Source organism: Lycium ferocissimum, chromosome 8, assembly GCF_029784015.1.
Source record: "Lycium ferocissimum isolate CSIRO_LF1 chromosome 8, AGI_CSIRO_Lferr_CH_V1, whole genome shotgun sequence".
Lineage (NCBI taxonomy): Eukaryota > Viridiplantae > Streptophyta > Magnoliopsida > Solanales > Solanaceae > Lycium > Lycium ferocissimum.
In genome coordinates this window covers 23,818,997-23,951,221 of record NC_081349.1, presented here as the reverse complement: position 1 = coordinate 23,951,221, position 132,225 = coordinate 23,818,997, and the positions used below count along the sequence as shown (strand labels likewise).

General features: G+C 34.3%; 8 protein-coding genes, 1 long non-coding RNA gene and 3 pseudogenes across 10 annotated transcripts; 4 read left to right on the top strand and 8 right to left on the bottom strand.

Moving 5' to 3' along the window:
- The first annotated feature begins 11,345 nt into the window (after positions 1–11,345).
- On the top strand, positions 11,346–15,828 carry LOC132067644 (rust resistance kinase Lr10-like). Its single transcript, XM_059460937.1, has 4 exons — positions 11,346–12,551; positions 13,317–13,319; positions 14,044–14,121; positions 14,510–15,828. The coding sequence occupies exons 1-4, from the start codon at positions 11,837–11,839 to the stop codon at positions 15,634–15,636; spliced, it is 1,923 nt and encodes a 640-aa protein (XP_059316920.1). The 5' UTR covers positions 11,346–11,836; the 3' UTR covers positions 15,637–15,828.
- Positions 15,829–22,787: 6,959 nt separating this feature from the next.
- LOC132067642 (3-isopropylmalate dehydrogenase, chloroplastic-like) lies at positions 22,788–30,701 on the top strand. Its single transcript, XM_059460935.1, has 11 exons — positions 22,788–23,063; positions 24,822–24,951; positions 25,073–25,184; positions 26,824–26,899; positions 27,034–27,122; positions 28,309–28,395; positions 29,167–29,283; positions 29,399–29,506; positions 29,613–29,666; positions 29,750–29,902; positions 30,206–30,701. Exons 1-11 carry the CDS (start codon positions 22,844–22,846, stop codon positions 30,278–30,280), a joined length of 1,221 nt encoding a protein of 406 aa, XP_059316918.1. The 5' UTR covers positions 22,788–22,843; the 3' UTR covers positions 30,281–30,701.
- A 5,767-nt stretch (positions 30,702–36,468) lies between these two features.
- LOC132067643 (nicotinamide adenine dinucleotide transporter 2, mitochondrial-like) lies at positions 36,469–43,629 on the top strand. Its single transcript, XM_059460936.1, is given in 10 exon segments — positions 36,469–36,630; positions 37,133–37,228; positions 38,409–38,515; positions 39,402–39,450; positions 39,621–39,739; positions 41,343–41,437; positions 42,285–42,373; positions 42,467–42,561; positions 43,108–43,227; positions 43,230–43,629. Coding segments are annotated over 10 exon segments (1,107 nt in total). The 5' UTR covers positions 36,469–36,560; the 3' UTR covers positions 43,497–43,629.
- A 1,004-nt stretch (positions 43,630–44,633) lies between these two features.
- LOC132066149 (LEAF RUST 10 DISEASE-RESISTANCE LOCUS RECEPTOR-LIKE PROTEIN KINASE-like 1.1) lies at positions 44,634–48,217 on the bottom strand. Its single transcript, XM_059459524.1, has 6 exons — positions 48,211–48,217; positions 47,590–47,650; positions 46,986–47,194; positions 46,861–46,893; positions 46,125–46,376; positions 44,634–45,736 (listed from the first exon to the last, which is right to left on the bottom strand). Exons 1-6 carry the CDS (start codon positions 48,215–48,217, stop codon positions 44,766–44,768), a joined length of 1,533 nt encoding a protein of 510 aa, XP_059315507.1. The 3' UTR covers positions 44,634–44,765.
- A 2,203-nt stretch (positions 48,218–50,420) lies between these two features.
- LOC132067640 (LEAF RUST 10 DISEASE-RESISTANCE LOCUS RECEPTOR-LIKE PROTEIN KINASE-like 1.1) lies at positions 50,421–53,468 on the bottom strand. Of its 2 annotated transcripts, none has more exons than XM_059460934.1 (4): positions 52,504–53,468; positions 52,305–52,337; positions 51,704–51,958; positions 50,421–51,513 (listed from the first exon to the last, which is right to left on the bottom strand). In XM_059460934.1, exons 1-4 carry the CDS (start codon positions 53,213–53,215, stop codon positions 50,546–50,548), a joined length of 1,968 nt encoding a protein of 655 aa, XP_059316917.1. In that variant the 5' UTR covers positions 53,216–53,468; the 3' UTR covers positions 50,421–50,545. The 2 variants fall into 2 exon arrangements, with proteins under 2 accessions (XP_059316917.1, XP_059316916.1); XM_059460933.1 differs by having other exon boundaries at positions 52,305–52,340; positions 52,504–53,467.
- Positions 53,469–61,757: 8,289 nt separating this feature from the next.
- On the bottom strand, positions 61,758–64,554 carry LOC132067633 (LEAF RUST 10 DISEASE-RESISTANCE LOCUS RECEPTOR-LIKE PROTEIN KINASE-like 1.1; annotated as a pseudogene).
- Positions 64,555–79,133: 14,579 nt separating this feature from the next.
- Positions 79,134–80,881, bottom strand: LOC132066148 (putative serine/threonine-protein kinase). Its single transcript, XM_059459523.1, has 3 exons — positions 80,828–80,881; positions 80,040–80,506; positions 79,134–79,545 (listed from the first exon to the last, which is right to left on the bottom strand). The coding sequence occupies exons 1-3, from the start codon at positions 80,879–80,881 to the stop codon at positions 79,134–79,136; spliced, it is 933 nt and encodes a 310-aa protein (XP_059315506.1).
- Positions 80,882–81,292: 411 nt separating this feature from the next.
- LOC132067627 (LEAF RUST 10 DISEASE-RESISTANCE LOCUS RECEPTOR-LIKE PROTEIN KINASE-like 1.1) lies at positions 81,293–86,659 on the bottom strand (annotated as a pseudogene).
- A 1,347-nt stretch (positions 86,660–88,006) lies between these two features.
- Positions 88,007–90,952, bottom strand: LOC132066735 (LEAF RUST 10 DISEASE-RESISTANCE LOCUS RECEPTOR-LIKE PROTEIN KINASE-like 1.1; annotated as a pseudogene).
- Positions 90,953–91,694: 742 nt separating this feature from the next.
- Positions 91,695–94,499, bottom strand: LOC132067634 (LEAF RUST 10 DISEASE-RESISTANCE LOCUS RECEPTOR-LIKE PROTEIN KINASE-like 1.1). Its single transcript, XM_059460930.1, has 4 exons — positions 93,426–94,499; positions 93,289–93,333; positions 92,795–93,046; positions 91,695–92,715 (listed from the first exon to the last, which is right to left on the bottom strand). The coding sequence occupies exons 1-4, from the start codon at positions 94,204–94,206 to the stop codon at positions 91,997–91,999; spliced, it is 1,797 nt and encodes a 598-aa protein (XP_059316913.1). The 5' UTR covers positions 94,207–94,499; the 3' UTR covers positions 91,695–91,996.
- A 22,307-nt stretch (positions 94,500–116,806) lies between these two features.
- On the bottom strand, positions 116,807–119,711 carry LOC132067636 (LEAF RUST 10 DISEASE-RESISTANCE LOCUS RECEPTOR-LIKE PROTEIN KINASE-like 1.1). The gene is made up of 4 exons (XM_059460932.1): positions 118,862–119,711; positions 118,731–118,769; positions 118,107–118,361; positions 116,807–118,029 (listed from the first exon to the last, which is right to left on the bottom strand). Exons 1-4 carry the CDS (start codon positions 119,661–119,663, stop codon positions 117,074–117,076), a joined length of 2,052 nt encoding a protein of 683 aa, XP_059316915.1. The 5' UTR covers positions 119,664–119,711; the 3' UTR covers positions 116,807–117,073.
- A 7,997-nt stretch (positions 119,712–127,708) lies between these two features.
- LOC132067638 (uncharacterized) lies at positions 127,709–129,070 on the top strand. The gene is made up of 3 exons (XR_009417194.1): positions 127,709–127,845; positions 128,189–128,243; positions 128,925–129,070. It is a non-coding gene; the product is annotated as an uncharacterized LOC132067638 (long non-coding RNA).
- Positions 129,071–132,225: the final 3,155 nt, after the last annotated feature.

Here is a 132,225-nt window from a genome sequence, read left to right as displayed (position 1 = left end):
AAAAAAATTCCCAAGGGGAAAATCAAATTTATGGCTTCCCATTAACATTAATATAACCAAGAGGACAAAACTTTCACAAAATTTTCCCCAATAAATCAAACCAAAAAGCAATCGAAACTGGGTTCAATTTTGACCCCCCTTTGATATCAAATTTTTTTTGGTATTTTCGAATCTCATGAAAATCGGTTTAAGGTGTGCAAACTTCATAATCACCGTCATGTAAGCCTTTCTTCCATTGAAAAACTATCCAATTCCTCCATTGTGAATTTAATAGTTGGTTCTCAGTGAATGTATTCAATTGGTTTCAAGATTGTTGGTTAACGGTTGGTGAGATGAATTGTTATGGATTAACGAAAAAGCATATGTAAGGTTTGTTGGTGGGTAATCCCCATGACCTTGAAGGCTGGGAGAAGCAGATTTGGCCATGGAGGCCTCAAGTCTCCATGAAGTCGCCTAAGAGAGAGAGAGAGAGGGAGGAAGCGTTTCCTGGGGTTTTCCCTCTTCTCCTCTTTAATTTGTTTGACTATAACACTTATAATAGTGACCAAACGGAGAAAAAACAAAAATTAAAGATGCATAACCGGAAGGAGAAAAGTCCTTGGTATCGTCACGACCCACCTAGTGGGCCATGACGGCACCGGGTCGACTACCGAGCACCGCATATCATACTACTATCGTCTTGCTTGTACACACATAAACTCCATAAAGCATGTACTCGTATATATATATGCATAAACTCTCGTGGCGGAAGAAAAATAATGTACAAAATATACATCGAGGGTCACGTAAGCATCCTTGCCACACACGAGTATCTACGAGCCTCTAATCGAAAACTGCCGAAGTCATGAAGATGGGACAGGACCCCACCATATCCAAGTATAAACACAAAAGAATATATCAGAAACTGCACCTCCGGTCTATGGAAGTGCTCGTGCAAGCTAATGCGGCTCCTAGGAAGCCGGTCGTCTCCACGTTCTACCGTGGGCATGAGCCGAGCATGCGCATCCAAGAAAAAGGGATGTCGATGCACGAGCAAGTGCGACGTACGTAAAAGACATGCTTCGTAATGTAGCAAGGGAACGAAGATAAAATAAAGATAAGAAGATAACCGGTGATCGCTGTGCCTCTTAAGGCGGAGTCATGCATGCATACTACGTAAAATATCATATCATGTATTCTTCCGGCGAACGTGCAGCCCGATCCATATATCAATATATCGTCGTGGAACGTACGGCCCGATCCATCACCCGTATAGCCCACGGTCCGGCATCTCGCGTCGGGATGATATCATAAGATACCGGTGATCAGGTGGCTATACGTCTATAGCCCCTCACCTTTTCCCCATGTCCCCTATATATACATATACATATATACATCTATAATATACGTAGCATGCATGAAAGCCCAAGTAAAAGTGCGCTCTATTGGAGTGACGTAAGGTCGTGAACCTCCGATTATATTATAGCGTTATCATCATCGCTATGTCTCACCTTGAAGGAACTAATATCATGAGGTGAGACAACAACGAAGAATAGCATCAATGAAATCATAAGCATAGAAACATCAACATCATGAAGTCATCATTGTCATCTTTATCGTTATAGAACATATCTCATAAGAAGCTCTTAAAGTTCTTCAAACTTCATCTTTAAGGGAATGTAAGAAGGTACGTGAAGTATAGGAGAAATTATGAAACAAGAGTCATGCCTTTGAAGGAAAGGGGATAGCCTTACATACCTTTGTATCTCCTTAACGATATCAACTAAGAGCTCTCCTTCCCGCTTACAATAGGGGTTAAAATACGAAGTGTTAGATTGTTGAAGAAGGTATCCTTAAGCTTTGAACTAAAGCGAATAAGGTTAACGAAAATTGACAAAGATTTCATTTGTTTCAACGACTTTTCCTCAAATAATAAAACAGCTCCCAAACAATACAACGACCCCATAATATCATAATACGTAAATTTTTCCCTCAAGTTAAACATTATTCAACTCCCAAATTCATTTCCAGATCCTCCACGTACATAACTATAATACAACATCACGCTTATCATTCACATAATACTTCCTCAACATCATTAGTACCATTCATGACAAGATTATACTCATATTATACCATGAATCATAACTCACTACCTTTCAAACCAACATACCATTATTTGCATACTTAAGCTCCTATTCCATACTTGTTTCTAGTTCAAGTTCTTCAACTACTCAACACCATCATTAATATGAAATAATCGTAAAACTCACCTTTGATTATGTAGAGATGATCTTGGAATGCAAGTACTCCACTTGAGAAGAACTTAACTCCAATACCAAGGAGATTTTTCAACTTTTATCAACCCTAGGGAGCATCCACACCTTTGATTCTACCAACTTTGGATGTTTGATCTTTGATTTCCCTTCTTGAATATGTGTTAAGGTGATATGGAGAAAGTTCTAGAGGTTTTCGGAAGGTTGGAGAAGTGAATAATGAGAAAAAGAAGAGGAAACCGTGCCTATATAAAAATAAAGTTCGGACCCAACCCGAAACCTACAGTTCACTATACGGACCGTACAATTTATACGGTCCGTATATTGGACCGTATGTTTCCTCCAGAAAGTCACCCTTCACTGGAAGGTTCTACGGTCAGGTATACGGGCTGTATAAAATATACGGCCCGTATATATGACCGTATAATCCCCAATTTTTTTGAATTCGTTTTGTCGCTTCGTTTGATCTCGAATCCTTATGGAACCTTCTTGGTACTTGTGCAACACATCCTTAATGATCTAACGGACATTATAACCCGTCCTCAAGACCTTACTAAATATTCATTGGTTTAACACCCATGAAATTCTTCCCAAACATAACTTATACTCCATTTCCTTTGACGAACCTAGTTTCACCAAGTCCTATGACTTAATACATTAAGGCTGCCAATCACCCTCTTGTAGTCGTGAGGGTCTCGTGTCCGACTTAACTGGCGTTAATCTATTCACGACGCAACGACATGAAATTACCGAGGTGTAACATTCTCCCCTCTTAAGAACATTCGTCTTCGAATGTTAAATTCTCGAATCTTACGAAAATTTTGCCGTAGTTCCCACAATTTGGCACTACCCTCCGTCACAATGTGACCCAAAATAACATCGCCGGACGAAGGCTCCAACATCAACAATAAGAAATATGGCCACGCACAACCCGGGTAATAATAAAGTAAAACATTTCATACACAGAGTACCGATATTTCATCTTGAGTCTCCTCTGGGGTGGAAATAGATGCGGATATCTAAACTTCATAGCTTCTTCTGCTTCCCAAATCATCTCCTCTCTGTTATCATTCCTCCATAAAACTTTAACTGAGGCTACCTCTTTGTTCCTAAGCTTCCGCACTTGTCTATCTAGTATGGCAACATGTACTTCTTCATAAGCTAATTTTTCGGGAATTGAATGTCGCACGGTACTATTTTGGTCGGATCTCCAACACATTTACGAAGATCAATACATGGAAGATCGATGGAGCGAGTTCGGCTAGGGGGTAAATCCAACTCACAAGCTACTTGGCCCACTGCGCGTACAATCTTGTGGGCCCAATGTATCGAGGACTGAGCTTACCTTTCTTACCAAATCTCATTATCCCCTTCATTGGCGATACTTTCAAAAATACCCAGTCGTTGACCTGAAATTCTAAATTCCTACCGCGATTGTCCGTATAGGACTTTTGGCGGCTTTGAGCTGTCACCAACCGGTCTCGGATAAGCTTAATCTTCTCAACCGCTTGTTGGATCAATTCTGGACCTATTAATTGTGTTTCTCCCACTTCAAACCATCCGATGGGTGACCTACACTTCCTCCCATATAGGGCTTCATAAGGGGCCATCTGAATACTGGCATGATAACTATTGTTATATGCAAACTCAATAAGTGGCAAATGATCCTCCCAATTACCCCAAAAATCCAATGCACAAGCCCGCAACATGTCTTCTAAGGTTTGAATAAAGGCGTTCGGCTTGTCCATCGATGCAGAAGGTGAATGCGGTACTAAATTTCACTTGAGTGCCCAAATCCTTCTTGAAAGGATTTCCGAATTTAGTACCGTGAATGTGCTCTGCAGCCGCAATACCGTATATAGGAATGCCATAAAGCCGCACTATCTCCTTGAGATACAATCTAGCATAGTCCTCTTGCATATGTAGACCCGATCGGTAGAAAAATGTCTTGATTTCGTGAGCACACCCATCAACAATCGCCCAAATGGAGTCATACTTATGCCGAGAACGAGGTAGTCCAACAACAAAATACATATTGATCCCCTCCCATTTCCAGGTTGGAATTTCCATTTCTTGCAAGAGCCCTGCTGGTTTCTGGTGCTCAATTTTTACCTGTTGACAGTTTGGACATTTAGCCATAAACTCAGCTATATCTCTCTTCATTCCTTCCCACCAATACATTAACTTGAGGTCATGGTACATCTTTGTCGCTTCCCGATGAACGGAATAACGGAAGCAATGAGCTTCTTCCAGAATCTGACGACGCAGTCCCGTAACATCCAGAACACATAACCTGTTTCGATACCTGAGAATCCCATCTGCAGAGATCTCAAATGGTGACTTCTCTTTTTGGGAACGTGCATCTCTATAACACTTTCTCGAGATCCTCGTATCGATGCCTTTTACTTCCGTGTCTAGGGGACGGCTACCAACGTGGGGTTAAGCACATTAACTCTGTGTTGCCGAATCCGTTAAGCGAACTCCTAGGCTAGCTAGTTGGCGGAGCTCACGAGCTAATTCTTTTCTTTCTGATGAAACATCACTTCGACTACCCATGGACTTACGGCTGAGGGCATCAGCCACCACATTTGCTTTACCAGGATGGTATAAAATATTTACGTCATAGTCCTTCAATAGCTCTAACCATCGCCTCTGACGCAAATTCAATTCCTTTTGCTTGAAAATATATTGAAGACTTTTGTGATCTGTGTAGATATCCACATGGACACCATACAAATAGTGCCTCCATATCTTTAAAGCGTGAATGACCGCAACTAATTCAAGGTCGTGGGTCGGATAATTCTTCTCATGTTTCCGTAGCTGCCTAGAAGCATAGGCAATGACCTTGCTGTGCTACATCAATACATAGCCTAACCCAACACCAAAGGCATCACAATACACCACATAACCCTTCGATCCTTCACGGAAGTGTCACGATGAAATTAAGTCAACCCGTCTTTCCGACACAGCGCTCACAAGCATTTGTCCACTGGAATTTAGCAGCTTTCTGTGTTAGCTTCGTCAACGGCGTTAAAATAGAGGAAAATTCTTTCACAAATCTCCTGTAATACCCTGCCAATCCCGTAAAAGCTACGGACTTCCGTAGGCGTTGTAGGCCTTGGCCAAGTCTTCACAGCCTCGATATTTTGGGTATCAACCCGAATACCATGGTCGAGACGACGTAGGAAAAAGTTACGAGTTCAACGAGTAATTCACATTTTAAAAATTTAGCATATAATTTGCGAGCTCGAAGAATTCCAAGGACGAAGACGCAAAATGTTCCGCGTGCTCTCCCTCTGATTTAGAGTATACCAGGATATCATCAATGAATACAATTATAAATAAATCCAGGAATGGCCTGAACACATCATTCATCAGGTTCATAAACACTGCTGGAGCATTGGTCCTTGCCTTACGACATCACCCGAAATTCATAATGACCATATCTGGTTCTAAAAGCCATCTTCGGAATATCTTCTTCTTTGACTCTCACTTGATGGTATCCTGACCTCAGATCTATCTTGAAAAACTACTTGGCTCCTTGCAATTGGAATATCTTCTTCTACCTAATTATGTTATGTACATTGCTAAGAATAACATCTATATACATTTTGTAACAACCACTATCATGTCATATAGCTGTTCAGTTATGGCATATTCCACAATGGTTATCTAGAAGACTTCTCAGGCATTGTAAATAGAAAAAATATACTCGCACTTATTGTTTACACTAAATCAATACATGCACAATATGCTACCAAAGGTTGTAGTGGGGTGGTAAGTACCTTTCTAGTTAGTGCGCGGCAACTAACTGGGGTCCTTGCCTTGCATTTTTTTTTTTTTTTACTGAGCTGGGGTTCGAAACCAGAACCTCAGGGTATTTTCAGCCACTTTTTTAGGCGAAGGATAAAAATCAAAAACCAGCAATTTGAGGGCCAAAAATTTAAGACCAGCTCCTTTGAAGGGCAATCCGCCCAAAAAAGTGACTACTTCCTCCGTCCCAATTTTATGTGATAGTTTGACTTCACATGGAGTTTAAAAAAGAAATGAAGACTTTTGAAACTTGTAGTCTAAAACAAGTCAATATATTTGGTGTGGTTTTAAATATATTCATTAAGGTAAAAAAGGGAAGTTTCAAGTTAAATTATTTCTAATTATAGAAATGTATCATTAATTTTGTGATAGACTAAAAAGAAAAGTGTATCATATAAATTGGGACAAAGAGAGTATATTTTAAAGGTTCCTAAATTTTACCTCTTATCTTTTGTGAATAAAACGTGAAACGACAAATGTTTTGCTATATGTCATATTAGATATTTTCATTTTGAATATGTTTAGTTCGGGGTTAAATTAAGAAGGAAAACTTACATAAACCACCATATTGTGGAAGATTCTAAAAAATTATAGCTAATTTTTCATATTTACCATTTGTAGCTCAAGTTATTAGATGAGTTTTAAAGCCCAAAATTCTTGTTAATTAATCTTTCCCAACCTCAATCTTCCTCTCTCGGGCTCAAATCAAAGTAAATGGGCGGGTCTTAGGGTTAGCTAATCCCTTAAGAAACATTAAAGAACAAGATTAATTAAAACAACATTAACCCACTTCATTAGCAATAAAAATCATTCAATACATAAGCAAAACAAGAGTTTCGTCCAACACTTTAATTATAGAATATTTCCATAAACAAGATTCAAGTGAAGAAAATAAATACTACACACTTAGATATTCATTACAAAGCAAGAAATTAAAGAAATAAAGTAAAGGTTCAATAAAGTGTTCAATCAAATCTTCAACTTCAAAGTGTGGTGTAAACCCCTAGCTCCAAAACTTGTGTAAAAAATGGCCAAAGATGAAAATATTTTGCTCGAAGCTTCACTTTATAATTCCCAAATTTCCCAACTAAAAAAAATATAAAATAAAAGACAAAAACAGCCCCCAAAGTTTCAGATTTTCCAAATTGCAAATCTGGCCGTTTTTGAAAATTTAGCCACTTTTCTTGTTTTCTTCAATTTGACCTCTTTTTGATTGTTTTCAATTGATTTCTGCTCGATCACTTCTAAATCACATAAAACCTACAAAATGGAAGTAAACGATATTAAATGCACTATTTTCTCAATCAAGCATAGCAAAAATCTAAGATTAAAAAAGAGATAAGTTGGTAAAATACTAACTTATCAATAATTATATATACAAATACAGAAAAATACATTTATATTTACTGAAACAAATAAATACAAGTGTATCTCAAATACACCACATATGCACATATAAAGACAATACACATATCAACTTAAGTATTCACATGTATTTGTACTGGAATCCTTTAAATACATATACATACATATGCATTTTCCTGATAATCACATATACAAATACAGAAATAGACATTTGTATTTACTGAAATAAATAAATACAAGTGTATCTCAAATATAACACATATGCATTTATGAAGATAATACACAAATCAACTTAAGTATTCACGTGTATTTTTAGTGAAATCATTAAAGTACAATAAGGTTGTATTTTAATGAACCTTATCGTATTTCGTTTTTATCAATATATGTATTTTTTGTTGTTCCTATTTTTTTGGGCGTAATTATAGTGCCACATTCTGGATGGAATTTTTTAAAAATGAAAGACATCATAACACATCCCATAAATCACGTCTTGATCATAACTTAGTAATTGTAGCTATAATTTGTAAGTAAAAATGATTTATAGTTATTAATAATAAATAAAATAAAAGGTAGTTATTATTCATAAATAAGTCTTAGAAGTAGTTATGACAAGTAATTTTTCCAATTAAGAACTAGTTGGTCCATTAGGCAATATTCAATCGTGAAAATTAATTGAAGCGAACTTTATAGACATAGTTTCTTAATGGCGCCTAAAACTTATTTCACAAAACTTTAGCCATGTGTTATTAGTTGGGAAAATTACAGGTCAATATATTTGGGTGATCTAGTTTCCAAAAGATATACATGTATATATTATGCATACTTATACTAAAATATGCATATACTATACACATCTAATATAAATACCAATGTATACATTGTGTATATTTAGGCTGCATTGATAAATTAGTTGGCCGAACCGTACTTATCCGTTACTTTCTCATCTATTAGTTTCAACTCCAAACTCACTAATAAAATATTTACACCACTATGTCACTTATGATATAATTATAAATAAATCTCTATAAAATACATGATAATTAATTTTGATAAAAATATTAAGTACTCCCTCCGTCTCAATTTAAGTGTCGTACTTTGACTATCACTACGGAAAAAAACAGTGCAATTGCGGCAGTTTTTTCTTGGGTATTACGGCGGTTTTGAACTGCCACTCACACATTACTGGCGGTTTTGAAAAACGCCGTAATCACAGCTGCCACAAAGGTAAAATGGCGGTTCTACAAAACCGCCGTAATACCAGAATACATAAAACGGCGGTCCTATATTGTTTAAATGACGGCTTTAAACCCCGTAATTGACATATTTAATAATCACAAACCTGCCATTATGGCGGCTCCAAACCGCCAGAACTTTTCTTGTAGGCACCATAATTTGTCTTTTCCATTTGTATTTCCTTTTTAAATTTTTTTTCAATTCTTACTTTTATACCCTGTCAGACACATCAAAAATTATGTATTACTTTATAATAGTTTTGTCACAAATATAAAAGAAAGATTAATCAAATAAATCATTCATCATACATAGAAGAATAAGCACTTCAAAATTACATAATAAATGTACTAAAATTTTAACGAGTAATTATTTGGCATCCACTCAATGTAAGAAATAATAATGATAAATCCTAGGAATAATATTCAATAAGCACTCCCATGATCTGCTCTGTTATTTCCATCTCCTGACCTTCTTGGTTTGTTAGGTCACGGGATGCTACTTCCTATACCTAATGCCTACAAATGAATTGAAAAAACAAGCAATAAGTAACTCAAAGTATCAAGGTGGAACCCAATATTAACATATACGGATTTTTTGTATAATATACCAGCATTTTTACAATATCTGAAACATATTAGACAAATATTTGCTCACATAACTCACTTACTCATCGCAAAAGGAGAGATTATGTTCAATTTGCTGCTCTGTTAGACAAGCACTCCCATGATCTGCTCTGTTATTCACAATGCATTTATTTGATGGAAAAAGAAAAATCACTCAAGATCTAAAAATCAACACCACAACTTATAACTATGGAAATATCTCAGAGACACTACTTTAAGTTAAGAAGAGTAAGCAGGACACAGATAACAATTTATAAATAAAGTGAGACTTTTGAATCTTGTGGTCCTCATTTAAAAATGTGTGTAATGTACTAAAATATCCTTTGAATCTGGTGGTTATAAACTTGTCATGTACGATGTTTGAATTGTCAATTTACTAAATAATTATGTGCTTGTATCTAATTTTATTGATCAATTTAAATAAGCAAAATAAGTTATTGATGTTATCGTATATTATAATTTCAATAAATTGATACAACGACATACCAAGTGTAGTTCTACAGGTAGGGTTTGAAGAGGGTAGAGTGTACGAACACCTTACGAACACCTTACCCCTACATTGGTAGGTAGAGAGGTTGTTTCCAAAATATAATGGGCTCAAAAAAAGCATATCAATTTCAATAACTTGATAATCATGATGAATCTAATTAAATTTTAAAATCAATAATGTAATATAATTAATATTGGAGCATATGACCCTAAAACAATATCATAATTCAATATAAAAAATATTACATTTCAGTTTTAATAATAATTCATTAAATAATAATTGTAATTATAATCATCGCTAAATTAGCGAATTTAATATTTATTGATAATCTGATAGTCACTCGGCTCAAAGAAAGCATATCAATTTCAATAACTTGATAATTATGATAAATGTAATCAAATTTTAAAATTAATAATTTAATATAATTAATATAGGAGCACATGACCCAGACAAACAATATCATAAATTCAGTATAAAAAAATATTACATGTCAGTTTTAATATTAATTCATTTAAATAATTTTGTAATTATAATCATCACTAAATTAGCAAATTTAATAGTTGTTGATATTTTACTTATCTTTTTATTTTACTTTTATATATTGGATTATGAGATACTTCAAAGATATATTTTAGAATGTCTTTTTTTTTTTCATGAAAAGAGTTAATTTGTTCTACTCTATTTATTGTAACTTATATCTTTACAATTTCTTTTTGGGTTAATTAGATTAAACTCCCCTATAATATGATTTGGTTTCGGATACATTCTTTCTATATTAAATCAAACACTTATATTCCTTATATTATATAAATCATACACTTGCACTCCCTATGAGGTATATCCAAAATTAAATTTTTGAATATACTTATTTAAAATTAATACTTATTTAAAATTAAATTAAATTTTAAAATTAGAAGTATTTTTGTATTTGTTTTTAAGAAATTTAATAGAGAAGATAAGCCTTTTTAAAATCTCTTTTTTCAAGCATTTGATTAAAATAGAGAATACACATATTCTGAAACATGTATCTTTCGAAACATATAATAAGAAATGAACATTGATTACTTAATAAGATATCCAACAAATAGTAATAACTTTCCTACACTCTAAACATGTAACTTACTTTCATTTATTTTAATTATAGTATTTTATTGTATGAGAATTTTTTTTAGTTTATTTATTTATTTATTCGTCCACTTACATAAAAAACTTTTGATTTATAATTCTAAATTGTCTTTGAATAACTATATTTTATTATACATAGTTTTGGATAAACCTCATAAGGAGTATAAGTGTATGATTTCGGTGATATATGGAGTTTAAGTGTTTTATTTTAAAATACAAGGACTATATTTGAACTAAATTATATTACATGAGTGTATGGGGTAATTAACCCTTCTTCTTTTTTATAGGCATAACTTCTATTTTTTTTTTTTTTTGGCTGAATAGCCATAGCTGTTACTACATTTATATTGACATTTCTAGTATTTATCTACAAAAAGTAAAAAAAATAAAAAATAAAAATGCAGGGATATAAAACAATAGAACGCAAATTGGCCAAGCAGCCAAGTCCAAGAAAACCAAAACATAAGATATTTTCCATCCCAGCTGCCACACCCCTCAGGCCCTCACCCGCTTCCCTTTTGCTTCATCAATCAAATATCAAATTTGGAGTTGTTCAAGCTTTAATTTTCTTTCGAATTCTTATTTTCTAGTAGAAAGTTTTCAACCCGTAATCCCTCAATTAAACCAGGTTATGTGGGTCAGCCCAAATGTTTAATTTGTTTTGCAAATTGTGAAGCAATTACCACAAAACATATCAAGTCAGTCTCTTCACTGGGCTTGACAACAAAGTCTAGTTATTGCTGCAAGACTTCAAGTCTTTACACCAACGAGTAAGTACTTCGAGTCTTCCCTCACAGCACCTAATATACGTTTCTCAACAACTTTTCCAAATCGCTGTGCTTTTAAACACAAGTGCTGTGAACAACTGAGTTCATAATCTAATCTTCCTCTTCTTCAGGTAGGATATTGATTTTTTAATCAGTAGGTTCGATATGGCTATCACTTCATTTGTAAGCTTCCTTCTATCTCTTCTTCTGATCTTAGTTCAGGCAAAGGGAAACAATCATTCAACTTGTCCAAAGTCTTTTGCATGTGGAAATTTTACTGACTTGAGCTTTCCTTTCTATCTTTCTACACAACCTGACTGTGGAATTATTTCTATGTCTGGTTGTGATGCTAAACCATTTCCGAAAATCCAACTGCTTCCTGAAGGAGATTGGTACTATGCTTTACAGAAGCATGATTCATCAGTTTGGCTTGGGGATACGAAGCTTCAAAAAACGTTGACGAAACACAAGTGCCAGGCTTTTGACAAAAATTTATCCCTTCCAAACTCTCCTTCTATTTCTTTCCATATGATTAATCTTAACAACTTCTTCAAATGCAACACTACCAGTAATAATCCCCTAAACGTTACCCAGAAGAAGAACGATCGTTTTGCTGGTTATAATATGTACAATGGTTGTGAAGGCTTTAGCATATACTACAAGCTTTCCCAAGATGGTGATGAATACATAGGAGCAGACAATTTTCCTACCAACTGTACACTTATCAGATTGCCAATTCAGTCAAGTCATGGTGATTTGTTCAACTGGTTAGGTCCCGAAATTCTAATAGAATGGAAACTGTCTGATGACTGTTACCAATGTCAAGATGGTGGAGGTCAATGCCACACTGATAAAACCAACAAATTTTATTGTCAGAAAGGTAGACATCTCCAAAAAAATCTATATTTTCAAGGTCAAGTTCATGCATTCTTAAGTCCCTTTCTGTTTCATACCACATATTGATAGTATATTTGGAAACATTGCCCTCCTTTGTAGATGAAAAAACAACTACAAGTAGTAGCGATGAAAGAAAAGAAACAAATGTCCAATATGGTGGAGTGTTCTTTCCAGGTAATAAAATATATTTAATTTCTGCCATGTTATTCTTATTACAAAAAATTCATGCATATAATTTAAATTTTCATCATTTTGTATAGAGACTCATAACCTTTCTCTAGCAATAAAGAAACATAAAGAAGAGAGACTTAAATAATTTAGGTTACACAAGATATATGGATTACTAACTTCTCTTCCAGTCTTTGGTGGAGTAGGATCGGTGATGATAGCTTGTTTAGTTGTATACTTTATCTGGCGTTACAAGAAGGGGAAATTTAGTTCATGCCACCTCCTCTCGACAAGGAAATTGTCAAATATTTCTAATCATGATGTCGAGGGAGGCAGTATATACTTTGGCTTGGGAACCCGAAGCTTGAAACCACGTTGAGGCAACACAAGTGCCAAGCTTTTAACAAAAAATTCTCCCTTCCAAACTCTCCTTATATTTCTTTCAATATGCTTAATCTTAACAACTTCTTCAAATGCAACACTACCAGTAATAATCTCCTAAACGTTAACGGTCGTTTTGCTGGTTATAATATATACAATGGTTGTGAAGGCTTTAGCATATACTACAATCTTTCCACAGATGGTGATGAATACATATATATATATATATATATATATATATAAGCCTACCAACTGTACACTTATCAGATTGCCAATTCAGTCAAGTCATGGTGATTTATTAAACTGGTTAGGTCCTGAAATTCTATTAGAATGGAAACTGTCTGATGACTGTTACCAATGACACTATGTTGGAGATCAATGTCAGACTGACAAAACCAACAAATTTCGTTGTCAGAAAAGTAGACGTCTCCATATAATGTGCTCCATTTTCAAAGTCAAGTTACCATTTGTTAAGGCCCTTTCTTATTCCATATCACTAAATGATATGATGCAATAACATTATCCCGTGTTTTAGATAGTAGAAAGTAATAACAGTGAAAATATTCTTGGTTATGTGATTGTGTAAGATAGACCAACATAAGCTGGAGTATATTCACAACCCATGCTGGTTTTTGTTTTGTTTGCTTCTTTCTGTGTCATTATTTGGTCTTGAGAAATAGCTGTTATAGTGCACATCGTAGTTTAGGCCACACAATCTGATCGTAATCAAGAAAGTGTGATGTCCATGCTTGATTACACCTGCATGGGGACCCTAAGCTTCAACAACTTTGTGGCATCAAATATACATCTAGGCTTCAAACTGTCTCCTTTCCCAATTAAACTCTTATTCTCCTTCTTCTTCCTCAATAGACTTTTCGCTTAACCAGAGAGAGGTTTTTATAATCTGAAACTCACAAGTGTTAGAGTTGCAGATGTTAGTAATCTAATAGCAGGAACATCAAAAAGGGGTCACCTAAGGACAACCTGGTTCTCAGTGGCCACAGGTAACACATCTTCTATATTCTTTTATGAAACTGCCACTGCACAGCAGAGGCAGATCCAGGATATAAGCTCTATGGGTCCAACCTTTTTAAGGTTCTTAGTGGACATCCACAGAAATTTATGTTATGCGTCGATAGTACTGGTTCAGATGAACCCGGTGTTGCTACACTTTATCTCCCTCTACTGCCCAAAAACTTCAACAGATATAATTATTTTCCTTTTGCTCTTTCGACTTGTATTTCTTTTTTGTACATATATACAATTTGAATTGTCCCAAAAGCAGACTATTTCCCAGATAGTACATATACTTCCAGAATAGAATTATTTCACTTTCTCTGATGGTGCATGACTTCTTCTTCTTCTTTTTTTTTTTTTTTTTTTTTTCCACAGGTGCAGTTTTGTTTACAGTTGGACTGTTGGTTTTACTCTTCTACTTCAGAGAAAAGATTTTGTGCTACAAATACCTCAGGTTTTGGGAATCTAATGCTGAGGATCACAAAAAAGTTGAAGCTTTCTTAGAGAACTATGGATCATACGCTCCAAAGAGATACAATTATACAGACATCAAAAGAATCACCGGTCGCTTCAGAAGCAAACTAGGACAAGGAGGATTTGGTAATGTATACAGAGGAAATTTGCGTAACGGGAGCCAAGTGGCAGTGAAGGTCCTGAATGAACTAAAAGGAACTGGTGAAGATTTCATTAACGAGGTGGCAAGTATTAGCAGGACATCACATGTTAACATAGTGAGCCTTGTGGGATTTTGTTTTGAGGGTCGCAAAAGAGCTCTTGTATATGAATTCATGCCAAATGGATCTCTTGAAAAGTTTATCTATGAGGAAAGATCTAACAAATTTCGCCAATTGGGTTGGCCAATATTGTACAAAATCGCACTAGGCATTGCTCGAGGATTGGAGTACTTGCATCGTGGTTGTACCACTAGGATTTTGCATTTTGATATAAAGCCTCATAATATCCTGCTTGATGAAGATTTTTGTCCTAAGATCTCCGACTTTGGTCTTGCCAAAATGTGCATGAAAAAGGAGAGCATTGTGTCAATGTTAGGTCCACGTGGGACTATTGGTTATATTGCTCCAGAAATCGTTTGCAGAAACTTGGGAGGTGTCTCTCACAAGTCTGATGTCTATAGCTATGGAATGATGGTCCTAGAGATGGTTGGAGGAAGAAAAAATTTTGATGTTGGAGTTGATCGCACAAGTGAAATCTACTTTCCACATTGGCTCTATCAACGTATTGAACTAGATGGAGAGCTTCAATTAACTGGGATAATGAATGAAGAGGAGAAAGAATGTGCAAGAAAGATGGTGATGGTGAGCTTATGGTGCATACAAACTGATCCCTCAAATCGACCATCCATGAGTAAGGTTGTGGAAATGTTAGAAGGGAACCTAGTCTCTTTGCCAATTCCTCCCAAACCTTACCTTTATTCTCCGTCAAGAACAGAGGGAGATTCATCAGCAGTAGAACTGACCTGGTCTTTGTTTGTTGATATGTAAGCTATCATTTGTGTAGTCTCATTTTGTTATATAATTTTCCTCAATGTACTTGTATGTTCTTGAGTGTGGGAAGCAATAAATTCATGTTTTTCTTAATAACATCGCTAAAAGATCAGTGATTTGCCTAGGGAATTTCATAACTGCTGCATATGATATAATTGGAATGTACATTCTACTTATATGAATTTAATGGCATCCTAGACACAATCTGCAGGAGTATTTGGTTTGGTGAAGCAGATCAAACATTATTTATGATTGTTAGAATTCTTTCTGATTTCTGCCTCATATCTTAGTTAAGATGATTTACTGAATTGGCATCAGCCCATACTGTATGTCAATTAATAATGAAAATAGGTTCTATCAAATGAAGAAGTGTCATAGACGTTGTTGGGATTTTCATAGTATTTCTGAGATTCTAAGAGACATCAAATTTGCACAAGAATAAGACTTATTTTGTACTTAAAGCTAGTGAAAAAATATGCTTGGAATCTCGGTTGGTACTGAAGAAAATGCAGTCTCAGACTTCAGTCTTGCCACTGCAGCTCATTGCATTTTATCTCAAGAAAGAGAGAGAGGGAAACCAAGATATATAGGGCAACTTAATGCACTAAGCTCCTGCTATGTGCGGGTCTAGTAAAGGGTCGAAGCACATTAGGTTTGTTGTTCACAACCTTGTCACGGATTGTCCGATTTGGCCCAACAGACCTTATAGATCTGTTGGCTACCTCATCATCAAGCCTAAAAGCGTGCATACCATAGAAACTTGTGTTATACCTTATAAAGCCCTTCGCTTTCCTCTCCCATTCTTATATGAGATTTACCTAAGGTGTCACGGGTGGGGGGAAACACTATAAATCCTCCTAAATGGGTGGGGGGAAAAAAAAAAAAAAAAAAAAAAAAAAAAAAAAAACCTAAGGTGTCATGTGAATCTCTCCTTCAAAAACTTATATCAGCTATAAGTCTACTAGTCCTCTTTGACCAAGCCTCTGCCATGGACATCACAGACCTTACCTTGGATTTTGAAATATAGATAAAGCGACCAGTGCTCATATTTTGGCTATTCACTCAAAAGTTACTCAAGCCCGAAAGTGATATATTCAGACACTTTTTATGATGCATTAAGCCAAAAATTGAAAAACGTTAAAGTCAACTCATTTTAACCAAAAACCTCCTATCAGCCTAGTACCCGACTCATATATGCTTTAAAAAACCAAAAAAGTCCAATATTACATGTAATTATCTCATAAACAACCTAATTTTATAAATGTTTTTTGCACGATCATATAAAAATTTAAACTCATCAAAAGTTTCATAACTTCCCTTTTTTTCTCCCTTGTTTCTCTCTTCACCACATTAAACTTTTGATGGACATCCCATTCCTACCTTAGAATTTTTTATGGACATCCACTAAATATGCCAAAATCTAATTTTCAACAATATATATCATTCTTTCACCTATAAAAATCACCGTTGTTCCTATCATTCTCATATTATCTTTTTGTTCCCTCTTTTAACTTTCTCACAGTCGACAAGAAAGAACAGAGGGAATTAAAGAAATAATGGCTATCAACAAGAATATGACAACTATACTTTTTATTGCCATTGTTACTATCTTTGTTTCAAGCAAATTTGCATGGGCGCATGAGGAAATGCATCCCCACCCCCACCCCCACGCCGAACCCCACCCACACCCCGGCCACCCTCACCCCGAACCCCATCCACACCCCGGCTACCCCCACCCTGAACCTCATCCCGACACCCACACTCACCCCGGACCCCACCCACACCCACACCCCAACGGTCCTGAGGGACCAGTGTATGAATTTGCGGGGCAAAAATTAAAGATTGAACCAGGACATGAACCATGTTACCAAAAGTGTTATCAAGGTATTTTTGCTGGTGAAGGCAGTCCATTATATGCTGAAAAAGAATGTTTTAACACGTGCCACAACCATGGTAAATTTGTATTACCAAACTTTAGCCCTCCTCAAGCTTAATTTCGATCAACGTATCTAAAACAAGCACTCCCTCAATCTGTTATTCCAATTTATTTGATCACACGTATTATTTGGGGAGTCAAAGATGTTCTTCTTGGACCACATTTTTATGGAGGCACATAATTTCTTCGATTCCATGTCATATCAATTGTAACCAACAACAATCTTTGATATGTAATTTATGTTGGTGATCGTTTGTAATTTTAACATTTTTATGAAACATATATAACTTGGCATGGAAGTGATAATTTTACTGATTCGTCTTACACTTTTATGTGGATACAGTTCTTGTTTTTTTTAATTATTATTCATTCTTTTTAAAAATTTAAAAAAAAAAAAAAAAAAAAAAAAAACCAGAGAAAAAAAAAAGATTTCTGCTAAGTTATTGATTGGAGGTTGGAAGCAATTGGAACAGTCGATCAAGCAAAGAAAATGAAAAAAATAAAAAATAGAGATTGAGTTGCAAGAACATAAATCCCTCGTTTTATTTTTCAATTCTTTTATTATATTATAACGAGTTCTTATAAATAAAATAGCATGGATAAAATCTATCGATCGTAAATAATTTAACAAGATAGGTAGAATAAAGATAGTATCAAGTTTTGCTAGTCCGGCAAACTAGTGAATAACTGAACAAGACATGTAAGTTCTTCCAATTTGGCAAGACTTGCAAATGATTTAACAAGATACATAGAATGAAAATAGTATCAAGTTTGGTCGGTCTGAAAAAAGTCGTGAACAATTAAACAATGCAGTTTAAGTTTGTCAATTTGGCAAGAATTATGAACTGCTTAATAAGATATATATGTATAATGAAGATTATATCAAAATTATGCCCCACCGAGCAAAGCTTGTGAGCAAAACAAGATTTGTGAATTCGGCTAGACTTATGAACTACTATTCAACAAGAGAGGTAGATAATGATTATACTAAAGTTATGCCCCACACGATATAACTTGTGAACAATTTATTAATCAGGCAAGACTCATGAATAATTTAACAAGATAGATGTAATGAAGATTGTCCTAAAGTTATGCCCCATATAATTTGTTAAAAGCATAATATTTCTTTCGGCAGTATGTGTAGTATTGACTATTGATGCTACTGTTTGCAGAAATTGCTTAAATGACATGAATATTTAAATAACAACGTCAATGATCCTATTTGTGCAAAATCTCCTCCCACATAAAAGGCTTTTTTTTTTTGCGCGGATTGCCCTTCTTTTGGGGTGGTCTTTAAATTTTGCCCCCATATTATTGGTCTTTAATTTTTGCCCTTCGCGTTGCAATCCTGAGCTTCACGCAGAAATCATGAGGTTCTGGATTCGAACTCCCGCTCAAGCATAAATTAAAAAAAAAATCACAAGGCAAGGTTTAGTCCTATGTATCAGGACTCAAGATATACTTATTAGGAATAACCAAAGTTATGCGGACCGCATACTCATGCCTTTTCATGGCGTACTTGGCATAAGTATCTTTGGGTCCGGCATAACTTTGGTTATTCCTTAACAAGTGTATGTCGGGTCCGACATACTTATGGGCAAACTTTTAGTTAAGCCTTAACTAAAAGTCTTTTCTTAGTTATGCCTTATGGGGCAGACTTTTAGTTAAGGCATAACTAAAAGTATGCCCCATAAGTCATAACTTTTCCTTAAGACATAGACTTTTCCTTATAAGGCAAACTTTTAATTATGCCTTAAGGAAAAGTTCCACCTTATGAGGCATACTTTTAGTTATGTCTTATGGGGCAGATAACTAAAAGTATGCCCCTAAAGCGGAACTTTTCCTTAAGGCATAAACTTTGCCTTATAAGGCAGAACTTATAGTTATGCCGGGTCTGGCATAACTTTAGTTATTCGTTAAGGAAAAGTTCTCCTTATGGGGCATACTTTTAGTTATGTCTTATGTACACACTTTTAAGTTAAGGCATAACTAAAAGTTTACCTGAAAAGTAAAATATATATATATATATATATATATATATATATATATATATATATATATATATATATATACCTCGAAGGCAAAGTACGCCCCATCGGCGACTTTTGGTTAAACATAACTAAAATTCGCCGGCGGGGGCATAGCGAAATTCAAACTCGCCTTTACAAATTTTTTTAAAATTTTTGACTAAGTGGGGGTTCGAACCTGGAATCCATGGGTTTTAGCCGAAGGGTAAAATTTAAAGACCACCCCACAAGAAAGGCAATTCTGGGAATTGCCCCATCAAAGGCAGAGAAAAGGACATAAATGGCCATCCGACCCAAACTAATCCCACCGGATGGCCCAAGTTTCTCCAAACCCATCTTGTAGCCCGCCAGCCCATTTACTACCAAAAAAAAAAAAAAAAAAAGAGACCTTTTGTGGCCACTAAAAGTTCATTGCAAAAAAGGACTCTTTGTGTCGACTTTAGTCGCCACTAAAGATCAACTATATATAGAAAATGTATCATACGTATAAAAAAGTTTTATTGCTGTATAGAATATGTATCCCTACCGTATATATATAGAAAAATGTATTATAGGTTTGTATCATTGTTGTGTAATTTGTGTATAATAAATGTATCATCAACGTATACTCACTAATCATACATATATTATACATTGATTATACATTAATGATTCACATATTATACATATTTCATACATAAGTATAGAAAATGTATCATTGTTGTATAATTTATGTATAAACTGTATCATTCTTACATAGAAAACGTATCATACGTCTAGAGAATATATCATACATATACAATATATAAACTGTATCATTCTTGTATAGAAAGTGTATATAAACTGTATCATTCTTGTATAGAAAGTGTAATATATAATTCCAAAGATATGTATATAAATTGTATCATTCTTGTATAGAAAGTGTATCATACGTATAAAAAATATATCACACATATACGTATAGAAACCGTATCATTGTTGTATAGAATATGTATCACTACTATACATGTATAGGAAATGTATCATACGTATAGAAACTGTATCATTATTGTATAATATGTGTATAATAAATGTATAATTAACGAATAATTTATGAATAATAAATATATAATTAACGTATAATTTATGAATAATAAATGTATAATTAATGTATACTTACTAATTTTATTAGTTTGTAGTTGATATATTTTAGTTTGTTAAGTTTTCGATGATGGTTACTTTAGTTTATTTATTTAGTTCATCTTTTTTAATCCCTAGTAGAAGATTAGAAAAATAAATGAAAGTTTGCAGCGAACCTTTAGTGGCGACTTTAAAAGTCACCACAAAAAGTCTGATCGTTTTGTTTGCAGCGAACTTTTAGTGGCAACTAAAATCCGATACTTTTTTTTTTTTAGGGCCAACGCCTGGCATTAGTTTGGCCAAATGGCCAACTCAGGACATTTGTTCAAAATGGGGCCTTTTTGGGTCTTTTTTTTTCCCTGATGGTCACACCATGTACTTTTTCCTAAAAGGTACTCCGCAATACAATATTGGCCCAAATGTTCACTAGTGAAACGACATGTCCAAATTGCTACTACTTCCGGACAATTCACCAGATTGTCCTTCAAAGGCGCCGGTCTTTATTTTTTGGTCCTCAAATTGTTGATATTTAATTTTTGCCTTTTACCTAAAAAATTGATCGAAAATATCCCTTAGTTCTGGATTGGAACTCCAACTTAGTCAAAAAAAAAATATCGCACTGCAAAGGTTTCTCAAAAGTTATGCCTTTTAAGGCATAATTTGACTTAAGGCATAACTAAATCCTGTCTTTTAAGGTAGAACTTTCCCAAAATCTTGCATTATGATTTTTTTTTTTTACTGAGCTGGGGTTTGAACCCAGAACTTCAGGATATTTTTGGCTACTTTTTTAGGCGAAGGACAAAAATCAAAGACCAAAGAATTTGAGGGACAAAAATTTAAGACCAGCGCTTTTGAAGGACAATCGGCGCAAAAAAATGACTACTTCCTCCGTCCCAATTTTGTGTGATAGTTTGACTTGACTCGGAGTTTAAGAAAGAAATGAAGACTTTTGAAACCTATGAAACAAGTGATAGATATTTGGTGTGGTTCTAAATATATTCACTAAGGGTAAAAGGGAAAGTTTTAAGTTAAATTCTAAATATAAAAATGTATCAATCTTTTTAGGATAGACTAAAAAAGAAAGTGTATCATATAAATTGGGACAAAGAGAGAATATTTTAAAAGTTCCGAAATTTTAACTCTTATTTTTTTCGTGAATAAAACGTGAAACGACAAATGTTTTGGTATGTGTCATATTAGATATTTTCATTTTGAATATGAATATGTTAAGTTCGGGGTTAAATTAAGAACTAGTTGGTCCATTAGGCAAATATTCAATCCTGAAAATTAATTGAAGCCAACTTTATACAAATAGCCGGTCGGATATTGACATAGTTTCTTAATGGCGCCTAGTCCTAAAACTTATTTCACAAATCATAGCCACAGAACTTTAGCCATGTGTTAGTAGTTGGGAAGATTACAGGTCAATATATTTGGGTGATCTAGTTTACAGAATATATACATGTATATATTACGCATACTTATACTAAAATATGCATCTATTATACACATATAATACATATACCAGAGTATACATTGTGTATATTTAGGTTGTATTGATAAATTAGTTGGCCGAAGCGTACTTATCCGTTACTTTCTCATCTATTAGTTTCACTAAACTCCAAACTCACCAATAAAATATTTACACGACTATGTCACTTATGATATAATTATAAATAAATTTCTATCAAATACATGATAATTAATTTTGATAAAAATATTAACTACTCCGTCCGTCTCAATTTAAGTGTCATACTTTGACTAGTCACGGAATTTAATAAATAAAGTAAGACTTTTGAATCTTGTGATCCTCATTTAAAAATGTGTGTAATGTACTAAAATGTCCTTTGAGTCTGATGGTTATAAACTTGCGATGTAGGATACTTGAATTGTCAATTTACTAAATATAGAAATAAACATTCTTTTTGGCATTGAACAAAAAAGAAAAGTAAGACACGGGGGAGTAACTCATTATTAATCGGTGTATACAACTTAAATTCTTTTTTAAAAGAATAAATAAATAGGGGCTTGATGGACCTATTGGGCCTAAACCCGTTATATATAATAAATAAATAAAATGGACTGATTTGATATTCCAATTTCCACCAAACTCTGTTTGTTTCACCACTCTCAATCATCAACAATGGCGGCTTCATTACAGTTCACTTCAACACCTTTGAAGCAACTCCAATTTCATTCAAAACAACAAGTTCCCAAACACGCCGCTAAATGGGGTAGTATTCGGTGTTCCGCTACCTCACCTAGCAAAAGCTACAACATCACTCTTCTTCCAGGTGATGGTATTGGACCTGAAGTTATTTCTGTTGCCAAAAATGCCCTCCAACTCATCGCTTCCCTTGAAGGTAAATTGCTTAAAAAAAAAAAAAGTTACTGTAAGTTACTTGGATTTTAATGTAATTTTAAGTATATGTATTTTGTCTTGAAAAAATGTTTAATTTTATACACTCACGGGGTAAACAATGTTTACACAATTTTAATTACTGGTTAATGAATATCTTTATATTCATTAATAGGTAATCTGGTAAAAATAACTAGCAACCTGCTATTATAGGTTAAAATTCAATGAATTTACACTGTTAGTGTATATAACTTAAATCACTTTTTGGAAGTTAATTACTTTGATTTTAATGTAATTTTAACTATATGCAATTTATCTTGAAAAAAGGTTTAATTTTTATGCACTGACGAATGTTTACATAAATTTTAATTACTGGTAAGTATCTTGATAATCATTACTCTGTCTCATTTTAAATGTCTTAGTTGGACTAGGCACGGAGTTTAACAAATGAAGAGGGACTTTTGAATCTCATGGTCTTAAATTAACGATGTGTATAGTGTACTAAAATGTCCTTTGAATCTTTTGGTTATAATCTTGCCATGTAGGATGTTTGAATTGTCAACTTGCTAAATATAGAAAGGGGCAGCCTTTTTGGGATGACACTTAAATTGGGACGGAGGGAGTAATAGGTAAACAGGTAAAATAGCAAGTAAGCTGCTATTATAGGTTAAAATTCATTGATAATGTAAAATATTTATAATGTCAGTGTATAACTTAAATCCCTTTTGGAAAATGTTAAGAAATGGATGCCTTCCAACTTGTCGCCTCTCTCGATGGTATTTATTAAAAGAAGTTAGTTATAGTGATTTTAGTGTAATTTTGAATTTATGTCCTGACGATGTATTCAATAGTTACACGATTAGGAGGTAATTACTGGTAAATCTCTTGATAAGCATTAATTGGTAATTGAGTAAAACTAGCAAGTAACCTGCTATTATAGGTTAAAATTCACTGATAGTGTCAAATATTTACAATGTCAGTGTATATAACTTAAATCCTTTTGGAAAATGTTAAGAAAGGGATGTCCCGAACTGTTTATGGGAGAGGGGAGTAACTTGTATGTGGTTACTTTAACTCTTGCTTTGAATTTGTTATAGCACTATTACTCTTTCAGAGTTAATTAGTTTTTGTTTTTGAGTAGGATTTTAAAACTATTCTTTTAATGAGTATAAATATTGTAACTTGATGTCCAAGTTCATACTTTTAGCTCTGGTGTCGTACCCAAGAATTTTAACAAGGGTAAGGATTGTCGTAATTCTGGTTTGAAGCTATTTGGAATGACTCTATCTGTCTCTCATAGTGAGAAATTCAATCTAGCGGCATTCGATCACAGTATCCATTGACAGCTGCATAAATGACCAGAATTTGTTTTTCAATTGGCAGTGGTGCATATTGTGATTCAAAAAATTTGAACTTGTGACCTAAAGCAATTTTTGAACTACCTTTGCCATTATAATGAAAACTTCCCTTATGCAAGGGGATTCAGAAGTTAATATATATGGGAAGAAATTGTTTTTGCCCTATTTGCGCAGTATGATTTTCCAAGTTAGGGGACTTAATGTGGCTCTGCTACCGTTTAGGACGCAAGCTGACCGGTGTCGAAATAAAAGTTTATACTGGAAATTAGATTTGTTGACCCTGGTATACTGCTTCGTTTTATTTGTTTTTCTCTGGCGACAGAAAGAGTAAATTTTATTTGGTGATTTCAAGCTTTATTTGAATGTTTTTGGGGTTAAGGGTTTAACTCTTGGAAACATAACAGGATTTCAAATCACATTCGAAGAGATGCCTATGGGAGGGGCTGCATTGGATGCTGTAGGAGTGCCATTGCCTGATGAGACTCTTAATTCTGCAAAGCGATCTGATGCTACTCTTCTTGGAGCAATTGGAGGGTAACTACTACATGATAGGGTCTTCTTCTGAACATTTTGTTATATTTCATATGTATTTTTTGATTGAATCTCATACTTTCTAGTTTCTTGTCCTGGATTTTTCTTGCATCTAAATTTAAAGATATAAATGGGACAATAATGAAAAACATTTGAAGCCCGAGACTGGATTACTTCAACTTCGAGAAGGCTTGCAGGTCTTTGCTAACTTGAGACCAGCCACAGTTTTACCACAGGTAATTTTTGTTTTCAGTTTCTAAAGACTGTAGCTATCACCCAAAAAAAGACCGTTATATCAATTTGAGAGTATTTCTCAACTGCTAACCGGCTACATGTTTGACTTACAAGTTTTGTCATAATGAAAATTGCAATACACGATACCATGGAAATACCCCTTATATCAAAGATAAATGGGCACTACGTAACTTTATTGCATCGAAAAAGGCTACAATATGACTATCCTATGGCCCAGTCTTGTTCAGTCAATTATTTCCGAACAAGGGTGTTCTATTTTGTTGGTAATAACGAAACAATTTTGTCATAGGAACAAAGAGAAGCAGATTTATTCTATACTCTATACTCTGTAAGTTATAATCTCAAAGTTAGCATAAAGGGAAGTTGTCTAATTTATTCCGGATTAAGAATTCTTTTGACAGGCCTGTTTGGGTTTAAAGAATAAAGTTTCGTGAAATGAGAGATATGGGAGTATGTAATCAGAAAATGAGCACATGGAGAGCATGTACATCTCCCTACACCTTTTGACACGAGCAACCTCCTTGATCCCTACCTTCTACACTTTGGTCCTCCAGCACAAATTAATCGCTGGTACTCCTTGAGCAAGCTAACAATGATTGGCGAAACAAGACTACTGCTAGTACCACCACTTTTATAAATTCCACCTACCTCGTCGCCAACGCCATACAGTTGCTCAGAAAGTAAGTATTGTTGCAGGATATGTCTGAGTAGAGGATTCTAGTGGTAATGAGTATGAGCAGGCAAGTGGGTGTGAAAGCATTTTAGTGAATTTTGTCGTTAGAAAAAGGCGGAGGCACAGACCAGAGCGTGTAACGTATAATGTGAAAGTAAGTAAGAGGATAAGCGCTAAGGAAGAGGCATAAGCCCAATAATTCTTAAAAGGGGAGTGAGCCCACCAAATTTTTGGACATTAATTGATTAAACTATAAAAATCTGTAGAGAATATTTTTAAAATTTCATAAAATTCTATAGAAAAAATTAATTTGCTATCTGAGCATAATAATTTGTAGAACTGTAAGTTCTGATTAAAACAAAATTGATTGTACCTTACCTAGCTGCTAATTATAGAATAACATACTAGTTATCAAATGTTTTAGTTGAAACCATTTTGAGTTACATGTGGCAAAATATGCTAGAAGTGGATTGTCTATTAACACGTATTGGATATTGTAAGCTGTATGTGCTCTTGAAGCAGAGGCGGACCTAGGATTTTAACGCAATGGGGGCACTAAAGAAATTTGAGCTAGCTGCTTAACCAGTGTCCCCTAAAGGCTATTAGTGTTTAGGGTGCCAAGTTAATGATATAATCATTTTCAAGGTATATACACATACAAGAGTTCCGCCGAAGTGTACGGGACCCCGTGACCCCTCAATTTTGAGAGTAGGTCCGCCTCTATCTTGAAGACACGAGCCCTTTTTGTTAATGTCAGAACTTGCAAACCATTGGACCTCTGAGGTTGTGTAAATTTAGTCTCTCTTCTACGAAGCAATCATGCACCATCATTTATTGCCAAACAGGAAATATACTCTTCTTGAACTTGTCTCTTAAATCATTGTACATGTAAATTACATTATGTATTTAGCAGATTCCCACATATTCATATTCCTCACTTAATGCAGTTAGTAGATGCTTCAACTTTGAAGAAAGAAGTCGCTGAAGGTGTAGACCTAATGGTTGTTAGGGAACTTACGGGAGGTTAGTTTGGAATTGTGATGGTCGTTTATATTCAAATCAAATTCCGTCATCTTTGAGTTTTTTCTTGAATTTTCTTTCTAAAGATGGGCTCTCCCCTTGATTGCAACTTACTGTATCTTCGTCGTGTTAATTAGGTATTTATTTTGGCAAACCAAGAGGTTTCGGAACTAATGAAAATGGTCAGGAAATAGGTTTCAACACTGAAGTCTATGCAGCATATGAGGTAATTTGCCTAAAAACGGCTGCTGTGCTTTTCTAAATATAACAAACTGTCTAGTACAATTATTCAGTCCTAATATTTTTTGTACAATAGCTTCAAGTGAATGTTCACTTGAGATCGCATTGGAGAATCTGATGAAGTTTTCTGTTTCCTTCTTGTTTTGATTGGAAGAGTAGTTCAGTTGTGTCATGCTGTTTGTTGGCTAGAAATTGATATGCTATGTTGCTCGGACCCTTCACTTTTGCTGCCGCACCCGTGTCCGACACGACACGACACCGACACCGTCACCGGATTCGTGTCGGATCTGGTCAAACGACACTTATTGAAAAGTGGACTCTGACCAAATCCATGGACCAATCTGAGAAAAAATTTGAGACAAATTGAAAGAAACGGAGAGCTCTTGAAAAGTGGACACTTATTGTATCTTGAAGAGTTTCAAGTTAATTAAAAATTAATATTTAATTATAAATGAAACATAACTATAAAAAATTATTTTTGTTTTTTATTTCTAGGCATAGATTTTGTTATTTTTCTTATAATTTTAAATTAGTTTCAAGTTAGTTAAAAATTAATATTTAATTATAAATGAAACATAACTATAAATAATTATTTTTGTTTTTTATTTCGAGGTATAGATTTAGTTATTTTTCTTATAATTTTGAATTATTTTAGCCGAATCCCCGCACCCGTATCCTCACCTGGATCCGTACCCCCGAATCTTAAAATTTAGATTATGCCGAATCCGACCTCTAGATCCGTACCCGTATCCGACACTCGACACCGAGTCCGAGCAACATAGTTGATATGTTGGTTGAGTTTGTTCCATTTGAGAATTTGGTATTATTTTCTTTTAATATTTAAATACGATTAACTGGTGGTTATAACAAGTGGTTCAGTTAACTCCAGTAGTGTGCAGTTTCTGAAGTTTATGTCTGAACAGACATCTGTATAAGAATTTATTATCTTGGAACTATTGTCAAGCTTCATATTGTATGCAAAAGTTCCTAGTTATTAGCTTTGCTCGTCTAACTTAACTCTTTCATTGTCATTCAATCACTGTTAAAGTTCACATGGAAACTACATCCAGTAATGTCTTACTGTCACTGAAAGTAGGATTGATTGAGATCAAACTTACCTGAAATTTGTTCCCAACCTTTACATTTGTGGTATTCGGCTTAATTTCTTTCAGATCGACAGAATTGCTCGTATTGCATTTGAAACTGCAAGGAAGCGTCGAGGAAAACTCTGTAGCGTAGATAAAGCAAATGTTTTGGAGGTAAAAGCTTATCTTTCTTTCCCTGATTATCAACCCTTCATTTCTTCTCCTCTTTATCTGGTTTCCACTTTCTTGTCTAATTCCATTTCTTTTATAAAGCAATTAAATCCATTAATACTTTCACCAACATGGCGCCAGAAAGTCTTCACTGCATATATGACTTATCTTTGATCCCTCCCCATCCCCGCCCCCCCCCCCCCAAAAAAAAAAAAAAAACCAATAAAAAAAGAAGAAGAATCTAGTCAACTAATCAGATATCTATACAAAAAGGTATCTATTCTCTGTAACGGAAGTACACTAGAATTAGAAAGGTATCTATGCTCGTTATTCTCCAAGAATATCTTTCAACTGGTTCCTGTATCTTTTTCTACAAATCATCCAGCAAAAACCAAAGTGGAGTTGTTCTCATGCTACTCTTCTTCAATCACGAGTCCTCACCAATCTCCACAAGCCAAGGTGTCTACTGCTGAATTTGTTAATGGCAAATCCAATACCAAATAAGGGGAATCAAAAACCCACAAGTCTTATGCAATTGTAAAATCAAGTGATCAACCAAATCTACTCTACTTTAAGCAAGTTTCTCGTTTATCCTTCAGCAGGTGATGCTTTAAAAGAATTGTACTATAGACTAAAGTTTGCATTGTTTACTCTAATATTCCGCTACTTAAAATTGCAACTGGGAGACCATAAAGAAAGCATTGAGGTTGACCTCATTAAGGGTAATTTCTTGTTCTATAGTGATGGAGTTCATGATTTTGAGATATTGGCCAGGCCTCTATGCTTTGGAGGAAGAGAGTTACGGCGATAGCCTCAGAGTATCCTGATATAGAGCTCTCCCACATGTATGTGGATAATGCAGCCATGCAACTTGTTCGCAACCCAAAACAGGTTTCATTTTACTTTTGAAATATATTTTTACAATTCTTGTTTCTCAAGTTTGGCCTGAACATGCCGGTTGACACACTAATCCATGGAGTTGATCCTCGATATAATCATAATGCAGTTTGATACAATTGTGACAAACAACATATTTGGTGATATCCTGTCCGATGAAGCATCAATGATTACAGGAAGTATCGGGATGCTTCCATCTGCCAGTCTTGGTGAAAAGGTATAGGAGGATAATCTCATTTCTTTAGAAATATTGATTCTTTTTCCTTCTCACTACAAATTCTCTAATTTAATCTCCTTTATTTTTGGGCACGTATTGCCCCTAGGGACCTGGATTGTTTGAACCTATACATGGTTCTGCTCCTGATATTGCTGGGCAGGTTGGCTCTAGTCTTTCTTTCTCTTTTGTGCTTTTCGAAAATTCGCATATGTTTATGTTTACACATTAACTTTAAACATGAAGGATAAAGCAAACCCTTTGGCAACAATGCTCAGTGCTGCAATGCTTCTGAAGTATGGCCTAGGTGAGGAGAAGGCTGCTCAGAGAATTGAAGCAGCTGTTTTAGACACCTTAAATCGAGGATTTCGTACCGGTGACATTCACTCAGCAGGACAAGTGAGTTTTTTCTATATTAAATAGCTCTATTACTAAATCGCCAACAGCATTTTTTCCTCCTTGGGATTTAGCTGATCTCTAATTCTTGTCGGTGTTCATTTAGATCTCAAGCTTCTTGATTGTAAATTTTTTAATCTGTCGGATCTTGCACTTGAAAGACATGTTGGGCATGCAACAATTATCCAAAAAACGAGAAAAAATAGATTATTCTAATCCTCTATGCATAGGTTGCACCAACTTGAATGCTGAGTTTTTTAGTAACTAATGCTTTCGTATCAAACTTGCTGAATCGCTTGTCTTCAGAAATTGGTCGGGTGCAAGGAAATGGGTGAAGAAGTGCTCAAGTCTATTGACAGCAAAACTCCAGCTGCTTTTTAAAATTATGAAGAGGCTTCCTTGAGACCTTAGCAAATGATCATTTTGGCAGATGCATTTGCAGTCAGTAGAATTTTGCCATTTATATGATTGGTTGAAGGATTCAAAATTGCTGAGTGTTGCATCATAGCCTAAACGTCTTTATTCTTTTTTCTGATGTTTTTGAGACATTATTTTGTTGTAACATGAAGAGAACCCTAGAGCAACAGTAAAGTTGTCTCTGTCCATGGATCACGGGTTCGAGCATTGAAATCACCCGTTGCTGCCTATGCTACACCCCCTTGTGCTGGGGTTTTTCCCCGACTTTTTGTAAACGCGGGATGCTTTGTGCATCGGTCTATCCTTTTCTCTATTGTAACATGGAAGGAAATGAAAATAAGATTTTTGACCTTTGAAAAACTGGAATGGAACAACTGTTGACCAATATTCGTGCTGTCGTCGCTATGTTATCTCTTTCTATCTGGACCAAATTTACTAGAAATATCATTTTGTAATTTCACTTTCTTTCACGTATATTTCTTTGTTATTATGTTGCTATTTTTCATTTGGAATTAGTGATGTAGAGTGTTGGAGCTAACCTAACAAAATATTTATATTTTCGCTTAATCAGCTTAATCAATTTTGCATGCATATTCATAAAAGACTTATTCTCTTCTATCTCAACTAAATTAAGTAAAATGATCGTTTTGTAGCTTCCTCAGCATATTGTGACATGATGATAAATATTTCTTCATTCTTAATCAGGTGTTTTGGATTTAGGCGTTGATATTGAAATCCCCTTTAATATGTTGGCTGCGTTTTCTCCCAAAGTAAAATATTCTGAGGTTAATTTGAAAAGGCGAACATCAAATGAGTAAAAAGAAAAACCTCGCACCCCGTCCCTATTCCCTATACATGTCCTTTTCATTATCTCTTTACATTTCAACCAAATACATAGTTCAGTATCGTCGAGATTAAAAAATACAAAAAAGCATGGAACGAGATACCAAAAAGAAGAAGCAATTGTTGTGCTAGCCAAGAATTGAACCCAAAAAGAAAAAAAAAGTTATAGCTATAAATTCCACGAACAAGAAAAAGTTATAGTTACAAATTCCACGAATAAGAAGAAGAGTTAAAATTCTACCACAGAATAAAGATAACTAAAATGTCCCATTAATTCATCATTACTAAGCAAAGACTAAAATGATATATATACTCCTATCAATTAACCCAGTAGCGGAGCTAGAAATTTTGTCAAATGTGTTTGAATTCATATAATCTATATATTAAGGGTGTTCAATATGGAATATATGTCCGTAATACGTAATAATTGACATGTCTACATGATATAATTTTTTCGGCGAAGGGTGCGGGCTGTGGCTCCGCCACTGAATTAACCATGATTATTAATAAATTAAGGTACATATACATATCATGTGCTTTTTGGTCCGATGACTAGGAAAACGACTAAGGATTGTGGTAGGATGAATAGAAACCCTCCATCCTCAATCAGAAGTCTTGGATTTGAATTTTGACTGTGTAAAAAGTCATGTTAGGGAATACTTCTCCCTTTAATGTGCCTTTCACGATATAAATTTGAATTAGTCCGAGCTCCAAAACTGATATTGGATGCCGGTTAGGAATCCAAAAATATTAGGAGAGAATACTGCCCTTATTGATAGGCGAGAAGACAATGGAGAATTGATTCCTTCCATAGTTCAAAACTATATAAATCAAATCCTTTTATTTTCTTTTGCTTTGACAGTGATAGTATATAATTAAATAGGATGTACTTAAAGATACTGAATGAAATAAGGAAAACAAAAAACAAAGGGCAAGGAAAACAATGACTGTCCAAGTTCCTACCAAATGTGATCAAACATACAAATTTCAGTTGGCATTTGAGTTATTTTTAATATGAATAGAGTTAATGCCACAAGCACGAAAGTTTTTGTTGTTACTTTTAAAGGAAAAAAATACTTTGGTTCTTTAGTAATTGAGTTTTTATTTATTTTAATCTTTATAATATTTGACTTTTGTACATTTAATTGAACAAGTTTTTGATTCATTGATGTAGTAAATAATATATGAGCTAGTTTGTTCGCTTCATCAAGTTACTTTGACTCCTGCCTAATTAGTAGAATTGTTCGTCGAAAGAAAATGTCTATTTAAACCTAGAAAGGGGGCGAGTGTTAAAACTTAAAAGGTTAATTCCACTTCTTTGCAAGGTAGTAACACCGATACGTTTGAAGTGATCATTTTCTAGACTATTAAATATGCCTTAATAATCACAGTAGTGTTGATTGAAATAAACATTTACAAAATTGAAATGCTTGTAAAATAAAACAACATCAGTGAGGTAAATCATTTTTTATTTTCATAAAAAGAGTTTAAAAATATAATATTCATAATTGAAAGTAACTAACCATGAAAGAATGTGATGGAGAAGCTTATTACTTCAAATAGTTTACCGTAATATGACGCAAGAGCTTCTCACACAATAGATTCAAATACCTTATCGTCTTCTTTTTAATCATATAGGTATTGCGTCATAGTGAGTTTCTAATCTCGCTAATATTAACACATCCTCGACATTTCAGCGTCAGGATAATTATCTAAAAAATATTTTTGACCATACCAAAATACAGAGTTGAAATACAAGTAAAAGAAAACAACACCAATAAAGTTAATCATATTTTATTTTAATAAAAGAAGTTTTAAAAAATATTATCCATAGTTAAAAGCAACCAATTATAAAAATTAAAAAAAATTAAAAATATGACGCAGAAGCTTATCATTGTTGATGCAATAGTTTATCATATTCATATGATGATTCACTAGCTTGTTTGTCATTTTGTTATCGTGTTATAGTGGTGTTTCTAATTTCACTATTATTAATACACCCCTAACATTCTAGCGTTAGAATAATTACTAAGAAAATATTTTTGACCATACCAAAATTCTAATTTTTTTTCTTCTTCAAATTAAAAAGACACTAACTACACATAAGAGTTTATCGTATGGTATCATCATGTGATGATTCACTAGCTTGTCATCTTAGTTTTTTCTTCGTCATTCAGTTATCGTATTAACATACGATAACATACCTCGCCAGCATTAACATACCTCTAACGTTCCGGCATTAGAATAATTACCAAGAAAATAGTTTTGACCATACCAAAATTCTAAGTCTTTTTTTCTTCACCATTAAGGAATCATCAAAGGGACTGAGTACTGAGTTATGTAGTCCAAGTCACAACCCCTAACTCGTCCAACACGTCAATAGACCTGTCCCATTTCTCTCAGAACCCAAATGGGTATTTGTATATCATGAAAACCTTTACTTTTTACCTAAATTTTCAAGGGTTCTTTCACTTTCATTCAATTCTTGAAAAAAAAAAAAACGAGTTATTTTTTTGCAATCTAAATGGTTAATTTTTAGCTAAATCTTTGAGGGTTCTTTCTTTTTCATTCAATTCTTGAAAAAAAAGAAGAAGTTATAGTTACAAATTCTACCACAGAATAAAAAATGATTAAAAGGTAAGTCTTTAACATAGGCTATCCTTGGGGGGGGGGGGGGGTTGGATTGAGCGACTCGATTTGTACTAAAAGGTCCCATTAACTTGTCATGATTAAGCAAAGACGAGTGATGTATATATTCACACACACTCATATCAATTAACCGGGGGGGGGGGGGGGATTGAGCCACTCGATTTGTACTAAAAGATCCCATTAACTTGTCATGATTAAGCAAAGACGAGTGATATATATTCACACACACTCATATCAATTAACCATGATCAATAAAGGTACATATAAAAGGCACATTTCATGTGTTTTTTGTTTAAAAACCACTGAGGATTATAGTAGAATGAATAGGAACCTCCATCCTAATAAGAAGGATTGTAGTAGGATGAATAGGAACCTCCATCCTAATCAGAAGTCTCGGATTTGAGTTTTTGGTATGTGAAAAGTCCTGTTATATAATACTTCTCCCTTTAATGCGTCTTTCGCGATATAAATTCGAATTAGTTCGAGTTCCAATACTGATATTGGACATTGGGTAGGGAATAAAAAAAAAAAAATTAAAAGAATCTTGCCCTTATTGATTGGTGAGAAGGCAAACGTAGAATTGATTCCTTCCATAGTTCAAAAAGAGGGTGTTATATATATATATATATATATATATATATATATATATATATATATATATATATATATATATATATATATATATATATATATATATATATATATATATATATATATATATATATATATATATATATATATATATATATATATATATATATATATATATATATATATATATATATATATATATATATATATATATTGATTCCTTCCATAGTTCAAAAAGAGGGTTATATATATATATATATATATATAGCAACTCTCAATCACAACTACATAAAAAGCATCAAATCCTTTTGTTGTTTGTTGTCTTTTGTTTTGATAGTGATAGTATATAATTAAATAGGATATACTTAAAGATAATTGTATGAAATAAAGAAAACAAATAAAAAGAATGACTATGTCCAAGTTCCTACGGAATGTGAACATACAAATTTCAGTTGGCATTTGGAGTTGTTTATAATATTAGTAGAATTTATGCCACAAGCACGATAGTTTTTGTAGTTACTTTTTAAGGATAAAAGCACTTTTGTTTCTTTAGAAGTAATTGTCTTAGTCTTTATAATATTTGATTATTGTACATTTAATTGAACACGATTTTTTCCATTTATGTAGTAAATGATACTGTATGAACTATTTTCTTCATCAAGCTATTTAGACTCCTGCCTAATTATCGCAATTGTTCATCAAATGTCGATTCTAACTTCTAACCTATCTACAGAAAGGAAGCAAGTCTTCGAGGTTGGTTCCACTTCTTTGAAGGATGATGATATCGATACTTGTGAAGCAAAAAATGATCAGTTCTTAGACTATGAAAATACATTAATAATATCCTAAGAGGCGATTGAAATAATCAGTATACAAAATTGAAACGCTGATAAAAGAAAACAACAGTAGTGAAGTAAATCTTTTTTTTATTCTAATAAAAATTTATAAAAGAATATTATTCATAATTGAAATTAACCAACCATCAAAAGAATGTGACGGAGGAGCTTATCATTTACTACCGCAATATTTTATCCCAAAATGATGCAGTATCTTGTCATATGATAAAATCAACATCTTAGCATCTTATTATTATTTTTTAATCACTTAGTAGTAAATTTCTAATCTAGCCGATATTAACACACTATCAACATTTAGCATCAGGGTGATTATCCAAAAAATATTTTTGACCATGCCAAAATAAAGAGTTGAAATTCAAGCAAAAGAAAACAACATCAGTAAAGTAAATCGTAGTTTAGTTTAATAAAAGAAGTTTAAAAAAATATTATCCATAATTAAAAGTAACCAATTATAAAAAGAAATATGACGCAGAAGCTTATCATTGTTGATGCAATAGTTTATCATATGATGATTCACTAGCTTATCATCTTATTTTTTTTTTTTTTTGTCATTATGTTATCATGTTAGGTGTTCCTAATTTTCCTAGTATTAATACACCCCTAATGTTCTAGCGTGAAAATATTTTTGACCATATCAAAATTCTATTTTTTTTCTTCTCCAAATTAAAAGCCACTAACTACACATAATAGTTTATCGTATGGCATCGTCATACGATGATTCACTAGCTTGTTATCTTATGTTTCTTCGTCATTCGATTATCGTATTACAGTATTAACACACCCCTAACGTTCCGACATTAGAATAATTACCAAGAAAATATTTTTGACTATTACCAATAAGGAATCATCAAAGAGAGTCAGTACTGAGTTATCTAGTCAAGTCACATCTCCTAACTCGTCCAACACGTCCCATTTTTCTGAAAACCCAAAAGGGTATTTATATATCATAAAAACCCACCTGAGTTTTTATCTTTTAGCTAAATCTTCAAGGGTTCTTTCATTTTGATTCAATTCTTGAAAAAAAAAAAAGAGTTAATTTTTCAGTTCTTGCAATCTAAATGGCTAACTTTTAGCTAAATCTTTAAGGGTTCTTTCATTTTCATTCAATTCTTGAAAAAAAGAGTTTTTTTTTTTTCCAGTTTTTTTTTTTATTTTTTTTTTTAACCCATCTGGGTTTTTAGCTAAATCTTTAAGGGTTCTTTCATTTTCATTCAATTCTTGAAAAAAAAAGGTAAATTTTTTATTTTGTTGCAAATCTTTTGTTGTTTTTTAAGTTCTTGATTTTCCGGCAAGAATCTCTAAAAATGGCCGTCTCCGGTGACCGGAGGAGTGTTAGAGATATTGTTTGTGATGCCGGTGCTGGTGCCTCTGCAGGTATCTTTTTTTTTTTTTTTTTTTGAAATTAATTTGTTTATTATAAGAGATAAGAAATTTATTTGGTTGTGTTGTTTTTTGAGCTAATTGGGTGTGATATTGAGTTAATTGGGGGTTGTAAAAATGTTTGCTTTTATATGTTTGGGTTGTTTTCCTATGTCCCAATTTATACACTTTTTGTTTTTCGAGATTTGAACTATTGTAAAGTTTGATCAACATTTTAAAATGTAACTTTTTTTATTAGATTTCCATGAGAAAAATTACAACTTTTGTGCTGTATGTATAGTTTTTTATTTTAAATTTTGAGTTGATCTAATTCAATTTAGCTTCAAAGATTAGTCAAATTGAAGCCACATAAATTGGGATGGAAGGAGTAAGAGATTTATTTTGTTATGTTGCTTTTTTGATCTTTGAGTTTTTTGAGTTATGTGAATGTGATTTTGAGTTAATTGGGGGTTGTAAAAATGTTTGCTTTTGTATGTTTGGGTTGTTTTTTTTTTAGGTGCTATTGCTGCTACATTTATGTGTCCATTGGATGTTATTAAGACAAGACTGCAAGTATATGGTCTGCCTCAGGTTTCTCAATCTGGTCGTCAAGGTTTGTGCTCATCGTCGTCTCTTTTATTTAGAAATGATGAGAATTGATACCCTGCGCTGAAGTGCTTCCAAGTGAACAATGCAAAATGATATATTTAGGATTAATGTGATCTTCGAATTGAATTATTTCATAGCTCTAATAATGATTTGTAGTTCCCTACACATCCACGATGTCTTATATATAGCAGGTAAGAAAACTTCGTATTCATAGCTTAACAACCACTTAGACTTATGTATCTCGGAACTCCTGTTTGCCCTTCATCCAAAAAAGATCACTCAGATCAACATATCTGAAAAGTGGATTGCCAATTATCAATGGTTGACTGATCCAATGAACTGCAAAAGACCTGAGCTTTCCTCATTTGCAAAGATATACTGTTTCTGGTCCTGCTCCTCACTCCTAGTTAACTTGGATTTAACACAAATTGTCAAAATTTAGAGGCAACTTTTACCCTGATTTTAACACAGGACGATGGATTCAAAGTTCTTCTAGTCCTAGTCTATTGCAGATAAAAGGTGTTACAATGGAAATATATGTCTGCAGTCCACCAATATGCACGGGTAGGATTTCTTTTGAAGTTCAAAATAGCCAAAAACATTAAATTTTTTTTAATGTGGATTTAGGAACTTTCTTTTCTCTTGGATGCTTAATGATTTCACTTCTTCACAATACTGCACCTTAGTGCACGAAGAGCTATTTTGTCGTGTTTTTTCTCTGTCTTCCTGTTCCTTCAGCTTTTCAGCTCAGATAGGCTAACCCATTGGTCCGCTGTCTCGTCCCATTTCCAATTTTCTCCTACATAGGATGTTCAGTGTGTTGCTTTCGGTCTTTTTCCTTGGCTTTCTTCTTTCCACATTTGATGGAGTCATTTCCCAAATGAACTTTCACATATAGGCTCATTGTATCTCTATGGGAAATTGGGTTTGACAGTGAATATAATTTGGTGAGTTTTAGAGGAGAAGTGCTGTCAACTTTTTCATGAAGGTTTCTACGGCTAGGTTATGTGCAAGAATTCTGTTGTCTTCTTAATTTAGACAAGTGTTAATTTGAAGAGCTGATAATTGGTCTTTCATCTTTTCCTTTGGGGTAAATAAATTGTTGTTTGGTCTCCTTTAAGAAAAATCCAAATCCATATTGCAGGCACACTTATTTTTCCTTAAAATCTTTTGGCAACAAACAGGTAGTGTCATTGTCACAAGCTTACAGCATATATTAAGAACTGAAGGTTTCAGGGGACTTTATCGAGGCCTTTCACCAACATTAACAGCTCTTCTTCCAAACTGGGCGGTAAGCATTGTCTTGTTCATTTTCTTTTTCTGTGGTTGCAATTAGTTGAAGTTCATGAAATGAAATGAATCATCAATTTTTAGGCCTTCCTCCAATTTATCGAGCCCTTTCACCAACATTGACAGCTGTTCTTCCAAATTGAATGAAATATTCAAACTTTCTCTTTGGTCTCTTATGGAACAGAATTCCTTTGTTATTATGATATTGCAATGATTAGGCCTCCCTTCCGCACCACCACATACCTGCCGTTATTGCTGATGAAGAATCAAAATGAATAAGGCTTTTTCTGGAGGGGGCAGGACTTAAGGGTGTCAAATGGGTGGGTTGGGCTGGATTTGGGCGGGTTAAAATGGGCTGAAATGAGTTGGGTTAACTTGTGCTAAAAAGCGGGTCACCCGCCCAATTCTTACTAAGTTGTAATTTCTTTGTTTGTTCTTTTATAATTTTTTAAGTACTTAGTAATACTTTTATTTTTATTTTGATTATGGCTACATATAACATATCAAATAAAAACAATGTCTTTTTGAAAATATTTTGATAAGGTTTCTCATGGGTCAATTTAGGCTACATATTAGCCCAATTTTTAGATGAGCTGAAATGGGTTGGTCTAAAATGAGCTGAGCTACCTGTTCAAAAAAAAAAAAAAAAAAAAAAAGGGCTGAGCTAATAATTGGGAGGGTCAGTGACCTGCCCAAACTTGAGCGCGTTAGGGCGGGTCATATTTTTATGGGCTGATTTTGCCACCCTACCTCTGCAATCTTATTGGCTTTGTTTACAACTGACTCGATGTTGGCATATATTTTCTATACATGCTGAATCCACTCACCTTTTTGCTGAAATTTCCACATAAGAAACCAGTTTGAGAGAAAACATTCATCTTCTGCAGGTATACTTTACAGTTTATGGACATCTAAAGGATTTGTTGCATTCGCATGGTAAACTTTTACTCTATTGGTTATTTGTGCTATTAGCTTTCGTCACTTCTTTTTTATATGTTTGTTCGAATGGCATCATATTATTTAATCCTTTAGTATTTGGAAGTTTCTATGATGGCAATAGGAAACTTAGCACTTATCTTTACCAAAAGAATTTTCTTGTGCGGTAGATGCAGTGGATAGCTGTGGGCAGCTTACTATTGGTGCAAACATGATTGCTGCTGCAGGAGCGGGGGCCGCAACATCCATTACGACAAATCCATTGTGGGTTGTTAAGACCCGGCTCCAAGTAGGTTTCATGTTCTCATATAGTTACCGTTGATTTATTCTTGAAACAAGTTCGAATTTCCTTTCTATAGTTTGATGCTCCTTGTTCCAAGTATTGCTTCGGCCAGGATCCATAAGCGAAAAGAATGGAGTCTAGAACACTCTGTGCACACTTATTGTGCCTTAAAGTGTGTAAGTGCACAGAAATATTGTAAACTACCAGTTTGAATATTTGATTAAGTTGGATTCCCTTCAATTTGGGAAATCGGTGTTGTTTGTAAGGAGCCATGATCCATGCCCTTTCATTTTCATATATTTCTTTGTTATAATAATTTTTTTTTAATATGTTCCTTTGTCCTGCTCTAGTTTCTGTAGTCTTCGTCACTGTACTAATATCATCCAAGTATGCTTTCCTTCATCAACTATCATCATAGAGAAGGATGGGAATAGGTGAAATGCAATTTTATTCCTTGTGGGGGCTCAAATGTGGAGTATCAATTTTTTTTGTGTGTTGGTGGTTTCCGGGTCAGCTTATGCGCACCTCGACTATTTCACCGGTTACCTGCTACCTCCCACCTGCACAGGTACCGGGTAACTCTGCTAACCAAGACTTGGGTGGATGAAAAGAAATCACCTAGTGTTTTTTGCCTTCGCTAGGATTGGAGTATCAGAGTATTTTCAGTCTTTATCTAAGCCTGTTAATATAATTATTACTATGCTGCCCTATCCATATAAATGGGGGAGAGAATTCTTATAGCGAGTGAAAGAAAAATTCCTCTGGTTTCTCCCTCCTTCCGCATACTAAAAAGAAGTTTCTCATATGGACATGTAGCATGTACACTTTTCTATCATGTGGGTGATACCTGAACAGATAACAAGCTTTAGTGGAAGATACTTTTAGACTTCAAAATTCTCAATAGAGAGCAGATTTCACATAATTTAGAAACCTGATAGATGCCTCAAGCCCCCTCCAACCGATGCATGGTGGTAGAAAGGTTGACGTGAGTAGAGCTGTAGAGCAAATTCTTTTTGTGTATATATATATATATATTTTTTTTTTTTTTTTTTGAATCCGCTTGAAATAGAAAAAAGAATTTTTAGTGTAGAGGCAAAAATGGTTCAAAATACTAGATGTGACATTTTACATTCTTTTGAATCTCTTTTTTAAATTCCTAATTTCGCCACTGCATGAAAATCTAGTTAAAAATAGAACATATGGAAGAAAAAGATCTATATGCTACCAATTAGTTGAGATTAACTTAGCTTCTTTTAGTCTTGAGAGAGATTTATATAACAGTAAAAAATGTTGACAATTTCTACTGCTAGAGATACTATTTTTTTTTTAATATATAAAATTACGTACTTAAATGGAGCCACATGAAGCATAATTGTAATAGCAGCTACTTTAAGGATCTGCACAAGGTGCCGATACAGTTGTCATCCTAGTTCAATACAAATGTGCTAAGAGTTCCTATAACATAGGCTAAAGCACAAGTTTCTAATACCATTGAGTTTATTGTTAGGGTTTCCTTTAATTAGTATTGGAATAACAACCTGCATTAAATAACAACTTGCATTTGCTTCTGTATCTTGTTCCTGATATTTTCTTTTTCCTCATTCTTTAGACACAGGGAATGAGGGTGGGTGTAGTTCCATATAAAGGTATATTCTCTGCTTTAATACGAATAGCACATGAAGAAGGGATCCGCGGATGGTACAGGTTAGTTATATAATGAAGAATAGTCATATACAAACTATTTACTTATGTGTTTTCGACTTTTCGTCCTTGGTAGAGAGGCTTCAGTTCCATATCCTCTTTCAGCCAGCTACACTAAGCTGGAAAACATCTCCATAAGATAATAAGCAATTACCTTTATCCAAAAAAAAAAAAAAAAAAAAAAAAAAAACGCAATAATCATTTTCATCACCTTGAGGTTGACAATGACAAAAATGGTCCCTTATATTTGAAGGTAGGTTCAAAATAGTCCCTTAAGTATTCACTTCACAGTTTTGGTTCTTTAAGTTTGTCAAAAGTTCAACACTTTTAGTCTCGTCAAATATTTACCGAACTCTATATGTTAGTTTTAAGGTAACTATGAAATTTTTTTAAGCGAAAACTCACATTTAGAGGTACAGTTCTTGTAGTTTCTGTTTTTTATTTTTATTTTTTATTTCTAGAGTCTGGTGCATGAAGTGTGATTTATGTTTTTTTTTTAAAGATCTTTTTAGTCATTGGGTATGTTGTTGTTTATATCTTTTTCGTGTCTAGTGTAGTTTTTTGTTGCATATTTTAGGATCTGATGGGATCTTCTTGGTGTTTATAATTAAATCTTTTCTTTTCATAGTTCCCGTCAGATATAACAGACAGAGTTCGGTAAATATTTGGCGGAGACTAAAAGTGTTTAACTTTTGGAAACTTAAAGGACCACAACTGTCAAGTGTATACTTAAGGGACTATTTTGAACCTACCTCCAAACATAAGGGACCATTTTCGTCATTTTCTCTAATGTTTCATATATCTGGCTTGTTATTTTGTGTTTGATATTTCTGTTTCCTTGGGGTTGCAGTGGCCTCTTGCCGTCTTTGGCTGGGATAAGTCATGTTGCTATCCAATTTCCAGCATATGAAAAGCTGAAATCATACTTAGCAAAAAGGGGTGAGAAGCTGTTTTCTTTAATCAATTGTGGAAGTTTATCACCCATTTGTCTCTTATCTGATTGATCACGTGATGACTTTGTTGAACCGCCAGCCAATAAGCATACCAATGAATTGAATCCTGGTGAAGTTGCAATTGCCTCTTCGACTGCGAAAGTAGTTGCCTCTATAATGACTTATCCGCATGAGGTAAGAAGAAAATGAACCCAAGATTTTTATTGGTTGGCTTGTGCATGGGCAGCCTATTAAACTTGTCAGTAAATTTCATTTAGACACTTCATTTAGTCACTCGAACTATTGTTTCTTCCAATTAAGCACCTGAACACATGATAAAGTGTTTCTATTAGACACTTTGGTTCAAATTCTGGAAAAACTTGTGTGTATTCTCAAGTGCTCATTACGTGGAGAAGTTAACCACTTAAAATACGTCACCTCATTTAATTATACGCATTAGCTTCAGTAAGCCGTAAAACCTTAGGTCTGTTCCGTGTATAGTTAAAGGAGATATGTGGTTAACTTAACTATCTAATAAACGCATGAGAACATGCGCAAAAGTTTCTCCAAAATTTGAATTGAAAGTGTTATCATGGGTTCAGGTGCTCAATTAGAACAAGCCATAGTTAGAGTGTCTATATCAAATCTTCTGACAAGTTTAAGGGGCCATCGATGTATTCAGCTTTTGGTTTCTTTCATGGCACTCTATGTCCTACCTATTAATCTATCGTTCTTGACCAGGTCGTGCGTTCTAAATTACAAGAACAAGGGCAAGTAAGAAACTCAGAGAAAGCATATAATGGGGTTGTTGATTGTGTAAAAAAGATGTTCAAACAGGAACGTCTGACCGGATTCTACCGGAGGGTTGTGGAACCAATCTTCTACGGACAACTCCCTCTGCTGTTATTACATTTACAAGTTATGAAATGATCCACAGAATATTTGAGCGAGTTATACTTCCAGAGGAGCATTCAAAACCAAATCCTAGATGTGAATCCCATAAGGTAGCCGGAGAACATGGAGAACATGGAGACAATGACGAAAATTTACAACAATCAGAAAGCACATCGAATAAGAGAACTCCTTTAATTCCATTGAGTAATTCTGATAATCTAACTGCTAGACATTGATTAGAGATGTGCTTTTTTTTTTTTTCCGGTCGCGGAGGCAATTTGCAACAAGTGTTTGCTGTTGCACAAATTTTCCTTTTGTAACTTACTATTTTGGATCTAATAAAGAAGGGCACGAATAGTTTTCCGATAAGTCTGGATTCTTCAACATCTTTGATTATTTGTTCTACTGCATCTTTCTCTTTGTAGAAAAATAGTGGTGACTGGTGAAGGCTACAAAATTGTGGTCCTTTTTTTTTTTGGCCTTCTAAAGTCATTGGCTAAATCTTGATTATTGACCCATTCTTGGATGCAATTTCTAGTAAAGGAGTTTGTCTGCAGACAATTTATTGCCGGTCAATTCTTGGTGGAGAAAGAATCAGTCAATAGTTTGAAATCCCATCTCATTAACTTTCTTGACAGCCATTTTTTTCCAAATCATTAATGAGAAAACGAACACGAAAAGTCCCGACAAACGGGCATTACCTGTTATTTCCTACCAATACATGTATTAGGTAACTCTATTCACTAGGTATAGTAGTATGTAACTATGTTAACCAAACCTTATCAAAAAGAAATCACTTGGTGAGTTTTCGTGTCCGCTAGAATTTAGCCGCTGGTCTTCCATGGTTTTTGCCACTCCATTGACCGCTAGGCTACATGCTATCATGCTACTTGTACCATATGGATTCTTGTAATAAATTCATTAGGAATGGAGTCAATGCAGTTGCGGAAGTGGCAGAGATTTAGAAAGTTGGAGTTGAAATCAAAGAGATAAAATGAGCAAAATTGCCTGTATGTCTTTCCCCAAAAGCAGCAAAGACATTTTCAAAGAAAACTTGATATAATTACAAAGCAAAACTTTTGCTTTTGTAGACAAACTCAAAGCAAGGACAACCAAAGAGAAAATTTTCCAAAATCTTCAAAGGGAAAAGTGTTACCTTTATTTGCACAAACCAATTCTAAACTTTCAGACTAAAGGCTATTTTGGTCGGACTCTTCAAAAACGCCGAGTGGTGCGTGTCGGATCCTCCAAAAGTAGTGCATATTTGGAGTATTCGAACGGGTACGACAACATTTTAGGAGAGTCCGAGCAATGTAGTCTAAAGGGGAATGTTTTACTTGGTTGATGACTAAGGAGCCATATACATATGTGACTTTAACTAACACTTTAAGAAAGCTTCATTTACTATGTTCATGAACTATGCCTTAAGCATCAACCAATTAAACAGGCTAAAACAAGCTAAGAAAACTCTATAAAAATGATATCATGCTAATCTTGGTATGTATCTAACATGAAGTAGTAGTTGTAGTGGAGCTACTAGCCCATTTATCAATCACAGTATCAGGTGAAGCTGGGATATTTTTCTTCAATAACACAGCATCATCCGTTTCAGAAGGATGACGATGAACTTTTACAGTTCTTGGCTTAGTATTATAGCTATTGGTGTCCTTTTTGTGATAGTTTTTCCATTCACCGTCTTTGATAGTCTTCAACGTCTCGAATACTTCCTGCATTGAAGGCCTCATGTCCTTGACAACTTGCAAGCACTGAAAAGCTAGCTCTGCAACCGATGTTGTCATCCTCCTAACTTCAGCATCTGTCTCGAATCCAAGAGATGGATCGATCACCTCATCAAACGCGCACTTTAGTATCCTGTTCATCGCATAGTTAGCCAAATTTATCTCGTGCATATCTCTATTCATATCTACAGCTGGCTTTGATGATATGAGCTCGATAAGGACAACCCCAAAGCTATAAACATCACTCTTATCAGTAAGCTGGTAACATTCTTGATACTGAGGATCAACATATCCCGGTGTTCCCTGAGGTGCAGTTGAAATATGAGTAACATCATTGGGGAAGAGTTTTGATAGCCCAAAATCTGCTACTTTGACACAAAAATCATTGTCCAGGAGAATGTTATTAGTCTTGACATCTCGGTGTATGATGTCAGAAGCATGAAGGTAAGCCAATGCACTAGCTGTTTCTATGGCGATTTTGAGCCTTATAGGCCATGTTAGTAATTTATCCTTCGCTCTATGGCCATGCAGATGATCAGCAATTGTTCCATTGGGAATGTACTCATAAACAAGGAAGAGTTCAAGGCTACGCCTTGATGTGCATCCATAAAGGGTAACAAGATTCGGATGCCTAAGGCCAGTAAGAATTTCAAGTTCATTTATGACCTGCTGCATTTGCCTGTGATTGTGCTCATAAAGGCTCTTAACTGCAAGTTCTTTTCCATCTTTAAGTTTTCCTGATTTTGAAACATACAGAAATAGCTGTTAGATCAAGATGCATACTAGGTACATTGCCCCTCGAAAAGTAAAACAAACAAAATAGACTTTTGTGGCACTCAAGGGTGTGGCCTAGTGGTCAATGAAGTAGGTTGAGAACCATGAGGTCTCAGGATCAAATCCAACGACAAAAAAACTAGGTGATTTCTTCCTATCTGTCCTTGCCTTGGTGGACAGAGTTATCTGGTGCCTGTTGCTAGTGGGAGGTGGCAGGTATCTCATGGAATTAGTCTAGGTGCGTGTAAGCTTGCCCGAACACCACAGTTATAAAAAATAGAAAAAAAATAAAAAAGAGACTTTTGTGGATTGTCTTTAGATTATCAAATTCCATGAAAAAAGCTTTCTTACCATAGTACACAGTCCCATAGCCTCCATCACCAAGTTGTCCGGAAGAGTTGAATTTATTGGTGGCTTCTTCAAGTTCTGCATAGGAGAATATTGGGATCCCTAGGTATTCACAACGTTCCTCGAGCTCGTGATGAATCATTGAAATACCAGATGTATTTCTTGAAAGAAATGGTGAAGAATAATTTTTCCTCCTCTTGTAAAACCATAGAACACAGGCAATTGTGCAGAGTCCAATAAGGGAACCGATAAATGCTGAAATTGAAGCACAGAAAAAATGATCAACGGACATAAAGCGTAGACTAAAGTTAAATATTTTAGATTCGTTCCATCTTTGTTATTGAGAATGGAAGACGCAACAATGACGCAACAAAAGTCAGACCTAAAGGCTGATAAGACCTAATGTAGTCCATCCCTTCCCAAGAACCCGCGCAAAGTGCAAGCTTAGTGCACCTAGCTACTTCTTTTTTTTTTTTTTTTTTTTCTATCCTTGTCATTGTAGAAATAAAAACAGAAACACTAAATCTTGTGATTAACAGTCTTTTCAAGAAAAGGGGAGTACAGAATAAGGGGGTTGCAAGACAAAAGAGAATCCTCTGTAACTACGGACAAGGATATTTTACTCAATTCCCCTCAAATCTCACTCCTTGTCATCAGATAACAAAGTAGAGCTTGCTCCTGAACCCTCTGCCCTGGGCGGCTACAACAAAATTGCAGACAAAATGGTAAAGGTAAATACCTGCAACAATCACTTTCGTCACTTTTATCTGTCCTGCAACCACAGTAAACAATGAAAATGTAAGTTGAACCAAAGGAAAAGAGAACCAAAATCTTTAATGTGAACCATGAAAAAAGTTCTTTTACCTTTGTTGGTATTATAACAAAAAAAGTTGTTAGTACTATTATCAGTTTGACACCTGCCTCCTGTATAATAACATTGATTACATGCATCAGACACGGTCCATCCTAGTATAACTTCATCAGTTAACAGATGAAATAAGCCACTATCATTTGATTTTGCTTCTGAATTTGATTTCACTGGTAAATGAATAAATGAACAGCCACTAGGAAGACTGGATTAATTGCTGGAGAATAGTTGACTGAGGTATTATATAGTATAATATGGAATTATTGCAGCCACTGTAGTTTTGATAACTTGGGAAAGAGAAAAATTCATGTGTACTCTTCTGGCTACTGTTGCATTTGAACAAAGTGAGAAGAGGGTCAAATCTATATGTGATTGAAGAAGAAATAGGGATAGAGATATTTTTATCAAAAATCTGGCAACTGGTATTCTTCAAAAGTTCTCCAAGAGTAGAGTCCTTAAGTCTGATAAAAACGTCATGTTTTTCAAAAGCTTGATACTTCACCCCTTCTAGTTCAATTGTGGCATTTGGACTACCTTCACAATCCACTTTGCACAATCCACAATTTGTTTGAGTGGAATTGTAGAAAGGAAAGCTCAAACTTTAAGTTTCCACACTGAAACTCCTTAGTGCAGATTGAGTAGGATGTGTTCTGTCCTTGAGCTGAATCAAAGAACCAAAAATGAAAAAATGAAGACAAAAAACCAAGAAAACAAATCCATGATGAAGCCTTTTGGATAAAATAATAAAAAACCATCCAGCATTAACAAGAATAACCAAGAATGTTAAAGAAAACTGAACTTTGCAGAGTTTCTTTTTATTGTTTGTTTGGCCTTGCTTGGCCATAGAACTGCATTAATGTTTTGTCTTTTGGACACGTTAAGTTGACTTAAACATGTGGAAGCAAGGCTTTGAAGATAACAGTTTGATGGAAGATTGGCCAAATGGGTGTGGGACCTTTGTGACTTTTACAACATGGGGAATTTTCTATTCACCTCCCTTTCATTTATTAATGGTTCAAAGACATTCTTCTTCCGGCGTCTGAAACTCACCGACCTGACTAATTCAGATTCATGCTATGTAAGCCCGCTAAGGAAGGTAAACCGTTCCTTATCAAGAAGTTCTCTTTTCTCAAGACTCGAGCTTTAGACATCCGGTTAAGGATAGATGGTTCTCAACTATCCTACCACACTCTTTTACAAAATGGGGAATTTTCTATTCACCTTCCATTTATTAATGGTTCAAAGAGGAACCCGAAGTCAAAAACTCACTGACCCGACTAATTCAGATTCACGTCACATAAGCCCGCTAAGGAAGATAAACCGTACCTTATCAAGAGGTTCTCTTTTCTCGAGAGTCTAAACTCGAGACATCTTATTAAGGATATACGGTTCTCATCTATCGTAGTTTAAAACTATGACTATTCTTATAAAGGAACTATGACTATTCTTATAAAGGGGACATGTCAAATCATTCCTTCCACATATAAGATGACCCCAGAAAGTAGTTAGGAAAAATGAGTACCTTCTTTTAAAAGTTGAAAAGGACACTGCATAATAAGTCTTTTTCACTTTTGGCTTGTCTTGGTACATTTTTTATAGGGAAAATGGGCCATATATGCCATATCAAAATTTAAGAAAATCCAATCTGCTCAGGATCCCCTAGTTTTTAAAATATGACTATTTCTTATAAAGGGGACGTGTCAAATCATTCCTTCCACATATAATATAACCCCAGAAATATTTTAAAAAATGAAAATTACATAAAAAATAAACTTATAAATGAACAAATAATATATATATTATATATGTTCACAAAATACTAATTAAAGCAATCGATTATACACCACTTACAATTCGTAATTATATATAACATAATTTTACAAGTAAAAGGACAATGAAAACTCAAACAATGAAAAAAATCACATCATAATAAGTCTTTTTCACTTTTGGCTTGTCTTGGTACATTTTTTATAGGGAAAATGGGCCAACAATTATATTCTTTATTTTATATTTCCCCATTCTTTTTGGATGAAGCATGCCATACTGGACAAAATTTAAGAAAATCCAAACAATCTACCCAGGATCCCCTAATATGACCACATATTGTAGCTTTTTCAGAAAATTGTTTTCTAACCAAAATTTTCTATTTACTGTATTTCCTTTTTGAATTATTTTACTTCTTTCGACATCATTCTAAATTTTAACTTTGAGGCACTCCAAATTCATCAGATGCAAAAAAATTTCTCATTATATATAAAATTCAACCTAATGTGGTTTACTGCTATTTTGATTATATTAGACTTGCATTTTTAGTTTAAAATTTCTTTCAGTTTTAAAAAACCAAACTCAATAAATCTAGTCAAATTACTCCTAAACTGTAGAAATTGAGTCATTTAATGAGATGGACTTCTTAAGACCAATTTAGACCATTCTAAATCTAGATTAGTGGAATTCTTGAACACCATAATATAGTTTCTCTATCTAATTTTCTCTCTTATTATTGCAGCTGGTCTTTGGTCAATGCAATTTTTCTAGTGAAGCCTATGAGGGAGAAAATGCAGCCTCCTCACTTTGCACTTTGCAAAGCTGGGGGTTTGGGGGGGGGGGGGGGGGGGGGTGCAAAGGGTTCATCCGAATCCCCCTTGGCTTTGAAAATTACACCATGTCTACGAGGTCAATTTCTTTTTTTATGGATGTTATAATAGATGTTAAAGCCCCGTGATTTTTTCATATGTTTACTTTTTTATATTTTGAAAATCCTGGCTCCGCCAACTAATATGTTTAGTGCAAATTTACCCTCTAGGAACTTCATCCAATCGCTCATCTTTTCTATTGCATTGATCAAATAATCCTCACCAAGTATACTCTAGAATTGCATTGGGTGTTTCTCATTTTCAAGAACTGCATCAGACCTATCTATTCATGCCATTCATAAAGAAATGGACTCTATGGTGCTTTTTGAATGAGCTGTTCAGAATAGGAAATATTTTGACAGGCAATATGTGGAATGCTGTCACTAAACAGACCACACAAATAGAGGTGATATGTGCGTAGTCATTCGAGGCAGGGGCGGAGCTACAGTTCGACTTACGGGTTCGGCAGAACCAAATAGCTTTGGCTCAAATACTGTATCTGTGTTAAAAATCTACTTAATATGTGTAAATAATTTATCCAGAACTGAGTTAGTTGATTAGAATTCATAACCCATAAACTCAAAATCCTGACTCCACCTCTGAATTTCTAGGTCCCATCTAAAATGGATGAGACACTAGATAGATGAAGGCTAGAAATTACTAAACCAACTGTTCCTCTAGAATGGTTGGTTATACCATTTAAGGACGGATAGACCGTTCACCCAGTGCCGCTACCAACTTATAGTAAGGCTGGGCTTAATACGAGCAAGAGACTCAGAGGCAACAACCAGAACGAACGAGCATGAAACAGGTACCCAATAATATTCAGTTAATGTTATGGCTTTGCTCAATTTTCTGTGTATTTCTGCTTATCAACGTGAACTCGGAAAAAAAAAAAAAAAGAGAAAAAAAGCATATGAATCTCACGTACTAGTGGTACTTATACTAGAGCCACTAATCCACGCTTGAGTTACAGAATTTGGTGATGTTGGAAACTTGTTGAGTTTCTTCAATAATACATCTACTTCTGATTCAGGTGAAAGAGGGACTTGAACACTCTCTTTAGTGTTTCCATTACCCTCCCTTTTCTTATCATCTTTAAACTCACCATTTTGAATCTCTTCCAATGTTTCTAGTACTTCAACCATAGTAGGCCTCATGTCCTTGTCAAATTGCAAGCATCGAAACGATAGCTCGGCTACTGAAGTAGTCATCCTCCTAACTTCTGCATCTGACTGAAAACCAAGAGTTGCGTCTATCAACTCGTTGAATGCACACCTTAAAATCCTGTTAATTGCATAGTTAGACAAATTAATCTCTTCATTATGTCTACTGAAATCCACTGCAGGCATGGATGATATCAGCTCAACGAGGACTACCCCAAAGCTATAAACATCACTTTTATCGGTTAGCTGGTAACATTCGTGGTACTTTGGATCGATGTATCCAGGGGTACCCTGAGGTGCAGTCGATATGTGTGAAATATCAGTTGGATGAGGTCTTGAAAGTCCAAAATCTCCTACTTTGACACAGAAGTTTTGGTCAAGTAGTATGTTGTTACTCTTCACATCGCGATGGATTATATCAGAAGCATGCAGATAAGCCAGAGCACTAGCAGCTTCAATAGCAATTTTCATGCGGATTGGCCATGTGAGCCAGCAATCATTCGCCTTATGACCGTGCAAGTGATCAGCAATCGTTCCATTAGGGACATATTCGTAAACAAGTAGGAGTTGATCGCTGAGTTTAGACGTGCAACCATAAAGAGTGACAAGATTTTTGTGCCTGAGCCTTGTTAGGATTTCAATCTCAGTTACAAACTGCTCCTTTCTCCTAGCATTGTGGTCGTAGAGGCGTTTTACTGCAACTTCTCTCCCATCCTGAAGTTTCCCTAGTTTTGTGGCATACAAGAATTAGAATCAACAAAAAAAAGAAGAAAAGTGATGGCTAGGCACCTGCTTTATAGAATTTGGTGAGGATATAATTAAATTGAAGTGTGCTCTCTCTAAAAGCTTAAGCTTTTAGATGAGATTGTCACACACTTCAACAAAATTGATGATTGCTTCTATAAAGTGTCTTACCATAATACACTGTTCCATATCCTCCATCCCCGAGCTCTCGGGAGGAATCAAAATTCATAGTAGCTTGTTGAAGTTCAGCATAAGAGAAGATGGGAACCCCAAAGAACCCGTTGTCTAACTCGTAGCTTTGTGTTGAGGGCTCCGAAGGGGTGCTTCTTGGAAGAATGTTTGAAAAACTTCTATTATCCTTCTTGCAACAGCATATTATAAAGATCACTATGCTGATTGCTATGATAAAAAATAAACCACCAAGCACTGCAGAGCAGAATGAGATATTAAACAGGTTACATTTTACAGTTGTGGCATTAAACATCATCAACATACCCAGTGAAATCCCACAAAGTGGGGTCGGCATTGAAATGGATGTATAATACCCTTTAACATATCAAAGTATTCTAAGTTTGAGGAACAATAGGAGATCTCTGTGCAAGTCTAGTTACACAGCTATGTTGCTCGTACTCTCCAAAAATGCTCCCAAACCCGTGTCGGATCCTTCAAAAAATCACTAGTTTTCGAGGATCAGACACGCACTCATCGTCATTTTTGAATACTCCGGGCAACATAGGGTTACACATAAAAGTTATTGATTATAGACAAGTACCTGTGCCTAGAATCAGTCCTAAATTTCTTTTTGCTGCTGCAAGAACACACAAATGATAGTTTAATTAGTCATAATAAGACTGATACGAAAGTACATTCATCCACATTACCATAAGGTACCAAATAACAGACATTCAAATCATTCCAAGATTGAAATAAGATCTAAACAGATAACAAACAAGTATCTTATATGCCAATACCTTTGGAGCAAAAGAAGTCATTTTTACTGTCACTTTGGCATTGCCCTTCTCTATAGATACACTTGGAACAATCTTTAGACACTTCCCAATCTAATGTGAAATTAGAAGTTAACAGGTCGAACAAATCATTAGGAATCGGTTCTGACGATGAAAGATACTTCAAAGGCAATCGAATAATCAAGCAATTTGCAGGAAGATCAGCTGGAATATTATGTCTTCCATCTGTTCCTGGTTTATGATAGTATATGCTAAAGCCATCACAATTTGAGTAGTTCTCATAACGTCGAAAATAATCACTTATCTCCTCACTAACATTCATGCACTTAAACAAAGTGATATTGTTGTAAACTCCAAATGAAACAGAAGGAGTATTGGGAAAAGATAAGTTCCTTTCAAAGGATTTGCAACTTCTGTTAGCCAAATAACCTTCAAGAATCGAGTCCGAAAGATCGATACCATTAACCCATAGCCACTTTTTGTAAGCATTATAAGACACTCCCTCAAGCTCAACTTTTGGATGTTGAAGAGTGTTGTTACAATCAATCTTGGATAATCCACAATGAGGTTTCTTGAATTCTGAAAAAGGATAACTCATGTTACCAAGTCTTCCACAATTGAACTCTTTTGGACAAGATTTACTGTCAGCTTTAACTAAGTTGAAGATAAGCATATGAAACATAAAGAACATAACAGAAAAACAGGCTGCAGCCATTATTCTAACTCTAAAAACTTCAACAAGTATACATACATAAGTAGAAAAGTTATTATAGACAAAATATGAGTATTGCCCAAAATGTTCTCTTGCTCACTCAGAATCTCTCTTATACTCGAGTTTGGACTTTCTTTGAGAAATGACAAAAATGGTCCCTTAAGTTTGAAGGTAGGTTCAAAAGTAGTCCCTTAAAGATATCTTCTGAGCAGTTTTTGTCCTTTAAGTTTACCACTTTTCGAATATTTAACAAATTCTGCCTATTAGATGTAACATCAGGAAAATTCTGTCAAATCCCAAAAATTGTAAGACTATAAACTGCATCAAGCACCAAAAATTGCATTTAAATAACTACTCCAGACACCAAAGATACAAGAAAAAAACTACAAAATGGCACTCCCAATGTGAGTTCCCATTAAGTCTTTGTTTTTTCCCACAATTCTTGTAAAACCTAACAGGCAGAGTTTGTTAAACATTTGAAGGAGACCAAAAGTGCTCGCTTTTGGTAAACTTAAAGGACTAGAACTGCTTGGAAGAAATTCAAGGGACTACTATGAACCTGCCCCCAAATGTAAGGGACCATTTTTGTCTTTTTCTTGACTTTCTTATCTTGTACCAATAATTCCAGAATCAAGCATTAAAGATTATAAAACAATATAACAACTAAAATAAAAGACAAACAAGTGGGGACCTTTAATGCTGCAAGTGCAAATATAAAAATGAAGAGTATTTTGCTTACCACCTTCATTGACTGTAGATTAGCCGAATTAAAAGACTCCAATAATGATTTGACTTTTAAAAATTAATCATATATTTAATCAATCTAGAGAGTATTTTGAATGAGTCTATGTCTATCTATGCCTGGGTTTCTACTCCAATGTATTTTTCTGACAACAAGTGGTGACAGCTAATTTTATTTTAATGCATTTTCTTTGAGAATATTAAATTGCACTGTACTTTGACAGCAAACTTCTTTGAATGTCATCTCCTTAGACTAAACCATTAATTAAAGAGGCAAAGATTTTTTTTTTTTTTTTTTTAAATCTGTTCAATAAAAATTTGAATATAGAGATGGAATATTCTTTTTGTTTCTGTCTTCTTTTTGGTAGGTCAACGATTGGCTAGAGCCAGAATACGGAATAAGTTACCAGTCATTAGGAGCATAGGCGGAGTCAGAATTTAACATTTATGGGTTTGGAATTTTAATTTTTAAAGTTATCGGGTTCTAAATTAATGAGAAAATACACATATACCTCTCCAACGTATACTCGAATTAATTATGACTCACCTAACCTTTGCGAGCGACCTATTATCCCCTGACCTTATTTTTTCTGTATTTTTATACTCTTTTTTGGCTGACGTGGCACAAAAAATATTAGATGCCCAGTTGCACGAGTGTTGCACACTCTCTTTCACATCGGCGCCACATCACTAAACATTGGTGCCACTTTTCTTTTTTTTTTTCATTTGATTTTTCTTTTATTAATTATATTTACACTAATTAACCTCTAATTAACAGTTAAACTCTCTATTAATTTTATATTCTTCATCACTCAACCTTTCTTCTTGTTCTTTATTTCAAAAAATCAATCAATCCATATTTTTCCTCTATTAACACACACACATTCAGCCCATTTTCTTCCTCCATTAGCACACACATTCAAATTTCCATGGGTCGGAAAAGAAGCAATCGACAGAGAGTTCATCCTCAAGAGAAAAAAAACACTGAACACAAGATCCTACTTTTCAACCAATCAATGCAATCCGCTATATATTCTGCTATAATCCCTTTAATTCCAATACAAAGATACGACCTTTACAAGATGAAATCAGTATATTCTGGTTCAAAACTTCAGCAAATTTGAAAACCACATAACCCCTCTAGATTCTTCCGTCAACAGTGCGTGTATATATACCAAGAAAAGATCTAAAGTTAAAGGTGGAAAATCATTTGGTGACAAACCAAGAATTTCCCCAGCAAAGAAAAATTAGCTCAGTAAGAAAATGAGGCAAAACAGAGAGTTTTAGGGATTTTCTTTGCAAGGGTGGTTACCCCTCTCTGTTTACCCAATGATTACTTTTTAACACATAATCAACAACCCTTGGATTCATGCTAATTTCCTAGAAATTACTGGATCATGGAACATAGAAAACATTTGTTCATTCGTATTTGGTACATGGAATGTATGTGTGTTAATGGAGGAAAAAATGGGTTTGTTGATTTCTTGAAATGAAGAGGAAGAAGAAGAAGAAGAAGAAGAAGAAGAAGAAGAAAAGTTTAGTGATGAAAAAGATAAAATTAATGGAGGGTTTAATGGTTAATTGGTTGATTTCTTGAAATGAAGAAGAAGAAGAAGGGTTTAGTGATGAAGAAAATAAACTTAATGGGGGGTTTAATGAAGAAGAAGAGGAGGAAGAGTTTAGTGATGTGACACTGACGTGGCGGAGAGTGTGTAATACTCTCCACTGTGCAACTGAACATTAATTTTTTTTTGTATCACGTCAGTCGAAAAAGGGTAGAAAAATACAGAAAAAATAAGGCCGGAGGTAAATAGATCGCCTGCAAAGGTTGGGTGCGTTATAATTAATTCGAGTATACGTTGGGGGGGGGGGGGAGGGGGGTATTTGTGTATTTTCTCTAAATTAATAATTTTTATATGTTCAGTGGATTTTTTAATACAAACATAAGGTTCGGACCAAAGTTACTGATTTCGATCGAATCCGCACCCGATGAACTAGCTCCGCCCCTGATTAGGAGAATATCTCAATTTGACCTTGATCCTTAACGGATCTCCAACTTGAACGTAATTTTAAATCATAATAAAATATCTAGGGGCAAATTTGGATTTTACTTCTCAAATTTTTTGACATGTAAAGTCCACCTATTTTATGTTGAAGTTCTATTAATGACAAGGGAAACAACGATATGATTTTTAATGGCGAGGGTGTGAAACGGATGAAAAGTTTAAAGGAAGGAAAAATTGAGCAATTTTGGATAGTACAATGATAAATTTGGATATTTTCCCCTAAAATTAATGATTAGTTAAATAAGTTAAGGTTTGTGCACGTGTATAATATCCTATACCACTGTGTTAAATTATACAATAACAAGAACTCCCTCCGTCCCATTTTATAAGGCAATGTTTGACTGAGCACCGAACTTAAGAAAGAAAGAAAGATTTTGAAACTTGTGATCTAAAATAAGTCATAAGAATATCTATGACCATAAATCATCTCATTAAAAGTAAAATAAAAATTTATAATTAAATTATTTCTAAATAAAAAAAGATATCGAAGGAAAGAATATGGGGATGATGTGTCCTTTTTAGTTTGTCTTCTTTTTGGCGGGTCAACCATTGGCTAGAGCCAAAAATATGGAATAAGTTACCAGCCTATAGGAAAAAGTCTCCTTTTTGCCCTTATTTCTAGCGGAGGTCCAACTTGATGGTAATTTTAAATCATAATCAAAGTTGAGGCGTAAATGTGAACACTCTTTTCTTCAAAAAATTTGAAAACATGGAGTCCACCTATTTCACGCTTGAGTTCTGTTAATGGCAAAAGCAAATACGAGACAATTTGTTAAGGCAAGCATATGAATGAACCAAAAGTGTAAAGGGCCAAATTGAGCCATTGCAGATAGTACAAGGGCAAAGTTGGTCTTTTCCCCAAAAATTAGTAAAAGAATTTAAGGTTTGGGCACTGAAAGTGTATAATATTCTTATACTATTGGGTTAAGTTACAATAACAAGTATTGTTTATACAAATACGATATGATAAATTGAAAGTTAAAGTAGGCAAACCTGCTATAATTATATTACACTAAAAGTGGGAAGCTTCTAATTTCAAAGTTATATTACAATTTTACCCTTGCTGTAAATCCAAATGTAATAAAATATCTAATATATTAAACGGAAAAGGGCCAAATATACCCTTGTACTATGACAAAAGGTTTAAATATACCTTTCGTTATACTTTGGGTCCAAATATAACCCTACCGTTATTCTATGAGTTCAAATATACCCCTCCACCGTTAAGTTTGTCCAAAGTGGAGATCCAATCCTACGTGTCAATGACATTTGATGAGATGAATGCTACGTGGCATGCCACCTCAGTGCCTTAACCCATTTTACTCCTCCGTTCTATTTGTTCTTCCACCGCTAAAATTTCCTTCCCTCTATCACCATGACAGTAAAAATGGAGATGGATTTGCCAGCACTGTACGGGACCTGTGTTCTCCAAGGGGAAAAAATTATCAGCTAGTGAACTCCATGTGTTGCTTTGCACGATCTTTTCAGAATATATCGGTTCTTAGTTGCGTTGTACATCATCAATTAAGTTGTTAATTAAAATCCTCTGTATCAAAGGGCCCAAAAAAGAGAGAGCTTCATCGAATTAAATGATCTTAGATGACACCAATAGTAATACAGTTTACAGTGAAAACAAGGAAATCTCATGGTTGCTACTTTACAGTCTTGATTCCTCTGAATTCTGGACTAACTGCTTCTGCTGACCTTCACTTGATGCGACTTTAATGGTGGTAATGGTAATGGAGGGGAAGAAAATTTTAGTGGTAGTAGAACAATAGAGGGGAGGGATAAAATGAGTTAGGGCACTGAGGTGACATGCCACGTGGCATCCACCTCATCAAATGTCATTGACATGTAGGATTAGATGTTTATTTTGGACAAATTTAACGGTGGAGGGGTATATTTGAACTCATAGTATAACGACAGGGGTATATTTAGACCCAAAGTATAATGAAGGATATATTTAAACCTTTTCTCGTACTACAGGAGTATATTTGGCCCTTTTCCGTATAATAAATATTAAAGATTTATGCTTACATGAATCTTCAACCACACGTTGAGCTGCATTAATGATCAAATTATTCCTTATCTAAAATTGTAATTACTACCGATTACTCTCTTTGTTCACTTTTACTTATCCAAAGATTCTAAAAATAGATTTTCACTTTTACTTGTCACTTTTAGCACTTCTAGAGAACACAATTTCTTTTTTCCTGTTCTACCCATATCGTTAATTACTAATTTCAAATCATTTTTTCAAGTTGATTAAAATTAAGCACCAATTAATATAGGTATGATGATAAATTATGAACTTCATTTATTACTCCTTTCGGATAAAAAAAAGAGTCCACTTAGCCATTTGCACACCCCTTAAGAAACTACTCATTCCAAGAAAAAATATGTAAATTGACTAAATTACCCTTAATTAAATAGGTATTGGGATTTGATCACATACACTTAATAGGGGCAAATCTGGAAAGATAAGGTTCATTGTTTCTTGATTTAATAAGTGGACACTTTTTTTGATAAAAAAAAGAGTTAAGTGGACACTTTTTTTGATCCTATAAGAGATTTGCTAAAAGATGTGTGAAAGTACATAAAACGAATGTAAAAAGTGAAAGGAGGAAGTAAAAGTTAACATTTAAAGTGATTTAGCATTTGTTAGCTTTGGATTTCTTTTTGTTCTGTTATAAAATTCCAAAAGACAGATTCATTATTGAAAAGGAGGACATTTCCAAAGAATAAAGGAGTCGAAGAAACCGAATAGTGGTACTGGATGTGAATGTAACCGAAAGTTGCATTAAATGTGGGGTAACATTACGAAATACTAGCATAAAAAATTAAATGACCATTTGCCCTTCACAAAAGAAAAAAACTTGTAGAGATTTCATTTACTCAGGATTGATAATTAATAACCTAACTATTCAGCTCCTAAAAGGTTTCTCACTAGCGTGCATTCATCACCGATTTCCACCTTTTGGTTTCAGTTACAGAATACAATTGGATTTTGAATTCAAGAATATATACTCATGACCTAAACAACTTTGAGGATGAGGCTTCGTCATGGGAACGTTGGGGCAAAAACATATATTCCCTCTGTTCACTTTTACTTATCCACTTTAGACTTTTCACGCTATTTAAGAAATAATAAATGAAGTGTATAATTTACTAATGTACCCATATTAATTGGTGCATATTTTTATTGGATTTAAAAAATGATTTGAAGTGAGTAATTAATACTATGGGTAAGACAGGAAACAATAAATTTTCTTATCTTGATATGCTAAAAGTGACAAGTAAAAGTGAATCTATTTTTGAAATCCTGGGCAAGTAAAAGTGAACGGAGGGAGTAGTATTATGGTTATTTGGGCGCTAATGATTCTTTACTTGAGCTGTACCGACAATTTCTGTATTAATGTTCTTATTTTTTTTGGTTTATCTGATGATACTTCTTTTTGGCTGGGTTGTAATATTATTTGTGTTTTATATGATTTTTTATTAATACTTGCTACAGTTCTCTTGCTGAAAATTTCCTTTTTTGGGTATATTCGCCCTTCATTTTCTGGGTTAGTATATTCTACTATAATAAGTTTGTTAGTTGCAATTATATTTATGTTTTGATAGGCTTTTGGTGATAGTCTTTTGAATTATCTGCCAAAAGTTTCCCCTTTCGTAACTCTATACTTTGATAGAGAAGATATGGGTAGATTGTGAAATGGAAATTCTTTGTATGTACGCTTGAACATGTGTTGGATGGAGCCAGGACGCTGTTTTTCTCACAAAAATTGGAACTGTTGATTCAAAAAGAATTTACTACGATAGGTTTCACTGCCTTTTTGGTTTATTTGGTACAGGTAATTAGTAAACTTACTCCCGATTCTTTTAATTCGTGAAAGCAATATGACTAATTTTTTCCCTCTAATTAAGTTTCTTTGTTAAATTCACTTATAAAAAAAATTAAAAGCAAGTTCTACAATGTTGAAAAACATGTGAAGAAAGTTGTCAGGTGAGACTCTTCTCTAGGATATGTGTGAAGCTCATCATGTAAAAATATTATTTCATCTTATCTATACTATGAAGGCGCTAGCGATGATACCTTTTATTGTGATTTTTAAAACAAGTGTAAAGGTAATATAAGGACAAAAATATTATTACTAGTAATGCGAATATAGGTCAATACATTATACTGGGATGCTTCTAAACCAATCACAAAAACATATATTAAAAATAATAATATAAAGAAATTACTGTGAGATGGGAGTTTATTTCTTTATTGAGATAGCTAAACAAGATCAACTTTCATCATTCTCAGAAACTCAAATTTTTCTCATTTAAATTTATTTTACGGAAAATGGCCAAATATACCCTCGTACTGAAAAAACGGTAAATATGTCTGCATACGTTATACTTTGGGTCCAAATATACTTGCCGTTATACTATTGGTTCAGAATATACCCCTCCTCCGTTAAGTTTGTCGAAATGGACATCTAATCTAACGTGGCAATGATATTTGATAAGGTGGGTGCCACGTGGCATACACCTCAGCGCCTCCTAACCCATTTTGCCTCTCTCCCCTATTTTCTCCTTCCGCCACTAAATTTTTCTTCCACTCCACCACCATTGCCACTATTGACAAATTTAAATGGGTCGACTTCGAAAATTATTGAAGACCCAGAATGAAAACCCACGGAAGTATCTGGTATTGATATGTCACCTTTTTCAGTGAATTTTGAAGAATCTGCACGAAGTACCTCCACACTTATCACACAATGTTTGTATGTCAAGACAAATGGAGATCCACGCAATATAAGGTTGGACCATCTGAGAAGGATTTTCAGATAAGAACCTGGCACGCCATGTTCATCCATAAATAACACATGAACAAGATCTATGTTTGCTAGACATATTTCATCACAGTTCAGACAGCATAAGACTCGATGATAGAAAAATTCATTCCATATCGAATGGTCATATAACCAGAAAGAAGTGGCGTAATGCAAGATGAGTAAATCTAGCTCAAGAAATCCTAGAGGAAGAGAGTAATTTTAATTCATTTCTTGAATTCAAAGTCCCACCCTTCATTGAAACAATATTATCTTAACATGGTGTTGTACACCCTAAGTTTATATTCTAGGTCTTTAGTAATTTCCGAAGTCACCCTAAGTTTATATTCTAGGTCTTCAGTAATTTCCGAAGTCTCCTCATTTAAATTTGTCGATGGGGGCAATGGTGGTTGAGGGAAAGAATAATTTAGTGGTGGAAGAAAAAAATAGAAGGGAGAGGCAAAATGGGTTAGGAGGCGCTGAGGTGGCATGCCATGTGGCACCTATCTCATCAAATGTCATTGCCACGTAAGATTGTATGTCCACATTGGACAAACTTAATGGAGGAGGGGTATATTTAAACTAATTGTATAACAACAGGGGTATATTTGGACCCAAAGTATAACGAAGGGTATATTTGGCCCTTTTCCGATAGTACAGGGGTATATTTGGACCTTTTCCATTTATTTTATGAGCCAAATGCATTAAAAAAAATATTATAGTACTACTAAATTATACTCCATTGATTTACACGCGCTACATATGAACACATTAATCAATACAAGGTCTATCAAATTTACAAATATATTATGAGATAAATAAGTATCAACATGAAAAATAGGCTTGTACAAATTTTATATAGTAATAGGGGACAAAACGTTCCCAAAGACTAGTATATGTTAAATTACACAGATGGAGTAGAATTCCTTCACACTGCAAGTGTTTATAACTTGAATTGTACAATGGAACTAAAAATTGAATCACTTCCACTCATAGATGCATAAGAAACTTCTCACAAAAGAGTACATACATAGTCTCTCAAAATTTACATCAATAACAAAGAAAGAGGGTATAGAACTTTAACTACTTTGTACTAGTTATATCAGAGCAAGTCATCCATTTATCAGTCACAGAATTTGGAGAAGGAGCTGCTACTATTTTAGTTTCACTGATATTGAGATTAGACTCAGCTCTCTTCTCATACTCAGCTCTCTTCTCATTGTCAAATTCACTAGTGCCTCGAATCTCCTTTAGAGTATCCAAAACTTCAACCATAGTAGGTCTCATGTCCCTATCGTAACCGCAAGCACAAAAAAGCTCACCAGAATCGAAGTAGTCATTTCCCAAATCTTCGTATCCGAATCGAACCCGGGGATGGATCGATCAACTCGTGAAATGCACATTTTACGATCTTGTTTATTGCAAAGTTAGCCAAATTAATCTCTTGGCTATTCCTATCCATATCCACAGCTGGCATTGATGAAATGAGTTCAACAAGGACCACTCCGAAGCTATAAACATCGCTTTTACTAGTCAACTGGTAACATTCGTGATACTTTGGATCAATATAACCAGGGGTACCCCGAGGTGCAGTTGAAATATGAGAGACATCATTCGGGAAGAGCCTTGAAATCCCAAAATCTGCAACTTTAACAGGACGAAATTCCGATCAAGGTATGTTATTATAAATTGACATCACGGTATTATGTCGTAAGAACACGGATAAGTCAATGCACCAGCAATTTCTATGGCAATGTTCATGCGGATTGGCCACGCTAGTGATCTGTCCTTCACTTTGTCACCATGGAGGTGATCAGCAAGAGTTCCATTAGAAATAAATTCATAGACAAGGAGTAGTTCACGGCTTCGCCTTGAAGTGCAGCCATAGAGGGTGACAAGATTGTTGTGCCTTAGCATAGTAAGGATCTCAATTTCATTGACAAACCGTTCGCATTTTGCGGTTATTGCTCGTAGAGGCGCTTTACGAATAATCTCGTCCATCCTTAAGTTTTCCTGTTCATCGATCGACAAAAATTAGCCACAAGTATAAAAAGTTGATGCATAGCTCAATTGGATTAAGAAGTTTCTCACCATAGTAAACAGTTCCGAAACCTCCATCTCCAAGGACTCTAGAGGAATTGAAATCATTTGTGGCTTCTTCAAGTTCTGAATAAGAGAAGATCGGGACACCCAAGCATATACCGCCTCCTCAACATCATGTTTAAAAATGTCCGAGAATTTCTTTGTTGAGAGGAAGCAGGATGGACTAAATTTCCTCTTCTTGTAACACCAGACAAAGTAGATAGCTAAACAAGTAATCATCACCAATACTCCACCAAAAACTGGAAAGAAATCAGCAATCAGAGGTTATCAGAAAAAGAAAATGAAAAAAGCAAAACATTGCAATCTCTGAACTCCACTTTCCATTCATTTGTGTAACCTAATATGCTTTGTCACTCCTATCATCCTTTGTCATTATAGATATGTTTTGAGTTTTTACCACAATGAAGAAGAAAATTCAAATGATATGCACGGAAATTCTGAAATAGGAAAGAAAGATGAGGTTAAAGGATATTTAACTACCTGCTCCAAGAATTAGTCCCAGCTTGCTTCTAGTCGCTTTTGCATCTAAAAAGAAGAGGGAAAATTATCCATACATGATATGAAACAAGAAAGGACCCTCAGAAATATGCATTTGACCTTGAACATGTAGATTACTTGGAGATGTCTGTCTACCTTTGTAACAAAGAAAGTTGTTGTTTTTATCAATCTGGCATCGACCTCCACCATAGTGACATTTGTAACAGTCATCAGACAGTTTCCATTCTACTAGAAATTTAGGACTCAACCAGTTGAACAAATTATCATCGTCTACTGTTCGGTTATATGGCAATCAGATAAGTGAACAGTTGGTAGTAAGATTGCCTGCTAGAATGTCTTCATCATCATCTGCATAAAACTTGTAGTATATGGTGAAGTCATCACAGCCATCGTACGAATCATAACCATCAAAATGATCTTTCATCTTCTGAGTAATGTATGGGTTGTTACTACTAGTGCTGTTGCATTTGAAGAAGTTGACAATATTCACTGGAAGGAGTTTGAAAGAAATAGAAGGAGAGTCTGGAAGGGAGATATTTTTGTTAAAAGCCTGGCAATCGTTTTGGCTCAACGTTGTTTCAAGCTTGGGGTCCCAGAGCGCAACTGTATAACTATACTCTGTGCGTAAAGCATAGTACCAATCTCCTCCAGGAAGCAGTTGGATTCTTGGAAATGGTTTAGCATCACAACCAGACATAGGCATTATTCCACAGTCAGGTTGTGTGGAAAGAGATAAAGGAAAGCTCAGGTCAGTAAGATTTCCACATGAAAAAAACTTTGGACAAGTTGAATCATTTTTGCCCTTTGCCTGAACTAAGATCAGAAGAAGAGATAGAAGAAAGCAACCAAAAGAAGATGCCAAATCCATATTGTGAATCCTATCGCAAAAAGAGGAAAGGTAGCTGAAGTTTTGTGAATTGCCACTCTAGCTCACCAGCTTATATCTTATAAGATCAAGGGCCATAACTTGTAAACACTTTCTCTATTCTTAGTCTTTAGCTTATTGGTAAGATTTGTCAAAAAGTGACACTATGTGGAACCAAACGTAATCGGACTTATTGGGGAAAGAAAGGCAAGGCTTAGAAAAAAAAAGCAAGCTTTCACATTAGCCTTTGTAGACATTCGCACCAGTGGAAAGACTTTGACTTCTTGACTGCAATATAACAACAACTTCTCAGCTGTCAGGACCAAAGTCTCCAAAAATGGTTGACTTAACCCGTAGAAATAGAAGCTACAGATCCAAAGTTGAAAAAAAAAATGGAAAAGGAAAAGGTTCTAGTCACACCCCAAAACACACCTAAAGAAAGTCTGAAAATGTAAAAAGAACACTGCATTTAGCAGTTGGCTTCGAATCTCCTTATGGTTAAAAAAATCCAGCCTTCCCTTTGCGCATTTCCTCACTAGAAACTACCCAGAAAGTTTTTCAATTTTGGCGGAGTATATATAGTGTAATCTAGAAATATTTGCAATGTTCAAAGTCATCTTCTTCAAAAACTTGAAAAAGAATAAATCATTAATTGCCATCCCTAGCTTATGGAACACTGGTCCCAGAATCCAAGAACCAATGAGTCTATTACTAAGATTGAAACAATAGTGCATATCTTTGATGAAGAAAATTTGGAGGTAAGAAAAAGCAGTAGTGCATATCATTAGGACTAAGCATACTAATTGACACTTGTACTTGCATAGATTTCTAATGAAGGCCCCTCAATTTCACAAGTTCTCAATTAGTACCTCATTTTTTATTTTTTACCCAAGTAACAACCCCAAGATATATCAAAAATGGACTTACTTACAAAGAGGACTACGGTGAAGATCTCATATTCCTTAGATTCATAAGGATCCTATAACATCTACAAAGACTCAAGATCCTCCATATATTCTTGTTTCCACCAAAAACAAAACAAAACTAGGCACTTCATCATCATTTTCCGGGTGGAGCTTCATTTGTCTTCAAAGCATCTTTGGTTTCTCTATCTCCACACTGTCCATCAAATATAAGTCGACACTCCTCCATCTCTCAAATAGTATCTCATATTCTAAAAGATACAAGTGTTTTAAGCACTTCTAACCCCGTAACATTAAAACATTTTCCGACCTGCCAGTGTATATAACAGCTCTTGTATAATGAAATTAAAAATTAAATCACTTTCAGTCATAGATATGTAGCTCAAGAAACTTTTCACAGCAGTACATTCGCAGTCTCTCAATTCTACAAGAGTAATAAAGGAACGACGCATAGAACTACTTTGTAGTAATTATACTAGAGCAAGTAATCCATTTAGTGAAGGTAGTGATTTAACTTGCTTAAGCAACAACTTATCTTCTGTTTCAGGGAAAGGAGGTGCTGTAACTATTTTAGCTTCATTACCATAGAGATTAGACTCAGCTCTCTTCTCATTCTCAAATTCACTAGTCTGAATCTCCTTTAGAGTATCCAAAATTTCAACCATAGTTGGTCTCATGTCCCTATCTGTCTGCAAGCATAGGAAAGCAAGCTTTGCAACTGAAGTAGTCATTCCCAAATCTTGGTATCTGAATCAAACCCCAGGGATGGATCGATCAACTCGTGAAATGCACATTTTACGATCTTGTTTATAGCAAAGTTACCCAAATTAATCTCTTGGCTATGCCTATTCATATCCACAGCTGGCATTGTCCAATTTTGACCCTCCTTTCCTCCAATTTACTTTCTCAAGCTTCTAAATTAATAATTACCTTTTTTTCGCTACATTTTTTTTTTTTTTTTACTATTATCATTATTATCCCTTTATTATAATTGTCACCATTTTAGGATTACTAACTTAAAATTACATTTTTATTATCTTATACCTCTTCCTAATAATTGATTGTCATTATGTTATTTTCGTACTTATTAAATTAGCTATAAGTCGATTGTATCATATGCTAAATAATTAAAGGTAAGTTTTGTAATATTAGTACTTTATTTTCCACATATTAATTACTTTTATTTTCTATATATTAATCACTAATGGTCATCACATTACTACTTATATATAAGCCGCTAGCGAGAGGAACTTAGGGTCAGCCACTAAATTTACCGATCTGTCCTTTTGCTGATGTAAGGGGTATTTTGGGGAATTGGAGCGGCAAGCGAGAGGAGCTTCAGGTCGTCCTCTTCCAACTTGTGCTCTCTCATTGGTTGCATAGTACTTATGATTTTTTCTCGCTGCTTTATTATTGTAAACTGTAACTTTTTAACTGGGTTTATTGTGTTGTCCTTTTTTGTTTTCTGCAGCAACACATAACATTTTATTGTACTCAATACTTCCATGTGTATAGCAACAACGCGCATAGTTCCCCCTTTTTTTCTACTATATTAGAAGCACCGGTTGGTGCTTCTTTCGTCGTCCGTGTGTGGACCCCCCCCCCCCCCCCCCCCCGCCCAACCAAACATAAAAAAAATAAAATAAAATTGGGTCCCATATTTTAAACAGGCCCTTAAAAAAAAAAAAAAAAAAAAAAATTGTGGGCCCCATATTCAACAACATCCAAAGATTAAAAAAAAAAAAGTGGGGTACTATATTAACAAAATCAAGAATATTGAAAAAAAAGTGAATCTCATATTTAAAAAACAAACAATGTTAAAAAAAATGTGGGCCAAGTATTAAACACGATGCGTATTCATAAGAAACACTAATATAATAAAGTTTTAAATGCCGAAAGACAAACTACAATGTTATATTAATCGTGTTTTGAACATAGTATCCGATATTGACAAAATCAAGCAATATATAAAAAAATGAATCCCATATTAAAAAATAAACAATGTCAAAAAAAGTGACTTTGTATTCTTAAGAAACACTAATATAATAAAGTTTTAGATACGGAAGACAAATTATAATGTTATACCAATCATGTTTGAACATATTATATATATATATATAAAAAAAAAATATTGGGCCTCATATTAAACATGCCCATAAAAAAAAATTGTAAAAAAAAAATTGTAGGCCCCATATATATTGACCCCATACTAAACAACATCAAGCAATATATTAAAAAAAAAAGTGGAACCCACCATCTCCAAACTCACGGTAAAAAAAGTGGATCCCATATTAACAAAGTCAAGCAATATCCAAAAAAAAAAAAAAAAAATTGAACCCCATATTCAAAAAAAATAATGTCAAAAAAGACTTTGTATTCGTAGTAAACACTAATATTATAAAGTTTTAGATACGGTGTACAAACTACAATGTTATATTAATCGTGTTTTGAACATAGTGTATATATATATATATATATATATGCATAAAAATAATGCAAATTAATAATGTCAAAAAAAAAGTGCACCCCATATTAAAAAATCAAACAATATTCATGTAATTTCCAAAGTATCTCATTAAGTCAATAATGATGGATTCATTACCGCGTGCGCATCAATCCATTAGTGGGAGCAAATGAAATTATTGTACAAAGAACATACTTAAAATACTTATATATTAAAATAAGATAGAATTTAATTACTTTTTCATTTTTTCCTTACTCTAATAAATGTGAAAATAATTGTGGGCCTCATATTAAACACCATGCGTATTTGTAGCAAACGCTAATATAATATAGTTTTAAATATGGAGCACAAACTACAATGTTATATTAATCGTGTTTTGAACATAGTATCCCATATTGACAAAATCAAGCAATATATTTATATATAAAAAAAAAGTAGTGAATCCCATATTAAAAACATAAACAATGTCAAAAAAAAAAGTGCAGACTTTGTATTCTTAGCAAACACTAATATAATAAAGTTTTAGATACGGAGCACAAATTACAATGTTATATCAATCATGTTTTGAACATAGTATATATATATATATATATATAATATACATAAAAATAATGCAAACTAATAATGTCCAAAAGAGTGGGTCCCATACTAAACGACACCAAGCAATATAAAAAATAAAAATAAAAAAAGAAGAAACTATATAAAGCATGGGTTTAGACCCATGCTTCATCGTCCGTTGTCCCTTTAAAAAAAAAGGAAGAAAAAAAAGTGGAACTGACCACATCCAAACTCACGGGAAAAAAAAAAGTGGACCCCATATTAATAGAATCAAGCAATATTAAAAAAAAATGTGAATCCCATATTAATAAAACAAACAATGTTAAAAAACAAATGCTTAGAAAATCAAACAATTAAATCAATAATGATGGACTCTTTAGAATAAGGAAAAAATCAATTTCTACTTTGTTTCGTTTTAAACATGTAAAATTAATTTAATAATTTGAATTAGAATTATCTAAATCAAAATTTGATAAAAAATAATAAGTATTTTACACCGTTAAATTAATCGAATTAAAATTAAAAGTATCAACTGATGCTTAAATATTGCTATTGTTTTATCTCAAAGAGAGGAAAATAGTTTCTTTTTAAACAAGTCTTCTCTTTTAAAAAGTATTAATAAATTTTCGTAGCAAACACGAATAAAATAAAGTTCTAGACACGGAGCACAAACTGCAATGTTATATTAATCGTATTTTGAACATAGTATATATATATATATTATCATTATCTAAACACAATTATATATACATAGATACACTATAATCCGAAGTGTTGGGCCCGTAAAATAAGACGGCATAGACCATCTAGTATTATTATACAATGAAGTTGGTATTATCTTTGATTGAAAAAAAAAAAAACTCTTGATTTAATTCCCATTAAATCCTACACATCTAGGATTAGCACGTGCAGTCCCTAGAAATTATGTCCTACTATAATTACTTTTGTGCAAGTTTATAAGACAAATTTTCACAGAATTTTAAAGAGAAATAAGGATGGGCGGAAAAAAGGCAAAATCAAAGACCACCGCGGAAGGAATTCACGGACTAAATTTACCTATCGAGTCTTTATACTTATTTAAGCAATAAATCTTAAGAATCAACATCAAGATGAAAATATATATTATTTATCTTACATCCATTAGCTTGGTATACATATTTGGCATGGGTAACTTTCTGCCATAAATTACTGGCGAAGTTACGAAAATTAAAAAAGATTCTCATTTTGTGACTATATGTTAGTATGTGTTTTGGAACTAGAGTAGACATTTCCATGTGCTTATCATGTTTCTACTTGGTAAATTGTCTGCAAGAAGAATTCGGCTTCACAAACAATTAGTAAACGAGAGAAGTACAAATGCATCACGAACTTTTGTTCCATAGAATCATATTTTGCATACTTAGAAGTTTAAGTATGTGGTCGCATAAGTTGAATTGTCGGGGAAGTAGCTATATTTATTGGGTTCTGTGTACCTCGAGTCAAATTATCATCCATATGAATTCAAATTTATCTGATACAAAATTAATTAATGAGCTAAAAGATATATAAGTGAGTATTGACTATGAATTTAGTACTTGTATGAGATGTCAATGATTATGATATGCATTTCCTCTATTAACGCTTCAACTGGAACTGCCATTATTCATCTTTTGTGTACAAAATACTCGACTATTTCAAATTGCGCTTGGGCCGTGCTTAGCACGGATACATTGCAACTAGTAATATATAGGGACAACTACGTATATATACATCTTAAGGAGAAATATTTACGAAACGTGACGTTAGTTTTATATTTACAAAACATAACATTACAAACCCTATACAAAACATGCTTTTTTAAATTTTATTTTTTTTTAAAATTATTTTATTTTTTTTAAAAAAATTAAAAAATTTATCAATTTTTTCGCTCAAAAATTTATGTATGAAAGTTGTATGAAATGTGTATATCTCGCTCAAGACTTAAAAAGTTCGCTCAAAATTTAGTGTATGAAAACGGTATGAAATGTGTATATCTCGTTCAAGGCTTAAAAAATCCGCTCAAAATTGTGTGTATGAAAACAGTATGAAATTTGTATCTCGCTCAAGTCTTAAAATTTCGCTCACATTTTCGTGTATAAAGTTCATGTTAGATTTCTGTAAAATTAATACAACTACAACAACATTGTATACAACTTTGATACAACATTCAAGACTTAAAATAATCGCTTAAATTTTTGTGTATGAAATGTGTATATCTTGCTCAAGGCTTAAAAAGTTCGCTCAAATTTTATGTATGAAGAACGTATGAAATGTGTATATCTCGATCAAGGCTTAAATATTACGCTCAAAATTTTATGCATGAGAATGGTATGAAATATTTATATCTCGCTCAAGACTTAGAATTTCATTTACATTTTTTGTATATAAAGTTCATATTAGGTTTCTGAAAAATTAATATAACTACAACAACATTGTAACAAATTTCATACAATATTCAAGGCTTAAAGTTTTCGCTCACAATTTTGTGTATGAAAATTATATTAAAAATTCGGCTCACACATACACATTTTATACATTTTTCATATACAAAAATTTGAGGTATTTTTTTAAGCCTTTGAGCCAATTTTTTTTTAAAAAAATATATATTTTCTTGGAAAAAAATAAAAAAACCAAAAATGTATGAAAATCCGTCATGTTTCGTAATATACCGTTATGTTTTGTAAATAAGGAAAACTATCTATATATTTTGTAATAAAGAGTCTTAAGTAGGTATCCTATGTAATTTCCCTTAATATATATTGTACAAGTTAATTACTTAGAAGCCCAAAGAGAAGGCTTGAGGAAGAAAGATGGGCAATTCGCAGATTTGCCCTTCTCTTGGTGTGGTCTTTAAATTTTGCCCCTCATAGCTGTGGTCTTTAAGTTTTGCCCTTCGCTTGGATACTAAGGTTCTGGGTTCGAATCCCTGCTCAGGCATAAAATAAAAAAATAATTTGGCAAGGCAGGGCTGGGGGGAGTGTATGCCGGATCCGGCATACAGTCCTTAAGGAAAAACTAAAGTTATGCCGGAGGGGGCATAACTTTTCCTCAAGGCATAGTTTAGTTATGCCTTATGGGGCAGAACTTTTCCTTAAGGAACTATGCCTTATGGGGCAAACTTTTAATTAAGGCATAACCAAAAGTATGCCCCATAAGGCAGAACTTTTCCTTAAGGCATAGACTTTGTCTTATAAGGCAAACTTTTAGTTATGCCTTAAGGAAAAGTTCCGCCTTATGGGGTATACTTTTAGTTAAGGCATAACTAAAAGTATGCCCCATAAGGCGGAACTTTTCCTTAAGGCATAACTAAAAGTTTGCCTTGAAAAGTAAATAAAATAAAATATATGCCTCAAAGCAAAGTCTGCCCCCTCCGGCATAACTTTAGTTTTCCCTCCAAGACTGTATGCCGGATCCGGCATACACTCCCCCCAGCCCTGCCTTGCGATTTTTTTTTTAATGCTTGTGTGGGGGTTCGAACCTAGAACCTCAGGTATCCAAGCGAAGGGCAAAACTTAAAGATCACAAATATGAGGGGCAAAATTTAAAGACCACCCCAAAAGAAGGGCAATCCACGCAAAAAAATGAAGAAAGATCATCAGATTTAGCCCAAATTTACATGCCCATTAGCCAACAAGAGTTCTACCCATAATTTTTGGGCAATTGGCGCGAATGCCCCTCTTTATATTACTGGTCTTTAGATTTTGCCCTCAAAATGGTGGTCTTTAATTATTGCCCTTCCGAGCAAAACTAACATAGTAAAAAGACATTACTACCCCTAACCGTTACATATAAAACACAACAAAAATCGTTATTCTCAAATCCTTCTATCGTTAACGAGCCCAACTTCGTTCCCAAACCAGATTTCTCAATTATTCAAATCGTTGTTTCAAGCCAGATTTCTCCATTGATTTTGCTGCTACAACATCAGTAAAAGGTACAAATCTTAATTCAACTCAATTTAACGATTTTATGGAGTTTAGATTGTTAATATTTGAAAAAGATCATCTTCTACGACCTGATTATTAAGAAACAGATGACATACAAATTTCGATTGAACATTACGCACTATAAAATTATTCAAGAAAATAGAATCGATTGGATTTAATGCTTTGCTCGATTTTAATTACTTTATACCTTAATTAAATTAGTATACAATGCTTATTTACTTGAAATTGTAATTATAGTAAATTCAATTTAAATCGCAATGCTTATCGATTTAAACTTGAATTAAGGTAAACTGTGTGCAAATTTAGAACAAGTATGCCGGAGGAGGCAAAAGTTCAATTTGCAAAAGAGTAGAGTATGCCGTTAACGGCAATGTTTTGAACCAATTTCATAACAAGTATGCCGGAGAAGGCAAAAGTTCTGGTTTATGTAGAAGTATAAATTAGTCCGATTCTTGCATTATCATCAAAAACAAAAATTCATTATGCCGAGGAGGCAAAAGTTCAATTTACAAAAGAGTAGAGTATGCCGTTAACGACAATGTTTTGAACCAATTTCATAACAAGTATGCGGAGAAGGCAAAAGTTAAGTTTATGTAGAAGTATAAATTAGTCCGATTGAGTCAATCCTCTAATTGGAATAATCACAGCGTGGCATTTGATTTTATTTGGATGAAGGTAGAGGAGGTTTTCATTTTTTTTAATTTTTTTTAACCAAAAACAATTACTGCATTATCATCAGCAAAACAAAAAGTGCTTATGTCGGAGGAGGCAAAAGTTCAATTTACAGGAGTAGAGTATGCCGTTAACGGCATTGTTCTGAACCACCTTAATAACAAGTATGCCGGAGACGGCAAAAGTACAATTTACAAAGTAGTAGAGCATGCCGTTACTGGCAAAGTTCTGAACAAACTTCTGAACAAGTATGCCGTAAAAGGCAATATATATATATATATATATATATATATATATATATATATATATATATATATATATATCCACAAAACATAAAATCCTAACTTCATAAGTACCAAACTACCATCATCAGATTCTAATTTCACGTGTACCCATTCCAAATTGCCCCATCGTCAACTTGGCCAGTGTGCTGGAATAACCTCTGCCTTACAAATCGTAATTCTCTTCGTAGATCATCATTTTCTCTACTTAGAGCACCGTAAAGAGCCCTCAGAAAATCTATATCTCTTTTGATATCAGCAATTTCATGAGTAATTTGCAAATTTGCAATATTAGGATGGATTTGGTTATGAGGATGGGCATGTTCATGTGCTTGCCCGTGGCCACCATTAACATGTACAATATGTTGATTTTGGTTCATTTTGTATGTGATTATATACTGGTTTCGAAGTAAAGTGTTTTTTTTTCCTCTTCAAAGTTGTGTTGGTTTATATAGAAGTATAAATTAGTCCATTTTAAATTGGAATAATCAATTTGCATGGATTTGATTTAAATTGGATAAAGACAGAGGAGGTTTTTCAGTTTCATGAAAATTACATTGGTGAGCAATGAATAGTTTAATTTTAACCAAACACAAAAGTTATGCTGGATAAAGGAAAAACTATCACCCTATTTTTATACTTAGTTCTGCAAGGAAGGTAAACTTATATTAACTAGCATGGAATTATGCGTGAGGGCATAACTATTACAACATTTTTATGCTCACAATGAAAGTAAGTAGATTTTACCAACACACACTTCAATCTTAGTTTTATGAGCAATGGATAGTTTAAAATTAACCAAACACAAAAGTTATGCTGGACAAAGGAACAACTATGACCCTATTTTATACTTAGTTCTGCCGGAAGAGGCAGAATATTATTTTCAATGTACAGGAAGTATGCCGGAAAGGGCATAACTCTCATATAATCTGAAAATTGCCACAAAAAATATCACTCATTTATATTGTCAATTTCCACAGGTAGAAAACATAACTCCCGTCAAATTTGTTGTGAAAGATGAAGGATATCAATACAATGTAGACCTGAAGAATATGACTTGTGAGTGCTTGGAGTTCCAAACTGACGAGTTACCGTGCACACATGCCATGGCAGTTATAGACAAAAGAAGTTTGCCAAAATCTACATACTGTGCGGAGGTTCAAGAAACAAGCCTGCCAAGAGACATACAAAGGTGAAATACTATCAGTTGGAAATCAAGACTCATGGATTATTCCACAAAACATTTTGGATATTAAAATAACGCCGCCTGATGTTAAAATAAGACCTGGAAGAAAACAAACAAAAAGATATCGCCCAAGAGAATCAACAAAGTACACATACAGATGTGGTAGATGCAAGTTCTTTGGACACACTAGGGCAACCTGTAACCACAGTCCAGCTCTCAATCCATATTCAAGAAGATACAGGAAGAGGAAATTGTCATCCTAACATCACACTCTTATACATGGTTTATATGAATTTATCTTATGATTCTTGACGCATAATGCACACTCTCGCCTGAAAAGAAATGGCAAAACTTTGGTATTACTAAGACTGAGACTTCAAGCATCTTATCACTCATTTATTCTTCTGTCCATTATTTCTTTTATTATTTTCTTTTATTAAGTTGTTATCTTCTTTTGTCTTTGTTGCTGATTGTGGCAAGTTCTCTGAACTTAATTTCTGCCTGAAAGGGCGGAACTTCAAAAGCATAAGTTGTGATGCAAATGGCATAACTTTGGTTTTCAACAAAATAACAGCATTACGTCACAAATAATCCCCAATAAATGCATTTTGTCTGGTCAATAACTTCAAAGGGTTTGTCTTTGTTGCTGGTTTTGGCAACTTTTCTGAAATTAAATTATGCCGTAATGGGCAGAACTTCTATTTATAAAATGAGAAACTATGCCGACCCCGGCAAAATTCGATTACACAACCACCATGAAGTTGTGATGGAAAGGGCATAACTTGGATTTTCAACAAAATAACAGCTTATGAACAGATAAGTTGAGATTAAAAATGAACACCATCAAATTACAAAGGGGCTTAAATTTGAAATTTATAACACAAACAAACTATGCAAACTTAATTTATGCCGAAATGGGCGGAACTTCTATTCTTTCTTTTATTATTTTCTTTTACTAAGTTGTTATCTTCTTGTTGTTGATAATAAAAAACTATATAAGAGAAAGAGATAAATGTCCCTACATGAAATCTACAATTCTCTACCATAAAACATTGAGGAAAAAGAAAAAAAAAATCATCAAATTTAATTATCCAGTTTATAATTTATGCCTCCTGTGGCAGGTATAACAGTTTTTGCCGGGGAAACAAAATTGGTATCTCAAATACTACATCCTGGTAAGTTTAATAGATGTATGCCTTGGGACATAACAATATTATTCTCTCTGTTGTTTTCATGTTTCACATTTATGCCGGACCCGGCAGGTCTTTCGCTTACAAAATAAATAAGTATGCCGTTAGCGGCATACTTATGGGCTTTGTTGCTTATATAACATTTTAAAATCTTTGGAAAATTGGATAAAACATTCAAGACAATACAATTAACACTAAGTAAAATATTTCATTCATTCATAGCAAAAATTCATTCATACTAAAACAACCATTATGGCGTCTCAACTAATCCCAATAAAATGCGTTATTTGTTCGAAAAAAGTTAAAAACGTTTTATCTTTGTTGCTGATTTCTGCCGGTATGGGTGGAACTTCTGTTCATAAAATGAGGAACTATGCCGACCCCGGCAAACTCCTATTAAATAACCACCATAAATTTGGTTTTCAACAAAAAAACAGCTTTCCGTCACAAATAATCCCCAATAAATGCATTTTGGCTGGTCAAATAACTTCAAATGGTTTGTCTTTGTTGTTGGTTATGGCAAGTTTTCTTAACTTAAATTCTGCCGGAATGGGCGGAACTTCTATTTACATAATGAGAAACTATGCCGACCCCGGAAACTTCTATTATATAACAACCATGAAGTTGTGATGGAAACGGTATAACTTGGATTTTCAACAAAATAGCAGCTTTTATGAACAGAGAAGTTGAGATTAAAAATGAACACCATCAAATTACAAAGGTGGTTAAAGTTGAAATTTATAACACAAAACAAACTGTACAATCTTATAACATTTACAAAAAACACAAGGGCGCACCAAAAAAAACAAAATTACATAGTGCAAAAATAACTAAGACAAACTATTTTTTCCTTTCTTCACAGATCTTGCTCAACTAAAACAATCTATTTTTTTTGCTTTCTTCACAGATCTTGCTCTCTTTTTCATGTCATACTCACAAATACCTGCATAATAGAAGAAAGAACCAAAACACATAAGATTGCATAAAAACAAAAATTATTAACAAGAAAACACCAAAAAATAAAGACACACATAAATTAACTTAATTCATGAAGTTATGCCGGAACAGGCATAACTTTATGCCGTAACCGGCATAACTTCAGTTTCAAAAACCAATAACTCGACCCGCATATGTTGCCTCGTACAAACACAACATCATGAAAACACAAAAGTTACTAAACAAAAAAAACACCAAAAATCTTAAACTAAAGCTTATAATCGGAAAACATATAAACTATCATAAAAACCAAAAATCATAACACATACAAAGTAACTTAAATCACGAAATTATGCGGGAATAGGCATAAATGTAGTTTCAAAAAACAAAAATTCTCTTACGGAACAGGCATATGCCGCCTCGCACAAACACATTCTTCACAAAAACCAGATTATTAAACAAAAACAACAAAGAACAACATAAAACATTGTTCACAGCAAAACTTCAAAGATTCAACGAAGAGAAAACCAAAACGCATATCAAAATCAACTAAAACATATTACGACATTCATAATACGACATTCAAAAAACCAAAATATATACATGGGCAACGAAAACTAAAGTTCAAAAAATCATACAGACACTTTAACAAAACACTATAATTTTAAATAAAAAAGGATCACTTAAATATAAAAAACGACGAAGACAAAGATATCAATTCAACAAACAACAATTTAACATAAAAACAAATATTGAAACGAGCAAAAGATCCAAATTCGTACCTAAATTTTGGAACAGATAAGACAGACACAAAACAAAGGAGGAACGAAGAAGCAAAAAAAGAAAAGAAAAGGGCAAATGACGAAATAGAAAGGGTTTTAATGGGGTAAGGGTAATTTCGTCAAAAAACTTTCATTAAACAGGCGGCAGGCAAAATTAAAGAAGGCATAAATGAGGGGCAAAATATAAAGACCAGCCCAAAAGAAGGGCACTCCGTGCAAAAAAATGATAATTTTTTAACTCATTTCTCCAAACCTAATTTCTATTCCAAATCAGCTGCACACTTCCCTCTCTCCTCCTTTTCCTCTTTCAAGCAAAGCTCCAATATTCATCAGCCATGGCAGAACATTGTCTTCCATTTCCGGGTAAGAATTGTCACCTATAACGTCCCCTCATATATCCTCTCTGATTTGGTCAACACAAAATGCCAAAACACTTCTGAAATTTCTGAGAAAAAATCAATTTTTAAAGATTGAATTTTGACTTCAAACGGCTAATTCATGTAAAAATCCTGCCCAAATCATTAACCCTAGCACACTTCTTCCACCTATAAATACTACTTTAAATCCTCATCCGAGAGAGACCTTCAACAACCTGGAAATTTTACCACACTCAACATTTTCATCTCGATTACTACTCTAAATATTAGAATCGTTTAAACTTTTCATTCTGTCTCGACGGTCTTTAGCCACAACAGAGACTTTCAAACTCATTTGTGTCGAGGTTCAGATCTGTTCATAACGAAAGAGTAGATTCGAGGCCCCGACGTCCTAGTTCACTGCACCCATAAGAGAGTTTCACTTTGAGACTCAACGACTCGACACTGCTTACGGAGTCTGCATATCATTCACTGTCTACGCTCCTACTTTGCTCGAGCGGAGAATTGCAGAACATCATCACCCCTTTGTGAAAGCCGAAAATGGCTAAAATCATTTTATGTCACTTTTGTTTATTCCTTGGTGTGATTTAAATGTCCCGTGTGACTAACCTTTCGCTTCTACTTTGTGTTATTGACTGTTATGACTTTAGTTACACCCTATGTAGCTTATAGCTAAGATCAACAAATATTTTAAAGGGCTATCCATCCGTCTTCTAAATCTGGAAACATTTTTTTTTTATTCCAAATCAGATTTTAGTTCTTAGAGTTCCAGTTTGACAAATGATAAGTTGAAATGTTTTTTTAGATGCTAAATAATCAATCTTCTTTAACATGAGTTAGATGCTTGTAATCTAGCCCCATTTAAGTCACAAAAAAGTTTGAATTCTTTCTACACTCGTCATGAGGGGTTTACAATTATTTTAACTAAGTTTAACTGTTTTTAAGCTTACTTTTGCACCTATGTTTTAAAGAAATTCAAAACACGAAACTTTCGTTTACCTTGAGATTCTTATATAACCAAGTATTTTGACTTACGATATTATACACACTATTTAAATCAACTGTTTAATTGATTAACTATTATCCTTACTCACTTGGTTGTCTTGCCACTTATTGAGGGATTACACTTAGCCTAATTAATTGTAAGTCCGGTTGGTTAACCATTTTTAATGGATCTTAAAGAATGCTTAACACCTTCTCTTTAGATTAATTGAACCCTTACCTATAATCTTGTGGTTTAGTAGACCTTAAAACATAGTTAACTTTAGACAATCACTTTATTTAATTTAGGGGTCCTAATTCACTATAAATAATTAGGTGGCGACTCTTTTACTTTAATTAACCTCGGAATTACCGGAATGTTGTCAACCATGTTGACCCTGGTTAAAATGGGGTATAATAGGCATTGATGAAATGAGTTCAACAAGGACCACCCCGAAGCTATAGACATCACTTTTACTAGTCAGCTGGTAATATTCGTGATACTTTGGATCAATATAGCGTCCCCCGGGGTGCAGTTGAAATATGAGACACATCATTTGGGAAGAGCCTTGAAATCCCAAAATCTGCAACGTTAACACTAAAGTTGTGATCAAGGAGTATGCTATTAGTCTTGACATCCCAGTGTATTACGTCAGAAGCATGCAGGTATGCCAATGCACCAGCAGTTTCAACGGCAATGTTCATGCGGACTGGCCACGTGAGTGATCCGTCCTTCGCTCTATCACCATGGAGGTGATCAGCAAGAGTTCCATTAGGAACATAGTCATAGACAAGGAGTAGTTCACGGCTTTGCCTTGATGTGCAGCCATAGAGGGTGACAAGATTGTTGTGTCTTAGCCTAGTAAGGATCTCAATTTCATTTACAAACTGCTGCATTTGTTTGCAGTTGTGCTCGTAAAGGCTGGAAGAGAAGTAAGAAATCCATACATCTTGTGTAACCTAAATTATTTAAGTCCCTTCTTTATGTTTCTTTATTGCTTGAGAAAGGTTTGAGCTTATACAAAATGATGAAAATTTAAATGATATGCATGAATATTTTGTAATAAGAATAACATGGCAGAAATTAAATAAGTATATTTTACTACCTGTGCCCAGAATCCGCTCCACCATATTGCTTCCAGTTGTTTCTTTTCTTTCATCGCTACTGCTTGTAGTTGTTTTCACATCTACAAAGGAGGGCAATGTTACCAAATATACTATCAATATGTGGTATGAAACAGGAAAGGGACTTAAGAAGCATGAACTTGACCTTGAAAGTATAGATTTTTTTGGAGATGTCTACCTTTCTGACAATAAAATTTGTTGGTTTTATCAGTCTGGCATTAACCTCCACCATAGTGACATTGGTAACAGTCATCAGACAGTTTCCATTCTACTAGAATTTCGGGACCTAACCAGTTGAACAAATCACCATGACTTGACTGAATTGGCAATCTGATAAGTGTACAGTTGGTAGGAAGATTGTCTGCTCCTATGTATTCATCACCATCTCGGGAAAGCTTGTAGTATATGCTAAAGCCTTCACAGCCATTGTACATATTATAACCAGCAAAACGATCATTCTTCTTCTGGGTAACGTTTAGGGGATTATTACTGGTAGTGTTGCATTTGAAGAAGTTGTTAAGATTAAGCATATTGAAAGAAATAGAAGGAGAGTTTGGAAGGGAAATTTTTTTATTAAAAGCCTGGTACCAATCTTCTTCAGGAAGCAGTTGGATTTTCGGAAATGGTTTAGCATCACAACCAGACATAGAAACAATTCCACAGTCAGATTGTGGGGAAAGAGAGAAAGGAAAGCTCAGGTCAGTAAGATTTCCACACGAAAAGGACTTTGGACAAATAGAATCATCTCTTCCATTTGCCTGAACAAAAATCAGAAGAGATAGAAGGAAACAAAAAAAAAAAAAAAAAGAAGCCAAAGCCATATTGAATCCTACTGCAATAAGGGGAATGGTAACTGAAGTTTGGAGAATTGTAACTCTAGCCCACCAGTTTATATCTTGTAAGAACAAGTGACATAACTTCGAAACACTTTCTCTATTACTAGTCTTTAGCTTATTGGTAAAGTTAGTCAGAAAAGAAACATGTGGAACAAAACATATAAGAAGGGTCAAACTTATTAAGGAAAAGAAAAGTGAAGAAAAAAGGAAGTGTTCACATTAGCTTTTCTTAGTAATTGATACCAGTGGAAAAACTTGACTTCTTGACTCTGCAATATAACAGCAATTTCTCATCATTTCCAGGATCAAAGTCTCCAAAAATGGATGACTTAAACTTTAGAAATAGAAGCTATACATCCAAAGGTGAGAAACGAAAAAAAGGAAAAGGAAAAGGCTCTAATCACACCCCAAAACACACCTAAAGAAAGTCTGAAAATGTAAAAAGAACACTGCATACTTAGCAGTCAGCCTCATATTTCTCACTAGAAACTACCAAAAAGTTTTTCAAGTTTGGCGGAGTATATACGTATAAGCTACAATATTTGCTATGTCCCAAGCCAGCTTCTTCAAGAATTTGAAAAAGAACTAATCATTAGTTTTCATCCCTAGCTTATGAAACACTCACCCCAGAATCCAAGACACTATGAATCTATGACTGAGATTGAAACAAGAGTTCATAGTGATATAAATACCTCAACTTGTGAAAAATGAAAGTTTTAAACACTTCTAACCCAGTATGTTCTTCAATTGGCTGATATGGATAACATTAACCTTTTCCCATTCCTTCTCTTTCTTTTTTCCTTTTTCAACTTCTCCCGTTTATTTACAGTTTACCCAGTTTCTGACCCCAAAACAAAGATGGGGTCTTTGGACGGAGGAGCCTGGTGATCCGCTTTACATTCTCTGACCTGCGAGGGTTCAACAACTTCTTCTGTATACTGGAAGTGCATAATATTCTTATGCCATTGGGTTAAGTTACTTGCAATAACCAGTAATTGTTTGTAACACATATGTATGATAAGCTTGAAAATAAAGTAGAAAACCTGCTACAACAACTGGAGCAAAATTCTTTTTTGATCAGTAAAAGTCAATTTTATAAAACAAGAAATTGCCGGCAGTACCAAGTTGATCGTTGTTATTGCAGCATAACATAAATAGAATAAAATTCTTTACACTGCCAGTGTATATAACTTAAACTCTTATATATTGAAACTAAAAATTGAACGACTTTCACTCATAGATACATAGCTCAAGAAACTTCTCACACGAGTACACACTTGTGATCTCTCAATGTTTACATCAATAACAAACAAAGGGGGTATAGAACTACTTTGTACTAGACATACTAGAGCAACTCATCCATTTATCAGTCACAGAATTTGGTGAAGGAGCTGCTACTATTTTAGTTTCACTGCCACTGAGATTAGACTCAGCTCTCTTCTCATTGTCAAATCCACTAGTCTGAATCTCTTTTAGAGTATCCAAAACTTCAACCATAGTAGGTCTCATGTCCCTATCTGTCTGCAAGCAGAGAAAAGCTAGCTCTGCCACTGAAGTAGTCATTTCGCAAATCTTTGTATCTGAATCGAACCCCAGGGATGGATCGATCAACTCGTGAAATGCAGATTTTATAATCTTGTGTATTGCAAAGTTAGCCAAATTAATCTCTTGGCTATGCCTATTCATATCCACGGCTGGCATCGATGAAATGAGCTCGACAAGGACCACCCCGAAGCTATAGACATCGCTTTTACTGGTCAGCTGGTAACAGTCGTGATACTTTGGATCGATATATCCAGGGGTCCCCCGGGGTGTAGTTGAAATATGAGACACATCATTTGGGAAAAGCCTTGAAATCCCAAAATCTGCAACTTTAACACTAAAATTGTGATCAAGGAGTATGCTATTAGTCTTGACATCGCAGTGTATTACGTCAGAAGCATGCAGGTATGCCAATGCACCAGCAGTTTCTACGACAATGTTCATGCGGACTGGAGTGATCCATCCTTCGATCTATCACCATGGAGGTGATCAGCAAGAGTTCCATTAGGAACATATTCATAGACAAGGAGTAGTTCACGGCTCCGCCTTGATGTGCAGCCATAGAGGGTGACAAGATTGTTGTGCCTTAGCCTAGTAAGGATCTCAATCTCATTTACAAACTGCTGCATTTGCTTGCAGTTGTGCTCGTGGAGGCGCTTTACAGCAACCTCTCTTCCATCCTTGAGTTTTCCTGGTTATTGATGAACAAGAATTAGGCACATGAAGAAATAGTAGATGCATAGCTCAGTTGGATTAATAAGTTTCTCACCATAGTAAACAGTTCCATAACCTCCATCTCCAAGTTCCCTAGAGGAATTGAAATCATTTGTGGCTTCTTCAAGTTCTGAATAAGTGAAGACTGGGACACCAAAGTATAGACTGCCTCCCTCAACATCGTGATTAAAAATATCTGACAATTTCTTTGTCGAGAGAAGGTGGGATGAACTAAATTTCCTCTTCTTGTAACGCCAGATAAAGTATACAACTAAACAAGTTATCATCACCGATCCTACTCCACCAAAGACTGGAAGAGAAGTTAGTAATCCATGTATTTGGAAAAGAAAAAAGAAATAGCAAGGAGAAAGAATTTTCCCTTAACTCCACATCCATACACCTTGTGCAACCTAAATATAATTAAGTCTCTTCTTTATGTTTCTTTATTGCTAGAGAAAGATTATGAGCTTATACAAAATGGTGAAAATTACTATTATATCATCCCTCTATGTCCAATTTATGTGATACACTTTTTTCCAAATCTTTTCAAAAATAAAAAATTACTTTGATAATTAGACAACAAATTAACTTTAAACTTTATCTTTTCACTATTAACTCATGATCTTAATCAAGAGAAATATCTTTAGCTTATTTGTAGATCACAAGATTTAAAAATCTTCATTATTAGTTTCTTAAATTTTTTGTTAAGTCCAATCAACCTATATCACATAAGACGGAAGGAGTATTATAAATAAGAGGCAAGATTTGGTCGTCCTCACGGAAAGACTTAAATTTTGGCATTTTGATGCAAAGTCTCTTTGTGTGATAAGATGACCTTTTGCCCTCACGGAAAGGCCTTTGACTCTTGGGTGATATCTTGCCCACGTGGTTGTTCCTGTTGGATTGTTGCCTATTGCCCTTATTACCATTTTTTTGCTTGTTACCTCATTCTTTTTTTTAAGTCCATTGCACGTGGGCTTTGGTATATTGACATATGAAGTACTCCCTCTATCTCAATTTATTTGACACTTTTCGCTTTTGAGAGTCAAATTTTCTAATTTGATTGTGTGTTTGAACATAGAATCTTTAAATTTATCAAAATAAAATTTAAATATTTAGAAACTACGTAATAAGTACTATAACTCACCAAAATTAATAATTTAAAATATTTAAAAGACAAAGAACAATACGTTTGACTCTGGAAAACCGAAAAGTGTCTAACAAATTGGGACGGAGGGAGTAGTAATTTTTGTGAATTTTTTCGTGCCCCTTAGTCCCTCTGGTATTTTTAGCTTTTATATTTAATTTAAAAAATTAATTTTATAAATAATTAAGAAGATATTAATAGTTTTTTTTTAAATATATCTTTATTTAAATAAGTAATTGTTTACATAACCAAGAAATCATATTAAGCTGGTAATATTTAATTAAGGGTAATTTAGTGAAAACACTTCTTACTTTTTAAGAGTATATATGTAATTCTTTAAAGGGTGTGCCCAAGTTAAAAACATCATATAATATGAATTGTATGGAGTATTAGATTACTCTTTATATTTATCATTATACATTTTAGTAAAATTTAGACAACCTTTGAGCTACATTTTCATTTTCAATTGGAGCATTTATTAGATCTTACTAATTACTCTCACTTAGTTTCAATTTATGTGGTACTTTTTATTTTTTTGAGAGTCAATTTGACTAAATTTAGAATTTAAATTAAATTAGATCGACTTTATATTTTAAATTAAAATTTAGATATTAAAAATTATACAAAAGTATTATAAATTACAATTTTAATTATACAAAATTATTATAAATTACAATTTTAACTAAAAACTAATATTTAAAACATAAGCTATGTATGAAGAACTAAATTGATTCTTGAGGTTCATTTAATGAATTTATATTTTTTCCTTGATTTCGTATAAAACAAAGCTTAAATCGCTACATTAAACTGGAATAAATTCTTGCCACATGAAATATCATGAGTAAAACTAAAGCTTAATATGTAATCAAGAAAATCTATTTCTATTTGTGAATAAAGAAATTATATGCTCACAAATTTATAAAAATGCCAATATTTTTCGATTTATGATTAGCAGTGAGTTGTAATTATTTCACATAATTTAAATAATGTTACTTCAAGTCGCTTGTGTCCCTTTGATATTTGATAATTCTCCTGTCAAATTTTTTTCCTCATAAATAATTTTTTTGTTTAAAAATTATCTAATTAGGTGACTAAGAAACTTTAATAATTATGAAAACTTATTAACAGTACATGTTTAACGCACCAATGAATTATATTAATTATGCGATAAAAAAATTGATACAAGGTATACTTCTTTAATTAAAATATTATTATTTTTATATTTAGGATTGGGTCATTTGCACGATTTCCCTTTAAAGGCGGTGGTCTTTAATTTTTGCCCCTCAAAATGTTGGTCTTTAATATTTGTCCTTCACTTAATACCCCGGGTCATGGTTTTGAACTCAGGCTCAGTCAAAAAAAAAAAAAAAAAAAAAAAAAAAACATAAGGCATAAGTTGCGCAAACTTTTACCCAAAATTGGTCCTTAAGGCCTAATTTGGAAGGCAGAGGTTTGCAAAATTGCCAGTAAAGATTTTTTTTTCTTTTTTTTTTTTTTTTTAATTTTTGCCTTAAGGCAGAGTTTGAAACCAACTTATGCATTGCAAATTTTTTTTAAAATTTTTGACCGAGCGGGGTTTCGAATCCGGAACCAAGGGCTTTTAGCGAAGGGTAAAAATTAAAGACCAATGCCTTTGGAGGGCATTTCGGTCAAAAAATTTGGGCCGGGGCATAGCACGGGTCTCATGTAACTAGTTTAAATGATATGCATGAATATTTTGTATAAGAATAACATGGCAGAAATTAAATATATTTTACTACCTGTGCCCAGAATCCCCTCCACCATATTGCTTCCAGTTGTTTCTTTTCTTTCATCGCTACTACTTGTAGTTGTTTTTTCATCTACAAAGGAGGGCAATGTTACCAAATATACTATCAATATGTGGTATGAAACAGGAAAGGGACTTAAGAAGCATGAACTTGACCTTGAAAGTATAGATTTTTTTGGAGATGTCTACCTTTCTGACAATAAAATTTGTTGGTTTTATCAGTATGGCATTGACCTCCACCATAGTGACATTGGTAACAATCATCAGACAGTTTCCATTCTACTAGAATTTCGGGACCTAACCAATCGAACAAACCACCATGACTTGACTGAATTGGCAATCTGATAAGTGTACAGTTGGTAGGAAGATTGTCTGCTCCTATGTATTCATCACCATCTTTGGAAAGCTTGTAGTATATGCTAAAGCCTTCACAACCATTGTACATATTATAACCAGCAAAACGATCATTCTTCTTCTGGGTAACGTTTAGGGGATTATTACGGGTAGTGTTGCATTTGAAGAAGTTGTTAAGATTAAGCATGTTGAAAGAAATAGAAGGAGAGTTTGGAAGGGAGAAATTTTTGTTAAAAGCCTGGCACTTGTGTTGCCTCAACGTGGTTTCAAGCTTCGGGTCCCCAAGCCAAACTGATGAATTACGCTTCTGTAAAGCATAGTACCAATCTTCTTCAGGAAGAAGTCGGATTTTCGGAAATGGTTTAGCATCACAACCAGACATAGAAACAATTCCACAGTCAGGTTGTGTGGAAAGAGAGAAAGGAAAGCTCAGGTCAGTAAGATTTCTACATGAAAAGGACTTTGGACAAATAGAATCGTTGCTGCTATTTGCCTGAACTAAAAATCAGAAGAGATAGAAGGAAACAAATAAAAAAGAAGCCAAAGCCATATTGATCCTACTGCAATAAGAGGAAAGCTCACCAGTCTATATCTTATAAGACCAAGTGACATAACTTCCAAACACTTTCTTTATTACTAGTCTTTAGCTTATTGGTAAAGTTTGTCAAAAAGAAACATGTGGAACCAAACGTATAAGAAGGGTTGGACTTATTAGGGAAAAGAAAGGTGAAGAAAAAAGGAAATGTTCACATTAGCTTTTGTAGCAATTGATACCAGTAGAAAGACTTGACTTCTTGACTCTGCACTACAACAACTATTTCTCATCATTTTCAGGACCAAAGTCTCCAAAAATGGATGACTTAAACTGTAGAAAATAGAAGCTATACATCCAAAGGTGAGAAACGAAAAAAAGGAAAAGGAAAAGGTTCTAATCACATCCCAAAACACACCTAAAGATAGTCTGAAAATGTAAAAAGAACAATGCATACTTAGCAGTCAGCCTGATATCTCCTTCTTCTTATGGTTAAAAAATTAAACCTTCCATTTGCTCATTTTCTCACTAGAAACTACCAAGAAAGTTTTTCAAGTTTGGCGGAGTATATACACTGTAAGCTAGAAATATTATGCCATCTTCTTCAAGAAATTGAAAAAGAACTCATCATTAGTTTTCATCCCTAGCTTATGAAACCTTCTGAGCCGAGTAACTACCGAAAACAGCCTCTTTACCTCACAAAGGTAGGGGTAAGGTCTGCCTCTTACCCTCCCCACACCGCACTTGTAGGATCTTAGCTTATGAAACACTCACCCCAGAATCCAAGACACTATGAATCTATGACTAAGATTGAAACAAGAGTGCATAGTGATATAAATGCCTCAACTTGTGAAAAATAAATGTTTTAAACGCTTCTAACCCCGCATGTTCTTCAATTGGCTGATATGGATAACATTAATCTTCTCCCATTCCTTCTCTTTCTTTTTTCCTTTTTCAACTTCTCCTGTTCATTTTTTGTATCACCTTTTTAACCCCAAACAAAGAGGAGGCCTTTGAACGGAGGAGCCACTGTCACTCTGGTATCCCCTTTACATTCTCCGACTTGCGAGGGTTCGACAACCTCTTCTGTGTATTGAAAGTGTATAATATTCTTATGTCATTGGGTTAAGTTACCTGCAATAATAAGTAATTGTTTGTAACAAATATGTATGATAAGCTTGAAAATAAAGTAGAAAACATGCTACAACAACTAGAGAAATATTCTTTCTTTGACCAGTAAAAGTAAATTTTATTACAAAAAATAGGCTTTCCAGCAGTACCAAAGCTGATACTGCAGCATTACACAAATAGAGTAAAATTCTTTACACTGCCAGTAAATACAACTTAAAACTCTTATATAATGAAATTAAAAACTGAATCTCTTCCACTCATAGATACATAGCTCAAGGAAACTTCTGACAGTAGTACATTTGCAGTCCCTCGAAATTTACATAAAATAACAAAGAAAGGGGTATAGAACTTTTAACTACTTTGTACTAGTTATATCAGAGCAAGTAATCCATTTATCAGTCACAGAATTTGGTGAAGGCAGTGATTTAACTTGCTTCAGCAATAACCTATCTTCTGATTCTGAGAAAGGAGGAGCTGCTACTATTTTAGCTTCATCGGCATTAAGATTAGACTCAGCTCTCTTCTCATTGCCAAATTCACGAGCCTGAATCTCCTTTAGTGTATCCAAAACTTCAACCATAGTAGGCCTTATGTCCCTGTCTGTCTGCAAGCACAGAAAAGCCAGCTCTGCCACTGCAGTAGTCATTTCCCAAATCTCGGTATCTGAATTGAACCCCAGGGATGGATCGATCAACTCGATAAATGCACGTTTTATGATCTTGTTTATTGCAAAGTTAGCCAAATTAATCTCTTGACTATGCCTATTCATATCCACAGCTGGCATTGATGAAATGAGTTCAACAAGGACCACCCCGAAGCTATAGACATCACTTTTACTAGTCAGCTGGTAACATTCGTGATACTTTGGATCGATATAGCCGATAGTCCCCGGGGACCGGTTGAAATATGAGACACATCATTTGGGAAGAGCCTTGAAATCCCAAAATCTGCAACTTTAACACTAAAGTTGTGATCAAGGAGTATGTTATTAGTCTTCACATCGCAATGTATTACGTCAGAAGCATGCAGGTAAGCCAATGCACCAGCAGTTTCTATGGCAATGTTCATGCGGATTGGCCATGCCAGTGATCTGTCCTTCGCGCTGTCACCATGGAGGTGGTCAGCAAGAGTTCCATTAGGAATGTATTCATAGACATGGAGTAGCTCACGGCTTCGCCTTGAAGTGCAGCCGTAGAGGGTGACAAGATTGTTGTGTTTTAGTCTAGTAAGGATCTCAATTTCAGTTACAAACTGCTGCATTCGTTTGCAGTTGTGCTCGTAAAGGCGCTTCACAGCAACCTCTCTTCCATCCTTAAGTTTACCTAGTCATTCATGAACAAGAATTAGGCACATGAAGATTATTTGAAGCATAGTTCAATTGGATTAGGAAGTCTCTCACCATAGTAAACAGTTCCGAAACCTCCATTTCCAAGGACTCTAGAGGAATTGAAATCCTTTGTGGCTTCTTCAAGTTCTGAATAAGAGAAGACTGAGACACCAAAATACATACTGCATCCCTCGACACCATGTTTAAATATATCTGAGAATTTCTTTGTTGAGAGGAAGCTGGACGAACTAAATTTCCTCTTCTTGTAACACCAGATAAAGTAGACAATTAAACAAGTTATCATCGCCAACCCAACTCCACCAAAACCTGGAAAAGAAGTCGGCACTCTTTTTTTATGAGAAAAGGTAATAGACTCCATTAAAGATTACCAAGAAGGTACAAGAAAGAGTACAAACTAGAAAATTTCCTTCTATATGTTGAAGGAATGCTAAAGATCTAACGTAGAGTTCATATGCGATACAATGTTCTTCCTACACCAAAAGAATAGACTTTTCAAACATCTAGATCTGACATGAAGTATGTTTTCCCACCTATCATTAAAACATCTGTTATTCCTCTTCTGCCAGACATTCCAGAAGGAATTTCCCTCAACTCCACTATCCATACGTTTTGTGTAACCTAAGAATTTAAGTTTCTTCTTCTATTCTTTTGAACTGGAAGAATTTAAGTCTCTTCTTTATGTTTCTTTATCTTTAGAGAAGTGTTGCCTTATACCACTATAAAGATGAAAACTTAAATGATATGCATGGAAACACTGTAATAGGAAATTGCATTGCAGCTTAATATATGAAATATATATTAAACTACCTGAACCCAGAATCAGCCCCACCATACTTCTTCTAGTAGTTGTTGCATCTACAAAAAGGATAATGTTACGAAATATTATTGATATGTGATATGAAAACAAGAAAGGACCCCAAGAAATATGCACTAGACTTCAAAATGTTGATTATTTGGGAATGTCTACCTTTGTGACAGTAAAATTTGTTGGTTTTATCAGTCTGGCATTGACCTCCACCATAGTGACATTTGTTACAGTCATCAGAGAGTTTCCATTCTACTAGAAATCCAGGACTAAAAAAGTTGTCATCTAATGTTGGGAGAATTGGCAATTGGAGAAGTGAACAGTTGGCAGTAAGATTGACTGTTGAAATGACTTCTTCATCATCTCCCCGAAGATTGTAGTATATGCTAAAGCCTTTACAATTATTGTACATTTTATAACCATAAAATTGGTCGTTCTTCTGGGTACTACTAGTGCTGTTGCATTTGTAGAAGTCGTGCATACTCATAGGGAGAATTTTGAAAGAAACAGAAGGAGAATCCGGAAGGGAGATATTTTTGTTAAAAGCCTGGCACTTGTTTTTCCTCAATATAGTTTGAAGCTTCGGGTCTACAAGCCAAACTGTATAATTAAACGGCCTGTCTGTAGCATTGTACCAATCTCCTCCAAGAAGCAGTTGGATTCTTGGAAGTTGTTTAGCATCACAACCAGACAGGGGCATTATTCCACAGTCAGGTTGTGTGGAAAGAGAGAAAGGAAAGCTCAGGTCAGTAAGATTTCCACATGAAAAGGACTTTGGACAACTGGAATCACTTTTGGCCTTTGCCTGAACTAAGAAAAAGATCAGAAGATGAGATAGAAGGAACCAAACAAAAGAAGAAAGGAAAGCCATATTGAATCCTACTGCTAGAAGAGGAAAGCTAGCTGAAGGTTTGTGAATTGTAACTATAGCTCAAAAGACTATCTTATAGGATCATGTTCCATAACTTTATAGCACTTTAAATATTACTAGTCTTTAGCTTTATTTGTCAAATTTGTCAAAAAGAAACACTTTGTGCAACCAAACGTATAAGAGGGGCCGGACTGATTGGGGGAAAGAAAGGTGAAGAAAAAAGGAACTTTCCACATTACCTTTTCTGGACATTGACACCAGTAGAAAGACTTGACTTCGTGACTCTGTCTACTAACACCAACTTCTCATCATATTCAGGACCAGTCTCTAGAAATGGAAGACTTGAACTGTAGAAGTAGAAGTTATATTCATTTCAGTTTTCTGAAATTTAACAGATACATCCAATGGTACGTAAAGATAGTCTGAAAATGTAAAAAGAACATTGCATAAGGAGGTTAAAAGTCCAACCTTCTATTTTTTTCATTATTCCCACTAGAACTATCAAGAAAATGTTTCGAGATAGGGGGAGTATACACAGAGTCAGTTAGAAAATATTTGCCATGTTCCAGGCCATCTTCATCAGGATTTTGAAAAAGAATCAATCATATATATTCATCCCTAGCTTATGGAACACTCACCCCAGAAATCTAATACACTACGAGTCTATGACGAAGATTGAAACAAGAGTCCATATCATTATGACTTAATACCCAGATTAACACCTGTACTTGCACAGATTTCTAACACCGGTCCTCAATAACTCCATGAGTTCTCAATTAAAAAGTTCTAAAAAACAGCCAATGTATACAACGTAAACTCTTATATAGTGAAATTAAAAATCGAATCACTTGTAGATGGATAGCTCAAGGAAACTTCTAACAATTGTACATTTGCAGTCTCCCAAAATTTACAGAAAAAAAAACAAAGAAAGGGGTATAGAACTTTTAACTACTTTGTACTAGTTATATCAGAGCAAGTAATCCATTTATCAATCACAAAATTTGGAGAAGGTAGTGATTTCACTTGTTTCAACAATAACATATCTTCCGATTCAGGGACAGGAGGAGCTGCTACTGTTTTAGCTTCATCATTGGAATTGAGATTAGACTCAGTTCTCTTCTCAGTGCCAACTTCACTAGTCTGAATCTCCTTTAGGGTACCCAAAACTTCAGCCACAGTAGGCCTCATGTCCCTATCTGTCTACAAGCACAGAAAAGCCAGCTCTGCCACTGAAGTAATCATTTCCCAAATCTTGGTATCTGAATCGAACCCCAGGGATGGATCAAGCAACTCGTGAAATGCACATTTTACGATCTTCTTTATTGCAAAGTTAGCCAAATTGATCTCTTGGCTATGCCTCTTCATATCCACAGCTGGCATTGACGAAATGAGCTCAACAAGGACCACCCCGAAGCTATAAACATCACTTTTACTAGTCAGCTGGTAACATTCGTGATACTTTGGATCTATATAGCCAGGGGTCCCCGGGGGTGCGGTTGAAATATGAGAGATATCATTTGGGAAGAGCCTTGAAATCCCAAAATCTGCAACTTTAACACTAAAGTTGTGATCAAGGAGTATGTTATTAGTCTTCACATCGCAATGTATTACATCATAAGCATGCAAGCAAGTCAATGCACCAGCAGTTTCTATGGCAATGTTCATGCGGACTGGCCACGTAAGTAATCGGTCCTTCGCTTTGTCACCATGGAGGTGATCAGCAAGAGTTCCATTAGGAATATATTCATAGACAAGGAGTAGTTCACGACTTTTCCATGAAGTGCAGCCATAGAGGGTGACAAGATTGTTGTGCCTTAGCCTAGTAAGGATCTCAATTTCATTTACAAACTGCTGCATTCGTTTGCAGTTGTGCTCGTAAAGGCGATTTACAGCAACCTCTCTTCCATCCTTAAGTTTTCCTAGTCATTCATAAACAAGAATTAGGCACATGAAGAAATGGTTGAAGCATAAGCTCAGTTGGATAAGGAAGTCGCTCACCATAGTAAACAGTTCCGAAACCTCCATCCCCAAGGACTCTAGAGGAATTGAAATCATTTGTGGCTTCTTCAAGCTCTGAGTAAGAGAAGACTGGCACACCAAAGTATATACTGCCTCCCTCAACATCATGTTTAAAAATGTCCGAGAGTTTCTTTGTTGAGAGGAAGCGGGATGGACTAAATTTCCTCTTCTTGTAACACCAGATAAAGTAAACAACTAAACAAATCATCACCAATCCTAATCCACCAAAAACTGGAAGAGAAATCAGTAATCAGAGGCTTTCAAACAAAAGAAAACATCACGAGGAGAAAGAAAGTGTCCTCTCAACTCTACTATCCATACATTTGTGTAACCTAAAGTACCTGTCTCTCTTAAAATCCTATATCATTATGGAAATGTTTTGAGATTTTACCATGCTGAAGAAGAAATTCAAATGATATGCATGGAAATTCTGTAATAGGAAAGAACACTGCAGTTAATGGACATTTAACTACCTGCTCCCAGAGTCTGTCCGAACTTTCTTCTAGTCGTTTTTGCATCTAAAAGAAAAAAGAAAGAGGAAAAATATTATGAAATATTATAGATATGTGATATGAAAACAAGAAATGACTCTAAGAAATATGCACTAGACCTTGAGCATACGGAGTACTTTTTTGATGACCTTGAGCATGTGGATTATTTGGATGTGTACAATGAAATTTATTGGTTTTATCAGTCTGGCATTGACCTCCGTCATAGTGACATTTGTTACAGTCATCAGAGAGTTTCCATTCTACTACAAAAAAGGGACTTAAAACGTCGAACAAACCACCATCATATGACCTCCAATCAATTGGCAATCTGACAAGTGAACAGTTAGCAATAAGATTGTCTGCTCGAATGTCTTTAACATTATCATCTCCGTCAACCTTGTAGTATATGCTAAAGCCTTTACAGCCATTGTACATTCCATAACTAGCAACATGGCCGTTCTTCTTTTGGGTAATGTTTGGGGTATTATGACTGGTGCTGTTGCATTTGAAGAATTTGTGAAGTGACAGCGGAGTGAAAGAAACAGAAGGAGAGTTTGGAAGGGAGAAATTTTTGTTAAAAGCCTGGCACTTGTGTTGCCTCAACGTGGTTTCAAGCTTTGGGTCCCTGAGCACAACTGTATAACTAAACTTCGTGGCTAAAGCATAGTACAAATCTCCTCCAGGAAGCAGTTGGATTTTTGGATATGATTTAACATCACAACCAGACATAGGCATTATTCCACAGTCAGGTTGTGTTGAAAGAGAGAAAGGAAAGCTCATGTTTTTAAGATTCCCACATGAAAAGGACTTTGGACAAGTTGAATTATTACTGCCCTTTGCCTGAACTAAGATCAGAAGAAGATACAGAAGAAAGCAAACAAAATAAGAAGCAAAAGCCATATTTTGAATCCTACTGCCAGAAGAGGAAAGCTTGCTGAAGCTTTATGAATTGTAAACTGTAGCCAGCTCACAAGACTATCTTATAAGATCAAGTCCCATGACTTCTATTATAAAAGGGGGAACCCAATTTATTGGACAAATTTGTCAAAAAGAAAGACTGTGGAACCAAATGTATAAGAGGGGCCGGACTTATTGGGAAAAAGAAAGGTAAAGCAAAGAAAAAAATGGAAGTTTTCACATTGACACCAGTAGAAAGATTTGAGTTCTCGATTCTGCATACTAACAGCAACTTCTCATCATTTTCAATACAAAAGTCTCCAAAAATGGATGACTTAAAAGGCAGCCTGGTGCACTAAGCTACTGCTATGCGTGGGTCCGGCAGGGACAGATTTACTTTGTCCCAAGGGGTGTCACGTGACACTGCTTCGTCAATTTTTTTTTTTTATTTTTTTTTTTACAAGATATACACATATAAAGAATAAAAAAAAACTAAAATACAAGGTAAAAGTACTAAAAATGACACTACTTATACACAAAGTTGTGTGCGGCCTGGTGGTTGGGCGCTACAATTACGCGTGGGAGGTCGTGTATTCGAACCCGCTCGGCCTCACCTTTTTTTCTCTTACTATCTTATTTAAATTCTAAAAGAAACGGGTAAAAGCAACTGACACAGTGACACTTAAATGAGTTTTATTACTAACTAGTGAATTTGATCCGCGCGAAAGTGAAAAAATACCAATGAATTTATGCTATAATTTTTTTAGTTAGATTATATTTGAGAGATAAAAAAGAAGAACCATGAGAATTATTAATATCAGCTATAAAAATCACATCTATTAATATCATACTAATAATAATTTAGGCAAGTACATCCCTCGGAGTAAAAATTACAAAATTTGTTAGCTATATCCTGATAGTATGTGGAAAAAATTCCTAAAAACTCAATTTCTCATCATACATTAGTCGTGTAGTACCATTCATACTTCTATAATTCCACCAAATGTGCTTAGAAGAGATCTGGTGAGACTCTCCCTAATTCCTAATCTACATCCCCGAATAGAATAAAATTGAGGAAAAGAATGTAAGGCAAGAAAAAATAGATGACTAAATACTTACATGAGTTGAGAAAATTAAAACCTTTAGTCCTAACGTCTCAAGAGCCTCCACCAGTCTACTCAACACACTTAATTTTCTTTCTCATTTAATTCAATTATAATTGGATATTTTTCTATAGATAAAAGAAGAGTTAGATTTTAATTTCATTTTTTACTAATATTTTCAGTTAGTTTCTTCGTGTTTTAGAAGATAAATTAAAAAAAAAAATCTACTAATATTAGAATCCCATTAGACACTTTTAGAAACTTTGAAATCTCATTAAATAAGTTTAAATTAAAAACTACCGACACGAAAAAAGTATTGTTAGGTAAGTGTAATTTCCATAAAATTGTACATGTACTACGATATAAAAGGTCAAAATATGCATGATAATGTGATATATTTCAGATTCTTCATATACCACTCACTCCAACTTCTAATAACAAAAGAGTATTAACTTTTTTCTCCCCAAGGCACAACAAAATTGATCAGAACTTAAAGCAAGGAATCATTCAAAAGTAATATAAAGTTAATTGACCTTCATTCCTTCAAAAGTTTTTTTCCCTTATACATGGTTTATGCACAAAAGAAAATTAATAAAATAAATGATAAAAATATAATTTGACCTTTATTCCTTTTCACGTGAAATTAATTATGTAGGCAAAGTCTCTTTTTTTTTTTAAATTTTTAATTTTTATTTTTATCAAACATCTTCATCTAAAAAGGTAACTGTATCAATTACCACAGATTGGGCTCCTCTCCATTTCTCATCTCTCCATTTTCCCCAAGTTCTACATTAGATTAGAGACACATGACATGGATTAAAATTAATGGCTAAGATTTAATTGACTAAAGCAAAACTCTCTAACCATAGTTTATATAATTAATAACTTATCCATAAATATATTAAAATATTTTCTCTCTCTTCTTATTTTAATATTCTATTTTTTTCAATTATGACAACTCTTTAATGGTGATATTTTCCGGAATATACACAACTCTTTCAAAAATATATAATTACCAATTGAATAATGGGATCCATATTATGTGAATTAGTAAGCATCATAATTGAAAAAAATGGAAAATATCACCAATTGAATAATGGGGTCTATTTCTGCGTAGGAAAAAAAAATTAAGTGGGAAAAATAATCGGGTAAAGGAGAAAAGATATTTTACTGCGTAGGAAAAGTAAAATAGGAAGAGAGAGAAAATAATTTTAATATATTTATGGATAAGTTATTAATTATGTAAATCATGGTTAGGGCCTTGCTTTAGTCAATTAAATCTTAGTCATTAATTCTAACCCATGCCATGTGTCTCTAATCCAAGGTAGAACTTGGGGAAAATGGAGAGAAGGAAAATGGAGAGGAGCCCAATCCAATTACCACTCCTTATGATAGACTTTAAACGTAGCTTAATCGCAATTGCTTCAGAAAATGCTAATTGAAAACAACTTAACAATATCCTCGTAAACAAAATAATCCAATTATACACATTAATCAACCTGCAAAAAATAAAAATAAAAAACACAACCAAAATCAGTGAGATTTAAAAAGGAGAAAGAAAACATCATAAATTTATCTCGCTAAGCACAGTTCAAGCAATTGAACCCAAAAAAGGCTTCAAATACAATTCAAAAACATAATATTTTCAATTAAGAATATCAATGAAGAGTAGAAAAAAAAAATTAAAATTGATATAACTAATAACAATTGGCACTACAATTTTCATATACATTAAAAAAATCCAAAATTCATGAACCATAGAGAAAGAAGCACTGAAGGACAGAAGAAGAAAAAGTACCTAGACCAGCAGTGAAGTGGTTGAAGCCTGGGATTTGAAGTAGAAATAGTTCTGAAATTGAGGAAGAAAGAGGGACTTTAGGAGAAGAAATATTTAGTAGTAATTAGGAGAGAAATAATTAGTAGTTGTTGGGGGATGTTATTTACATTAATGAGGAGAGAAATAATTAGTAGTAGTTAAGGCCTTAAGGGCTGTTAAATACGTATGTTACTGAAGAGGAAAAGGTGGGAGAAAAGCCAAGAGCATAATATTTTGAATTAAGAATATCAATTGATTACGGGACATTAATATCACTTTAAAGTTTTTCAGTATAATTAGAGAGTTAAAAAGATGGTTTTTTTTTTTATTTCTACATAGCACATTTAACATATAATTAACAAAGGCCATAAATTGGAAATAATAGAAATAGTGTCAAAAAAAGAGAAAAAAGATAATTGCTTTTCTTGGCCATAAAGAGGTGCCACATACGATTGCTTGCCTATATATATATATATATATATATATATATATATATATATATATATATATATATATATATATATATAAATTATTCCAGATTCATGACAAATTTCTTAATTGGTTTAATGCGAACAAAAGCGATGAATAAAAATATTTTGCAACGTATAATTAAAGATGGAAGTAATTCTAGGAAAGTGAATGCAACACGTTGAATGCTTGAAATGGCACCTACGTGAACTTCATGTCAATCTTCCTATTTAATTAATTTATTTATTATTTATTGGAAGGTGAATTTCCTATTTTGTACAAAAAAAAATATAGAAGTAGTATTTAGATGAGGGGTAGAAACGTCATTCAACTTTTGATGGATATTTTGATAATTCAACTTTACACTTAAGATCTTTTCACTTTTAGTATTACTAATTTTTATGTTCGTGCTTCGCATGAATATATCTTGCTTCATATACAACAAAATGCTTAAAAAAAATCTGAACATTCAACTGATTCTATATTCTAAAAATAATTGATAATTTGAAACAGAGACATCTAAAGTTGGGCAATTAGCAGGAATGCCCATATTTTGGGTGGTCTTTAATTTTTGTCCCTGATAAGTTGGTATTTTACCAACTTATTTCTTCTTTAATTTTAGATTGTTATTATGTTTTAATTGAAAAAATAGTGCATTTAATGTCTTTTACTTCAATTTTATAGGTTTATATGATTGAGAAGTGATCATGAAGAAATTAAGTGAAAAACAAGTCAAAAAGTGGTCAAAGTGAAGAAAATGACAAAAATGGCTAAAACTGCAAAAAAGGGGACAGATTTGCAATTCTGAAAATATGGGACTGTTTTGGTCATATTTTAATGTGCAAATATTGGGGAGCTATAAAAGCAACACTTGAAGGAAAAAATCATCATCTTTGGCCATTTTTACAAGAGTTGGAAGCTAGGGTTCATCAATCACACCATTTGAGTAGAAGATTGGAGCACTTTAATGATAAATTTCTTAACCCTTTCTTCAATTCCTTGCTTTGTATTGTATATCTAAGTGTGTAGAATTTTATTCCATCATTTTAACCTTGTTTATGAAAATATTCATTTGCAAAGTTGGATGAAATCTCTTGTTATGCTTATGTATTGAATGATTTTTATTTCTATTGAAGTGGTCTTTGTTGTTTTAATTAATCTTGTTCTTTAATGTTTCTTTAGGGATTAGCTAACCCTATGACCTGCCTATTTACTTCGATTTGAGCTCGAGAGAGGAAACTTGAGGTTGGGAAAGATTAATTAGCAAGAAGTTGGATCATTAAATCCCATCTAATAACTTGAGCTAGCGATATAAAAGTTACTTGAGATTATATTGATTGTGCTTAATACCACACTCTAAGACTTGAGAAAGCTTAGAGTGAAATTCATTGATTTGGTCGAGAGACTTTTGATGAGATTTTAGAGATCATTATCTAATTAGCATAAACTCACTCTTAGTTGTAAAATCGTGAAATACATTGGATCGTTAGTTGAGCGTAATTCCCTTTGTATCCATACCTCTGGTCATTGATCATTTTACTCGCTTTCTAGTTAGTTGTTAAACCAAAAATCAAATATTGAAAAAGTTTTTGGCTTAGCTTAGTTGGTGATAATTCATTACTTGTTTAAATCGCCTTTATATTGTTCCCTGTGAATTCGACCCCCACTCATAATTGGGTAAACTATATTTCGATGACCGTGTATACTTTCTCTTTGAGGAGTGAATTTAGACATTATCAGTCCCTTAAATTGGTGGTCTTTAATTTTTGTCCTTTGCCTAACATCATGAAGTTTGGGATTCGAATCCCGGCTCAGTCAAAAAAAAATTACAAGGCAGAGTTTTATAGCAAACTTAGGCCTATTATAAAAAGGCGGAGTTTTACTTGAAATTCTGCCTTAAGGTAGAGTTTCGGTGAAAACTAATTCCAAGTTCTACCTTGCGAAGTTTTTTAAAATCTTTGACTGAGCGGGGTTTCAAACCCGGAACCTAGGAGTTTTAGGCAAAAGACAAAAATTAAAGACCAACAATTTGAGGGGAAAAAATTAAAGACCGGTGCATTTGAATGGCACTCCGCACAAAAAAATGATAAGTTTATACCACATAATAGATTGTGTAATCATCATGAGCCTTAGCTGGGTCTCATTGTTATCAAACTAATACAAATTTCAATGTCGTAATCCCGCATAAACCGTTAACAATACTTCCAAAAAAGCCAAAATTATTATTAGAATCCCCAGCATTAGCACCTGAAAAACTACATAAAGTTGGAAAAAAGTATAATAATTGAAAGAAATAATACATGGGAAGAAATAATACCTTTCAAGAAGTTTACTAAATTTTGTTATCTTCTTTTTGAAGTAGTACTAAAGCTAAGTTTACTATGGAGAATGGGAACAATGAGTTTTTATTTTTATTTTTTATAATAGAAGTGATTGACTATCTTACCCAATTAAATTAGGATACCGTTCAAATTGAAAAAGAAAAGGAGATGCTCAAATGTAAAACGTGAGTTAATTTCCTAGTTGAGTTGATAATCCTTAGGTTCTGTTAGGTAGGTCAAGTAGGATTGGACATTAACTTTAGTCGTAATAGGATAATGCTTACATTTTGTTAGGTAGGATTAGATATTTACGTTCCGTAGGTAGTTCATTTTACTACTATATAACAGAGAAAATCTCAAAGTTTTGTAGTCCTTACATGAATTTTTTTTGTCTGTTTTTACCCCTAATTGAAGTATCAATTACTTTGCAAATCTTGACCCATTTTGGTAAATTTTAAGAATTTTAAGGACTTTTGTCATGTCACTAAAGATGATGATCCCATGGAAAAGTTTTGGAAGACACACTCATACATATTTGAGTCTTTTATGTGAAAATATTACTATTTTAAATTATTTTAAATTATATTTTTCCTAAGCTAAAATGTTATTCTGATAATATTCTTTATTATTTATTAATATTATTTACCATTTATCATTTGCTATTTTAATTTTTTTTCTTTCGATTAAACATATTTTTTTAAATTTCTCATGTAATTTGGGGACATACGTGCTGGCAAACATAAATAATTAACAAAGTTTCACTTAAGGTAGGGTAAAGTTTTAAATTAATAAATAGACACAAATAACCTTTATCATTATTAAATACTTTCAAAAGTATAAAAAATGTAAATTATAGTCCTTTCGTCCCAATCGGAAAATGAATTTCAAAGTAGGGTAGTTAATTAATCAAATTGTACGTGCACACACTTTCAACATAAAATATATCTAATAAATTACTACATATTAAAAGAGGAACTATAAAATATAATTTTGTATATATTTTGAATTTTTTTGAGAAGAAACTGTAGTCCATTGTAAGAAGTATATATTTTAATTTTTTTAATATTAAAATATTTTGTAATATATGGGATAATAATATCTTATACAATTTAGGATAAAATAGTTAAGTTCACCATGAAAAAGTTATTTTAATGTAGATTTCATAAAATGGGTCATTAAATTAAGAAAAGAAGTTATTTTAACATGCATCTTTTGGAAGGAAAAAGAAAGCTTAAAGTAACAACAATTTAATTTCATTGACTTTTCCATATTTGTTTTGTGCGGTTTAATTCGAAAGAACATCTACAAAAGTATCTGTCAATACCAAGGCTTTTAATAATTTATATTTATTTATAAGTTAATTTTATTGATTTCATCGTGTAACAATATTTTTAAAGTGTCATACTAACGTTACAAAAATAAATAAGTAAGACAAAAAAAATGAAAAGATATTTAAAAATTTAATCATTAACAAGCTCGGGCCAAATGACAATAGTAATAAGAAATGGGAAAATAACCTAATAATACTACTTAAGAATCTATATTACAAAATATAAGCGTACTTTTCACTATTTACAAAACATACTAACTTAATTACAAAATGTAACGGATCTGAAAAAAATAAAAGTCCACCCTTCCCTTCCCCTTTTCCATCTCGATCTATCTAGACGTGGAAAAAAAAAATGGATGCTTCCCTTCCCCTTCTCTATCACAATCAGCGCAGATCCAGAGAAAAAAAAAAAACTCGCCGATGCTCTGTTTCATCTCTTTCTCTTCGATCAACATATAGTAAAAAGTCATATACCACATTCATTCTCTGTTTACAAATTCCGAATGAAGAAACATAGAACACAACGAAACCAAACAGATCCAACACAAAAGAATTTAAATAGAAAACAACTTTCATTCTTTTGCCGCTGAATTGTAGGGGAGAGAAAGTATTCTGTAGCACAAAGTGTCGGTATAGGCAAATAGTAATGGATGACCACAAGGAAAAGTGTAGTTCTGAATTTTCCTTACGTCCAAAATCCTTACATTGACCCGAAACCCAAAACATCCCCAAATGAAAACCTAACCGCGAGCTTGCATCTGATAATTGAGATTAGGAGAAGCGACAACTAGGAAGCTTAGATTTTAAGCTTTTTATCTCCTGCTGTTGTTGAAACTTTTGAATATTTTGAATTTCATCCGAATTTCGAAGCGAGATTCAAAATTGAATTAATTTTTGTATGAAAATTGTATACAATGTTGTTGTAGTTGTATTAAATTTCATCCGAATTTCAAAGCGAGATTCAAAATTGTATTAAATTTGTATCAAAGTTGTATATAATGTTGTATTAAATTTCCAAAAAAACTAACTTTATACAGTATCTATATAGTTATATACATACTAGTAAAATTGCCCGCGCTTCGCGCGGTCTTATTAAACCTTGTTGAATTCAATACTAATTTTTTTCTATTAAGGAACAAAAAAAGAAAGAAAGCAAAGCAAATTGTATAGGAATTTGTCATTGACCATGCCAAAAATTCTGGTGTTAGACTTTACTGACAACTACAACATTTTCAATATTATTTGTCATAAAGCTATTCCATTTCTGTTCATTTAGATTGTATGTACCATCTATTATCTCACAATTCACAATCGTGAGAAATATTAGTAAATGTATTTCAGGATCAATAAGACATACTGTAAATGTATTAGCATCAGCTCATACACATCAATAAGCGACATTCATTCATGAAAAAAGCTCATTATTATTCAAAAGATTAATTGGGGAACAAAAAGCCTATATGAAAGTATTCAGAGATTTAACTAAACTCCATATAGATGCAAAGAAATTGAGGATAACCTAACTCCCCTTAATTAACATATATATATGGAGAGAGTAAAATTTTATAGTCAATAATTAAAACTCATGAGAGGGAGCTTTCCTTGAGCATCCATATTTATATCTTGAAAACTTTACTTCTAATAATCTATGGCCGCAATTATGACTATAAAAAAACGCTAAAACTGATGGATAACCAGAGAAGACAAATGCACTCCCTTATTCCAAGAATGACACATCTAAAATGGAGCACCAATTAATTCAGATGTGGTATATTCTTATACTGAATGCTACAACCAGTAACTAAATCTATCTACGTGCCTAAATATTGTACTCCCTCCGTCCTAAAAAGATTGTCTTACTTTCTTTATTAGTTTGTCCCAAAAAGATTGACACATTTCCATATTTAGAAATAATTCAACTTTATGAGATGATTTACAACCGCACAAATATTTAAGGCTTGTTTTGGACCACACATTTAAAAAGTCATTCCATTATTTCTTAAACTCCGTGACAAGTCAAACTAAGACAATCTTTTTAAGACGGTGGAGTAACTACTCCCTCCGGATAAAAAAAAGAGTCCATTTAGCCTTTTTTTTTGATAAAAAAAAAGAGTCCACTTAACAAATCACGAAAGAATTAACCTTATTTTTCCATGTTTGCCCCTATTAAGATGATCAAATCCCAATGTCTATTTAATTAGGGTAATTTAGTCAAATTACCTATTTTTGTCTAGGAGTTGATATTTTCTTAAGAGGTATGCAAATGACTAAGTAGACTCTTTTTTTATCCGGAGGGACTATTAAACAAAGATAGTTCACAGAAAATGAGGAAAAAGTTTCAGAAAATGAAATCATACGTACAACCATATCTGACATTTGGAAGTTCTCGCTCTATATAGCAATGGGTATATTTACACCTAAATCAAATACCGTTTATTTTTCAAAAGATAATATGCTTTTGATTGATTTAGGTGAATGGACCAAGGTAGAGGAAATGAAATGGGAAGAAGACTTGAAAAATTGACCCCCGAGTTCAAAAGTATTAGTCAAAAATATACCCATACCTCCTCTGAAGTGTAGGATTGCAACATATACATTCTAAGTTTTGTGTAATTAAGCCAAAGAAAGGCAAGAAAAAAAAAACAGATCAGTCCCTGTGAAGGAGGAGGATTACTAACTAATCAATGGTGCCATTGATTAGTTAGTAAACTCGTCCTCCTCCTCAACCACAATTATCAAGGACATCCATTTTTTCACTCTAAGTGTTATATTTCTCTTGCACCACTTTCTGATACTTTTTTATCTGCATATATTTATTTGAAGGAAAACAGAAGTTAGAGAGTAAACATTCAGCAAAAAATTAATGTCAACACTCAATCGAAGTGTAAGAAAACTTCCTTAGCCCTTAACTAAGTTTAAATTTCAATTATATAGCGTGAACTGATTCATTGGCATCTTCTATACGGCGATCGGACAATGATTTTGACAAATCAAATTAGAAAGAAAAATTCAATTGTTTCTTTTGATTTTTCATTACCAAAAGAAAAGGCAAAGGTTTATGAAATGATTATTCACTTAGTAAACTCGTCAAAATGATGGATAAGCATATTACGTATCCAATGTGCTAATTATAAAGCTTGATTAATTTGACTCCTTTATGGCAATTATAAAGAAAGAGGCTTAAAGAGGAAAAGGAAAAAGATTACCGAGTATCTTAAGGCTGAAATCTTTGTTGAAAGCGATGTGGTTTTGACAAATACAATACATGTAGAAATGATCAGAAATTACCCTTCCGTCAAAACTTCCTTGTGGAAGAACAAATTAGAAGCAGAGAGAAAGAGGCTTTGGTTTTCGGTTTTCCCGTTGAAGGATGGGATTATTGGATCGACTTATGGTTTTCCAGTTGAGTGATGCGATGCGATGATTGGTTTAGTAGCGACTTTTGGACTCATAAAAATTATTTAGTTTTTAATTGAAAAATTAAGGAAAATTGGAAAAAAATGACAAAAAAGATAAATAAGATTTTAGGCTCTAGAGAGTGCCACGTCACCGGGCCTATGTCCCAGCTTTATATAGATATATAGATTTCATGCTGTTTTTATACAATTTTCATATACAAAAATGCGAGACTTCTAAGCCTTGAGCGAGATATACATATATAGTTTCATACACAAAAATTTGAGCGAAATTTTTAAGCCTTGAACGAGATATACATATTTCATTCAGTTTTCATACACAAAATTATGAGCGAAAATTTTCAGCTTTGAGCGAGATAAACACATTTCATACACAAATTTTCGTATATGTTTTTTAAGAAATCTATTGATATATTTTATAAACTGAAAAGTATCGTCATATTTTGTAAATTATTCTTATGTATATATAGGTTATTCTCCCGTAAGAAATAGGATTAGAACTTATTAAGGGTATAAAAGTCATTTAACATTTAAATGATATTTTGGTCAACCAACATTTATATTCATACTTTTAAAATAACTAGTCTCTATGTTCGTGTGATGCACGAAGATCTTCAATCGCACGTGTAATTCCTGCGACTATTATAAAGATTATATCTAAAGATAATAAACTTTTAGCCCACTAAAATTTTTGACTTTCAATTAACTTATAAGTGAAAAATCAAAGCACGCATACAAAAAATGCAAGTTCCAGTTTTTCATTATTATATATTTGTTTAATTGAACTTTCAGCAATCATATTTTATATTCCACTATCGGTCTGCTTTTCTTAATATTGAAATATTATACATTTGCTAGGCTTCCTTCTTTTGTCTAGGTAGTAACAATATAGGTTCACAAAATAATAATAAAATTAAAAAGGGGAAAAAGTACATGTTAGATAAATAAAAGTTATTTAAAAGAAAAAAGGAGTATCATTGTATTTCAATATAGATACAATAGATGATTGCTGCCTATATATCTCTATTCTTTAAAATTTCTTAAAAGATAAGAGTAGAAATATATTTATACACCCAGGTTTTATTTTTTGGTAACTAATTTATACACCCAAGTTTTATTTTTTGGTAACTTGTTTATACACCCAAATCTATCTCTACTTGTTCCTTCAAAAAGTCCATATATTTGCTAATGAAGAAACTCTTGATACTTCTAAACAAATGTTCTTCTCCCACTACTAAAAAAATGCTTAAAATTGACCTAAAAATTATCTAGAGATTCTCCTCTGTAGTAATATTTTCATGCCCTTATTATCAATTAGAGAAAGTAATGAAACATATAAAAAAGTACCATCTTCAATACATTACCTTAGACATCAATGTCTGTGCAGACTAAGAGCTGTAGTGCATAATCTATCAATATATTTTGCATGATCTTTTATTGATATCTCGAACTTCTTGTTGGCTTCTAAAATCTTCACATCAAATTTATGAGATAGATTTGTTATATCCTAAAATAAAAGCAGATAGGTTGAAAAGTAAGTGAATCGAAATTTAGTCTTACGATCAAAATTGTGATCTACAAAAAACATCAATAATTAACAAAATCAACAAAAGCCTACTAATTCAGGTACAAGAAGCAATAAATATAAACTATTATGTTCCGAGAAGAAAAAATTTGAATTTTAATCCTTCAGAGGGGGTGGTTTGAGAGAAAAGTATCAATGCTGGATTTGCACAAATTGAGATACGTAAAGAGTCTTCCTGATAAATTAGTAGTTAATGTTTCCTTCACATCTTTGTCTCTTTTCAATAAGTTTGTCCTCTACTGCAACTCTTCATGGTGTATTTTAGTGGAACAAACTTGGTGATTAAAATTTTTTAAATAGCATAATTTGTTTTCAACATATATTTATATCTTTGTAGAAATAAAATAGTTAGCAAATTTAATAGTCTCTGAGTATGTTGAAGTGGAGGAGTAATTCTAATTTCATTCGCACAGCTATTGTTTTTTATGAACTCTTAAAAGGAGGGTGATGATTTCTAACGTGAGTAGCCATCCAAAACATTAAGTCCCAAAAGAATTGTACCCAATATCAACTTTCTACGGTCGGGCACGTGGAGTTTAAATCAGAAAAGAATCTCATCTTTGAGTGATCTACAGCTATATCCTTAAATTATATAAAAAAATTAAGGACATAAAAGTCGATCAACATGTAGATGATATTTTCGCCGTTCAACATTTAGCGAAAATTATTCATGCTTTTATTATATGTAGATAGATATGATGATGATGATGATTGTCTTACTTTCTTTTTTAGTTTGCGATTTTTGACAACTCTTTAATCCTGATGACATGTTTAAGTCCACAAGATTAAAGGGCATTTTGGTACCTTCGACATATCTTTAGTTTAAAATCATAAAATTCAAAATTCATTCTTTGTGTCAAGTCAAAACCAGACAAACAAATTGAAATGGAGGGAGCATTTCTTTTCTGTTTTCATCAGTTTTATCCCAAAAAGGAAAAAAAAGAAAAAAAGAAAAAAAGAAAAAAAAAAAAGACATTGCTGGTGCTTTCGCAGTCACCGGAACCTCTTTGTATTTGCATTCGCGACTTTGGCATCACCATTTTTCAGTCTTACATTGATCTCTGATAAGCTGGTAAAATACCAACTTATCTCTTCTTTAAACTTAGATTTTTGCTATGTTTGATTGATAAATTAGTGCATTTAATATCGTTTACTTCTATTTTACAGGTTTATGTGATTTAGAAGTGATCGGAAAAGAAATCAAGTAAAAACAAGTCAAAAGATGCCAAATTGAAGAAAACGAAAAAAGTGGCTAAATGTGCAAAAACGGGTCAGATCTGCAAATCTGAAAATATGGGGCTGTTTTGGTCATATTTTAATGTGGGAATATTGGGAGCTATAAGAGCATGACTTGGGAGAAACTATTTTCATCTTTGGCCATTTTTACACTAGTTTGGGAGCTAGGGTTCACCACCAACACTTTGGAAGAGAAGATTTGGAGGCACCCAATGAGAAATTCTTTACCCATTTCTTCTACTCTTTCTATGTATTGAATATTTATGTGTGTGGTATTTCATTCCAATGCTTGAATCTTGTTTATGCAAATATTCATATGTTTAGTTTGGATGAATCTCTTATTTTGCTTATGTATGAAACATTTTTTATTTCTAATTGAGTGGGTTTATTGTTTCTCTATTAACTCTTCAAGCTTTAATGTCATTTAATGGTGTACAACAGTATTTGTGCCTAAATAACCTTACTTTGCTTGGAAAAGAAAGTAGAGGTTAGGAAAAAAGGTAATAGCAAGGATTTGGGGCTTAACCATCATTTAATAACTTGAGCTAGGAATAGGATAGTTAACTTGAGATTCAATTGGTAGTGCTTAATTTCACACTCTAAAGTTTGGAAAAGTTTAGAGTGAAATTCATTGATTTGGTTGGAAGACTTTCAATGAGATTTTTGAAACCATTATCTATTAACATAAAATCGCTCTTAGTTGTAAAATTGTAAAATACATTGGATCGTTATTTGAGAGTAATTTCCCTTGTATCCATGTTTGTGACCATTGATCATTTTACTTGCTTTCTAGGTTAGTTTACATTTTTGCATTAGTTCTAATTTTCTAAAAACCAAAATATTATCAAGTGTTTGGCTTAGTGTAGAAAGTGAAAATTCCTTACTTGCTTGATCGCCTAGTATATTGTTCCTTGTGGGATTTGACCCCGACTCATAATTGGGTAATTATATTGCATACGACCGTGTACACTTTGTCTTTGAAGAGTGTATTTAGACGTTATCACTCTACCAAAGTGACATTTGTTACAGTCATCAGAGAGTTTCCATTCTACTAGAAATCCAGGACTAAAAAAGTTGTCATCTAATGTTGGGCGAATTGGCAATTAGAGAAGTGAAGTTGGCAGTAAGTTGACTGTTGAAATGACTTCTTCATCATCCCCGAAGACTATAGTATATGCTAAAGCCTTTACAATTATTGTACATTTTATAACCAGAAAATTGGTCGTTCTTCAGGGTACTACTAGTGCTGTTGCATTTGTAGAAGTCGTGTGTCACATCCCTCATAGGGTAGGTCGGGAACCACCGACTTACCCGTCACCTTGAACATGATAAACCATAACTCAAAGAATGCGCTCGAAAAAGGCCCAACATAGGAATATCCGATCATTTTGTTCATATACGGACCGACAAGGTCGCCACATCATAACGTATATCCTTGAAGGCTATAGTTTATCAAAAGCTCAAAATAAGGGTCAAGGCCACCAATATATTATACCATAATATGACCCGTGGAACTTTAAAACATCTAACTATACACATACGTTTACGAGCCTTTACATAGATTTCAATTTATTATAAGGACAATACCAAATAGTGAAGTAAGTGGAGTGCTCCTGAGAATCCGCTGATAGAAGACCTACGGGTCTGATCCGTCTCCTCGCCTACCGCGGGCATGAGCGCGCGTCTTGGACGTCGGTACGAATAATGTTATGTAAGGCATGAATAACAATATAATATAGACATAAAAGGTAACATGGAATAAAAAGAGATAATCGGATGCCTCATAAGGCGGATGCCATGCATGCTTAGCCTTTAAAAAAAATATTTTTATACGTATACATAGTACCATGCCCGGCCGTTAAGGCTCGATGTCATATATATAGTATCATACCCGGCCATTAAGGCTCGGTATCATATATATAGTATCATGCCCGACCATTAAGGCTCGGTGTTATCATCATTAGCCCGTGTCCGGGCCTCCCGCGTCCGGGGCAATATCATAACATGCCCACTGCAGTGGTGTGCACATCTACGTGCCATCCCCGGCCGACTATAGCGCGGCGCGGTGTCGGAAAATACATACATATATATATAAAGCATGCATGAGAGCCAAATAAGAGCTATAAATACATCGGAGTGACGTAAGGTCGGTAACCTCCGATTATATTATGGAATAATCATCATCGTTCTATCTCACCTTGAAGGAACAATTGTTATAAGGCGAGATCAACAACAATGAATAAAATCGAGAAAATCATGAAATAATCTCAATAATCTCATAATAGTATTAACATCATAAGCTTTGGAATTTCTAGAATTAAAATCATCATCATCATAATCATCATAGAAACATTCTCATCTTTAACATCGTCATTCATATTGTAAAAATATGTCCGTTGTTGTTGTCATAAAAGCTTATAGAATCATAAATCTTTGACTCGGAAAATGGGGACATTTTGGAAAATATTTATGGATTATCAAGAAAGAAGTCATGCCTTTGAATCACAAACTCTATGAATCATGAATTTCTACCTTTTGGAAATAAGAATATTCTTGGAAAACATTTATGGATTCACATAAAGGGATCATGGGACATTTGGAAAACACCTATTGGATTCATAAGAAAGGAATCATGCCTTTAGAAAAAAGGGACTAGCCTTAACATACCTGGAAGATAATTTCTCGACTTCCAACTTACTTCCTGTCTTGCAATTCACTTAAGATTATTCGTAGCCTCGTAATCTACATGTACAACCATTCATACTATTGTTAGGATCATCATCATACGCTTCTTAAGCCCTTAATTTAAATCCATTTAGAATCTAATAATATATGCCTATTTCACAATCCAATAACCAATAACAACAACAACAATACCAACATCACAACAACATTATCAACACCAATAGGCTCCATAAAACATCTCACACGATGTTTTCCAAGTTTCCCAACTATCCAACTTATTATACGACGATGTACTAACTTTATCTCCGTAAATAAACTGAAATTAATATTAATAAGGAGAGATTCATACCTTTTCTTTGTTAGAAAAATAATATCTCCAATATCCATCTTGAATTCAAGCCAAAATACACCACAAAACGATACTATAAGCGCGACTACACGTTCTCGATTAATATTCCGTCATAAATTACTCAAAATCCTCACTTTTATGAGGTAAATAGGCTCTCTTTGCTTGCTGATTTTTCTGGAAATTTTCAGAAAATTTTGATGGAGAAAAATGGGGTTTTTAACCCTTTTATAGGTGCTAAAGTCGGTGCACTGTAGCAGCACTGTAGCAGCGTTGTTTCTGCTCTGTCAGCTGAATTTGCAACGTCCATAATTCTCTACTCCGATGTCCTATCGACGAGTAGTTTATTGCGTTGAAAACTAGACTCGACGAACTTCATTTTAGGCTTTTAAAAAACCTTAAAACTCCTCATATACTAGGAGATATGCCCCTCCAAAGTTGACTAAAAATCTGCCCAAAATCCTGCCAACATTTCTCAAATTTTCGTCAAACTTGTTTTCTTCAATTTGCTTGATCTCGAAATCTTCCGAAACTCTCCATACATGATATTTATCACTAATCATACTTGATAATGATCATGTTCTTTTGTTTCAAGATTGTCCTTCTCGATATGACTTACGAGATCGTGTTCATCCTTTATTCAATTGTCACGTACTTCCCATGACTTATACCTTCCAACTTCATGGACGTCTCCAATGCTCCATTACAATGGTGAAGTACGTGATATGCTCATGCTCTGAAGGTGCGGGGTGTAACATCGTGCATACTCATAGGGAGAATTTTGAAAGAAACAGGAGAATCTGGAAGGGAGATATTTTTGTTCAAAGCCTGGCACTTATTTTTCCTCGATATAGTTTGAAGCTTCGGGTCCACGAGCTAAACCATATAATTAGACAGCTTGTCTGTAGCACCATATGAATGTCCAACAAGAAGCAATTGGATTCTTGGAAGTTGTTTAGCATCCCAACCAGACATAGAAACAATTCCACAGTCAGGTTGTGTGGATAAGCCTATCAAGTGGGGCTGGAGATCATTAAGGCCGGGCTAGGTGTAAGGGGCTGGGCTAGGTGGGATTTATTAGGAGGCTGGGCCGGACAAGGTGGACAGCCCACCAGCAGCCGGTTGGCCCACTACGGCCCACTTAAAAAAAAAAAAAAGATAAGTTCTACATTTATTACTAATAATAAGTATTTTAAAAACATTGTATCCCAATAAATTAGGAGTCTCTTTTTATATAAAATTGTATTTTAAAGCTAGACAATCTTGTTTTCTCAACAAATATACCTTTGATACTGTTACACCTTGAAAAATTCCCGTTAACGTACAGTGAATAGGCTAACAAAGGGTAAGACGTATACGATGTTTTGATAAGTAAGAAGTAGTATTTGATAACCCTAAACGAGATTTCAAGGGCATTTAAGGTAAGGAAAGAAAGTTGTTAAAGAAAACAAGTAATATGTTGTGTGTCGGGCAAGAATTTCGAGTATCGGAATAATGAGAGTTTAAAGACATCTTGGAGAAGAGTTATAACGACCTTTAGATTGTTAATGAAGTGTTAAACAAGTGTTAAGAAGGTTCCATAAGGATCGGAGATCAAACGAAGTGATGAAAATAAGATTCAGTGAACAATACGGTCGATTATACGGTCCAAATAATGTTATACGGTCCGTATAATTATCACGTGAAGGTCCCTCATTGGTGGGATTATACGGTTAGTTATACGGACCATATAAATTTATACGGCCCGTATAATGGACCGTATAATGGTTACAGAGAAGAGATGATGAAAGGTCCATTTCACGGTCACTTATACGGACCGTATAAGTTTATACGGACCGTATAAGTGTCCATATAATTGCCCGACAGAGTCAGATTTTAAGTTATTAAAAGGAGACCCAAGTTCATTTTATTTCATTTTTCATTCCACACAAGTCAAGAACTCTCTAGAATATCCTCCACTCTTCATCTACAAGAAATCAAAGGAAATTGATGATCAACTTCATCAAACCAACATAAATCAAGAGTGTAGAACACATTAAAGTCATCCAAGCCAAGAAATTTCAAGAGAAGTGAACTAGGGTTTTGGTGCAAGAAGAGTAATACCACTCAAGGCTTGTTCCTACAATATCTAAGGTAAGTTTTATGATGTTTTCATGATGTTTAAGATATTGAGAAGTTGAAACACATGGATTATAGAAGAATATAGAAAATGGATCATAAAAGTGGGAATAGTGCTATTGTTGAATAGTAGTTTGGAATGAATCATGAATATGGATATGTTGTGCTAGTAAGTAGATTATGAATGACATTTAGAACATGGAATGAGCATTATACGTGAAAGAACGTAATAGTGAAGTATGACCATGATTATGGGGAAATTGAAGTGAAATTGTGAATTGTGGATAATGTAGATAAATGATGATTGTTATTTATGATATTATGAATGATGTTACGGATGTTTGGAGGTTGATATGGAATATGGAGGAAGTCGTATAAACAAAGGAAACGCTGCCCAATTTTCTCTAGCTTTAGTAAGCACGCTCTTATAATCGCTTAGCTAATGTTAATGCGAATTCTTTTAACGGTAAAGACGTGAGCATTAAAGGAGAACGAACAAGCAATAGAGTAGTTAAACGACAAAGGTATGTGAGGCTAGTCCTTTCTTTCTAAGGCATGAATCCTATGGCATGAATTTCCTCCTTCTTCAAGAATTTCCTATCTCAAGAAAACTAAGAGTTCTTGTTCATGAATAGCCATATGAGATAAGAGATACACTATGAGTACGATAACGATGATGATAAGTTTGAGTCTAAAGAATCTAGAATCCATGATATGATGTTCCTATAAAGCTAATGATGCTACCCATAATCCATTGATGCCGCTATTGTATACACTCACCTTATATGCTAATTCCTTCAAGGTGAGGCAGAATGTCAATGAATGCTCCATAATAAAATCGAGGGATCACGACCTTACGTCATTCCAATAAAGTATAGTTGTCCTTGAGTCTTTATGCATATATTATGATGAGCATACTATGATGAGCATATTATGATGAGCATATTATGATGAGCATACTATGATGAGCATATTATGATGAGCATATTATGATGATGATATAACACCGCGCCTATATGGCCGGGCAGTCACCGCTAAGGCGGGCAGCGTGTACACCATGGCCAGATGGCATGGGCAGACACCACTAGTGGGCGACATGAGATGGTACCCCAGACGCGGGAGGCCTGGACGCAGGCTAATGTTATTGACTATCACACCGTACCTATATGGTTGGGCAGCTTATATATATTTATGCATACATGATATGATGATGATTATCACACTATACCTATATGGTCGGGCAGCTTATATATTTATGCATACATGATATGATGATGATTATGAGAGTAAGTCAGCATGCATTATTTCTCTTGTGATTCACAGTCAGTTACAGATTGCTCCTCACTTGATGTCTCTTCATTTCATTGATATTTCATCATTGTTTATGCCTTACATACTCAGTACAATGTTCGTACTGACGTCCGTTTTCTTTGGACGCTGTGTTCATGCCCACAGGTAGATAGGGAGGTGATCCAGACTCGTAGGAGCTATTAGCTGGTTTGAGAGCACTCCACTTTTTCGGAGGTGCCATTGATTATTCTTTTGGTACATATGTATACATTCATGTTTTGGGTACGACGAGGTCCTGTCCCGTCTATATATCTAGTACTCCAGTAGAGGCTCGTAGATACGCAGTGTGGGTAGTATAGTCTCACAAGTTTCTCATATGTATATGCATGTATTTATATATTATTTTGATAGCCTAAAGGGCTTATGTTTATAAAGTAAATATGTTTCAAATGAAAGTCGTTTTCTATGATTATGAGCATAAGAAGTATAATTGGAAATAGATGAGTAATATAATGAGTGGTGTTCGGTGGTTAGCCCCGGGTGCCCGTCATGGCCCTAGTCGGGTCGTGACAAATACATTTTTACTATATAGTATATATTAGATTGTGATAGTTTTATATAAAAGTAAAATTTCATTAGCATGTCATATATCTTGTGAATACGTAGATTATATCAAATATAATACTCCCTCCATTTCAATTTACGTGAACCTATTTCTTTATTAGTCTGTGATAAAAAGAATGACCCCTTTCTATATTTGGAAACAATTTACCTTTATGCAATAATTTATAGCCATTGAATACCACAAGTTTGAAAGTCTTCTCTTCTTTCTTAAACTTCGTGTCCAGTCAAATAGACATATCAACATCTACATAAATAATTTAAAATAAAACTTAAAACTTAAATTGATAACATTGCAAATTCAAAACATACAAACTTGAATGGCGAAATATTGCAAATCAAAAGTTCAAAACATACAAATTAAACGGCTAACATTGATGGAAAAATTTAAAGAAGAGATAAACTTCAAAGTTCAATTTCGTGCATTTTCACAAGTGTCTACGCAACACACCGGTACCCCCTCCACCCCCCCCCCCCCCCTAATAGGCTAATACCCGACGCTCCAGACTTGTGGAGATATATGTCACCACAATGTTGACATTTAACATGTTCCTCATTTACTCGCTCAAAATGCATCCACACCGCACTTGAAGTTGATCTTCGAACTCGAGGAGAAGGTGGAGGTGAAGTAATGTACACTAGTTGAATAGCAAATTTAAATGAAGAGAGAGTTGTGGAAGAATTGTGTGAAAATGAAGAAGAATGGAGGGGTATTTATAGTACGAAAATATGACCAAAGTGCGATTATTCATAAATTTGGGGGTTCAAATAAAATTAGCAACGACTAGTTTTTTAAATTTACAACGGCTAGCTTTTTGAATTTGACGACGACTAAACTTTTTTTAACTTTTTTTTAATTTAGCAATTTTATCATTAGTTGTAAATATTAATTTTATTATTAGTAGTAAATGTAAATATCTATTTTTGTATTAGAACTTTTTTTTTTTTAAAAAAAAGAAGCCCAGCCCACTAACTATAACCCGGCCCGGCCCGGTTAGCCTGAGGTGTAGCCCCTATCCGGGTAGGGCTGGGCGGGACACCCTTTTCCCTCTCCAAGCCCGGTCCCCAGCCCGGTCCCTTAACTTATAGCCCGGCCCAGCCCCTTGTGGCCCATATTTAAATGGCCCGGCTCGGCCCGGCCCACTTGACAGCCTTAGCGTGGAAAGAGAGAAGGAAAGCTCAGGTCAGTAAGATTTCCACATGAAAAAGACTTTGGACAACTGGAATCACTTTTGGCCTTTTGCCTGAACTAAGAAAAAAAATCAGAAGATGAGATAGAACGAACCAAACAACAGAAGAAAGGAAAGCCATATTGAATCCTACTGCTAGAAGAGGAAAGCTAGCTGAAGGTTTGTGAATTGTAGCTATAGCTCAACAGACTATGTTATAGGATCATGTTCCATAACTTTATAGCACTTTAAATATTACTCTCTCCGTCCCAATTTATGTGACATTTTTCGCTTTTCGAGAATCAATTTAACTAAACTTTGAAGCTAAATTGGATTAGATCAACTCGATATTTTAACACTAAAATTTATATATTTGAAAACTACATGAAAAGTACTATAAATTGCAACTTTTCTAATATCAATTTGATGACAAAATACATCTTAAAATGATGGTCAAAGTTCATATAATTTGAATCTCGGTAAGCGAAAAGTATCACATAAATTGGGACAGAGGTAGTACTAGTCTTTAGCTTTATTTGTAAAATTTGTCAAAAAGAAACACTTTGTGCAATCAAACGTATAAGAGGGGCCGGACTTGTTGGGGGAAAGAAAGGTGAAAAAATATGAACTTTCCACATTACCTTTTCTGGCTATTGACACCAGTGGAAAGACTTGACTTCTTGACTCTGTCTACTAACACCAACTTCTCATCATTTTCAGGACCACAGTCCCTGAAAATGGAAAGACTTGCACTATAGAAATAGAAGCTATATTCATTTTAGCTGTCTGAAATTTAAATTGTTTGCAGATACATCCAAAGGTACGTAAAGACAGTATGAAAATGTAAACAGAACATTACACAAGGAGGTTAGAAATCCAGCCTTCCATTTGTCCATTAATCACACCAGAAACTATCAAGAAAATGTTTCGAGATAGGGGGAGTATACACACAGTCAGCTAGAAAATATTTGCTATGTTCCAGGCCATCTTCTTCAAAATTTTGAAAAAGAACCAATCATTAATATTCATCCCTAGGTTATTGAACACTCACTCCATAAATCTAATACATTACAAGTCTATGATGAAGTTGAAACAAGAGTGCATATCATTATGACTTAATACCCAGATTAACACTATACTTGCACAGATTTCTAACACTGGTCCTCAATAACTCCATGAGTTCTCAATTAAAAAGTTCTAAAAACAGCCAATGTATACAACTTAAACTAGATCTTATATAATGAAATTAAAAATCGAATCACTTCCACCCATAGATGGATAGCTCAAGGAAACTTCTCACAATAGTACATTTGCAGTCTCTCAAAATTGACAGAAAATAACAAAGAAAGGGGTATAGAACTTTTAACTACTTTGTACTAGTTATACATTTATCAATCACAGAATTTGGAGAAGCTAGTGATTTCACTTTTTTCAACAATAATATATCTTCTGATTCAGGGAAAGGAGGAGCTAGTACTGTTTTAGCTTCATCATTGAAATTGAGATTAGACTCAGTTCTCTTCTCAGTGCCAACTTCACTAGTCTGAATCTCCTTTAGAGTACACAAAACTTTAGCCATAGTAGGCCTCATGTCCCTATCTATCTGCAAGCACAGAAAAGCCAGCTCTGCCACTGAAGTAGTCATTTCCCAAATCTTGGTATCTGAATCAAACCCCAGGGATGGATCGATCAACTCGAGAAATGCACATTTTACAATCTTGTTTATTGCAAAGTTAGCCAAATTAATCTCTTGGCTATGCCTATTCATATCCACAGCTGGCATTGATGAAATGAGTTCAACAAGGACCACCCCGAAGCTATAGACATCACTTTTACTAGTCAGCTGGTAACATTCGTGATACTTTGGATCGATATAGCCAGGGGTCCCCCGGGGTGCAGTTGAAATATGAGAGACATCATTTGGGAAGAGCCTTGAAATCCCAAAATCTGCAACTTTAACACTAAAGTTGTGATCAAGGAGTATGTTATTAGTCTTCACATCGCAGTGTATTATGTCAGAAGCATGCAGGTAAGCCAATGCACCAGCAGTTTCTATGGCAATGTTCATGCGGATTTGCCATGCGAGTGATCTGTCCTTCGCGCTGTCACCATGGAGGTGGTCAGCAAGAGTTCCATTAGGAATGTATTCATAGACAAGGAGTAGCTCACGGCTTCGCCTTGAAGTGCAGCCGTAGAGGGTGACAAGATTGTTGTGTCTTAGTCTAGTAAGGATCTCAATTTCATTCACAAACTGCTGCATTCGTTTGCAGTTGTGCTCGTAGAGGCGCTTCACAGCAACCTCTCTTCCATCCTTAAGTTTTCCTAGTCATTCACGAACAAGAATTAGGCACATGAAGAATATATGAAGCATAGTTCAATTGGATTAGGAAGACTCTCACCATAGTAAACAGTTCCGAAACCACCATTTCCAAGGACTCTAGAGGAATTGAAATTCTTTGTGGCTTCTTCAAGTTCTGAATAAGAGAAGACTGAAACACCAAAATATATACTGCATCCCTCGACGTCTTCTTTAAATATATCTGAGGATTTCTTTGTTGAGAGGAAGCGGGACGAACTAAATTTCCTCTTCTTGTAACACCAGAAAAAGTAGATAATTAAACAAGTTATCATCACCAACCCGGCTCCACCAAAACCTGGAAGAGAAATCAGTAATCAGAGGCTTTCAAACAAAAGAAACATCGCGAGGAGAATGAAGTGTCATCTCAACTCTACTATCCATACATTTGTGTAACCTAAAGTACTTGTCTCTCTTAAACTCCTTTATCATTATGGAAATGTTTTGAGAATTTTACCACAATGACCTAAAGGAAATTCTATAATCTCTCTTATTTAACTCCTTTATCATTATGGAAATGTTTTGAGAATTTTACCACAATGAAGAAGAAATTCAAATGATATGCATGGAAATTCTATAATAGGAAAGAATACTACAGTCAATGGATATTTAACTACTCTTGCGTCCTAGAGTCGAAACCCACAGGGGGGCCCACGGGTCCTTACACCTAGAGTCAGTCCGAACTTTCTTCTAGTCATTTTTGCATCTAAAAAAATAAAGAGGAAAAATATTACTTATGAAATATTATAGATATGTGATATGGAAACAAGAAAGGACTCTAAGAAATATGCACTAGACCTTGAGCATATGGAGTGTTTTTTTCATGATCTTGAGTATATGGAGTATTTTTTTTATGACCTTGAGCATGTTGATTATTTGGATATGTACAATGAAATTTATTGGTTTTATCAGCCTGGCATTGACCTTTGCCATAGTGACATTGGTAACAGTCCTCAGACAGTTTCCATTCTACTAGAAATGCCGCACTTAACATCTTGAACAAATCACTATCATCTGATTTCAAGTGAATTGGCAATCTGATAAGTGAACAGCTGTCAGGAAGATTGCCTGCATGAACGTCTTCATCATCATCTCTGGAATGTTTGTAGTATATGCTAAAGCCCTTACAACCATTGTACATTTTATAACCAGAAAAATGATCGTTCTTCTGGGTAATGTTTCGGGTGTTACTACTTGTGATTTTGCATTTGAAGAAGTTCAAACTATCCAAAATTTTGAAAGAAATGGAAGGAGAGTCTGGAAGGGAGAAACTTTTGTTAAAAGCCTGGCACTTGTTTAGCGTAAACATGTTATAAAGCTTGGGATCCCACAGCTTAACTGTATAATTATACGGCTTCTCTAAAGTGTAGTACCAATCTCCTCCAGGAAGTAGTTGGACTTTTGGAGATGGTTTAGCATCACAACCAGACATGGGCAGTATTCCACAGTCAGGTTGTGTGGAAAGAGAGAAAGGAAAGCTCATGTCAGTAAGATGCCCGCATGAAAAGGATTTTAGACAAGTAGTATCATTTCTTCTCTTTGCCTGAACTAGGATCAGAAGAAGAGATAGAAGGAAGCAAGAAAAAGAAGCAAACTCCATATGAAATCCCACTTGCAAGGAAGAGGAAAACTAGCTGAAGGTTTTTGAATTATACAGTAACTCTAGCTAGCTTTATTAATAGTCTTTAGCTTATCTGTCAATTTTATCAAGAAGAAAGACTATGTGGAACCAAACGTATAAGAGGGGTCGGCTTATTCGGAAAAAGAAAGGTAAGGCAAAGAAAAAAATAAAAAATGAAGTTTTCACATTGACACAGTAGAAAGACTTGACTTCTCGACTCCGCATACTAACAGCAACTTCTCATCACTTTCAGTACAAAAGTCTCCAAAAATGGATGACTTTAACAGTTTAACTGTATAACTAGAAACTATATTCACTTCAGTTGCAACATCAACAACATACCCAGTGTAACGCAGTGGCGGACTCCGGATTCTATTCAAGTGGGTTCAATTATGCTGCTCGCACTCTCCAAAAATATTGTCGCACTCGTTTTGGATTCTCCAAAAATACACTACTTTTGGAGAATTCAACACACACACGTTGAATTTTGAAGGTTCCGAGCAACATAGGGTCAAGTAAAATATATATATAAAACTTCGTTTTAGTTATTTACATGATTGAAATTTTTTCTTCTCGTCTTCAATTTAAAGTTTTATGTTTCACACTAATAACTAGCTAAAAACAATAAACTACAATTTTGAAACACCATAAACAAAACAAAAACAGAATAAGAAAAAAATACTAGTAAATAAAAACCTAACCTTCATGTATACCAAAGACGAAGAAGAAAGACTAATAATTTTACATTTTATACATAATAGAAGTATTACTTAATTGAAGTAAGAAGCAATATTTGCATTAATAAACTAAATTAGGATATGTGACAGGCAGGTCTAATGTTAGTACCTGTAACCCTGGACCCTAATCAATTATCAATTACTTCAAAAAACATATAAGCATAAATAAACGAGCAATGGCAGGTGCGGAGAATCGATCTCTGCCGCTCACGCATATATTGAACCCGCTTGACCACTGAGCTGCGATTCTCGAATATGATAAAGTGGGCTCATATTATTACATATACTGATTTTCTTATATGATTTATGTATATAAATACTAAAATTTTCCAACGAAGTGGGTTCAATTCAATCCTCTTGAACCAATGAAGGTCCACCCTTGGAAGAACGTAGAATGTACACAGACCTTGCTCCTACCTCGTAGAGATAGAGAGGTTGTTTCCGATAGACCCTTGGCCCAAGTAAAGCATTTCAAAGAAGCATGGAAAGGGAATACAAAAATAAAAACAATACTACAAAAAAATAGTGCGAAACGGAAAGCAGTACATAGTGATACGATCCCGAGGAGCACACATGATTCAAGATACTCCATCTGAGGTTGAGCCAAGGATCTCCAAGCCTTACAAGCCATGATGATGCAAAAAGAGGCGTTAGAGAGCTTTGAGGAGCTTCATAGGAGAGCATATGACGTGTAGATGATCGCTTGATCGCATGGAGTGAAGATGAGATGGAGGGAAACGATGGTGGCTAACCATGCAAAGAGGCTATTATTTAGAATCAAGCCATTATCCCTAAAAAAGACTACCAAACAAGGCCCTTACTTCATTAAGGGTATTATTGTAATAACTAGCCTTGTCTTCTTTAGCCTATTTAGTATAAATACCATACTTGATCATTTCATTACTAGATTTTGAATGATGATGAAACTCATGTGAGTGATAGTTTATTCAGCTAGTTATCTAGTGGTAGTTGTTAACTATAATTGTTAGCGCTAATCCTTGTGATTAATGATATTGATAGTTAACTAAGGTGGATTCCGTTATTGGCTATTGAAAACCCTTGTCCTTGATTTTTCATAAAGAGATGCTCATTTGCGGATTCATTTGATGAGCTCTTGCCTTGAATTTCAATTAGTATAGGTTCTCTTAGGTTGATTCAATTGGGAGGGCTTTGATTTCATATATCCAAGTTTGCTCATAAATCCAATCCTAATTGGGTCTTGCTTCTATCCTTCTATTCTCATCCCCATTTCTTCAATTCTCATCTCTAGATTTCTATCTATCTTTAAATTCCGCGTTTGTTGTTCGAATCTGTGTCTTCCATAAGCCGGTTCGTATCACATAGCATTCAGAAGAAAGAACGATAACAGCAAGGAAATAAAGCGATAACAGAAGCTCGAAAAGAACACGGGTGGTAACATAAATCAAAAAACAAGAAACTACGAGAATAATACTATTGCGGGTAATTCACTTCAGTTGCCTGAAATTTATCTTATATGCAGATAAATCCAAAATGTGAAAGCCAAAAAAAAAAAAAAAAGTTGTTCTAGTCACAATTCACGCCCTAAAAAGACACGTCGAGATAGTATGAAAATGTAAATAGAGCATTGCATAAAAGATTCAACTTTCCATTTGCTCATTTTCTCATTAGAAACTACCAAGAAAGTTTCTAACGATTCATTTTTTTGTGGAGAGTGCCCTTCAAATGCACTGGTCTTTAATTTTTGTCCCTCAAATTGGCGATCTTTAATTTTTGCCCCTTTCTCCTAATACCACGAGGTTTGGAGTACGAATCCCATTAGAAAAAAAATAAAAAAAATAAAGACAATTTCTCAAGACAGAGTTTTATAGCAAAATTAAACATGTTTGGGCCAAAGTTAGGCCTTAAGGCAGAGTTTTGCCTTCAGGTATAAGGCAAAACTCGCAAAGCTTGCAAACTCTACCTTGCGAGAGTTTTAAAAACTTTTAAATTAACCCGAAACCGGGGGGTTGAACCAAATGGTAAAGGTAGGCCACCAATTTAATGGGCAAGTCTCTAAAGACCTCGAAGGCAGAGTTGTGAACCCAAACTCTACCTTGCGATTTTTTTTTTAAACTTTTGAACTTTCGAAAAAGGAGTTCGACCGCGAAACAGGTGGTTTCTATTACTAAGATTGACGAACCCGAAACCAAGGGTTCTAAATCTCGAAAAAAAAAATTAAAGACCACCAATTTAATGGGCAAAAATTAAAGACCACCCCAATATAAGGGCATTCCTGCGAATTGCCCAATAAAGATTTGCGGAGTATACACGGAATCAGCTAGAAATATTTGCTATGTTCCAAAGCCATCATTTTCAAAATTTCGAAAAAGAATCAATCACTGTCATTCCTAGCTTATAGAACACTCAGCCCCAGAATCCAACACACTATCATTCTATTACTAAGATTGACAACTGCACTTGCAAAGATACCCGACTTCACGAGTTCTCAAATAGATACCAGTAAAAAATAAGAACTTTAAACATTTGGAACCCATTGGTTTCCTCAATTGTGCTGATATGGATAACAATTCAGCTTCTTCTTTTTTTCAAGTTATCCTGCTCCCTCAATTTCAATTTACTAGTTATCGACACGTGCGTTGCACTTGTATCCCCAATCAGTTTATACAAATATTTTAAAAATCATTTGACATTAAAAAATGTTTGAGTTATAATTCAAGAAGTTGAACTCAAAATTCCTAGATGGCATGTGAGCATGCAAAGAAGAATAACTAAATTCATTAATTAGATAGTACTATTTTTTATTACATTAATTTTAATTTTATGAGATACAAACATGCCATCTTGTCATAGACCACATTCTTGAGGTAAGTTCTCATATTTGAGTTCTGTGTTGTTGCTACATAGAACCAAGATAGTTGTCTGACTTGTGATGAAGAAATAAAACGTAAAAATTATATCCAATTTGCGTGATCATACTGCTACTTCCATGCTTATCGTACATCCAGCAAGCATTCGTAGGAGGAAATTATCTAATTCAAAGCACTTCAAGAACTTGTTTTCAAGTTGAAAACAATTAATTAGTAAGAAGAAATACCTGATTTAATAAGCAGATTTGAGAATCTGATAAGTGCCTAATCATCTCCTAGATTATAATATACGTACTGGAGAGGATGGGATATTAAATAAATATAGCTAAAGAAAATTGAGTCAATTATATCAGAAAAATAACTCAAGTATTAGTAGAACGAAAGCTCACATTTGATTGGTGAAAAATCAAATGAGCATGTCATTTTAAAAGAAGCTCTATATAAAAGCCACAAACACGTTCCATGGGTTCTAAAATTCTGGGAATTGAAGAGAATTTCAGAAGAAAACGTTGGGAATTGTAAAAACTTTTAATCAATCCATATACTATAATAAATTATTCCAGATTCATGACAAATCACTACTAAAAAACTGCCAAAAATCGATGCACCGCGTCGGTTTAAAAAACCGACGGAAAACCGATTCCATTTCGGTTTTTTTTACATTTCTAATTTTTTAAAAATTATTTTAATTAGAAAACCGACGGACGACGTCGGTTTTTTTGGCGTAAATTTTGAAAATATATATCCGCCAAAAAAAAACCGACGTCCCATGTGGGTTTTACTAAAAAAAATAATAATAATTAATATAAAACCGACGGACGACGTCGGTTTTATTTTTAAAAATATTTTAAATAATATGCAATTCAATTTGTTTTTTAAAAAAATAATAAACAATTTTTTTTTAGGAAACCGACGGACAGGGTCGGTTTCCTATTTTTTTTTTTTTTTTTTTTTAATTTTTGGGTCAAATCTGGTCAAACGTGCGAGAAAAACCAACGGACAGGGTCGGTTTTGTCCGAGTCGGTTTTCTTTAAAAACATTCCGGACGGGTTTTCATACCCATTTCTTCTCCTCTTCCCAATTAAACTCCCGTTCCCCTCAAACCACAGCTACCCGCCGCCCCCTCCCCTCGGAAAGGCCACGCCCATTTCCCCGCCGCCCGGCGCGCCGCACCCGGAGTTCCCCCCAACCCCGGACCCGTTTTGAAGTTAATTAATTGAGGTTAGTTTCTCTTAAATTAGGGCTTTTAAAATTCTTTCAATTTTAGTTTTATTTGTAGATTTTAGGCCTAATGCTAATCTATTTAGCTTTGTTAAACATCATTTGCAATGTTATTAATGTTGAATTTGTGTGTAAACTTTATTTGACTAGTTTAGTTGTCATTTTTTTTTTTTTTGGCTTGAGATTGTGCTATATTTCATGTTCTTTGTCAATGTATTTGTGTTAGCTTAGTTATCATTCTTTGTAATATTATTGATGTTGAATATGTGCAAAAATGTATACTTTAATTATTTGACTAGTTTTTTTTTTTTTGTTGGATTGTGCTTTTGTTAGAATTCCATAATTTATTAGAATTGTTATTGATCATTCCAAATTAGAATTGGTTGAGAGATTGCTTTTCAAAGTTAGAATTGTTAAGTTATAGTATTTCTCTAACCTCAATACTAAAATGTAGATTTTGTTTCTCTAGATTTACTTTTCAATTTTTAGAATTGGTTGGAATTGTGCTTTTCAAAGTTAGAATTATTAAGTTATGTTAGAATTATTAAGTTATAATCTATATATATAATAAAAGAGAGACTTAGGCCTGGTGATGTGGCACTCTCTAAAACCCGACGCTATTTATCTTTTTTCTCATTTTTTTTAGTTTTCTCAATTTTTCTCACTCACAAAAATTACTCTTTTAAAATATTGGTGCCTTTTCGGATTCAAAACCGTTTATCTCCGTAAAACTTATTGTGCCTTTTCACTATCCAAAAGGTGAGGTACATTAATTGTCTATTAGATCAAACTTTATCTTTTGTTGTCACACACACCCCGTTTGGATTTCGTCTCCCTTTCTTGCTTCTTTTTCATTTTCTCTTATTCAATCATTAATTTTTGTTTTGATGACAGACTACACTCATCTTATGGTTCCATCCAATTGTCAATTTCAAACTTTCACCATTACATTGAATGTTATATAGAGGAAGCAAATAAAGGTATATATAATGCCCTCTCACCGAAAAAAGTAAGTGAAAATGGAATAGTACACGTTCTCTCATGTTCCCAGTTAGAATTATGGGGAGATCTCTTTGTTGTTATAAATTTTGAAAAATGGTCACACGTACCCGCCCATAGGAGATACCAAAATTACACTCAACAGAATGAGATTTGACAACAGCTTTAACACCAAAAAAGTTATGACATGGCTACGAAGGTGGCAGATATGATGGCGGTGAAGGGAGAAGTGTGAAGATGCGGCAATGCTCAAATACATTTGGGTATGTGCTTAGTATTATTACATATAAATCATAATATAATTTTACAAATGATAAACAAATCAAAGTCTCACCAAATTTTCATTATCCATAAGCTGATCGTATTATACTCTCTTTTTCCTTTCCGTTGAACTTTGAGTCGTAGAAGCTTTATTTTATAATTAGTGTGCTTTATATGCAAGAAACTGGTGAAAAATTGTAATTGGTAAAGATGATTTTTTTATATATTGGCGTATTAGAAGTGGCGTTTTATATTATGTGCGATTTTTCAAAGAAAATTAATTTTGCTAACGTTTAGTGGTTACTAGAGCAATGATTTAGTTGCTCAGTATATATATGCCAAGTTTAGAGGAGAAAGAAGAAAGAAGAAAGAAGTTGAAAACAAAATTACGAAGAAAAACAAGGTAACTAGAAAAGAACAACAAAAGATAATAAATGAACAACCATATTAAAAAAAAAAAAAAAAAAATGCTAGCTACGGATGATAGTCGGGGTCAGGATGAAAAAAGAAACATATGTTTTCAAGTCCTATGAGGTCCAATAGTGTACAAGTTGGAAATGTATTAATGAAGTTGTAGTAGCCTTTGTTTTTAGTTTTCACACCCTTTTTACTTTCCGTGACATGTTAAAATAGGAAAAAGTTGTTAAAGTACTAATTTTCAACTATCTTTTAAGTGAAGAAATCAAATATTTACACCTACTTGTACCCACATAAAAATAAAAAAGGTAATTGCCTATGTGTTTATAAAATAAAGATGGAGTTTCAAACGTTATGTAAGAAAATAAGCAATATTATGTCTTTTTTCAAAACAACAAAACATCGATCATAAATTCACAACTAGAGATCTCAAAATGAGATTTCTTAAAAAAATATTTAAACACATAAAACTGTACATTTTTTAAGAAAATGGAGAGTTAAATAAAGCATATGTAAATCAAAATTTTGTTATTCTTAATATCCAAAATTCCATCTAAAAATCATTTCAAGAAAAAATATTTTATTGTAACACCCCGCATCTTGGAACTGAGTTTAAGCTCATATCATTAGAGTTCTAGTGGAAAAAAATTGAAGGTTTGAACGTTTTGCGAAAATGGTTGATAGGCCTATTTCGGGCGGCGATAACTCCTTGATCGGTTTGGAATTTGGTAAAGTAACCTTAATGAGACTGTAGTATGTAGAAATACCTTTCTAACGATATAAGGACCAAGCCAATCAGAGATCGGAGCAAGGAGATATGATCGTCTCAATATGGCTAAGAGTAAGGCACTTGAAATCCTATAGAATCGGCTAAGTTTTCCGATACGTACGCCTTCCAGTAAATTTTCGTGAAAATCCGTTGGGAATTTGAGAAAACTTCCTTGATGAACATTGTAGATCTTTGAAATAGCTTTCCAATGGTATCTTACGGGGGTCAAACGGACATCTGTGCAAAAAGTTATGCCCATTTTACTGAAGCATGTTCGCTGGAAATTCTGCCTGGCGTAACGGTGACGTTACGGACCGTAACTCGTGTTACGGGCCGTAACAGTGGACCGTAACGTCCCAAAAATTTCCAGAAGCTCACTGGAAATTTTCACCAAGGTACGGTACAAAGTTACGGTCCGTACCTTGTGTTACTGGACAATAACAGTGACCGTATCTTAGTGGAAAGTATATACGTTTGGGTCACTTTGACCGGGAGGCCATAACCCTATCATAAATTGGGAATTTGGGAAAACTCAAAGAACGAAAGTTGTAGATAATTGAAATATCTTTCCAACCATAGGTCGTGGGATCATAGGTGACATCGGGATAGGGAGATATGGACGTTTAAGACGAGAAAGGTCCCAACTTGATTTCAAGTTGGGTCAAACCCATTTCCCCTTGGTATTTAAGGAAATGTTAACCCTAACAACCCCATTTCCTCCATATTTTCAGATTTTAGAGAGAGAAGGGAGAGAGAGGAGAATTAGAGAGAGAAAGTAGAGAATCAACCAAGTTGAAGGCCCGAATCCCAAGGCTCGTGAAGGATAAAGTGTAGTACAAGTTCTTGCCGTCGTTCTAAGCTACAAATCAAACTTGGGGTGTTGATTTCGTGGTGGATGCTCATAAAAGGTAATATTCCTGCTCTCAAATCATTTATAGTTGAGAATTGATGAATTCTTGGGAGAATAACAAATGGGTTTGATAAAAGGAAATTATATGAATTATGCTAGAGTTTTGGATTTGTTGATTTGGGATTGTTGTATTCATGTGGGTGATGAAGAATGATGTTGATTACACCTAATTGAGATTGTAGAATCACCTAGAAGTAATAGAATGGGAATTGGGTGAAGAAATCACCATTAATGGAGATTATGGAGCTTAAATGCCCACGAAGTGTTTGATAAAATGCTTAGATGACCAAAGCATGAATATTATTGCTAATATAGAATCCCTTTGACTTGTATTGATATAGATCAAAGTTGAAAAGGTTGACGAACATTGTATTACGCTCAAAGGCTGGAATTAAGGTATGTGAGGCTAACTATCTACGTTAGGGAATGTTCGATTCTCCTACGCCTCATTCTTCATACTTGTCGATGGTTTGACTCGAGAATACAGTTTAGCCCTGGTTTTATGATATGTTGTAGAACTGTTATCTTCTAGGGTTGCAGTTACAGAATTCGTTCATGGTTATCAATTTGAATATCATGAACTCAACACGTAATCTTTATAGACTTATGTATTGTTACCACATGAGTCTCAGTCTAGAAATTCAGTATGCTCAGAAACAGTCAGTGTTTTCAATTTAGTCCAGCATGTCTATTTCAGTTCGACATTGTTCATTGTTGTTATGGTCTCGGTCCTTATTAATTAACCATAATTATACATATGTGATTTTGCCGAGGGCACGGTACGATGCTTGTGTATACGTATACGTGGCCGAGGCCATTGGTGACGCGCTTTTAGGCCGAGGCCATAGCGTGCATTTATTATTGGGCCGAGGCCCCACGTATACAAACACGGATAATACGGATGATTCGGATATAGAGCGAGGGGAGTATTCATATCTCTACTTCCTTGCTATTATAGTTATAGTTATCAGTTTCAGTTTCAGTACTTTATTGCTTCAGTTGCTTTACATACCAGTACAATTCAAATGTGCTGATGTCCTTTTTTTATTGCTTGGGGGCCTACATCTCGCGATGCAGGCAACGATATACAGGTTGACGACTCAGCTATTTAGGAGTGCACGTATCAGCTACTGGTGAGCCCCAAATTCCTTCGGGGCGTTGTCAGCTATCTAGTTATTTCAGTTTATAGAAGTACGACTTAATTATTAAGTACTCTTAGAGGCTTCATAGACACGATTCGAGGGACGGTCGGATATGTATTATGTTAGCCTTGTTGGCGAGTTGTTCGATCGTTTTGGTTTAGCCCCGAGTTAGCTACTTTCGGATGTATTTCGAGATTGTCTAAGTATTTCCGCGTTATGATTTCGGTCGGACCTTTAGTATATCGGCGTGTGTTTAGTTGTTTCCACGTTCGATTATGTGTTGATATCACATGTTGATTCGGTCGGCGGATGGTTCGCTCGGTCACGTACGGTCGAGGCACGGGTGCGTGTTACGTCCGGAGCCCGAGTTCGGGGCGTGACAAAGCTTGGTATCGAGCGTTAGGTTCGAAGTGTCTTGGGGAGTCTGAAGCCGTGTCGGTGGGGTCTCTTTTATATGAGTGAGGGCCCCATACATATAAACGAGTTGACCTTTGAAGACATTCGAAGATTTGTCTCGTTTCTTTCCACTCTAGATCGTGCCATGAAGCTTAGAGCAATAAGTAACTTCTCTTTATCTCGAATTACGTACGTTTCGAATGCGCGGGGAGAGATGACGGGTAATTCAAGGTCCAGTAAGGATATTTACCCATAGGGGGTACAATTATGCAATACTTGCGGCGCGAATCGGACTTCAAAGTCTTTATTGAAAGTGGAATACAATGTAAGTTGCCCGAGAAGAGGGTGTAGTGGAATGAATGGTATGTTGAATGAAATTGATGTCCTTGAGCATGGAATAAAACGAGGGGAGAGGATATTAGAGAAATTAGAAAAAAGGGAGCCAAGTCAACAAGAAAAAGGTAAATTATGGAGCATCTCAGGAAGAGGTGGCGGGCGAGTTTTCTATCGGAGGTCATTAGGACCCACTCCATTCGCGGTTGCTTTCTGATTGAAAGGGAAAATAAACGGAAAGTGTAACAGGTACGAGTTTGATTTGGACATATGAGGTAAGTCTCATTTTTATCTTTGTGTTGAAATTGGGAGCCATGTGGCTATGATATGACATGATATATATATGTATATATGCTTGGCCTTGTGAGGCATTGTTTATTTCCTACGTGCGAGGTTTTGGGATAGTAAGAAATATAGAGGAAACCACTTAAAATTTTTCTAGAAATAGAAGGAGAATGAGATATAAGTTCGTAGTATGTCTTGAAAGGTCGTGTCAACGATAATGATAGGATTTGACCAAGTTGCAAGCGACTTAGAAATAAAGTTAAGCGTATAAAAAAAAATATTGATAGTAATAGTAATTATGAGGACAATATCGATATGGTAAAGTAATGCGGGATAATTTGGAAAGGCTTGTGATACTAAGAGATGATATGGAAGAGGTGACCAATCTTAATGGAGTATTATATTGAAGTATCAGCGAGTTGATAAGCGAGGATAAATTACGACGAGTTTATATGTAAAAGAAGTAATAGTATGATTGAGACAAGAATACCAAGGAAGAAGAGTTGTGACGAATATGAATGATTTTAGTTTGTTTAAGTTTTAGTCGAATCGAGTTAAAGAGTACGGCTGTAAGTTAATTCGAAGTAATTATTATTATATAGAAATAAGGAGAGAGTGAGTCCTCTCTTAAGCTATGTGAATAAGTGTTCATTCCGGATGGGTATAGTACGATATGACTTTGAAGTGTATAGAAAGCTTGGGTATCTTTCGTATAAGATGGATAAAGGTTTCTTAAGTGTGATCCATAGTTCGAAAAGATAGTATGCAGCCATAGAATAGCGTCGGATGATGAGGGAGAGTTAGAAATAACTTAGGTTATTCGGGCGGAGATAAGAAAATATGAAGCTAGCGGGTGATTGACGGAAAAAATGAGTACGTAAGTTTTGAGTAGATACAATGCATTAGCAATTTCAGCGAGAACTATTAGAAATATGATTTGATTTTCCTATTCGGATGAACACCTTGAGTGGGTGACGGTTGATTACATCCGAATATGTGTGTTAGAAACTAAGGGCTTAAGTTAAGTTCGGAGTAGAGTGACTAGTGGAAGAAGAAATCGGCTAAGTCGTAGACGACAAAACTACGAAGAATAACCTTTAAGAGTTGTTAAAAAAAAAAAAAAAAAAAAAAAAAAGGGGGTTTGTCCTAAGATTTACAGCGTGAGCAGAGTTAAGTCGTTAAGATGGAGTATGCCAGTTATTAATACAGGAGCAACCCGTTCATGTAAATAAATTTAGTTTTTTTTTTTTCACCATGAGAAATTGCTCAGATGAAAGTAGTCAGTTTTGTACAGTACGAGAAAATTTCAGAGGATAAGGAACGTTAATTAGATCCCATCAAAAGAGAAGAATTTATAAGTATAAGATACTAGCCTTGGTCTAAGGGGGGGATGCATAAATCGCGATAAGTCCGGTGAGGTAATTGAAGACCCGGAGGGTTATTGTGAGATATGAATAGTCGATAGTTTTGAGTCTCCATGTTTCATGTCGTGTTTCCTTCACGTTCATGTGATCAAGCTATGTCCGGCCATATTGTTAACCATGACCCATCATTCGAGGACGAATGATCCCAAGAGAGATATTGTAACACCCCGCATCTTGGAACTGAGTTTAAGCTCATATCATTAGAGTTCGAGTGGAAATGCACTGAAGGTTTGAACGTTTTGCGAAAATGGTTGATAAGTTTATTTCGGGCGGCGATAACTCCTTGATCGGTTTGGAATTTGGTAAAGTAACCTTAATGAGACTGTAGTATGTAGAAATACCTTTCTAACGATATAAGGACCAAGCCAATCAGAGATCGGAGCAAGGAGATATGATCGTCTCAATATGGCTAAAAGTAAGGCACTTGAAATCATAGAATCGGGTAAGTTTTCGATACGTACTGCCTTCCAGTAAATTTTTCGTGAAAATCAAAATTTGGGGTTTGAGAAAACTTCCTTGATAGACATTGTAGATCTTTGAAATAGCTTTCAATGGTATCTTACGGGGGTCAAACGGACATCTGTGCAAAAGTTATGCCCATTTCTTGAAGCATGTTCGCTGGAAATTCTGCCTGGCGTAACGGTGACGTTACGGACCGTAACTCGTGTTACAGGCCGTAACAGTGGACCGTAACGTCCCAAAAATTTCCAGAAGCTCACTGGAAATTTTCACCAGGTACGGTACAAAGTTACGGTCCGTACCTTGTGTTACGGGACCGTAACAGTGACCGTATCTTGT

Coding starts and splice junctions, on each gene's coding strand:
- LOC132067636 (XM_059460932.1), bottom strand. CDS start 119,663: ATGGAGTTTGCTTCTTTTTCTTGCTTCCTTCTATCTCTTCTTCTGATC. Junction 118,770..118,861: donor AAACACTCCATATGCTCAAG/GTCTAGTGCATA, acceptor TTATTTTTTTAG/ATGCAAAAATGACTAGAAGA. Junction 118,362..118,730: donor AAAGTTCGGACTGACTCTAG/GTGTAAGGACCC, acceptor TTTCTCTTCCAG/GTTTTGGTGGAGCCGGGTTG.
- LOC132067640 (XM_059460933.1), bottom strand. CDS start 53,215: ATGGCTGCAGCCTGTTTTTCTGTTATGTTCTTTATGTTTCATATGCTT. Junction 52,341..52,503: donor TGACTTCTTTTGCTCCAAAG/GTATTGGCATAT, acceptor GTGTTCTTGCAG/CAGCAAAAAGAAATTTAGGA. Junction 51,514..51,703: donor ATATGGAACAGTGTATTATG/GTAAGACACTTT, acceptor CCACAAAACTAG/GGAAACTTCAGGATGGGAGA.
- LOC132067644 (XM_059460937.1), top strand. CDS start 11,837: ATGGCTATCACTTCATTTGTAAGCTTCCTTCTATCTCTTCTTCTGATC. Junction 14,122..14,509: donor CTGGTTCTCAGTGGCCACAG/GTAACACATCTT, acceptor TTTTTTCCACAG/GTGCAGTTTTGTTTACAGTT.
- LOC132066148 (XM_059459523.1), bottom strand. CDS start 80,881: ATGATGAGAAATTGCTGTTATATTGCAGAGTCAAGAAGTCAAGTTTTT. Junction 80,507..80,827: donor GAAGTCAAGTTTTTCCACTG/GTATCAATTACT, acceptor ATTTTTGTTCAG/GCAAATGGAAGAGATGATTC. Junction 79,546..80,039: donor CATGGTGATTTGTTCAACTG/GTTAGGTCCCGA, acceptor CTTCTCTTCCAG/CCTTTACGAGCACAACTGCA.
- LOC132067634 (XM_059460930.1), bottom strand. CDS start 94,206: ATGGCTTTTGCTTCTTATTTTGTTTGCTTTCTTCTGTATCTTCTTCTG. Junction 93,334..93,425: donor AAGTACTCCGTATGCTCAAG/GTCTAGTGCATA, acceptor TTTTTCTTTTAG/ATGCAAAAACGACTAGAAGA. Junction 92,716..92,794: donor TTTCGGAACTGTTTACTATG/GTGAGCGACTTC, acceptor ATGAATGACTAG/GAAAACTTAAGGATGGAAGA.
- LOC132067642 (XM_059460935.1), top strand. CDS start 22,844: ATGGCGGCTTCATTACAGTTCACTTCAACACCTTTGAAGCAACTCCAA. Junction 24,952..25,072: donor CTTCTTGGAGCAATTGGAGG/GTAACTACTACA, acceptor CTAAATTTAAAG/ATATAAATGGGACAATAATG. Junction 25,185..26,823: donor CAGCCACAGTTTTACCACAG/GTAATTTTTGTT, acceptor CACTTAATGCAG/TTAGTAGATGCTTCAACTTT.
- LOC132066149 (XM_059459524.1), bottom strand. Junction 46,377..46,860: donor GACGAAAGTGATTGTTGCAG/GTATTTACCTTT, acceptor CTTCAATTTCAG/CATTTATCGGTTCCCTTATT. Junction 45,737..46,124: donor CTATGGGACTGTGTACTATG/GTAAGAAAGCTT, acceptor TTTCAAAATCAG/GAAAACTTAAAGATGGAAAA.